The sequence below is a fragment of the Oncorhynchus clarkii genome, chromosome 12 (assembly GCF_045791955.1).
Source record: "Oncorhynchus clarkii lewisi isolate Uvic-CL-2024 chromosome 12, UVic_Ocla_1.0, whole genome shotgun sequence".
Taxonomy (NCBI): Eukaryota; Metazoa; Chordata; class Actinopteri; order Salmoniformes; family Salmonidae; genus Oncorhynchus; species Oncorhynchus clarkii.
Window position 1 is genome coordinate 15,992,050 of NC_092158.1, and position 121,896 is coordinate 16,113,945.

Below are 121,896 nucleotides of genomic sequence, written 5' to 3' on the forward strand. Positions count from 1 at the left end.
TGCACTGTCAAATTGCAGTGGTGTGAGGGGCTTTGTAAATTCTAGGTTGTCCTATTTTTATGGCTCCTACATTGTTTAGAAGGAAAGTAACACAAGGTCTGTGTCTACACAGGCAGCCCATTTCTGATATTTTTTCCACTAATTGATCTTTTGCCCAATCAAATCTGTTTAATTTTTTTTCAAAATGTATTTTTCAGAGCTGATTTGATTGGTCAAAAGATCAATTAGTGGAAAAAATATCAAAATTGGTCTGCCTGTGTAAATGCAGTCATAGAGGCTAGAAGGGTACTTAAAGGGGCAATCAGCAGTTGAAACAATTACAACGCGTACACCCCACCCCTGTTCCTGTAAAAATATAAACGGGTGGGGTTAGACCCCTTTTAAATTCATAGACAGAGCTATGGATGCAAGGGTTGAACGTTATTGATATCAACATTTTACTTTAACTAGGTTTTTAGGCTAGTTGGTGTTTGTTTACAAACATTGGAGTAAAAATACGCTTATTTGGGGTTCTGTTGGGGTACAACAGTTGAACTTAGCTCATGAGGCATATGTTGTATTCTTCAAGAATCAATGAGTACATATCATTAATTTATAAGTTCAAAAATGGATGTAGCAAATGCTGATTGCTCCTTTAAGTTCAAATGTACATTTCCATTTCCAAGCAGGGGATCAGATAATAGTTGACTCCTCTTATCCAAACAAAACTCCAGTCCACCCAATATGACAGTCATCACATACCAGGAGATAACTTTGAGAAAATGAAGCTGTCAGCGAGTGTTCAGATTTTCTGACATATAAATTAACCCAAGCTGTCGTCACAACACTTCAATATTTAATCAGTTACACAGTGACTTCTCTAGCATCATGAGATTAGTCAAGTTTATCATATGGGGTTAGTGTAGTGCTTATCATTGCTCTATAGCACCACTATGTGGCTTTAGTGGAGAACATCTATGCCAACCAGCCAGTTGATCTTCAGACGGTTTATTTTTGAAAATGACAGATATTACAGTAAGCACGAGAGGAATGTCTAAGTGGTGGATGGCTATAAAAATGTATTTTTTTACTTGGAATGCCTTGATTAGAGTAATCTAGACACTGGCTCCCAGTTCCTTTTCTACACACCAATACCAAAGAATATACCGTTCCAGTCAAAAGTTTGGACACACCTACTCGTTCAAGGGTTTTTCTTTCTTTTTTACTATTTTCTACATTGTAGAATAATAGTGAAGACATCAAAACTATGAAATAACACATATGGAATCATGTAGTAACCAAAAAAGTGTTAAACAAATATATTTTATATTTGAGATTCTTCAAAGTAGCCACCCTTTGCCTTGATGACAGCTTTGCACACTCTTAGCATTATCTATAACTTAAGTATGCTGTTTTATGAATACGACCCAGGAGAGTTATCAGACATTTTGGACTCCGACATGAGTCACAGATGTGTGTGTTATGGCATCCTCACTGAAGACATTCTCAAATATTTTACGGAAAGAGACCCTGACCCTCTCCTTGAAGTCCTGGCCCATGAACACATACAGGACAGGGTTGAGGCAGCTGTTGACATAGGCCAGAGAGATGGCCAGGGGGTACCAATTCCAGGCTTCATCAGCCGAGGCAAACCTACCATACCCAATCACCATACCTATGGTGTGATACGGCAGCCAGCACACAAAGAATGCTGCCACCACAGCCAGAATGAGCCAGAAGGTCCTCTGAGACTTGAAGTGAGCGCTGCTCACCCTCCTGCCGATGAGCAGGTAGCAGACAGCGATGACCGTCAGGGGAACGAGGAAGCCGAGGATCAGCCTGGGAACATGGGTGGCTTTGATGGCAGAAAAGAAGCCCCTAATGTTGTTTTCGCCAAGGGGGTGTACAGAGGTGCACATAATAATTTCGTCATTGTCAACACTATCGATGGTCCCATTATGAATCATGGTGGGGAGGCTGAGGAGCAAGGCCAGGACCCAGGCAAGACCACACAGCAACCAGGCCAAGGCGATGCTCCGGTGTTTCTGGGCCAAGACAGGCAGGATGATCAGGACAAATCGGTCCAGGCTGATGAGAACCAGGGTGAAGACGCTGGCAAACATGTTGAGATACATGACAGAGGGGATAACCTTACACATAGCCTCTCCGAATGGCCAGTGTTGGTTCAATATGATTTCAACCAATGAGAAGGGTATGGAGATGCAGCAGAGGAGGTCTGCTACAGCCAGGTTTACAAACCAGACAGTGTTGACTGTCCTCTTCATCTTCACTCCAGCTATCCAGATGACAAATGCGTTTCCTGGGATACCGAGGACACAGGTTATGCTGTAGATGACTATGGACACCACCCGTATGGACTGATTTAGCTGCTCTGAATGATCCGTTTGAATGAACGTGTCATAATAATCCTCCAAGTACTCCTCTGAGAAATTCATGTTGTCACTAGGGGAGGAATTGTTTGGTACACAATGTCACTCATTGTAAGAACACACAATTTTCTAAATGTATGTTTTAACTTAACTTAGCATTGCAGTAAGGGTTCTCAGTGAGGTCATTCTTATAACCAGTCATAATTAATGTCAATGGTCTTGCTGTTTATATACCATGTGGCTGCATTAACATAATTAAAATTCAAACATTAGCACCTTCAATGTGGAAAATGTTGGTCCTTAGTTTCTACTGTCATGAAACAGAGGGGTGTCAAATCCAAATATTAGAAAATAATACTATCAATTATTTTTCCCAAGTTAATTATTTAAAAGGAGCTACGTAAGAGCACACCTACAATTCAACTGAACATTTATATCAAACTCACCTCTTCCTTCAGGTCTCTGTTCTGATTTTGTCACTTATCTTTAAGGTGTTTTGTTTTTCAGGGATAGAACGTGGCAGGGAGGGGCAAAACTGATGGGACGGAAAGTGACAGAATGTGTATTAAAGTCAAAGAAAGAAGAAGTATTGAAAGTACCCGCTGGACACACCACATCATTTCAACGTAGATAATTGGGTAATATTTGGTTGAGACATTGAGACGACAACCAACTCAAAAAGACAGGCAAAAGTTAGTTGAATGTGGCCATGGATGTGTTACTCATTTTAAGGCTGAATGTTACATTTGTTTGTAAAATAGCCTTAACTTTTCTAAAATCTAAAACCACTCTGATTTATCTTTTCAATAACCCAAAATATTGTATTTTCAGCTGTTTGAAGCTGGCATATAAAACCGAAAGTTAAAAGAAGCAAAAACTTGAATGGGAACCATATACATTTCTAGGTGAATTTGGTTGGGTCTCCCAAAAATATACATATTGCAGCTTTTTAAAAAGTTTTGAATTAATTTAGTCCTATTCTTTAACCTAGACTTTTGGTGGAGATGAAGGTTTATGATTTCCTAATCCGGCCCTGGATACATCTCCTTCAAAAGTTGATAGTTGGCTGCAATGACAACCAAACACAATCCAATTTCACTAAATATCATTACATTTGAAATCAACCAGAGCTTTAAACCCGAGGCCTATTGTCTGTTTAGTTCAATTCTGGTTTGAATTGAAACAAGAGCTGTTGGTGACTTTAAAAAATCTATTAGCATAATTGATGAGATATGAGTGATAAAGTATGGTCACATTTTATTTGCACTTTAAAACCTACCCTTAAGAATGACTTTGATAGCAACAGTGAATCTATTTAGGTGCTACGCAAGAGTTCACCTAAAATTCAACTGAATATTTGCATCAAACTCAACTCTTCTTTCAGGTCTCTGTTCTGATTTTGTCACTTATCTTAAAGGTTTTTTGTTTCAGTGGAAGAATGTGATAGGGAGGGGCAAAAATCTATGGGACGTACGTGACAAAAAGAGTAATAAAGTTCAAGAAAGAAGAAGTATTGAAAGTACCCATTTGGCAAACCACATCATTTCAACATGGATAATTATCACATTTTAGGAAAGACCCAGATGCAGACAAAGTAAGTAGTGAAGTAAGTAATAAGTAAGTAAGTAATACAAGTGTATTACTAGAACAGGGGGCAGGCAAAACGACAGGTCAAGCAGAGGTCAGTAATCCAGATCAGAGTCCATAAGGTACACAACAGCAGGCAGTCTCAGGGCAGGCAGAGGTCAATAATTCAGTGTGGTGGGACAAGGTACAGGACAGCAGGCAGAATGGTCCAAACTAGAAAACAGGAACTTTAGAAAAGCCAGGAGCAAGGGAAAAAACACTGGTAGGCTTTACAAACAAAACAAACTGGCAACAGACAAACAGAGAACACAGGTATAAATACACAGGGGATAATGATGGGAGACACCTGATGGGGGGTGGAGACAAGCACAAAGACAGGTGAAATAGATCAGGGTGTGACAGGTAATACTTGGTTGAGACATTGATTAATGAGATTACAAACTATACACACCAACTCAAAAAGTTTACTGAATTTCCAATGTGTTATGACTATGATTTCAACCATCTAAATGCAAAATCAAATTCCAATGAAAAAACAATGTCTGTTTTGCGATTTTAGTTGTCAGCCAAATGTCTATCACTGCGCTTTCAACCATTTAAAAGTTATCTCCACAGACCTGCCTTGACCTATGAATGCTATATTTTACATGCCCACTTTATAGGATTACATAAAAAGAAATGTATAGTTGTTTTGTTAACATTTCGACAAGTTATTAGGCTATTTATTGTAATGCAAAAGTGATACTGAATTTTGTCTACACAATCAAATATCAATATTTGAAGGAGATGTATTTTCTGCTTGAATAGTTCCATCTGTGCCACTGAATTAGTCTGGCTTTAATTCTAGTTTGTCTACAAATTAATCCTGTGATTAATCACTCTGAATGAGAGTGTTTACTAAAATGTGAGAAACTAACGTGTGTGGTTTGGCTGGAGCAAGAAGTTAAGGTAGCCCGGCAAATTAAATGGTGGAAAATATATGAATGTTATAGATAGATGAATACACATTTAGCTAAACTTAGGGAAATGTTTAGTCTTAGTGAGGATGTGTTCCCATCATCACACTTCCACTTTGAGGAATGTGAGAATAAAACCACTAATATTAATAAACAACAATGCAATGCATGTCTGGGAAAATGTTTGTTCCTTTTCAGAAGAAAATAATTTTTTCTAAAAAAGGAACTAACATTTTAGAGGTCTATCACTTCTCCACTCAGAAAAAGGAACTAACATTTTCCAGGACACCTCAAAATTTTCACGTGCATTTTGATCTATTCAAATGAATGGTTTTATTCTCACAAGCCTCAGAGTGGAACACATCCTTACTAAGACCGAACATCTATCAAATCAAATCAAATGTAATTTGTCACATGCACCGAATACAACAGGTACAACAGGTTCACCTTACAGTGAAATTCATAATTACAAGCCCTTAACTAGCAATGCAGTTTTAAGAAAATCTCAACAACAAAAAAGTTAGAGATAAGAATAACAAATAATTAAAGAGCAGCAGTAAATAACAATAGCGGGGCAATATACAGTGGGTACAGAGTCAATGTCAATGTGCGGGGGCACCGGTGTCGAGGTAATTCAGGTAATATGTACATGTAGGTAGAGTTATTAAAGTGACTATGCATGGACAATAACAGAGAGTAGCAGCAGTGTTCCGGGGGGGGGGGGGGGGGGGGGGGGGGGAAATGCAAATAGTCTGGGTAGCCATTTGATCAGCTGTTCAGGAGTCTTATGGCTTGGGGTAGAAACTATTTAGGAGCCTCTTGGACCTAGACGTGGCGCTCCAGGACTGCTTGCCGTGCGGTGGCAGAGAGAACAGTTTTTTAGTTTTAGTTTTTAGTTTTTAGTTTTTTAGGGCCTTCCTCTGACACCGACTGGTATAGAGGTCCTGGATGGCAGGAAGCTTTACCCCGGTGATGTACTGGGCCTTACGCACTATCCTCTGTAGTGCCTTGCGGTCGGAGGCTGAGCAGTTGCCATACCAGGCAGTGATGCAACCCGTCAGGATGCTCTTGATTGTGCAGCTGTAAAACATTTTGAAGATCTGAGGACCCATGCCACATCTTTTCAGTTTCCTGAGGGGGGAATAGGTTTTGTCGTGCCCTCTTCACAACTGTCTTGGTGTGCTTGGACCATTTTAAATTGTTGGTGATGTGGACGCCAAGGAACTTGAAGCTCTCAACCTGCTTCACTACAGCCCCGTCGATGAGAATGGTGGCGTGCTCGGTCCTCCTTTTCCTGTAGTCCACAATCATCTCCTTTGTCTTGATCACGTTGAGGGAGAGGTTGTTGTGCAAGTTCTCCCACTTAAAAAGATGAGAGGCCTGTAATTTTCATCATAGGTACACTTCAACTATGACAGACAAAATTAGAAAAAAAAATCCAGAAAATCACATTGAAGGATTTTTAATGAATTTATTTGCAAATTATGGTGGAAAATTAAGTATTTGGTCAATAACAAAAGTTTATCTCAATACTTTGTTATATACCCTTTGTTGGCAATGACAGAGGTCAAACGTTTTCTGTAAGTCTTCACAAGGTTTTCACACAATGTTGCTGGTATTTTGGCCCATTCCTCCATGCAGATCTCCTCTAGAGCAGTGGTGTTTTGGGGCTGTTGCTGGGTAACACGGACTTTCAACTCCCTCCAAAGATTTTCTATGGGGTTGAGATCTGGAGACTGGCTAGGCCACTCCAGGACCTTGAAATGCTTCTTACGAAACCACTCCTTCGTTGCCCGGTCGGTGTGTTTGGGATCATTGTCATGCTGAAAGACCCAGCCACGTTTCATCTTCAATGCCCTTGCTGATGGAAGGAGGTTTTCACTCAAAATCTCACGATACATGGCCCCATTCATTCTTTCCTTTACACGGATCAGTCGTCCTGGTCCCTTTGCAGAAAAACAGCCCCAAAGCATGATGTTTCCACCCCCATGCTTCACAGTAGGTATGGTGTTCTTTGGATGCAACTCAGCATTCTTTGTCCTCCAAACACGACGAGTTGAGGTTTTACCAAAAAGTTATATTTTGGTTTCATCTGACCATATGACATTCTCCCAATCTTCTTCTGGATCATCCAAATGCTCTCTAGCAAACTTCAGATGGGACTGGACATGTACTGGCTTAAGCAGGGGGACACGTCTGGCACTGCAGGATTTGAGTCCCTGGCGGCGTAGTGTGTTACTGATGGTAGGCTTTGTTACTTTGGTCCCAGCTCTCTGCAGGTCATTCACTAGGTCCCCCCGTGTGGTTCTGGTATTTTTGCTCACCGTTCTTGTGATCATTTTGACCCCACGGGGAGAGATCTTGCGTGGAGCCCCAGATCAAGGGAGATTATCAGTGGTCTTGTATGTCTTCCATTTCATAATAATTGCTCCCACAGTTGATTTATTCAAACCAAGCCGCTTACCTATTGCAGATTCAGTCTTCCCAGCCTGGTGCAGGTCTACAATTTTGTTTCTGGTGTCCTTTGACAGCTCTTTGGTCTTCGCCATAGTGGAGTTTGGAGTGTGACTGTTTGAGGTTGTCGACAGGTGTCTTTTATACTGATAACAAGTTCAAACAGGTGCCATTAAGACAGGTAAAGAGTGAAGGACAGAGGAGCCTCTTAAAAAAGAAGTTACAGGTCTGTGAGAGCCAGAAATCTTGCTTGTTTGTAGGTGACCAAATACTTATTTTCCACCATAATTTGCAAATAAATTCATTAAAAATACTACAATGTGATTTTCTGGATTTTTTTTCTCATTTTGTCTGTCATAGTTGAAGTGTACCTATGATGAAAATTACAGGCCTCATCTTTTTAAGTGGGAGAACTTGCACAATTGGTGGCTGACTAAATGCTTTTTCTGTGGTTTACAGCATCCTCATGGGACTCTTTCTGAGTTGTAAAATCATACATTATCAATGACCAAGGACAGAAAGTAACAAAACAAAAAGTCAAAGGGTCTGAATACTTTCCGAATGCACTGTATTATTGTTTTAGTTTGAACTTTTACAAATGTTCAAATTTTTCTCCCAATTTGACAGTCAAGTATTTTGTGTAGATTGTTGACAAAAAAAATGACAATTAAATGCATTTAATCCCACTTCGTAACACAACAAAAATGTGTAAAATGTCAACAGGTGTGAATACTTTCTGAAGGCACTGTATATGTTGTGTAGGCTTTATAGACGTTCCCCACCCCTTGGCAACATCCCTTCTAATTTACTGCACCCTGCATGCACAACTCATGTGGAATTCCGGGTCTCTGGCAGAGTTTGGAACTGCCGTTCTGTGGTCAAGAACGCCAAGTTCATCTTAGCCTATGCTGCACTTCAGTCCCTTGATCTTTTGACCCTGACTTTGACATGGATCACCCCAGAGAACACTGCAACTCCTGCTGCTCTCTCTTAATCTGACTGAGTTTTTTCTCATAGTCTAATAGCATGTGGTGGCACAGGGCTACTGATTACTGGTAACTGGAGATGTTCTATTTTCTCCCTCTCTCACCTGTCCATCTCTTCATTTGAATTCCATGCTGTCACTGTCACTTGTCCACTCAAGCTTAACATTGTTGTCATCTATTGCCCATCAGTTGCCCTTGGAGACTGATGTCAATATGCTTGACACCTCGATAAGTTAATTTCCTGACGATGGCTCGCCACTCTTCATACTTGGTGACTTCAACCTCCTGTCACGAACCATCCTGTAGCCGGTAACAAAAAGGGAGACAACGTGGAGATAATAAATACAGTTTTGTTATTCCTTTAACTAAATTAAACTATAAACAAGTGAGAATGGTGTGTGTAGTCAGTAGTTAGTGAGTGGATGCGTGCATAGACGTAATAATGAGGGGTGTTGAGAGGTGCCAAAGCAAACAAACAAACAGCCACAAAAATGCCACAACCAAAATCCAACAATGTGTCTGCGTGGAGAGAGTCTACTCAATGAATGGGGGAAAGCTGTATTATCCCCAGGACACACCCGAGCCCAACTGTGTACCATTTCGTTGACGACCCTCCCGGCTCCGCCCACAGACATTCTATTAAGGAAAACAAGAGCAAAGAGAAAGAATTCAGCAGACGGAGTGGGAGGGTCGTCACGTCGCCATTGTTATTTGCGAGAGGTCCCGGGTTCAGATCCCTGATGAGCCCCCACTTGTCACGAACCGGCTCATAGCCCGTAACAAAAGAGACAACGTGGAGATCAAGGAATAACAAAAATATATTTATTAACTAAAGTAAACTATAAACAAGTAACAATGGTGTGTGTAGACAGTTGTCTGCCTTCAATTAAATTTTTTTCCAGCTCTCTCGTTCCCCTCCTTGCCTCATTTGACCTCACTTTTCGCAATCCCCTCCAACTCACAAGGCAAGTAATACGCTTGGCCTCATCTTTACTAGAGGTTGTTCACCTACTAATCTCACTGCAACCCCCATCCAGTTCTCTGATCACTACTTTGTTTCCTTTTCTGTCTCCCTTTCCAACCCTAACCACTCAGCCCAAACTCAGGTGGTCATGCACCATCGCAATCTTCGCTCTCTCTCTCCCACTATTCTCTCCTATAATCTCACCCTTTTTCTAAATCCTTCTGCCTCCTGTCTCCTGATTCTGCCTATTCGACCCTACTCTCCTCCCTGTCTGCATCCTATGACTTGCACTGTCCCCTTTCCTCCCTGCGTACTCAGACCTCCCCTCCTGCTCCGTGGTTGTGTGACTCATTATGAGCTTACAGAACAGGGCTGCGGGCAGCTAAGCAAAAATTCAGTAAAACTAAACTTCTGGAGGACCTATTATCCTTTAACTCCCTCCTCTCTACCTTCTCTTCCTCTGTATCTGCTACTAAAGCCACTTTCCATCACTCTACATTTCAAGCTTCCTCCTCAAACCCTAGGGAACTATTTTCTTTCTTCTCCTCCCTCCTTAATCCTCCAGCCCCTCTCCCTCCCTCCTCCCTCTCTGCGGACGACTTTATCAACCACTTTGAAAAGAAGGTTGACAACATCCACTCCTCATTCACTCAGCCTATTTAGTACATTGATCCCACTCACACAGAACTACCCTACACCTTGACCTCTTTCTCCCCTCTCTAACAAGATTATATTTCTCCCATCTCCAGAGAACTCCTCCCATTCCTCACTTGTCTCATCAACTCATCCCTGACCACTAGCTGCGTCCGCATTGACTTCAAAATGGCCCAAGTCAATCCCCTCCTCAAGAAACCAACACTTGACTCATCTGACGCCAAAAACTACAGACCTGCATCCCTACTTCCGTTTCCTTCCAAAACACTTGAGTGTGCTGTCTGTGATCAACTCTCTCATTATCTCTCTCAGAACAAACCAGTCAGGCTTCAAAACGGGTCACTCAACCGAGACTGCTCTTCTCTGTGTCACAGAGGCTCTCCACACTGCCAAAGCTGTCTCTCTCTCCTCTGTTCTCATCCTCCAAGATCTATCGCTGCCTTTGACACCGTGAACCACCAGATCCTCTTCTCCACCCTCTCAGGGCTGGGCGTTTCAGGGTCGGCACACTCTTGGATTATCTTCTACCTGACAGGCCGGTCGCACCAGGTGAAGTGGAGATGATCTCTGTCTGCACCTCATACTCTTACAACTGGTGTCCCAAGGGGCTCAGATTTAGGCCCTATCCTCTTCTTTCTATACACCAAGCAATTTGGCTCAGTCATATCCTCACATCGTCTCTCCTATCATTGCTATTCGGATGACATTCAACTACTGTTATCCTTCCCCCCTTCTGACACACAGGTTAGGACACACATCTCTGGGTGCCTGGCAGATATTTCAGCTTGGATGTAGGCCCACCACCTGTCCTCCTCCCGGGGAAGGCAATTGAATACGGAGATTTACAGCCTATCTATAAGTAACAGGTTTGACGCGTTATGCTCGACCTGCTCAGTTTTCCACCACAAAACTGCAAAAAGAGTAGTGCCAGCTCACCTGATTTTACACTATGGGCTCTATTTGAACAAATGCAATGGCAAATCTTAGCGTTGGCGTATTTGAGCTATTTTCACAGCAGGAATTATGAGCACAATAGATGGAGTTGGTGGGAAAGGGCTGGGTTTTGTTTTCCGTCTGTGGGCTGCCATTGTAGTCAATTCTAGACCACGCAGTCACACAAGAGTAAGCTACAATGTAAACTCCACTTCTACAGCCTGAAAATGGGAGACCCTGGATAAAAATGTGTTTTAAGCGCTTATTTGGCAGCGAAGGACACAATCAACACGTCAAATTGTAAGTATTCTTTCAAGGGAAATTGGATATGCCTCTGTTGACTAGCAACTTTATTTGGTGAAATAGTTTAGATTTGGTTGATTAAGGACGCCAGGCTACAGAAGCTGTAAACAATGGCTCGTTGCGGAATGAAGCATACGGGGGTCTAAATACGAGGGTCTAAATACAAGGGTCTAAATACGAGGGTCGCCGGCATCATCTCATCTCTTTTAGAGATTATACAACAGATTTAGCTATGTGTCTTATGTGGATGATGTTAAAAACATTTGTTGGTCTGATGTGATTAATAAGGAGCATCCAGACGCTGCACTTGATTAATATATGAAATTGCTTCTTCCAATTATTGATAAACATGCACCTGTTAAGAAGCTGGCTATTCGAACTGTTAATCATTCATGGATTGATAAAGAATTGAACAAATGTATGGTTGAAAGAGATGGGGCAAAAGGAGTGGCTAATGGGTCTGGCTGCACATCTGACTGGCTGACTGACTGAAATTGAAAAATGATGTGATTAAACTCAACAAAAAGAAGAAGAAACTGAATTATGAAACCAAGATCAATGATCAAAAGAATGATGGAAAAATGAAATTATGGGCAGAAAAACAAATTGAACTCCATCTTTCATCGAATCAGATGTATTATTCATCACAAAACCATTTAATGTTGCCAATTATTTTACCGATTTCTTCATTGGCAAAGTGGGCAAACTAAGAAATGACAATAACGAACAGTGCATGTGAAGTTTGAGGTGTCCACTTCAAACTGTTAGTTCCTTTTTCTGAGTTGCGCAGAGGTCAAATAGTCATCAGTTTTATGGTGTAGGCATGGTTTTGTAATAAGAAATACATGGTTTGTAATCTGAGACTTTTATTCTGGCATTGCCATAGATATAAATATTATAATAGAACAATAATTTGGCATTACCCTTCCCAGACTCTCCTGCATGTGAGGAGAGATTCACATAGGAGATGAGTGACAGGGAATGAGAGTGATGGAGATGTAACCTGTTGTGCCATTAAAGTTGTTCTGCTGCTACTTGGATGGATTAAACTGCAGAAAGGAACTTCATTTAGACTCTTTATCATCAAACCCACGGGCCCTTCAGAGAAGGTTAAAGATAATTAAGTATATAAATTAGAACAATCACCCACTGTTGTGTAAATTCTGTATAATTTTTTTTAGTATTTCAATATTTTAAAAAATCAAAAATTTTAACAAAAAGGTGTTGATTCAGAATCTTCCATTTTCATTGTTCAATAGCTATTGACGAGAGAGAACCGAATATCCAATGTAAAAACAAATTTTATCTAGGTGCCAAACATAACCATAAAGCCTACCTACAGGCTCTAAAAAGTTGGGTAAACAATAGTTTTCCTCTAGATATTTTGTCAAAAATTTCAAGCAGCTGAAGGATAACCCCACAGACAACGAATAGAGTTTAAATGTAATTGTATTCAACATTCAGGCTCGTAAGAAACATTTACACAAGTTTGCAGGCAATTATTGTGTATTACAGCCTGTTTAATCAGAATAGATGTCACGGTGATACAGTTTACTGCTCAATGGGGAGAGTTTGCACCGCAAGCCAGCAACTTAATTACACGGGGTCCTCCTTTCTAAACTGGGAGAGGCTATACAGACACGCCTGGTGCCCAAATTGATGACGTAAGTCATGCATCTGAGATTCCAGTGGAGACAAATGGAGACAAATGGATTCAGTTCAGTTTGGGTTTTAGTGAGGTCCGCAAGGTGTTTTGGGCTCATTTAGTGCATTTCTAAACAATTAAAACACTTTAAAATGCTATTTGGAGAACATCAAAAACAAGCAAATATGTACCTCAGTGAATCTACAAACCCATTGCCTTTTAGCTATTCAATTGTACTGTTATACCCCTGAAAGGGGGAAAATATGAGACATGATTCACACAGACATGTAGCATCAGGAGCTAAATGAAAACATATGATATTTCTGGAACTGTATTGTTTTAATGTAAGCATATAGATAAGATAGGCCATGTGGAGATCTTCATATTGAAATATCATTTATTTTTTTAAAGTTCCTAACTTGTTTGATTTTCTCAGGGGACCGCACATGGGGCCTCAACCCCAAGTTTGGGAACCACTGTACTGTACTACCTCTCTCTCTGCTTGCTTCTTCTCTCTGTCTGTCTCCTCTGCTTCGTCCTGCATGCATTGCAGCCTGCCTCATGCTTCGATCACACCCACAGTGTCATTGCATTTTGATACACCAAAATTACAGGCAGTTGTAATGTGTTAGTTGTGGTGCAGACGTTGGATTTATGAAATGTATGCTCAAACTGTATGCGTAGACGGCTGACAGAAATGGTAGCAGAAGTTTGAAGAATACTTTCAATATATCCAACATATGCACCACACTGAACGTAATGCACCTGCCTCTGCAAAGCAATGCTGCGTTTCATTGGAAATGAATGTAATTCTGGTGTACCAAAATGCAATGACATTGTCGGTGTGTTCGAAGCTTTAGCCTCACCATCCACATCACTGTCTGTCTCAGTAGCTTACCTTACTGTCTCTCTGTAAAGCAAAGTTATGAGAACTTAATAGCGTATTTTTTGCTTCTGCTGAGGTAGGCTCCGTTTACTGTTAGCTTCTTACTTCATCCTTCTAGCTCGCCAAGTAATACTAGCCAGAGCCCTTCAAGATTACAGCAATAGATGTCTCTGTCGGTGTGGCGAGAACTCGATCTGTTTGAATAAGGTGATATGAGCGCTTGTTTCATAGAGCGTGATGTAAGCCACGCCCCAGTGGGCAGAGCTAGGCACGTTGGACTGAGACACGTTTTAATACAATAAAAAGGCTCTCATTTTACAATGGGTCCACCATGGTTCTGTGCAGCCTAGTTGTGCTGATATATTTCAGATCAGTGTATTGCAGTTAATTTCATCTTTGACATAATAAGAAAATATATAATGGTATAGTAAACAAGGAAACGAGTCAGACAATTTGCAAGAGAGCATACCAGAATCTGACCAAAGGGGGGCATCGTTTACTAGGCTACCTGAATAAATAGGATCATATGGTTACCACCAGTGTTTGGAAAACATTGAGTTTGTTGACAAAACAGACCATAGGACAGACATCTTTTCACACAATGTATTTGTCAAAGGTCCGCGGTGGGTCTGTGTAAACCATGTGATTATATTAAAATATGGGCCTGGCTGACATTAAAAATACATTAAGGGTAAAGGATCCACAGACACCAGAGGCTGATGATCAATCTGCACATCTCTTTAATTACAATGTTGTCTGTCATGTTTAACACAAATGCAGGATATTAAATGCTGTCTGAATTGACTCAGAAAAGTAACACAAGTAGGCCTACGGTATCACTGGCCGGTCAAACAGGTGTGTGTGTGTGTGTGTGTGTGTGTGTGTGTGTGTGTGTGTGTGTGTGTGTGTGTGTGTGTGTGTGTGTGTTAGTCAGATTATCCAGTGTCCACAACAACACTATTGATTATTCTCTTCTCTACCCCCAGTGAAACCCTCATCTTGTCTCTGTCTCCCTTTCCGGAGGACCTGAGGCTCTTGGACCGAGACTGAGTACTCCCTGGCCTGACACCTGGACGTGCCTAGCCCAATCCCACCTTGCCACGCTCTACCTGCTACCTGCCTATTGCTGCCTTCACTGGTTCTTTCTCCCCAAACACTGACCCCCACTCCCCACACACCCAGAAACGTGAATTTCCATTACTTACCAAGACGTCTAGCTATAGGGTCTTGAATGTATGCTTTTATACAGTCTGTATCTCTGTATTAATGTAAGTCAAATAAATATTGTGGACTGGAAGTATGACTTCTTTCCCCAATGATTTCCTTAGGCTGATTTATTTAGCCAGTTATCAGTTATTCCATACCAAGGCTGATGAGCCTGAATGGCAACAACACCACACAGCAATACATCTAAATAATCTCATTGGTACATGACTGTTCAGTCTGTTGAATATTCCACCAATGAAAATATGGATTTCTTGTCTGAATTGAGGTTTTATTAAAAGGGACACACATACACAATAAAGGAAGTTTATAAAATAAAATAATTGACAGGAAAAAGGTAAGTGCATCAATTATAGTCAGAGCCTCTCCCCTTTGTTTGCTTAGCTGGGAGAATGGAATGGAGAAATGGTTTACAATAGGCAGGGTGGGGTTCAACAGGCGGAATGCATCCCAAAAGACCTATGGGCCCTGGTCAAAATTTGTGCACTATGTATACAGAATAGGGTGCCATTTGGGACACATATCTGTTGATGAAGCTACCTGAAATCAATAGCTGCATACCAATTGTCCATCCCTCTCCTCATGGATATCCAATAATTGGATAGGTGTAAGCATTGGTTTGAGCTACTTTACATCATTGTTAAATCCCTGAGATGAGAAGAACTGTGCAAGTCCACACTTTGGAAAAAAGACAATGGACATGCAGCCAATGTTAATGGTCACACACCTTGGAGTCATTAGTAAAAAAGGGTATTCTATAAAAGTGGAAATAATTGACTCAAGTTGTTGCAGTAGTAGGTAAGACAATGGATCCAGAGCTGTATAGGTTAATTATGGACTTTAAAAAAGCAGACATTGAATTTCACTTTGAGCATGCTGAAGTTATTAATTACACTTTTGATGGTGTATCAATACACCCAGTCACTACAAAGAGGAAGGAGAGGAAGGAAACCGCTCACGGATTTCACCATGAGGCCAATGGTGACTTTAAAACAGTTAGAGTTTAATTGCTGTGATAGGAGAAAACTGAGGATGGATCAACAACATTGTAGTTACTCCACAATAGTAGCATTAGTGAAAATAATGAAGCCTGTACAGAATACACATTTTCCAAAACATGCATAGTGTTTGCAATAAGGCACTAAAAAATGTGGCAAAGAAATGCACGATATAGTGGCTTACGAAAGTATTCACCGCCTTGGCATTTTTCCTATTTTTTTTGCCTTACGACCTGGAATTAAAATATATTTTTGGGGGTAGTTTGGTATAATTTGATTTACACAACATGCCTACCACTTTGAAGATGCAAAATATTTTTTATTGTGAAACAACAAGAAGTAAGACAAAAAAAACTAAAAACTTGAGCGTGCATAACATCACCCCCCCCCCCCCCCCAATGACAGCTGCAAGTTTCTTGGGGTATGTCTCTATAAGCTTGGCACATCTAGCCACTGGGATTTTTGCCCATTCTTCAAGGCAAAACAGCTCCAGCTCCTTCAAGTTGGATGGGTTCCGCTGGTATACAGCAATCTTTATTCTCAATTGGATTGAGAACTGGGCTTTGACTACGCCATTCCAATACATTGAAATGTTTCCCCTTAAACCACTCGAGTGTTGCATTAGCAGTATGCTTAGGGTCATTATCCTGCTGGAAGGTGAACCTCTGTCCCAGTCTCAAATCTCTGGAAAACTAAAACAGGTTTCCCTCAAGAATTCCCCTGTACTTGCCATCCATCATTCCTTCAATTCTGACCAGTTTCAAAGTCCCTGCCGATGAAAAACACCATGCTTCACTCTTGGGATGGTATTCTCAGGGTGTTGGGTTTGTGCCAGACATCGCGTTTTCCGTGATGGCCAAAAAGCTACAATTTAGTCTCATCTTACCAGAGTACCTTCTTCCATACATGTGGGGAGACTCCCATATGCCTTTTGGCGAACACCAAATGTGTTTGCTTCTTTTTTTGTCTTTAAGCAATGGCTTTTTTTCTGGCCACTCTTCCGTAAAGCCCAGCTCTGTGGAGTATACGGCTTAAAGTGGTCCTATGGACAGATACTCCAATCTCCGCTGTGCAGCTTTGCAGGGTTCAGGGTTATCTTTGGTCTCTCTGTTGCCTCTCTGATTAATGCCCTCCTTGCCTGGTCTGTAAGTTTGGTGGGCGACCCTCTCTTGACAGATTTGTTGTGGAGCCAGATTCTTTCAATTTTTTAAGAATGGATTTAATGGTGCTCCGTGGGATGTTCAAAGTTTTGGATATTTTTTTATAACCCAACCCTGATCTGTGCTTCTCCACAACTTTGTCCCTGACCTTTTTGGAGAGCTCCTTGGTCTTCATAGTGACACTTTCTTGGTGGTGCCCCGTGCTTAGTGGTGTTGCAGACTCTGGGACCTTTCAGAACAGGTGTATATATACTGAGATCATGTGACAGATCATGTTACACTTAGATTGCTCACAGGTGGACTTTATTTAACTAATTATGTGATTTCTGAAGGTAATTGGTTGCGCCAGATCTTATTTGGGGGCTTCATAGAAAAGGGGGTGAATACATATGCACCCACCACTTTTCAGTTTAAAAAAAATGTAAACAAGTTATTTTTTAAATTTCACTTCACCAATTTGGACTATTTTGTGTATGTTCATTACAAGAAATCCAAATAAAAATCTATTTAATTACAGGTTGTAATGCATCAAAATGGAAAAACGCCAAGGGGGGTGAATACTTTTGCAAGGCACTGTATATCCTGAATACAAAGCGTTATGTTTGCGGCAAATCCAACACAACACATCACTGAGTACCCCTCTTCATATTTTCAAGCATGGTGGTGGCTGCATCATGTTATGGGTATTCTTGTCATCGCCAAGGACTAGGGAGTTTTTTAAGATACAAATAAGTTGAATAGAGCTAAGCACAGGCAAAATCTTAGAGGAAAACCTGGTTCAGTCTGCTTTCCAACAGACACTGGGAGTCAAATTCACCTTTCAGTAGGACAATGACTTAAAAGACAATACCAAATATACACTGGAGTTGCTTACTAAGATGACATTGAATGTTCCTGAGTGACCTAGTTACAGTTTTTACTTAAATTGGCTTGAAGATCTATGGAAAGACTTGAAAATGGCTATCTAGCAATGATCATCAACTAACATGACCAGTTTGAACTAAAATGTGCAAATATCGCACAGTACAGCTGTGCAACTTTCTTAGAGATTTACCCAGAAAGACTCACATCTGAAATTCTGACATGTATTGACTCAAGGGGTGTGAATACTTATGTAAATGAGATATTCCTGATTTCATTTTCAATACATTTTTTACAAAATCACTTTGTCATTTTTGTAAGTAGATGGGTGAGGAAAAACAATTTTTTAATACATTTTGAATTCAGGCTGTAACACAACAAAATGTGGAATAAGTCAAGGGGTATGAATACTTTCTGAAGGCACTGTATATCCACACACTCTAAAAATAAGGGTATGGTTTGGGTATAGTGTGGTTCCATGGGGTTCAAAAATGTCAAAGGTACAGATGAGGTATCTTTAGAGGTACATATAGAAACTCACATGGTACTGTGTTGTACCTTTAGGGTATATGTGCAGATGATATAGTATAATACCCAATACTGCGCTTTTAAATCTAGGTGGGGGCAATGTACTGTTGGGGCTCATTAGCCTATGGGGCATGATCTAATGTATATGTATTTGCGCCAACCGCAGAGGAAGTGTTGTATCAGTTTAAGTGGTTATCTTCTTATGGCTTGAATCCCGCTAACGGGATCGATATGACAACAGCCAGTGAAAATGCAGGGCGCCAAATTCAAAACAATAGAAATCTCATAATTAAAATTCCTCAAACATACAAGTATTTTACACCATTTTAAAGATAAACTTGTTGTGAATCCCACCACAGTGTCCGATTTCAAAAAGGCTTTACGACGAAAGCACACCAAACGATTATGTTAGGTCTGCACCTAGTCACAGAAAAACACAGCCATTTTTCCAGCCTAAGAGAGAAATCACAAAAATCAGAAATAGAGATAAAATGAATCACTAACTTTTGATGATCTTCATCAGATGACACTCATAGGACTTCATGTTACACAATACATGTATGTTTTGTTAGATAAAGTTCATATTTAAATACAAAAATCTGAGCTTACATTGGCGCGTTATGTTAAGTAGTTCCAAAACATCCAGTGATTTTGCAGAGAGCCACATCAATTTACAGAAATACTCATAATAAACATTGATAAAAGATACAACTATTATGAATGGAATTATAGATACACTTCTCCTTAATGCAACCGCTGTCTCAGATTTAAAAAAAGCTTTACCGAAAAAGCACACAATGCAATAATCTGAGTACAGCGCTCAGACAACAAATCAAGCCATACAGATATCCGCCATGTGTTGACAGAAGTCAACAGAAGTCAGAAATAACATTATAAATATTCACTTACTTTTGATGATCTTCATCCGAATGCACTCCCAGGAATCCCAGTTCCACAATAAATGTTTGATTTGTTCGGTAAAGTCCATAATTTATGTACAAATACCTCCTTTCTGTTTGCGCGTTTAGCCCAGTAATCCAAATGCTCAATGCACGATCGCTTAGTTCCGATGAAAAGTCCAAAAAGTTATATTACAGTTCGTAGAAACATGTCAAACGAAGTATAGAATCAATCTTTAGGATGTTTTTATCATAAATCTTCAATAATGTCTTCCTTTGTCTGTAGAAATGCAATGGAACTCAAGCTAACTCTCACGTGAACGCGCGTGGTCAGCTAATGCCTCTCTGCCAGACCACTGACTCAATTCCCTCTCATTCCCCCCTCCTTTACAGTAAAAGCCTCAAACAAGGTTCTAAAGACTGTTGACATCTAGTGGAATCCGTAGGAAGTGCAATTTGACCCCATGTACACTGTATATTCAATAGGCAAAGAGTTGAAAAACTACAAACCTCAGATGTCCCACTTCCGGGTTGGATTTTTTCTCAGGTTTTTGCCTGCCTTATGAGTTCTGTTAGACATCATTCAAACAGTTTTAGAAACTTCAGAGTGTTTTCTATCCACATCTACTAATAATATTAATATATATTCATATATTATATATTCATATATATATACAACTGGGCCTGAGTAGCAGGTAGTTTACTCTGGGCACCTTATTCATCCAAGCTACTCAATACTGCCCCCAGCCATAACAAGTTTTAATTACATAACGTTGAGCACCTCTTTTGACACTGTCAGTTCTGCAATCACTGTAAGAGCTGCATTGTAAAGAGATTACTGTCCATTTCCCAGTAACCTAATGGCAGTTAGTTCAAAGTAAATTGCTGTTAATTTTGCATTACCTAATTGTCAGTCAGCTGTCAGTACGTTATTGTAAAATTCAAAGTAACTTACTTGCAACCAGCTGTCAGTAACTTACTGTACCTTCACTGAACTTTCCTGATGGCAAAATAACTGATAATATTAGCCTCACATGGCCGAAACGTCCTGGTTGGCCGTAAACTGACCTTCCTACCACACCACCAGGTCAGTGAGCGTGACAGAGATCAGCCACGGTAAGTTACTGCAAAATCTACAATAACTCACTTGCAAGTAGCTGACAGTATGTTATCGAAAATTTGAAATGAACTTCTTGGCAACCAGCTGCCATTAAGTTACTGTAAATTGCATAGTTAACAATATATTTGGAAGAAACACTTACCATTATACTAGATTATGCATACATGTATCCTTAAAGGTACCGACTAGGAATGTTCCCTCTAAACTGCTGTGTGGGCGCCCCAGGACTGCTGCATAAGAAATATCAGCCCACAGAGAGAAGCAGGAGATTGAACTTCACTCAACATTCTAGAACAGTGGTCACCAACCGGTGGATCGCAATCCAAAAGCATGACTATAGATAGACTGTCATCCAATGCAGCAAAGAACTGTTGTTTTTAAGAGTGAGTTCATGTTTAAATTCTTACTCAGCACTGTCAACACTTTGTAATCAACCCTTTTATAAGCCAGTTAACCCACTCTTCCCCGGGGGCCGAAGACATGGATGTCGATTATGGCAGCCCCCCACACCTGTCTGATTCAGAGGGGTTGGGTTAAATGCGGAAGACACATTTATGTTGAATGCATTCAGTTATACAACTGTACAAATGTGCATTATTCCTATTTCCACTCAGAGCTACAACAAGCACTGCATCAGCAATGAATGAGTAGGCATGTGTTGTTGTATTATTAGCGACTTGGGTCTTGTTCAATATCAAGGAACATTTTACTTTCTCTATTCATAGGAGGAACAACATGAATTTGTGCATGAGGCAGAAATAATGCGATGCAACTCGAGTTTCACCATCAGCTGGAAGACAGTGTCCCTTTTTGGTCAGTGTCAGTGAAGGAAAGAGAGAGCGGAGGGATGTTGAGAGGCGGATACTCAGTCTGCTGTTCTCTCCTTCCACTGAGACTGTCCATCAGACGCAGGCACCATCAGCCCAGTAAAATAAAAATAAAAAGCAAATAATGTAAATGTATGCTCACTCACCTGTGTCTCACAAGTAATATAATAACATATCTATTACCTGTGTGATCTTATAGCCTACCTCAAATTTTGAGGATATTTGTGTGTTGTAAATATGTAAGTGATATGATAGATAAAAGAACAGACAGAGAAACTGATACAAGAAAACAGATTATCTACCAGTCCATGAAACATCTCCAATATCCAGAGTAGCATGGAAAGCTCGGCCATACACTTTAAATATTTTAGGTCCTGTTACAAGATGTCGCCAAGGTAATAGATAGCGTTGCTGTTATGTGTATCAGAGTGTGGTGCTATATAGTACTAGCGAGCCAAGTTAGGCATTACTTACTCTGCAATGAATGGAGCTGTATGCATGCTACTGAGTGATGCTGAAGTAAATACTTTCTAATCAACATTACCTTGGTTTTGTATAGAACAAACAGCACACAAAACATGGTGTCAGAAGTCAGAACCAAATAGGTATATCATTGACCAATCAAAATGACACATGGATAAATGCAAAGTAGGAAGGGACATGCCAACTAACTAACCAGCTACAAAAAATGATAATAATGACAACAATGGCTTACCCAGTAATTCCAGTACCAGAGCCTATGGATATGAAGGGCAATACATGCAACAACTGGACATTCTTTCGAGCACAATGGGAAAACTATGAAATAGCTACCGGTCTGGACAAAAAGGAAGCAAAAGTCTGCATAGTAACTCTGCTAACCGTGATGGGAAAGGTATATCATCTCTTCATATGCCTGAAGCAGAGACAACTGATCAGGTAAAAATTATAGAGGCACTACAGAAACACTTTGAGCCATCCAGGAACATGATCTATGAGAGGTACATGTATAATGTTTGTCAAAAATATCAATGTGAAACAACAGAGCAGTACTGACGTGAATTTGGCACATTACGAGAGGAAACAGTCTGTGACAGGCTTTTCATAGGCACTAAAAATTTTGCTGCACGTGCGCATGCTCAGAGAACCGAATCTCACACTGAACAAAGCTATTGACATGTGTTGTTCAAGTGAACAAGCACAAAGGCAAATCAGGAAAATTGATAGAGGTGAACCAGAGACTGTACATTTTACCTCCCGTGAGCAACATTCAGAATCAAAATGCCAAACATAAACAGACAGAGTTTACAGGGGATAATAACAAACATAGAATGCCAAACATAAACAGACAGAGTTTACAGTGGATAATAACAAACATAGAATGCCAAACATAAACAGACAGAGTTTACAGTGGATAATAACAAACATAGAATGCCAAACATAAACAGACAGAGTTTACAGGGGATAATAACAAACATAGAATGCCAAACATAAACAGACAGAGTTTACAGTGGATAATAACAAACATAGAATGCCAAACAACGTACCGTGTCATTACTGTGGTTCAGTACATGCCAAAGCCAAATGCTCAGCATAAGGTGTCACCTATAAAGCATGTGGCACGAAACCACTTTGCCAGAGTTTGTCAACAAACACAACACAAACCTCAACTCAATCTAGTAGAGGAAGATAATGAGTCAGATGACCAAACAACAGATGCAATGTGGTACATCTCACTTTTAGCCTTGCTTTCGGTGGAAAGCAAGGCTAAAAAAGGGTTCATTAACCTTAAGCTAGCTCCACTCGGTGATGAGCCATTGACATGTGACCTCAGCTATACAATTAAATGTAAACTAAACACAGGATCAACAGTGAATGTCATAAGCTATGGGGACCTACAGCAAGTCATGCAAGACGGCAATCTAGTTCTCCTACCCAGCGAAGCTCCACTCAAGCTATATGACGGCACACTGATAAAGCCAACAGGAGAATGCAATCTCAAAGCAGATCATGATGGACAAATGTTTCATATCAAATTTCAGGTCATGGAGACATCCCAGCTTCCTCTGCTGTCAGCTGACACGTGAAAGACTCAGCCTACTACATGTGCACCACAGCCATGTGTTACATCACGTCGACACCCCAAGCACCACATCCACTGAGGTCATCATGACAACTGAGGAGATCATCTCCAAGTACAAGGACGTGATCGATGGGCTTGGATGCTTTCCTGGAGAGCTACACCTGGAAGTAGACAATGCAGCCCTGGCCTGTGCAGCAGCTACCAAAACAGATAAGCTACAAATATGCATGGACCCCAGTGCACTCAAAAAAGCCTTACTGAGATCGCACTTCCAGATGCCCACAATAGAAGAGATTCTACCAGAGATATCAACGCAAAGGTATTCTCAGTACCCAATGACAAAGATATAGATGGCTGAGAATGCCATTTGGAATTAAGCCAGCAGCTGAAGAATACCAGTGCAGACAATGTGAAGCACTACCGACTTAAAAGGAGTGAGTGTGATCGCAGATAAGGGAATAAGTGGTTTCTTGCATCAAACAACATTATGATTGTGCCTCCCGGGTGGTGCAGTGGTTTAGCGCACTGCATCGCAGCGCTGGCTGTGCCACCAGAGACTCTGGGTTCTCGCCCAGGTTCTGTCGCAGCCGGCCGCGACCGGGAGATCCATGGGGTGACGCACAATTGGTTGTCCGGGTTAGGGTGGATTTGGGCGCACCAGCGACTCCTGTGGCGGGCCGGGCGCAGTGCACGCTAACCAAGGTCGCCAGGTGCACGGTGTTTCCTCCTCCGCACATTGGTGCGGCTGGCTTCCAGGTTGGATGAGCGCTGTGTTAAGAAGCAGTGCAGCTTGGACGCATGGCTTTCGACCTTTGTCTCTCCCGAGCACGTACGGGAGTTGTAGCAATGAGACAAGATAGTAATTACTAACAATTGGATAACACGAAATTGGGGAGAAAATGGGGTCACATTAAAACAAAACAAAAAACAACAACATTATTATTACTTGGCCACTGTTAAAAATAACTTGAAGGGGGCACAGCCTCAGTGTTCACAGTAAACGTGCGCTGGAAGTACACTGTACTCTAACCATACTTTTATTTTTGAGAGTATGGTAAAAATATATATATATACAGTGCCTTGCGAAAGTATTCGGCCCCCTTGAACTTTGCGACCTTTTGCCACATTTCAGGCTTCAAACATAAAGATATAAAACTGTATTTTTTGTGAAGAATCAACAACAAGTGGGACACAATCATGAAGTGGAACGACATTTATTGGATGTTTCAAACTTTTTTAACAAATCAAAAACTGAAAAATTGGGCGTGCAAAATTATTCAGCCCCTTTACTTTCAGTGCAGCATACTCTCTGCACTGTGATAGTCTCAGAGGTTCGTCAAAAGCGCAGAGAGCATCATGAAGAACAAGGAACACACCAGGCAGGTCCGAGATACTGTTGTGAAGAAGTTTAAAGCCGGATTTGGATACAAAAATATTTCCCAAGCTTTAAACATCCCAAGGAGCACTGTGCAAGCGATAATATTGAAATGGAAGGAGTATCAGACCACTGCAAATCTACCAAGACCTGGCCGTCCCTCTAAACTTTCAGCTCATACAAGGAGAAGACTGATCAGAGATGCAGCCAAGAGGCCCTCTGGATGAACTGCAGAGATCTACAGCTGAGGTGGGAGACTCTGTCCATAGGACAACAATCAGTCGTATATTGCACAAATCTGGCCTTTATGGAAGAGTGGCAAGAAGAAAGCCATTTCTTAAAGATATCCATAAAAAGTGTTGTTTAAAGTTTGCCACAAGCCACCTGGGAGACATACCAAACATGTGGAAGAAGGTGCTCTGGTCAGATGAAACCAAAATTGAACTTTTTGGCAACAATGCAAAACGTTATGTTTGGCGTAAAAGCAACACAGCTCATCACCCTGACCACACCATCCCCACTGTCAAACATGGTGGTGGCAGCATCATGGTTTGGGCCTGCTTTTCTTCAGCAGGGACAGGGAAGATGGTTAAAATTGATGGGAAGATGGATGGAGCCAAATACAGGACCATTCTGGAAGAAAACCTGATGGAGTCTGCAAAAGACCTGAGACTGGGACGGAGATTTGTCTTCCAACAAGACAATGATCCAAAACATAAAGCAAAATCTACAATGGAATGGTTCAAAAATAAACATATCCAGGTGTTAGAATGGCCAAGTCAAAGTCCAGACCTGAATCCAATCGAGAATCTGTGGAAAGAACTGAAAACTGCTGTTCACAAATGCTCTCCATCCAACCTCACTGAGCTCGAGCTGTTTTGCAAGGAGGAATGGGAAAAAATTTCAGTCTCTCGATGTACAAAACTGATAGAGACATACCCCAAGCGACTTACAGCTGTAATCGCAGCAAAAGGTGGCGCTACAAAGTATTAACTTGAGGGGGCTGAATAATTTTGCACGCCCAATTTTTCAGTTTTTGATTTGTTAAAAAAGTTTGAAATATCCAATAAATGTCGTTCCACTTCATGATTGTGTCCCACTTGTTGTTGATTCTTCACAAAAAAAATACAGTTTTATATCTTTATGTTTGAAGCCTGAAATTTGGCAAAAGGTCGCAAAGTTCAAGGGGGCCGAATACTTTCGCAAGGCACTGTATATATATATATATATTTATATATATATATATACATTTTATTTATTTTTTACCAAGAACCTACATCCACATACTCTCAAAAATAAAAGTATGGTTAGAGTACAGTATTGTACCCTGTAAAAAAAAATGTATATATATATATATGTACCGGTTGGCCCTGCTGAAACATTAATGCATTTCCAACCAAAAGGTTGCAAGATCAAATCCCCAGAGGATTTATGCACACTGTACGTCAAGTGTCCCTGAGCATTGCTATTTTTATGTTGGTGTTGTCAGATAATCTGAATTATTGAGTTGATTCGGGAAAACTTTTAGCAAATGCCAATTATTCTATTGCCAATCTCTATCACTAAACAACGTTCCCCCATAAGGACATAGGACAGAACCCCTATTGTTTATAATTTTTTAACAATCTCTATCATAACCACATATCTGGTGGCATAGCAGGAAATTCAGGTCACTGGCAACAAAGAGGTTGTGAGTTCAAAGCCCAGGTGAGATTCAGTCTGAAGTGTGCTAACAGTAAATCATGTTACAAAATGTTACACTTACCCTGTAAAATTACAATAACATACCTGAGTTATAGTAAAAATACAGTAAATATTATAATCTACAAGAGTGTACTGTAAACAGAATACAGCAGCATATTGTCATTTTACAACAATGACACCTTAATTCAACTGTAAAAACACAGTTCAGCTGGTAAAAATAGGATGTAAGTTGGTTCTGTATTTTTACTGTAGCTGGTAACTTACTGTGAAATCACAGTGACACATTTGTTGTTGTTTTGACTCTGTACTCCAGCACTTTGTATTTGAAATGATACAATGACCGAGGTCAAAGTGCATACTATCAGCTTTAATTGGAGGGTATTTTCATCCATATCAGGTGAACAGTTTAGAAATAACAGCACCTTTGTACATAGTCCCCCCATTTTAGGGGACCGAAAGTATTGGGACAAATTCCCTTATATGTGTATTAAAGTAGTCAAAAGTTTAGTATTTGGTCCCATATTCCTAGCACGCATTGACATACTGTAGTCATGGTCCTCCTCTCAATAAATCCCATTAATTTTGTCCCTACCGAGTTACAAACTACCTCTGGAAGCAATATCAGCACAAGAAATGTGCTGACGTTTCATGAAATGGGTTTCCATGGCCACACACCCGCACACAAGCCTAAGATGACCATGGGCAATGCTAAGCATCGGCAGGAGTGGTGTAACGCTTGTCATCATTGAACTCTGGAGCAGTGGAAACGCGTTCTCTGGAGTGATGAATCACGCTTCACCATCTGGCAGTCTGACGGATGAATCTGGGTTTCAAATCAAATCAAATTGTATTTGTCACATACACATGGTTAGCAGATGTTAATGCGAGTGTAGCGAAATGCTTGTGCTTCAAGTTCCGACAATGCATCCTGGCGGATGCCAGGAGAATGCTGCCTGCCCCAATGCATAGTGCCAACTGTAAAGTTTGGTGGTGGAGGAAAAATGGTCTGGGGCTTTTTCATGGTTCAGCCTAGGCCCCTTAGTCCCGACCTCACTAATGCTCATGGCTGAATGGAAGCAAGTCCCCACAGCAACGTTCCAACATCTAGTGGAAAGCCTTCCCAGAAGACTGGAGGTTGTTATAGCAGCAAAGGGGGGGGCCAAGTCCATATTAATGCCCATGATTTTGGAATGAGATGTTCGACGAGCAGGAATCCATATACTTTTGGCCAAGTAGCGTATTATGTTTGAACCAGAGTTAGCTAAACACTGCTAATTTCCATCCACAGACCCAAAATAAACATAACTATATTGAGCAAAAATATAAATGCAACATGTAAAGTGTTGGTGCCATGTTTCATGAGCTGAAATAAAATACCCCATTCACACAAAAACTTAATTCTCTCAAATGCTGTACACAAAATGCAGTTTTGTCACACAACACAATGATAATGATCATGCTTTATAATAAGCTTCTTGATATGCCACACCTGTCTGGTGGATGGATTATTTTGACAAAGGCTGAAAGTCAAGGTACTGGGTGGAGGCTGGCTAGTGATGGCTATTTAACAGTCTGATGGTCTTGAAATAGAAGCAGTTGCCATATCAGGCGGTGATACAGCCCGACAGGATGATTTCAATGGCGCATCTGTAAAAGTTTGTGAGGATTTTAGGGGACTAGCCAAATTTCTTCAGCCTCCTGAGGATGAAGAGGCGCTGTTGCTCTTTGTTCACCACATTGTCTGTGTGGGTGGACCATTTCAGATCGTCAGTGATTTGTACGCCGAGGAACTTGAAGTTTTTCACCTTCTCCACTGAGGTCCCGTCGAAGGGGATAGGGGTGTGCTCCCTCTGCAGTCTCCTGAAGTCTAAATCAGCTCCAAGTTTGTTGTCTGCAAACTTGATGATTGAGTAGAAGCGTGCGTGGCCACGCAGTCATTGGTGAACAGGGAGTACCGGAGCAGGCTGAGCATGCACCCTTGTGGGTCCCCTGTGTTGAGGATCAGCGTAGCGGAGGTCTTGTTTCCTACCTTAAACACATTGGGGCGGCGCATCAGGAAGTCCAGGACCAAGTTGCAGAAGGCAGGGTTCAGACGAAGGGTCCTGAGCTTAATGATGAGCATGGAGGTGTTAGGTTCTTATTTTTCAGAGTAAATAACTCACAGACACTAGAGAAGCTTTAACCTCTCTGCGCACAGAACCCGTTAGCGGGATTAAATTCGACAACATGCGGTGATCGCTACATAAATAGTCATATTAAACATTAATGAAAATACAAGTGTCTCACATGGTTCGAAAGCCTAGAATCTTGCTAATCCAACTGCATTGTCAGATTTAAAAAAGGATTTACTGCGAAAGAATACAAGAGGACAGAGCCCCATAAAAAAACAATTTCAACCAGCACAGGCGTAACAAAATCACAAATTGCAATAAAATAAATAGTTTACCTTTGACGATCTTCCTCTGTTTGCAATCCCAATGCTCATTGTTACACAATGAATGGTCTTTTGTTTGATAAAATCCATTTTTATAGCCTAACACAAAACATTTTGTGAACCGCTTGTGCAAGTTCTCCCACTTAAAAAGATGAGAGAGGCCTGTAATTTTCATCATAGGTACACTTCAACTATGACAGACAAAAAAAATCCAGAAATCACATTGTAGGATTTTTAATGAATTTATTTGCAAATTATGGTGGAAAATAAGTATTTGGTCAATAACAAATGTTTATCTCAATACTTTGTTATATACCCTTTGTTGGCAATGACAGAGGTCAAACGTTTTCTGTAAGTCTTCACAAGGTTTTCACACACTGTTGCTGGTATTTTGGCCCATTCCTCCATGCAGATCTCCTCTAGAGCAGTGATGTTTTGGGGCTGTTGCTGGGCAACACAGACTTTCAACTCCCTCCAAAGAATTTCTATGGGGTTGAGATCTGGAGACTGGCTAGGCCACTCCAGGACCTTGAAATGCTTCTTACGAAGCCACTCCTTCGTTGCCCGGGCAGTGTGTTTGGGATCATTGTCATGCTGAAAGACCCAGCCATGCTTCATCTTCAATGCCCTTGCTGATGGAAGGAGGTTTTCACTCAAAATCTCACGATACATGGCCCCATTCATTCTTTACTTTACACGGATCAGTCATTCATGAAAATACAAGTGTCTCACATGTATCGAAAGCCTAGAATCTTGCTAATCCAACTGCGTTGTCAGATTTAAAAAAGGATTTACTGCGAAATAATACGATGCGATTATCTGAGCCCCATAAAAAAAAACAATTTTAACCAGCACAGGCGTAACATAATCACAAACTGCATTAAAATAAATAGTTTACCTTTGGCGATCTTCGTCTGTTTACAATTCCAATGCTCATTGTTACAAAATGAATAATCTTATGTTTGATAAAATCCGTTTTTATAGCCTAACACCAAACATTTTGTGAACTGCTTGTGTTGTGAATTCCGTCTCATTCCATTTTCGACGACACAGTCCAGGTAAATCACCCACACAGAACGTGACTTTTCCAGTCATGTTTGGTTTCACTGCAATCAACTGGTTTGTTTGTAACACAATCAAACAAGATGGGCCATTTTGCGGGACGTATTGACTGAAAGAAACTGATTTGAAGACAAGTCATGACATCATTGTGCACAAATGATTTGCCCGCTGTTTAGTTGATTGACTGTCTTTTAACCCAATGACCACTGATCGTATTGAAATCTAGCTGGGTAGATAGCCAATGAGCTGTGCTAAACGTCAATACGCCATGTTTATGTGTTGCACGACCAACCCATGTTGTAAGCTCCGGCGTAAAGTGAGTCATTCGCTATTGAAGTTTCATACCGGAAGGAGAAGCACATATTACGCACTGCATTGTTTGGTAAACACACAGATTCAGCTGTTCATATATCAATCATTATGGCGACTAAGTCAGGGAAAGCTAAATCTAAGTCTAGATATACAGATGTACACACAATTTTTTGAATAAATTGATTGGGAAGGTGAGACAGAGATTGTTGTAGGACTCTTAATTTTGCGATTATGGAGGAATATTTTTTGAATGGGAGAGGAAATCGTTTTGGACTGGTAAGTTCTTATCATGCTAATGCCCTTGTTTGAAATTAATAATATAAAATATTATTTGTGATTTTTTATTTTATTTTAGAAGCAATATATAAACATGTAATGTCATGAAATGTGAGATGCGTGTGTCTTCCGCCCCACCCCAACCCACATGAAATAGCCTATTTGAGGCTGTTGAGGAGAGGGCAGGACCACATTAATGGCCAAAGTGAAATGGAGACAGTAGATACAGCTGGTCTGTTGTAATATAATAAAGACAGTAGATCTAGCTGGTCTGTCATAATATAATAGAGACAGTAGATCTAGCTGAAATGTCATAATATAAATATAAAAGAGACAGTAGATCTAGCAGGTAATAATAATATAATAATATATTCAACCTAATATATTCAACCTTCAACCTTCAACTCTCTATATATATCTGTTTATTATACCTGTTGATACAGGGCTCATATGTGAAACTATTCTAACTGAACATTTTCTTTCACAGTGACACTGACTCCGAATGGGAGTCTTATCCGGTGTCCTGTGTGAATTTAAGTATGCTCTCTCTAATTCTCTCTTTCTCTCTCTCGGAGGACCTGAGCCCTAGGACCATGCGTCAGGACTACCTGGCATGATGACTCCTTGCTGTCCCCAGTCCATCTGGCCTTGCCACTGTTCCAGTTTCAACTGTTCTGCCTGCGGCTATGGAATCCTAAACTGTTCATTTTTACTCTTGAGGTGCTGTCCTGTTGCACCCTCTACAACCACTGTGATCTCCACCCGGCACAGCCAGAAGAGGACTGGCCACCCCCCATAGCCTGGTTCCTCTCTAGGTTTCTTCCTAGGTTTTTGCCTTTCTAGGGAGTTTTTTGCTTCTACACCTGCATTGCTTGCTGTTTGGGGTTTTAGGCTGGGGCTATATAAATAGATTTGATTTGATAGAGGACTGAGGGTCTTCCAAATATTGAAAGTGTGTAAATAGTTACCCATGTTATTTTGTAAATGTATATATATATTTTTTTTCATGTATTTTTTTATCAATATTTTTTTTTTTCTCCATTATTTATTTTTTCATGTATTTTTCTCAATTATTTTGGGGGGGGTGTGTTAGAATACCATCACCTGTACCACATGCTTGGTGACCCTCTGCTTAAAGCAGAAAAAGACTGCTATGGCACCTGGCATATTGAAAGTGTTATTTTGCAAATGTATTTTTTTTCATGTTTTTTCTCCATTTTTTTTGGGGGGGGGGTGTGTTAGAATACCATTTTGGTATTTTGTATATAGTTATTCCATTCAAAATGTATAACTTCACCAATTTGGCCACTTGGGTACATTTGGGCTATATGTGTGGGACACCTGGGTGACTTCATAATAAATGTCATGTAGCACACTCATTTTGGAAGTTATCATTCTGAAACGTTGCACAAGTACAGCTGCCCCCTTATGTTTTTGACTGAAATTGTCTCCATCATCCTATCTGAATGTTTGTTTTGTCTTGTTCATTTTAAAGATGATGATACAACAATAAAAATAAAAAAACATGTTTTTTTCATTGTACTATCTAAACCAGATCTATTGTGTTATATTCTCCTACATTCAATTCACATTTACACAAACTTCAGAGTGTTTTCTTTCAAATTAAACCAATAATATGCATATATTTGGTTCTAGGCCTGAGCTACAGGCAGTTAGATTTGGGTATGTCTTCACGAGAAAATTGAAAAAAGTAGGGGGTAAGAAGTTAACCAAGTTTAATTCTTCCCAAACGTTCTGTACAGCTGCAATTCAGACAACCCAACATTTCTCCCATCACATATATATATATCCCACTTAAGACACTCCTTCTCTCCAATCCTTACATCTTATGGTTCCACAGGAAGTGGGTAGTTAACCTTTATTACTCCCTTCAGGGGATCTGACCTCACCTCCTGACCTCAAACCCTCCTTCACCTAGTCCACAGATGTCCATCTGCCTCCCCTATAGCAATTCTTTGATCTCCTCCCGTCCACCCAGCACATTCCACAGCCACTCTATCTTTCTACAGATCTCACTCCTTATTAAATATACTATGCGTCTGATCTATCATGTCTTTAATATCTCAATGTGCAAAATGTAGAATCCTACAGTCCCTTCTCTTGAACAATAGAATCCTAATGTTCAATTTATATAAACTTGGAAATTCCTAATAAATGTATATACATTGATAATAAAACACGAATAAAAAAATGAACAAATTATTATAAAACATTAATTAAACTAACAAATGGAACAAACAATTAACATACATTTGAGGTTTACAAATTCAGAGACATATGGCCTCTGTACTATGATCACACAATTTTATTTCCATCTATCACCACACAACAAAATGCCATTCCAGTTGAATCTGGGGTCTCGTTCTATGGCAGATGGAGCAGCTTTTAGTTTCTCCACTTCCCCCTTCTGGTTCCTAAGAGAGTAATAGCACAAGACTTGGAAAGCAAAAAAAAGACACACAAAACATAACAGTATTAATAATAGTGTGATAAGCTATGCATGATTATATATGCATGAAGACCAAAATCTGAGACCATGACAATTCCCACTCTCTCTTCACCTGTCTCTATGCCTCCAGGATACTTTCCTGCTGGGTTCCACAAAATGAAAGCTCTATAAAGCTTCCTCATGCTTTCACCCAGTCTTCCCCTTTAGGCCCCAGGTTCCGAGAGGTGTTCCCAAGTCATGTCATTTTAACTTTGTTCCCCATCTATTCCATTTCACCTGATAGGCATGTCACCTGATAAGCAACTGTGCATCCCTAATCCACGTTACATCCTCTTGAGGTAACTCAGCACTATATATGCTTTCCATCAATGACTTCAACATTTTGTTCAGAGGACAATTACCCCTCTATCCTCCATCAGATGATGCATTAACCAATAAAGCAGCTAAACCCCAAACCAACTATGATGTTTATAGTAGCTCCCAGACCCAACCCATCTGTATGTCTTACAGTGGAATTTAGTCTCTCTCTCGCTCTGCTTCCTGTGTCATGGTGTCTTCACTCACCCATTATGCAGCTGGACGTCACTTCACGTGAGAGAACTATGCACCCCCCCCCCCCCCCCCCCCCCAAGGAGAGACATGACGATCTTTACCGCTGCAGGTACTGTACGAAGTAGTGTGTGTCTCAAACCAATGCTGTCCCAACACCCCCACCTGGTGTCTCTTGATGTACACTCAATCTCCAGAATTCAGCCTGTGCCCTTGGTTATATCTCTGCTTTCACCTGAGAATATACACACTGCAACACATGGGTCATTTCCTGACAACATAATTTGTGACATTTGAATAACCACATCCCCTGTCCTCCCATCGGTCCCCCAGTTACCAGTTACCAATCCATGTGACATGAGTCCTCATAAACTGATATCCCAACAATGCTACTAAAGTAACCATTGCTACTTCCAAAATGGCCCATGACTATAGTCTCACAATACCCCTCATTTGTGCAGTAGTCCAATTCCATGCTATCAATATAGCATCCTTCGCTACTAGTACAGCTCCTTCAGTTACTGTCCCTACAGCGACTGCCGTGAGAATACCTCCTGCATGTAATCTGCCAAATGTTCGCCGGCTGTTTGAAATTGGAGAGAAATGAATGATTTGGGAATAATATCCAACCTAACAAAACTGAGTCACAGTCATCCTGAAAGTTTACCATAGTGTCTGAAATGCCACTGGTATCTCTTCTACTCTCACCATGATCTAGGTATGTGTAATGTTCAACTAAATTCCCATATTGTGTACAGTTAGCTGTCCTCCCTCTTCTATGAGCCATCTCCTGAAACAATATACAGTCTCTGGGAATGATACTCTTCTATCATGACATCTAACCCATAACACACTAGTCACTATCCCTAATGCATTTTCTACAGTTATAAACATACTAACACATTCTCATTTCAGTTAGTCAATATACATCATTCCCTCCTCTGGAACAATGAACACCCTCATGTTCCACCAAACCTAAAAATATATTGACTTAAAAAGAAAAGAGAAACAAAGTACATGTTTAATAACTTAGCACCACTCATTGATGCTATGTAACATAAAAATCCTGAATCCAGGGTAAAACATTTTTTTTAAACTTTCATGGTTGTCCAAGCTATCATCCAGTGATTCCCCCAAACAAACCACCTCCCCTCAGAATGACACTTGGAGATAAGTTTCTGTAGAATCTCTCGGCCAAATAAATGTTCACAGCGCACCCACCCCTCATCGTGCATTAGCAATTCTCTCTCGCTGTATCCCAATCACAACTAAAACATTTGATAAATTATCCAACCCAAATTTAGAATGACTGACCTCAGTGCTTACTTTGAGTCTAGGGCTCTAACTCCAGTTTATCAACTTAGCACAGATCATCCCTGTTAGAACATACATTTATAAACAACCTTTTATTGCCTGTCATAACTCTTCTCATTACAGCCCTCCTTTGTCCCTGTTTTACTGTCATGAGTGGCCTGGTCAAGAAAGATCAGTATCTCAATGCATTCTTAGTTTAAATAGTTAGCAGGGTGTATACCACCCTTTCCTTCACCCGACACTTATCATTCTAGCGTGTCTTCTTCAGATATCGTTTACAGTTCATTTTCCCAACGGCACATGTCACATTTCATGGCCCTTGATAATGTCCCGATTTTAATATCCAAGTAGATACTTCCATTTCTCCCACGTACACGAGTCTCTCACCTGAGCTTGTTCTCTCTCCACTCGCTCTTTCTTCAGCCGGTTATGGAGAGTTTTGAGGTCTACACACACTGTCTATGGTCAAATTATTCCTACCATGCATTAAGACACGATCTGACGTCACCTTCCATGATAACCTCAAAAGAGCACAGATCATAACAACAGTTAAGTTTCATTTCTGTTTCAGGAAATTCAGACAAACATTGGCTATATACCTTTTCTTAATAACATCGCTAAAACAAATGCCAAAAAAGCATAACATGCTGTTACTGCTAAAACCATTTTCTACATTAGTCCATACTCCCTTATTCTACTGGTGACCTCTCGGAAGAGTTACCAGATCATGAAGATAGCACCCTAACCGCTCGCATAACTCCCACTCCAGGATCCCAATCTGGTGAAATTTGTATCAAAACAAAATCACAACATGAAATCAGCAAGACATATATCACAATCCATTTGAAGTAACTGTCATCCCTTATTAACATATATTTTCCTTTCTATAAGCAGACTGAATACAGTGCTACTGCTTAAGTACACCAAGATCAGGACCTCAGGGAACTGGTCATTTCCCCTTCCAAACACATGATAAAAAAACTAAAATAAACTCATCAACTTAGAATTACAACTCTTTATAACTCCCTACGGAAATAATAATAATCTCCTAAAGTAATGGTATAATTTGGATAGAGAATGGTGTTTCTCATGAATTTTATAATTAAATCCCCCTTTTCCGTTAATTTCTAATGAGCTTGATCATTCCTCATTAGGAATTTTCTCCCTTTCTTTCCATGTCGTTCGGAAACCATTTCAATTCCTCTTCAAAACATTTCCATCCTCCTGCATACCCAATTTAACTGAATTGAAAAGACCCCATTCAATAAATCCCACAAAACGGCGACAGTGTGTCCCCACCGAGTCTAACGATTCACTGGTCTCCTTTTCCCCATGATTCTCCATAACCACCACACCACATAAAAAAAAATAATAATAATAATACTATACTAATTCCTCGTGATCCCAGTTCATTTTAGGTTAGGTAACCCTTATACTAATTCCTCGTGACCCCTCCACCCTTTCGTCCATTCTAGAATCGTATTCCAGAATAAGACGATATCAAACGTAACTTTATTTAAAAAATAAAACCACATAAAATGTCTCATGATTTAAAAAATTTCTGTCGCTGTTAACACGCCCAATTGTTACCAGAATGTACCGAAATCATGAACTACTCTACTTTCAAAATAATAGTACTTCCTGGTTGGATTTTCATCAGGTTCTTGCCTGCCATATCAGTTCTGTTATACTCACAGACATTATTTTAACAGCTCTGGAAACTTGAGTGTTTTCTATCCAAATCTAAATCTAATTATATGCATATCCTATCTTCTGGGCCTGAGTGGCAGGCAGTTTAATTTGGGCACACTTTTCATCCAAAATTCCAAATAGTGCCCCCTACCCTAGTGAAGTTAAAGTTTTCCTGAGCTTGCGAGGAGTGTTTGGCATTGCCAAAGAACGCATGGTTTCTACCCGATCCCGGGTAATGTGTATCTTGCCCTTAGAAATCGAAACCCCCAAATGTGTTACCTCTTGCTTTGCTAGTTGTGCTTTCTCATACATTTATGACCCTGTTCTGCCAAATTGTCTGCCAATGTGGTGCAGTCTCACATATGAGTTTCTTCGTCTTTTGATGCTAATAACGATCATTCACGTATTAAACCAACACAGAACCTACAATTGATACCCTTTTAATTGTTTCAATGCAAAATGATACCAAGTGGGACTATTTGTAAATCTCATCGGTACTCTACTAAAAGTTAGGTAAAACGTAATCTCTGTAATCTCGATGAACCACTTATCGATCGAACAGAGACCCGCAATTATCGTTTGGATCACAAACCTGCCATCAAAGCAGAAGTGCAAATTCTATCAATACACTCCCGTTCCTAGTCCTTCTGTGGCAGCATACTGGTACTCATTCTGGGTTTATCGTGATGCATTTTTTTGTTGATAGAATGCTGATATCAAAACGCTGGTACATTGAGCTTTTGATTCTGGTTTTATGTTTTTATGCCAAGTCATAATTGCCTCCCTAAATTCTTTATTACATTTGAATTCTCCGTTAGCGGGAAAATGTTGTCCAATTTTATCTAATTTGCTAAATTTATCCCATATTCCAGCCTAATTGGTAGAATGCTCGGGTGCTTCTTTCAGCACCTCTATGGCTTTATTAAACACTGCTAGCTCTATATGTCACGTTCTGACCTTAGTTCTTTTATTATGTCTTTGTTTCAGTATGGTCAGGGCGTGAGTTGGGTGGGTTGTCTATGTTCTTTTTTATATAATTTGGGATTTTCTGTGTTCGGCCTGGTATGGTTCTCAATCAGAGGCAGCTGTCAATCGTTGTCCCTGATTGAGAATCATACTTAGGGAGCCTGGTTTCACTTTTGAGTTGTGGGTGTTTATTTTCCGTGTTAGTGTTTGCGCCACACGGGACTGTTTCGGTTTGATTACTTCACGTTTATTGTTTTGTTCGGTGTTCATTACTTTATTAAAAAACATGATCACTTACCACGCTGAGCTTTGGTCCTCACCTTCTTCCACCAACAACAGCCATTACACTATATTACAGGGAGTAACGGGTCCGGTCCGTCTGTCACCATATCAATAGTTATTAATCCCTAAACACTCCCAATGGTGTTCAGGGTATTTTAGATTTCTTCACTCCCGTCTAAAATACACACCTTTTATTAACTATGTGCTAAGATAGCACTACACACTTCCCCGGATAATAATTAATTGGTCACGGCACTTAATACTTTGTATTAGATACGATTTCTTAATGGCTTTGTGCTGTACCTCCTCCAATATCCCTATTATTGATTACACACATCACCAAAATTATTCACACTTGTCTTCATATTTCCACATAATCTGCCATGGTTCAGTACCCCAACAGGTCACACAACTAACCTCCCATTCACACACACACACTTTTATGGCTACTACAACTAGGCTCTCACCCAGTTATAGGTTATGCAGGGAACCAACACTGCCGGAATTTACCCCCTAGGACTTACCCTTCGCAGGTTCCAGCCTACCCGGGCATACCTTCTGGGACTCACCCTATATTTATAGTAATCGCAGGTATTAACCCACTGGGGTTTACTATTGAGTTTATAGTACTAGCAGGAACCAACCTATTAGGGATTTACCCCCTAGGACTTACACTACAGGTATAGTGTGTGTGTATGAGTTTACCTTCCGGGCCTTACCATTTATAATAAAGCTAAGTTTTGATCTATCATGTCTTCAATATGTCAATGTTCAAAATGTCAAATCCAACAGAGGGTACTATGGTGTTGTTGACCAGCTGGTGATACAATAGGACAGGTGAGAGAAGATCATTGCATGTAAATACATCTTGGCTGCCTGTGTAGAGAGTTAATTCAAAACATTTCAGAGAATATACAGTATCTGATTCTGTGGACATATTTTTTATGTGTTTTTTTTTAGTTTCAAGTATAGGATAATGCCCAGATTTTTTAAAACTCTGTCTGCTTAGATTTTTTTTCTGTGGATGAGTATGTCTGGGTAAGCCTGTCCGTTTAGTTTTGTGGAGAAGTACATGCTTTTTTTAATCAAAGCACTTGAGCTGAAGATGGATAGCTTGGAGAGGATGTTGTGGCTAACAGTGTCAAAGGCTTTTCTGAGGTGGAGAACTGCACCTACAACACCTTGTTTGTCCAGCTTGGCCTTGATCATCTTTAGGAGATAGCAATATACATTTTCTGTAGAGTCTGTAGAGTGACCTAAACAGCATGGGGTGAAGGGGAAAACTACCCACATTCAAGTGGGCTGTTAGCTGTTCCATAACCACTTTCTCTGCAACCTTGGAGATGACAGGGAGGATACTGATTGGTCTGTAGTTGCTCCTGTCATATTGGTCTGGTGATTTATATATTGGTGTTACAATAGATGATTTCGATGCCATAGGAAATGTGTTTTTCCGTATTGAAAGGTTCATTATTTGGGTGTATCAGGATTTCTTTGTACTGTTTTAGAAGTGTGCTTTGAAAGACCACAATGTCAATGGATTTAAGATGTTTTTTCCTCCATTGACTTGCGAGGTATGCTATGTAAAGGATTAATGCTGTTGTGTTCCTTTTAGTTAGATGTAATGAAAAAATAACTGAATAAGAATAAACATATCTGGTATACAGCATGCGACTCTTTCTGAAGTATGACATCATACATTATCAATGACCAAGGACACAGCTACTGACCAAAATGGAATTGATTTATTTGATAAAATATGCAACAGATGGATGGTATAACATTTAATTAAGTGTAATTATTGTCCACATCAATACACTACAGCATTGGCCAATGATAGTCATACAGGACATAGAAGGCAGATTCCAAGTTTAAATACAGAAAGATATTTACTGGAACGGACATTCCCTTAAGTGTACTTTCACATTGTTGTGGTCTGAGGGGATTTGTTCATTTTCGTCATCCTATTTATATAGCTCCTACATCCATTGGGAGGAATGTAACACAGGGAAGATAAAAAGGGAACACAGGGTGAAATATAAGTTTCAGTTTCCCAGCAGAGGATCAGCTAATAGTTCACTTCCTCCTGTCCCAATTAAACTCCATCCCACCCAATGAAAGTCATCACATACACATAACAGGAGATAGCTCTGAGTAGGCCTGTCAGCAAAAGGGTATTCTGAGTGTTCTGACACATGAAAATGAACATTTCAATATATTCAGTTCCACGGACAACTACACTGGCAGCATATGGGGTTAGTCAAATTTAATTATGGTGCTTCTCGAAGCTCTTAACCACATTGTGGTGCATATCTAGAGACTTTTTATATAATCTTTAACTAGGTAAGTCAGTTAAATACAAATTCTTATTTACAATGACAGCCTACCTCGGCCAAACCCAGACGAAGCTGGGCCAATTGCGCCCTATGAGACTTCCAATCACGGCCGGATGTGATACAGCCTAGATTCGAACCTTTGTGCCTTAGACCACTGCACCACTCGGGAGACCAACGACACCAACCAGCCCCAGTTGATATTTATTGGTTTGTTTTTTTAAATGATAGATGCAGTGCTACATGAAGGTGTAAGGTGGGTGGGTGACTAAAACTTTTTTCATTTGGTATGTCTTCAGAGTAATCTACAGTGGTGGTACTTCCTTCCTCCACACCCCATTATAACTACACTGATAAGAAAAACATAAGTGTAATAGATGAGAGTTTATAGGACAAATTTCAAACAAAAACCCAACAGCTTTACACAAAACGCCATGCATGTAACATTTCAGATCAGGCATGGACTGAACTTTAAAACCTATTTTGTTACTGTCAAAGTCTATTTTCTTAATTGCTTGTAAAATGTTTTATATATCAGATTATACTCATTTTAGGTCTGAGACATTTCTGACTCAGACCTGAGCCTCAGACGAGTTGGTGGCCCGTGAGAGCTGTGACTGTCCCTTGGAGTACACAGAGGAACGCAGAGTCACATCCTCGCTGAAGACCTTCTCAAATATTGTACGTAGAGAAACCCTGACCCTCTCCTTGAAGTCCTGACCCATGAACACATACAGGACAGGGTTGAGACAGCTGTTGACGTAAGCCAGAGAGATGGCCAGGGGGTCTAGAGCCCTGGCCATGACCTGGGAGGCTTCCTTGCCATACTCGATCACCAGTCCAATGACATGATAAGGCAGCCAACACACAAAGAACGCCGTCACCACAACCAAAATTATCTGGAAGGCCCTCTGGGATTTAAAGCGGCCGCTGCTCACCCTCCTACCGATCAGCAGGTAGCAGACAGCGATGACCAGTAGGGGGATGAGGAAGCCGAGTATAAGCCTGGTGACGTGGATGGCTTTGATAGCCGACTGGTTGCCCTCAGTTTTGTCTTGTAGGTGGTTATAGATGCACAGTGTTATGTTCATATCATCATGGACTACTATTTCTCTGTAGATCATAGAGGGGAGGCTGAGGAGCAGGCCCAGGACCCAGACCAGACCACAGAGCAGCCAGGCCAGGGTGATGCTCCGGTGGTTCTGGGCCCAGACAGGCAGGATGACCAGGGCAAAGCGGTCCAGACTGATGAGAACCAGTGTGAAAACACTGGCGAACATGTTGAGTACGACCATGGACGGAAGAATCTTACACATAGCCTCTCCATAAGGCCAGTGAGAGTTCAGTATGATGTCAGCTATGGAGAAGGGTATGGAGACACAGCAGAGGAGGTCTGCTGCAGCCAGGTTTACAAACCAGATAGTGTTGACTGTCCTCTTCATCTTCACTCCAGCTATCCAGATGACAAAGGCATTGCCTGCGATACCGAGGACACAGGCAATGCTGCAGAGAACTATGGACAGCACCCATATGGATCGATGCCCTTGTTCTGACAGAGAGGTTTCATTTAAGGGGTCATAATACAAGTCAAACTCCCCATAACTTTCTGTGACATAATTCTCTGAGAAATTCCCATAATGCTCTGAGAAATCCATGTTGTCCCTATGGAGAAATTGACACAGAATGTCACTCATATTCTGACTTAATCATTAAAATACAATCTATGTTCTAATTTAATGTTTCATGGCATTGAGGATTGTCATTGATGTCAAATAACCATTCATGATTGATGGAAACTGTCTATGTGGCATGTGTAACTACATCCTGGTATCAGAGCATTTCGTATTATTCTATAAGTAAATCTGGACAATCCATTTATGTTACAAATTAATTTATGGATGTCCAGCACCCATTTTATATGTTCCAACTACAATTTGCATTATATGTTACGAATTTGCAAAACATGTTATGTTACGAATATGCAAAATGTACAATATGTTACAAATGTGCAAATATGTTACGAATTCTAGCTAGGTGGCTAACTTTAGCTGGCTCGCCAACGTTAGTTAGGGGTCAGGGTTAAGTTTAGGACTTAGGTTAAAGGTTCAGAGTTAGGCTTAAGGGAAGGATTAGCTAAAACGGTTTTAACACATTTTACGCCCGCTTTGAGGATAAAACCAGTGCCACCGACGTGGCCCTCTCCGAAGGACATAGGGCTCTCGTTCTCTGTGGCCAACGTGAGTAAGACATTTAAGCGTGTTAACACCTCGCAAGGCTACCGGCCTAGACGGCATCCCTAGCAGTGTCCTCAGAGCATGCAGACCAGGTGGCTAGTGTGTTTACAGACATATTCAATCTCTCCCTATCCCAGTCTGTTGTCCCCACTTACTTCAAGATGTCCACCATTGTTCCTGTACGCAAGAAAGCAAAGATAACTGAACTAAATTACTATCGCCCCATAGCACTCACATCTGTCATCATGAAGTGCTTTGAAAGGCTAGCTAAGGATCATATCACATCACCTCTACCTTACCTGACACCCTAGAAGACCCACTTCAATTTTCTTACCGCCCCAATAGATCCACAGACGATACAGTTGCCATTACACTCCACACTGCCCTATCCCATCTGGACAAGAGGAATACCTACGTAATAATGCCATTCATTGACTATAGCTCAGCCTTCAACACCATAGTACGCTCCAAACTCATCATTAAGCTTGGTGCCATGGGTCTGAATCCTGTCCTGTGCAACTGGGTCCTGGACCTCCTGACAGGCCGCCCCCTCAGGTGGTGAAGGTAGAAAACAACACCTCCACTTCCCCGATCCTTAACACAGGGGCCCCACAAGGGTGTGTGCTCAGCCCTCTCCTGTACAGCCACACAAGCTCACAGAACGGGAGCGCCGAGTGCCCAAGCGCGTAAAGATTGTCTGTCCTCTTTTACAACACTCACTACAGAGTTCCAAACTGCCTCAGGAAGCAAATTCAGCATAAGATCTGTTCGTCGGGAGCTTCATGAAAGCCAAAGATCAATATGTGCAATGCCAGGTGTCGGATGAAGTGGTGTAAAGCTCACCACCATTGAACTGTGGAGCAGTGGAAACACGTTCTCTGGAGTGATGAATCACGCTTCACCATATGGCAGTCCGACGGACAAATCTGGCTTAGGCAGATACCAGGAGAATGCTACCCTGCCCCAATGCATAGTGCCAACTGTAAAGTTGGGTGGTGAAGTAATAATGGTCTGGGGCTGTTTTTCATGGTTCAGGCTAGCACCTTAGTTCCAGTGAAGGGAAATCTTAATGCTACAGCATACAATGCCATTCTGGATGATTCTGGGCTTCCAACTTCATTGCAACAGTTTGGGCAGGGCCCTTTCCTGTTACAGCATGACAATGTCCCAGAGCACAAAGCAAAATCCATACAGAAATGGTTTGTTGAGATCGGTGTGGAAGAACTTGACTGGCCTGCACAGAGCCATGACCTCAACCACATCGAACACCTTTGGGACTAATTGGAACACTGACTGCGAGCCAGGCCTAATCACCCCAACATCAGTGCACAACCTCACTAATGCTCATGGCTGAATGTAAGCAAGTCCCTGCAGCAACGTTCCAACATCTAGTGAATAGCCTTCCCAGAAGAGCAGAGGCTGTTATAGCAGCAAAAGGGTGGACCAACTCCAAATGAATGCCCATGATTTTGGAATGAGATGTTCGACGAGCAGCAGTCCACATACTTTTGGACATGTAGCAGTGATTCATATGTTGATGTAAAGAATATTTGCTGGTCTGTGGTGTGTGAATGTGGAGCAACCAGAAGCTGCACTTGACACATGAAATTGCTTATTCCAGTTGCTAATAAGAATGCACCCATTAAGAAAATGAATGTAAAAACTGGTAAATCCAGTTGAATCAGATGGCTCATTGATCAAAGCCGACTGATATTGCCAACTACTTTAATTACTTTTTCATTGGCAAGATAAGCAAACTTAGGGATGACATGCCAGCAACAAACGCTGACACTACACATCCAAGTATATCGGACCAAACCAAGAATTGTACTTTTGAATTCCATAAAGTCAGTGTGGAAGAGGTGAAATAATTGTTGTCTATCAACAATGACAAGTCACCAGGGTATGACAATCTGTATGGAAAATTACTGAGGATAATAGCAGACGATATTTCCACTCCTATTTGCCACATCTTCAATTCAGGCCTGGAGGGAAGCTAAAGTCATTCCGCTACCCAAGAGTCGTAAAGCCCCCTTTACTGGCTCAAATAGCCGACCAATAAGCCTGTTACCAACCCTTAGTAAACTTCTGGAATAAAACTGTGTTTGACCAGATAATGCTATTTCACAGTAAACACACTTTCAGCACGCTTATAGGGAAGGACACTAAACAAGCACAGCAACTACACAAATGACTGATGATTGGCTGAGAGAAATGATAAAATGATTGCGGGGGCTGTCTTGTTAGACTTCAGGGCAAATTTTGGCATTATCGATCATAGTCTGCTGCTGGAAAAACGTATGTGTAACGGGTTTACACCCCCTGCTATAATGTGGATAAAGAGATCCTTGTCTAACAGAACACAGAGGGTTCTTTAATGGAAGCCTCTCAAACATAATCCAGGTAGAATCAGGATTTCCCCAGTTTAGCTGGGGAAACGACACGCCACTGATTGAGTAATGCCGGAGTGTCTATGTATGCGGATGACGCAGCACTATACACGTCAGCTACAACAGCGACTGAATGACTGCAACACTTAAAGAGCTGCAGTTAGTTTCAGAGTTGGCGGCAAGGAATAAGTTAGCCTTAAGTATTTCTAAAAGTAAAAGCATTGTATTTGGGACAAAACATTTACTAAACCTCAACTAAATATTGTAATAAATCATGTGGAAATTGAGCAAGTTGAGATGAATAAACTGCTTGGAGTAACCCTAGATTGTAAACTGTCATGGTCAAAACATATTGATACAGTAGTAGCTAAGATGGGGAGAAGTCTGGTGCCACAAAAAAAGGACTTAGGAAAATTGCAATTGGCTCAGAACATGTCAGCATGGCTGGCCATTGGATGTACACAGAGCTAAAAATTAATAATACGCATGTCAATATCATCTGGCTCAAAGTGGAGGAGGTATTGACATGTTGAATGAACCGAGCTGTCTGCCTAAACTACTGGCTCACAGCTTGGACACCCATGCATACCCAACAAGACATGCCACAAGAGGTCTCTTCACAGTCCCCAAGTCCAGAACAGACTGGAGGCGCAGAGTACTACATAGAGCCATGACTACATGCAACTCCATTCCACATCAAGTAACTGATGCAAGCAGTAAATTTAGATTTAAAAAACAGATTTAAAAAACACCTTGTGAAGCAACACAAACATAGGCACAGACATTACCAAACACACACGATAACATGTACTATGCACTCCACACACACACACACACACACCCACACACACACACACACACGGATTTAGTACTGTAGATATGTGGTAGTGGTGGAGTAGGGGCATGAGGACACACAGTGTGTTGTGAAATCTGTGAATGTATTGTAATGTTTTAAACATTTTATAAACTGCCTTAATTTTGCTGGACCCAAGGATTTACGCACAGAATAATACGAAATGTACTGAGCCTAGGCTGGTGACTAAATGGGGATACATAATAAATACAAATGTAGTGTAGCAAGTAGTTGAAAAGTTGCTAACTAGCTAAAATGATCAAGCTGTTCGTGTTATACGCCCGCCCATCCACCCTACTTTTGATTTTGCCTTAAGTAACCATCTGTCTTATACAACCATACCAAACATACCATATTATTCTAAATGAGGTGTCTCGGATTTACGTACAGAATAATACGAAATGTTCTGAGACTAGGCTGGTGACTACAATGTAGTCAGAATGTTGTTTGTTAGTCTGCATAATTAGGAACTGAAGGGTACATTCCTTCTCACAACGCCACAACGCTGCTGTAAATTTACAATTTACTGCTAAGCTATTGTCTATCACAGTATCTTCCATCCACAAGTAAATAACTTAAACAGGTACTACACAAAAGTTCACCTACAATTCTACTGAAAATACAAATCAAACTTACCCCATCTTTGAGCTTTCCTTTCTAAATGTTGTTTTCAGTTTTTAACCACAAGAGAGAACTGAGGCAAACCCACAGGAAACTACATCAGCAGCTGTTGATACCATCTATCCAACAACATCCGATATATACAGTAGGCAAATCCTTACTGAAGCAATTCCCCCCAATTCTAACCACAGATACATCTCTTGCACATTATTGGAATAAACTCTGCTGTCATCAAATGAAAGCTGAAACGATGGCTAGGCGTAGACTTATAGACAGACCTACAGTACATCCAAAGCATTTGACACGGTTGATCATTAAATATTACTTTCTAAATTGCATTAAGGTTTTTATGATTACACATATAATTAGTTATATAGTTATGTTTATGATAGAGAGCAATTTGTTCATGCAAACGGCTGCGCATCTACCAGGGCCAAGATATCCTGTGGAGTGCCACAGGGTTTGGTAATTGGAATTTTGTTTTTCCTAATCTATATCAAGGTCCGTGCTGCTGTGTTCCGTACTTCCCATTCTCTTTGCTTTTATTTTATTACACTAATTAATGAAGACAAATGTTTTGAATGGTTCCAGATAAACAAATGATTTTTAAAATGTAAAAAAAAAAAATATCTAACTTTATTGTCTTCACAAGTAAGAATAAGAAATATTGTAAAAAAATATATATAAAAAAAGTGCCAGAATCTTAAATCGGTGGGAATGAAATGAAACAAGTCACATCCACTAGATTCCTCTGAGTTCTAAATAATGAAAAGCTATCCTGGAAAGATCATATTCAATCATTTGTCTGTAGCAAAGTGAAGAAAACTTTTGGTATCATCAGAAAGATTACTGGTTTGGTTAATCAAGCTTGCTTGCTCTATACTATAGTTTAATTTAGCCATATCTCAATTGCTGTAATATTGTCTGGGCCAGTACATACGCCTCCTACCTACACAAATTACTCATCATACATTTGCAAGACTAGCCACTTCTATTTGCCCGGTTCCGTCTGCACCTTAGTTTAAGAAACTCAATATCTTGTCTATGTATGACATTAATGTATGCCAAATATGCATTTTTCATCTACAAATACTCATACTTCCCAGGTACATCCTCTTTCCATTGATCATCCTTGAGATGTTTCTACAACTTGGAGTACACCTGTGGTAAATTCAGTTGATTGGACATGATTTAGAAAGGCACACACCTGTCTATATAAGGTCCCACAGTTGACAGTGCATGTCAGAGCAAAAACCAAGCCATGAGGTCGAAGGAATTGTCCGCAGAGCTCCGAGACAGGATTGTGTTGAGGCACAGATATGGGGAAGGGTACCAAAAAATGTCTTCAAAATTGAAGGTTCCTAAGAACACAGTGTCTTCCTTCATTCTTAAATGGAAGAGGTTTGGAACCACCAAGACACTTCTTAAAGCTGGCCGCCAGACCAAACTATACAATCGAGGAAGAAGGGCCTTGGTCAGGGAGGTGAGCTCCAGAGTTCCTCTGTGGAGATGGTTGTCCTTCTGGAAGGTTCTCCCATCTCTGTAGCACTCCACCAATCAGGCCTTTATGGTAGTGGCAAAACGGAAGCCACTCCTCAAAAATGCGACTCTTTCTGAAGTATGACATCATACATTATCAATGACCAAGGACACAGCTACTGACCAAAATGGAATTGATTTATTTGATAAAATATGCAACAGATGGATGGTATAACATTTAATTAAGTGTAATTATTGTCCACATCAATACACTACAGCATTGGCCAATGATAGTCATACAGGACATAGAAGGCAGATTCCAAGTTTAAATACAGAAAGATATTTACTGGAACGGACATTCCCTTAAGTGTACTTTCACATTGTTGTGGTCTGAGGGGATTTGTTCATTTTCGTCATCCTATTTATATAGCTCCTACATCCATTGGGAGGAATGTAACACAGGGAAGATAAAAAGGGAACTCAGGGTGAAATATAAGTTTCAGTTTCCCAGCAGAGGATCAGCTAATAGTTCACTTCCTCCTGTCCCAATTAAACTCCATCCCATCCAATGAATGTCATCACATACACATAACAGGAGATAGCTCTGAGTAGGCCTGTCAGCAAAAGGGTATTCTGAGTGTTCTGACACATGAAAATGAACATTTCAATATATTCAGTTCCACGGACAACTACACTGGCAGCATATGGGGTTAGTCAAATTTAATTATGGTGCTTCTCGAAGCTCTTAACCACATTGTGGTGCATATCTAGAGACTTTTTATATAATCTTTAACTAGGTAAGTCAGTTAAGAACAAATTCTTATTTACAATGACAGCCTACCTCGGCCAAACCCAGACGAAGCTGGGCCAATTGCGCCCTATGAGACTTCCAATCACGGCCGGATGTGATACAGCCTAGATTCGAACCTTTGTGCCTTAGACCACTGCACCACTCGGGAGACCAACGACACCAACCAGCCCCAGTTGATATTTATTGGTTTGTTTTTTTAAATGATAGATGCAGTGCTACATGAAGGTGTAAGGTGGGTGGGTGACTAAAACTTTTTTCATTTGGTATGTCTTCAGAGTAATCTACAGTGGTGGTACTTCCTTCCTCCACACCCCATTATAACTACACTGATAAGAAAAACATTTTTTTTTAAAACACAATAAAAGGCACATGACAGCCCGCTTGGAGTTTTCCACTCAGACCAGAAACAAGATTCTCTGGTCTGATGAAACCAAGATTGAACTCCTTGGCCTGAATGCCAAGCGTCACATCTGGAAGAAACCTAGCACCATCACTACGGTGAAGCATGGTGGTGGCAGCATCATGCTGTGGGGATGTTTTTCAGCGGCAGGGACTGGGAGACTAGCCAGGTTCGAGGCAAAGATGAACGGAGCAAATTACAGAGAGATCCTTGATGAAAACCTGCTCAAGACCTCAAACTGGGGCAAAGGTTCACCTTCCAACAGGACAATGACCCTAAGCACACAGCCAAAACATCACAGGAGTGGCTTCGGGAGAAGTCTCTGAATGTCCTTGAGCGGCACTGCCAGAGCCCGGACTTGAACCTGATCAAACATCTCTGGAGAGACCTGAAAATAGCTGTGCAGCGTAGTTCCCCATCCAACCTGAACGAGCTTGAGCGGATCTGCAAAGAAGAATGAGAAACTCCATAAATACACGTGTGCCAAACTTGTAGTGTCATGTCAAAGAAGACTCGAGGCTGTAATCGCTGCCAAAGATGCTTCAACAAAGTACAGAGTAAAGGGTCTGAATACTTAGGTAAAAGTTGTACTTAAAAAAAATATAATTATACATTTACAAAAATGTCTAACAACCTGTTTTTGCATTGTCATTCAGGGGTATTGTGTGTTCATTGATGAGGGGGGAAAAATAAAAATTAGAATAAGGCTGTAAATTCAAGGGGTCTGAATACTTTTCGAATGCACCGTATCCCCAAAATATGTCTTTTTACAATTACATGTGACTGATGGCATAAACATCACATGTAGGCCTATACAAAATGACATCACATAAATGAATCTTCTTTCATTATTTCTTCCACTGTACCAGTTCCTTGCGAAATACTTCCTTCCTTAGTATTGTTACTGTGCAAAACCAACAAACAGCAACATGGGGGACTTTGTGTGGCTACTTCCTCTTTTTCTTGCTTTTCCTGCTGCCCTCTTATTTAAAGCATGTAAAAGCACAAACGTATGCAATCCATTACCTCCATAAGAACATTTGCCCCCCCTACTGTCAACACATGACATGATCTTAGCACAAGTAGGGTTCTCCACTGACTGGTTGGGGAGACAGAGATGAAAACCAACATGTCAGACATGTCCCTCAACACTCGTGTGACAAACTACAAAAAATTGGTTTCAGAAATAGTTTGTGGTAGACCAGTGGTGGGTGTGTGTACACATTCACCAGGATAGATCTGCAAAAGCAAGTGGTCCACCATGTATTGAACCAAACAAATAAAAAGAATCCTGCAAGTTTGGTTTACCTTTTCAGCGGTTATCCGTCTCCTCTCTGCAAGGGTCTTCTGTCTGTTTACATAGGAACGGTATATGCAGATAAACCTGCAAAAGAAAGATGAGAAAATGATTACATTTCTCCTAGCAGCAGGATATTATGCTGGCAGCATGATAGCAGATTTATTTCCTCCAAAATAAGAGTCCTCCCGCTAAGACATGTTAACTTAGGGAATATCCATTTTTTGTTTTGCACGCTAGTGCAGTACAACGGTCTTTCACAGCATTGCAACCACCTCTGGAAGAAAGAAAATGATAGTTGTACGCATTTTATTTTTTTACACCAATTATTTTGAAAGTTTATACAAATACTGGGATGTTGAAAGCTATTGTGTAAGCTATATTTAAAGAAATTTCCTACAGAATGCTCTCATCCGATAGGCCTACCAGTAAAAAGGGAGTGCGTCATATCCCCTCAACCAGAGAAATGAGCCAATGGACATTTACACACACACACACACACACACCTTGGTCAATCAAACTTAAACTTGATCCATTCAGAGACAATCCTCATTGCTTTATCCTACCTCTTCAATTATTGCATTGGAATATAATTTATATTTCTGAATTGATTGCATTCAATACAAACTGACCCCAAGCCTAAATCCAACACTCAAATGAGATGAGGATCCCACTGCATTCAATGCATTAATGTTCCAAAGGCTATCCAAGTCACTTAAATGTAGTGTTTTACTCCGTGTTCAAGTAAACAGCTATCAATAGTTTGTTTCTTTGTTATTTGACTATTCAAAGTGTATAGGCCTACATTTTGTAAAAATACATACAAATCATGGTCCTGTTCTGTTCTAAAACCAGCTAAAAAAGAAATGTCCCTTTTTCAGGACCCTGTCTTTCAAAGATAATTCGTAAAAATCCAAATAACTTTACAGATCTTCATTGTAAAGGGTTTAAACACTGTTTCCCATGCTTGTTCAATGAACCATAAACAATTAATGAACATGCACCTGTGGAACGGTCGTTAAGAGACTAACAGCTTACAGACGGTAGGGAATTAAGGTCACAGGTATGAAAACATGGGACACTAAAGAGGCCTTTCTACTGACTCTGAAAAACACCAAAATAAAGATGTCCAGGGTCCCTGCTCATCTGCGTGAACGTGCCTTAGGCATGCTGCAAGGAGGCATGAGGACTGCAGCTGTGGCCAGGGCAATAAATTGCAATGTCCATACTGTGAGATGCCTCAGACAGCGCTACAGGGAGACAGGATGGACAGCTGATCGTCCTCGCAGTGGCAGACCACGTGTAACACCTGCACAGGATCGGTACATCCGAACATCACACCTGCGGGACAGGTACAGGATGGCAACAACAACTGCCCGAGTTACACCAGGAACGCACAATCCCTCCATCAGTGCTCAGACTGTCCGCAATAGGGTGAGAGAGGCTGGACTGAGGGCTCGTAGGCCTGTTGTAAGGCAGGTCCTCACCAGACATCACCGGCAACATCGTTGCCTAAGGGCACAAACCCACCGTCGCTGGACCAGACAGGACTGGCAAAATGTGCACTTCACTGATGAGTCGTGGTTTTGTCTCACCAGGGGTGATGGTCGGATTCGTGTTTATCGTCAAAGGAATGAGCGTTAGACTGAGGCCTGTACTCTGGAGCGGGATAGATTTGGAGGTGGAGGGTCTGTCATGGTCAGGGTCTCACAGCATCATCGGACTGAGCTTGTTGTCATTGCAGGCAATCTTAACACTGTGCGTTACAGGGAAGACATCCTCCTCCCTCATGTGGTACCCTTCCGGCAGGCTCATCCTGACATGACCCTCCAGCATGACAATGCCACCAGCCAGACTGCTCGTTCTGTGCGTGATTTCCTACAAGACAGGAATGTCAGTGTTCTGCCTTGGCCAGCAAAGAGCCCGGATCGCAATCCCATTGAGCACATCTGGGACCTGTTGGATCGGAGGGTGGGGTTTAGGACCATTCCCCCCAGAAATGTCCGGGAACTTGCAGGTGCCTTTGTGGAAGAGTGGGGTAACATCTCACAGCAAGAACTGCCAAATATGGTACAGTCCATGAGGAGATGCACTGCAGTACTTAATGCAGCTGGTGGCCACACCAGATACTGACTGTTACTTTTGATTTTGACCCCCACTTTGTTCAGGGACACATCCAATTTCTGTTAGTCACATGTCTGTGGAACTTGTTCAGTTTGTCTCAGTAATTGAATCTTATTGTCATACAAATATTTACACGTTAAGTTTGCTGAAAATAAACGCAGTTGACACAGAGGACGTTCCTTTTCTTGCTGAGTTTAGTAAGGAATCTCCCTCACTAGTCACCTATCAAATCATATTAATGACATTTCATCTTTCAGTCATGCCAGACTTTCTGTATGTGTATGGTTCCCGTTACAGTGCTATCAACTGGCCCCAAGCGCCACAAAACCCGCTGGCTGAGACAGATCTCGGGTAAAGAGGTGAGAAGTGGTTAATTTGCATAACTGTATAAACACTAAAAAATAACACATACTGAAATAAGGACGCTCTCTTCTGTATTGCATCTTCTCTGGTTTACAAGTTTAGTTTTTATTTCCCCTTATTATTCATTTTACAGTAACACCTACAGCCCAGTCTTAATTTACCATGATCATTTTAGGATATGGATCATTTCCAAAACGAAACAAAAATGAATTAGGGTTACAAAAACACTTTCCTTAAGTTTGTCCTGGTGGTGGATGATATTGTGCACATGCAAAACCGAGCTGGTCTCACAGGTCATGCTACCCTCCTTGGCTTCATGTCCACTCCTGGAGACAGATGTTTGTGAACTGTGTTACAAGGCCTTGTCCCGGACATTGTCTATTAGCTCCTAGTAACAACCTTATAGACCGTCCATCCATCGACCAGGCAGGAATAGAGTTTAAAGAACTACTCCATGCTGCTCTGTTGAAGTGGACTCGAGTAATTACCATTACTAGTTCCACAAACACATAACATAAGTGAAACTCACAATTTCCAAGACAATGTTTTGCAAATTACTAAAACTCTGCAATGCTACTGGCAATTATTTCCAGATTTTGTCCTTGACTTCCCAAGTGGCATAAATGGTAAAAATGGTTTACAATACCAAGAGCAGCTGGAATTGGAGTATAAAAGCCAAGCATGGGAGCTTGGTGTGACTTAGTAGAGAAGGGCTTCGTCCAATGCTTTCCCAACAGTGCTTCTGCTCCCACAATAAAGTACGCCGGAGTGATAATTACAGGATGCCAATTTTGGTCATGTTTATCAAAGACACTTCGTTCGAGGGACTGAGGGGTACATGGGTGCAACTAGGCCTACTTCTGCTGTGATCCAAAGTGTGAGAGATCTTATTTTTTAAATGTTAAATCGTGTCATTTTTTCCTACTCAGTTTCTCTGCATTTATGCAAAGTTCAGTCCACAAATAAGGTGTCTAATGCGTCACAATGATTTTGGGACGGGGACAGAGGCAAGGTTGGCTAGACCAATGCCACCACTGATAAACCCCCAACAGCTGTGGCTTCTCCATCAGTAGCTAAGCTAAGACTTAAGACCACCAGTTCTATTGGACCCCCAGCAAAACCCCTGCCTGCAGCTTCACCTGCTGACCCACCTGCTCCTACACCTTCTCCATCAGTTTAGCCATGAGGAGGCATGATGGTTTTTGTGCCACAGTGGTGTGCAAAAACGTACTTTCAAATGATCCGGAGGGTATGCATGTTATTTACTGTTGTTCTTGGCAGAAATAGTATGCACATTTCTTTAAAAGCTGCAATATGTCAATTTTTGGGTGCTCCAACCAAATTCACAGAAATGTGTTGTCGATCTGTCATTCTAATTGAAAGCAAGTCTAAGAAGCAGTAGATCTGTTCTATGTCTGCTATTTCTATGCTATATTTCGCAGTGGGTTAGCCGGTACAATGATTCTCTACACTTGCTTGTTTGTCAAAAACTGAACAAGAACAAACGCAGCATGCAACAATTAACGATTTTACAAAGTCACAGTTCATATAAAGAAATCAAATCAAATTTATTTATATAGCCCTTCGTACATCAGCTGATATCTCAAAGTGCTGTACAGAAACCCAGCCTAAAACCCCAAACAGCAAGCAATGCAGGTGTAGAAGCACGGTGGCTAGGAAAAACTCCCTAGAAAGGCCAAAACCTAGGAAGAAACCTAGAGAGGAACCAGGCTATGTGGGGTGGCCAGTCCTCTTCTGGCTGTGCCGGGTGGAGATTATAACAGAACATGGTCAAGATGTTCAAATGTTCATAAATGACCAGCATGGTCGAATAATAATAAGGCAGAACAGTTGAAACTGGAGCAGCAGCACAGTCAGGTGGACTGGGGACAGCAAGGAGTCATCATGTCAGGTATTCCTGGGGCATGGTCCTAGGGCTCAGGTCCTCCGAGAGAGAGAAAGAAAGAGATAATTAGAGAGAGCATATGTGGGATGGCCAGTCCTCTTCTGGCTGTGCCGGGTGGAGATTATAACAGAACATGGCCAAGATGTTCAAATGTTCATAAATGACCAGCATGGTCGAATAATAATAAGGCAGAACAGTTGAAACTGGAGCAGCAGCACGGCCAGGTGGACTGGGGACAGCAAGGAGTCATCATGTCAGGTAGTCCTGGGGCATGGTCCTAGGGCTCAGTTCCTCCGAGAGAGAGAGAGAGAAGGAGAGAATTAGAGAACGCACACTTAGATTCACACAGGACACCGAATAGGACAGGAGAAGTACTCCAGATATAACAAACTGACCCTAGCCCCCCGACACATAAACTACTGCAGCATAAATACTGGAGGCTGAGACAGTCAATTGAAATAAATGAGGCGCTAATCTATGGATTTTACATGACTGGGCAGTGGCGCAACCATGGGCGGGCCTGGGGGGAGGCACAGGCCGAGCCAGGCCCAGCCACTGGGGGATACTTTCTCCACAAAAGGGCTTTTAGTACAGAAATACTCCAATTGCACACTCCCTCAAAACTGTGGCATCTGTGGCAGTGTTGTCTGACAAAACCACACATTTACTAGTGGCCTTTTATTGTCCCAGCACAAGGTGCATCTGTGTAAGGATCATGCTGTTTAAATCATCTTCTTGATATGCCACACTTTCAGGTGGATGGATTATCTTGTCATAGAAGAAATGCTCACTAACAGGGATAAACACATTTGAGTGCATTTGCTTTTTGTGCATATAGAACATTTCTGGGATCTTTTATTTCAGCTCATGAAACATGGGACCAACACTTTACATGTTGCGTTTATATTTTTTTTCAGTATATTAGAATTGTTGCAAACAGGAAATGGCGGAGTGATTTCTGCATAGCGCATGTGTTGGAAAGTATAATAATCACTGCAAAACCGAAAATATCCATCTGATTACAGGGTAAATTGAACGGTGGGGTCATCTGCAACTCTAGGAATACCAGAGGGTCAGCAAGACATGGAGGTGGACTTCCTGTGCTTCCAAGTCCTACAGAGTACAGAGAGAACCTCTGTGAGAGACCACACCCAAGTGGAAGACTAGGAGGAGGAAGGCTACACACCAGAAATGTGTCGGGGAAGGAAGGTGCTCCAGAGGTCTGGTGGTGGTGGAGGGACAGGCAGCAGGGTAGGGTCAGGGAATAGTCAGGGGCAGAAGGGGGCAGGCAGCAGGGTAGGGTCAGGGAATGGTCAGACATGGAAAGAGGACACAGAGACCTCTGCACTACCCTGCTATTTCAATTGCAATTAATTCCATTATGCAGCACAAGGAAAAGATGAATGACACATTTTTGAAGGAAGTAGCCCAAATTCTGCAATGGTCAACTGCTACAGAAAACACAGAAAGGATTAGTGTCAATCGGCTTAAGTGGCTATAGAAAGACGAGACTGCTGATATAGGCCTAGGTGGTCGTGTTATGCAGCTAAAGGAAGGAATAGGCAGGGATGGTAAGGTGGTGAGGCAAGAACTATGTACAGGGATGGAATCTGTGCCGGACACTGGTGTTAATCAGGTGTTTGAATTAATTGAGTCACAGGAAGGAGTAGTAAAGGGTGGACCTAGTGCTTTAGTAGGAGTTGACCATACTGATAAATACAGTTGAAGTCGGAAGTTTACATACACCTTAGCCAAATACATTTACACTCAGTGTCACAATTCCTGATATTTAAATCCTAGTAAAAAATTCCCCATCTTTACTTTATTTTAAGAATGTGAAATGTCAGAACAGTAGAGTGATTTATTTCAGCTTTTATTTCTTTCATCACATTCCAGTGGGTCAGAAGTTTACATCCACTCAATTAGGATTTTGGTAGCCCTGCTCAACCATGTTGTTCCACCTCCTACATATGCGATGACATCACCTGGTTTAAACATCTCTAGAGACTATATCTCTCTCATCATTACTCAATGACTAGGTTTACCTCCAATGTACTCACATCCTACCTTGGTTTGTACATTATGCCTTGAATCTATGCTATCGTGGCCAGAAACATGCTCCTTTTACTCTGTTCCGAACATGCTAGACGGCCAGTTCATATAGCATTTAGCCGTACCCTTGTCCTACTTCTCCTCTGGTGATGTAGAGGTTAATCCAGGTCCTGCAGTGCCTAGCTCCACTCCCACTCCCCAGGTGATCTCATTTGTTGACTTCTGTCATCGTAAAAGCCTTGGTTTACCCCAGTCAACTGCCCGGCACCCTCCACAGCAACCCGCCAAAGCCCCCACCATTTCTCCTTTACTCAAATCCAGATAGCTGACGTTCTGAAAAGGCTGCAAAATCTGGACCCCTACAAATCAGCCGGGCTAGACAATCTGGACCCCCTCTTTCTAAAATTATCTGCCGAAATTGTTGCAACCCCTATTAATAGCCTGCTCAACCTCTCTTTCCTATCGTCTGAGATTCTCAAAGATTGGAAAGCTGCCGCGGTCATCCCCGTCTTCAAAGGGGGTGACACTCAAGACCCAAACTGCTACAGACCTATATCTATCCTATCCTGTCTTTCTAAGGTCTTCGAAAGCCAAGTTAACAAACAGATTACCAACCATTTCGAATCCCACCATACCTTCTCCGCTATGCAATCTGGATTCAGAGCTGGTAATGGGTGAACCTCAGCCACGCTCAAGGTCCTAAACGACATCATATCCGCAATCGATAAGAGACATTACTGTGCAGCAGTCTTCATCGACCTGGCCAAGGCGTTCGACTCTGTCAATCAGCACATTCTTATTGGAAGACTCGACAGCCTTGGTTTCTGAAATGATTGCCTCACCTGGTTCACCAACTACTTCTCTGATAGAGTTTAGTTTTTCAAATCGGAGGGTCTGTTGTCCGGACCTCTGGTAGTTTCTATGGGGGTGCCACAGGGTTCAATCCTCGGGCCGACTCTCTTCTCTGTATACATCAATGATGTTACTCTTGCTGCTGGTGATTCTCTGATACACCTCTATACACCAAATACTTATTTGCCACCATAATTTGCAAATAAATTCATTAAAAATCCTACAATGTGATTTTCTGGATTTTTTTCTCATTTTGTCTGTCATAGTTGAAGTGTACCTATGATGAAAATTACAGGCCTCTCATCTTTTTAAGTGGGAGAACTTGCACAATTGGTGGCTGACTAAATACAAACATACATACAGTGGGGCAAAAAAGTATGTATGTATGTATGTATATATATATATATATATATATATATAAAATAAAAATCGGTATCTGCTTTTTTTGTCCTCCAATAAATCGGTATCGGTGTTGAAAAATCATAAAATCGGTCGACCTCTACTCTGGATGGCTCTGACAAAGAATACGTGGACAACTACAAATACCTAGGTGTCTGGCTAGACTGTAAACTCTCCTTCCAGACTCACATTAAGCATCTCCAATCCAAAATTAAATCTAGAATTGGCTTCCTATATCGCAACAAAGCATCCTTCACTCATGCTGCCAAACATACCCTTGTAAAACTGACCATCCTACCGATCCTCGACTTCAGTGATGTCATCTATAAAATAGCCTCCAACTCTCTACTCATCAAACTGGATGCAGTCTATCACAGTGCCATCCGTTTTGTCACCAAAGTCCCATACACTACCCACCATTGCGACCTGTACGCTCTCGTTGGTTGGCCATCGCTTCATACTCTTCGCCAAACCCACTGGCTACAGGTTACCTAAAAAGGTAAAGCCCCGCCTTATCTCAGCTCACTGGTCACCATAGCAGCACCCACTAATAGCATGCGCTCCAGCAGGTATATCTCATTGGTCACCCCCAAAGCGAATTCCTACTTTGGTCATCTTTCCTTCCAGTTCTCTGCTGCCAATGAATGGAGAGAACTGCAAAAATCTCTGAAGCTGGAGACTCGTATCTCCCTCACTAGCTTCAAGCACCAGCGGTCAGAGCAGCTCACAGATCACTGCACCTGTATATAGCCCATCTATCTACCTCATCCCCATACTGTATTTATTTATCTTGCCCCTTTGCACCCCAGTATCTCTACTTGCACATTCATCTTCTGCACATCTACCATTCCAATGTTTAATTGCTATATTGAAGTTACTTCGCCACCATGTCCTATTTATTGCCTTAACTCCCTTATCTTACCTCATTTGCACTCACTGTATATAGACTTTTTGTTTTCTTTTGTTCTTCTGTATTATTGACTATGTTTTGTTTATTCCATGTGTAAGTAACTGTGTTGTTATGTGTGTCGAATTGCTATGCTTTATCTTGGCCAGGTCGCAATTGCAAATGAGAACTTGTTCTCAACTAGCCTCTGGTTAAATAAAGGTGAAATAAACAAAAAAACAACAGCAAAGGACCTTGTGAAGATGCTAGAGGAAACCGGTACAAAAGTATCTACATCCACAGTAAAACGAGTCCTGTATCGACATAACCTGAAAGGCCGCTAAGCAAGGAAGAAGCCACTGCTCAAAAACCGCCATAAAAAAAAAAAAAAACAGACTACGGCAACTGCACATGGAGACAAATATTGTACTTTTTGGAGAAATGTCTTCTGGTCTGATGGAAAACAAAAATAGAACTGTTTGGCCATAATGACCATCGTCATGTTTGGAGGAAAAAGGGTGAGGCTTGCAAGCCAAAGAACACCATCACAACCATGAAGCACTTGGGTGGCAGCATCATGTTGTGGGGGTGCTTTGCTGCAGGAAGGACTGGTGCACTTCACAAAATAGATGGCATTATGAAGCAGGAAAATTATGTGGATATATGAAAGCAACATTTCAAGACATCAGTCAGGAAGTTAAAGCTTGGTCATAAATGGGTCTTCCAAATGGACAATGACCCCGAGCATACTTCCAAAGTTGTGGCAAAATGGCTTAAGGACAACAACGTCATGGTATTAGTGGCCATTACAAAGCCCTGACCGCAATCCTATAGAAAATATGTGGGCAGAACTGAAAAAGTATGTGTGAGCAAGGAGGCCTACAAACCTGACTCAGTTACACCAGCTCTGTCAAGAGGAATGGGCCAAAATTCACCCATCTTATTGTGGGAAGCTTGTGGAAGGCTACCCAAAACTTTTGACCCAAGTTTAAATTGTTTGTCACATGTATGACTTATACTCGCAAACATTTCATGGGACAAGAAGAGACATGCATCTTATATTACCTACCTTTCTCTGATGGATTATCACTTAACGGAGACGTCTTCTCAAAATGCACCTGGAGACAACAACCTGTTTACCATGCGATTTAATTTGCTGATCTGTAGTTCTGTGATTGGTCAGCCCACCGGACGTTGGTTTATTCTTGCTGTAATTGGACAATTCCGTTTAAAGAGACAATGATATATTTCAGATTTGGTAGTGGCCAAAGATTGCAATGTACAAAAATGATCAAACTAGTAATGCTCTTTCTAATAACAGGCTTTGTATGATAATCCTGCTAAACATAACTGAGGTCTCAAAAAGGTGCTTCCTTCTAGGTGACACCTTTTGTGGGTGATGCAGTGTCCTTCATCACAAACTACACATCAATTCATAATTTCTGTAATTTATGCAGGGAGAAACTTCCCAAGTTCTCCAATGTCACCCTGCTCCTCCATACACTCCACTGGCTTTCAGTCGAAGCGCACATCTACTACAAGAGCATGGTAGCCTACAGAAAAGCAAGGGGAACTGCCCCTCCCTACCTTCCGGCTATGTTCAAACCCTACACCCTAAAATGAGCCTTCCGTTCAGCCACCGCTGGTCTCTCGGCCCATCCACCACCCTCAGCCCAGTCAAAGCTCCCCTCAAATGTGTTTGGTGAACACTCACTCGAACTTGACTCAGCTCCTTACTAGCTCAGACTTTGCTGATAGTCATAAGTAGCAGTTTCCTAAAAATAGCTGAGATATGTAGTTGTCCCACCTAGCTACCCAAAACGTAATATGTAATGCCTGGAGAATATGTCAAATTAATCAACACTGAAGGAAAGTGCTATGACGGATGTGAGTTGATTTACTGGGGATTCGCCAGTTTCTACATTTTATTCATGATATCCCATTGATTCTTGATGAATAGAACTTATAAATGCCTCACCAGCTTAGTTCAACTGTCGTACACCATCAAATCCCAAAACAAGCTTTTTCTTCAATTTCTGTAAACATACATGTAAATAAAATGTATAGCCTCAAAACATGGTCAAAACTATTCATTTTGATATCATGGATGGTCAGACCGTGCATCCATAGTTCTATTAATTTAAGTGGTTACATTTCTCCAGCCCCATTGCCCAGCTTTTTACCAAAACAGTGGTGAGGAGACCACTTCATCATTTCAAATGCGGCTTGCCCTTATGTTATTGCACTCGTACAACAGAAGAAATGTGTATGTAGTTGTGTAATGAATTCATGCCTATAGCTATATCTCCTTGGTTTGTATATTAAAACATAGCTGCACTAAGGACACGAGTTCATCATTCACTTTAAGCAGATCTTAAGTTCCATTCACTACCAAAATATCTTCAAGACAGATGATAATTAAACACTTCCACTGTTCAGTAACACTGGACACCAGTTTTTCACCCCAACATTTTAACATGATTTATTATGCTGATTTACAATTTGGAATGTGACTTTTTTCCTTTGAATAGCCGACCACAAATGTATTGCATGAGAAAAAGAAAAAAAAAGTATTTCAGACAGTGTAATTTTTGGGTAGAACAAAATAGTACATAAACTCCTCTGATCATGTGCTTTAGCATTACAGTGATTACAGGGAAACTAAAACTACCTTTAAAAAAAAAAATAGATAAACCAACACCAAAACCCTATAGTAATATTTGTGTTCATTCAGTCCTTCAGAGTCTCTTAGTTAAAAAGCAACCAACTAACCTGATAACAATTAAACAACAAACAGCAGAGCCATGTATCGCTCTACTCTCATATAATCTATTTTCCAATGGAAATATTTCTCAGGTTAACTTGCGGATAATTCCTTTACTTTCAGAGCACACATGAAATAGTGTAAAACTTTACACTACAGCTACCAACATGTCATGTGACCACAAATGTTCATCTTTACCATCTGGGCAGTTTACATGCAAGGATGGGTAGCTTATAATACATTTGCATTAGTAAAAATTAGAATTACTTTTCTTTCTGACCTAAATACAGGCATATCATTTTTTTCTAATCGAACGGAGTAGTATTAAAGTCGATCTTTAAGTGTTTTAACATCCCAAATATGCAACTTTAAGTGATTATCTTTGTCAAGTCGGACAAGATTCAGGATCTTGACAGGGGTTTAAATTAAATACATAATTAAAATATGTACAGTACAAATTCACATACATTATCCTTCAGAGGTCTCCCTCTCTCCCTCTGATAACCAGTGTCCCAGCCACATTCCTACCAGCAAAAAAACAGGGTCCATCAATTAGGTATCAACTACAATAACAGTCTAGTGACTCACTATTTACATGTTTATTTTTTACACCAAAAATTGTGATGAATCTTTTCTTTGCTTTGATTGGGTTTGTTGTAAATAATTATTTACAACAGAGATCACTAGGTATGTTCAAGACATTTCCCCTAGATAATCTGTGTGTAGTCTAGCCTCAAGTGACTTAAACTGAGGTTACAATGTAGGACCCACTTTCACCAGCACTTTCTCCTTTAGTCTCTCTCTTTTTTGCACTGTTGGTTACACTGACAGGCGTGGGTATCTGTGAGGGTCGTGGTAGTGTGGCACTGTCAGCACTGCTCTTCCTGGAACTAGGGGTGTAGTTGAAAGGGCTGACCCTGGCCGCCACAGCCCCACTCGGTGAGCTGTGTTTGCTAGAGGTGGAGGAGCTAAAAGGGGTGCGTTCAGCAAGAGACAGTTCATGGGCCTCTGGGACGATGCTTGGGTTACTCTGAGCAGGCTTGAGGTCTGGCCCTTTCTTATCAATACTCTCACTGCTCCTAAACAAGTTTAAATTAGTCTCTGAACCTAGCCTAAGAGCATTTACACTTTCATTTGAGGAATGTTTTGGATGGGTTTCACTTGTCAAGAGATCAACAGAGGGCATTTTGAGTATAACACTGTCAATTACAGGAGGGATGTTTGCTGTTGGGGATTTTCCAGACCTCGGGTTGTTAATGGGACAGTCCTCAATCCTCACCCACACATCCTCAGTCTTGGAAACTGCAGGGCTCATTTGGTGCCCCATGGCCATGGTGTCCATGGACTCTATGGAGGAAGAATCACGGCCTTCTGACTGAGACATTTCACTATCCTTCATCTTCCTCCATGTTCCTTTTAAAGGGTTTCCATCTTTGCCGTGTGGGGACCTTTGGGCTGGACTCAGTGGCTGTCGTTCATCCTCACTCTTGCCCTTTTCACTTGACTCAGAGGAGGCAGAGAGGATGGAAGATGAGCTGCCTGTTCTCTTCCAGGTGCCAACCCTTGGGAGAGAGGAGGAGTGTTTGCTGTTCTCCCTCTTCCATGTACCTTTCCTGTTAAGATTAGGGAGCCTAGAGGGGCTTTCTGAATGGGACCTGGAGATGTCATGCTTCCCTCCTCTTTGAGGCTTCTCATCCCCAATTTCGGAGGAATTTGGATTCTGAGGGGACTTTTTCCAGTTGCTTCCTTGACAGGGCAAAGTTAACGACATATCTGGCAAAGATGGACTCGACACAGGCGTTTGAGACTGGCTGGTAGAGGAGGGGGACAGAGACTCAAAAGAAGCAGACTCTTCCAATTTCCTCTTCAGTGTTGGACTAGGGGCCTCTTTGATGAATGTTGACTGGCGAACTAGGGCAGGTTTCTCCGACCGGTCTGACTCACTTCCACTAGACTTTGTGGAAGACATCCTGGACAAATCCTGCTTCTTAGAAGGGCCAGAAACTCCACACTGGTTCAGACTCTTTGAGGCAGATTCACTCCTAGGGATTCCGCTAGTGCTTCTCGTCAAGCCAGTCTGCTTGGGTGGAGTTTGCTGACCCATCGGTCTCCCAGGGGAGGTGTAGGCCATCCTGCCAGAACCAGAAGACTTAGTTGACAATGTGCTTGGAGAAGCAGTGCGAGGCACTTGGGATAATTTGTTTGAAGGGCCAAGACCATTTCTTCCAGGTGACACAGAGGTGCGACCGGGTGACTGCATGGGTCTGGTGGTCAAGGACTGCTGAGCTGGTCTGGATGGTGTGGAGTCTCTGGATCCAGATCGTGATGAAGCTTTACTTGATCCCGATTGAGATCCAGGCTGATCCTTGGCTGGACTAGGATCAGATTTAGCAGGTGGTTTGATGCTTCTGGGTGAGTTACTGGAATTCTGCCCTTGAGTGGGAGGAGTTTTTGAGACAGAGGCTGGACCACGGGGTGGAGGCTTCTTTTGGACTGGGCTTGTGCTTGGAGAACTGCTTCTAACGCCAGGGACCTGGATCATTGTCCTCCCACGAGAAATCATGGGAACACTAGGGGCAGTCGGCCTCTGCTGTAATGAGGCTGGGGTCTCAGCGCTGGCACGTGGTTTTCCTGTTATGAGACTTTTGTAGACTTTCTTGCCCCCTTTAAGAGCTTTTGCTGCCTCTTCTTCCTTTTCTTTTTTTTGGGCTTCTAAAGTGCTCTTTTCACCAGGCTTTAATATCCGTGGGCGTCCTTTGTCGGATGCAGATTTATTATCCTCTGAATTTAAGGGCAAGTGAAAAGGGGAGCCAAGGGATATTCCAGATTTGAGGGAGAGGATTGAGTCAGAGTCAGATGAGCCTTGTCTAGAGAGGCTAGCAGCTGCCTGGTGCAAACTGCTGACGATGGAATTGGCACCCTCTTGGATGGCCTTCCAATCAAAAGATTCAGAGTCTGGAGATAAGGCTTGTTCAGAAACTGGACTACGTGTATCAGTGAGATCCAATGTGATATCAGGCTCCTCAGCTAAAATTCTATCCATACTTTTCTCCTCAGTGGCATCTCCTTGGTCATTCCCCCCCTTATTTCTGGCTGTCTGTTTCTTCTTTTTTGGCATGGCTGAACTGATGCACTCTTGTAGAAGGTCATCTTCTGAATCAATGCTTAGTGAGCTGAGTGAACTGTTTCTTGAGAAACACACAGGGGTGTCTTCTACATGAAAGGCTTTTGGTGCGTAACCAGAGGCTTGGGGTTTAGAAGTAGCTTCTACCTGAGTTACATCCTCCACTTCTTTTGGCTGGAGGTCTTTGTTGTTGTTCTCTTGGTCAATGTCACTTAACGAGCTGAGAGATGAGTTTCTAGAAAAACACATTGGTGTGTCCTCAATGGAAAACTTCTGCTTCTCATCTGGCACTGGCCCCACGTTTTCTTTGGATGGTTGTGGAAAGACAGCCTGCTTCGGCTGCAGAGGTGTTGTTGGAGCAGTCAGTGGTACATTTGCCCTGTTTGTTCTTGCGGATGGCTCTCCACGGTTTTTCATTGACACTTTTCTCTGGTCTTTGTCTTTTCTAAGTTGTGCCTTTTCCTTTGAGAGATCAGGTTCATCATCCTCGAAATCCAAGGAACTCAGGGAGTCATTGCGTGAAAAGCAATAGGGTGTACCCTCTATTGGTGTGTAATTCTGTGGCGAGTCAAAAGCAAATCCTGGCCGTGGCCTCTCATCTGCATTTGTTGGTTTATCTGGGAAATTTCTGGAGGCCATTTTTGGCTCAAGCATTTTGGTTTCTTTGTTTTTATCAGGGTATGAAGCAAAGTTGAAAGGTGGCTGGGGTTTTTTAATCATCCTAGCTCTGTACTCACTACTCTGTGGCATTGGTTTAACAGGGGATGTGGGCTTCTTCTTTTCAACCTCTTGTTTGACTAGACTAACAGGAGAAGCTGATGAAGGGTGCTGTAGTTGATCATTCATTTTCTGTACTCTAAAGGGCTTATGGATTTTACCTTTTGGCATGGCTGAACTGATACACTCTGCTAAGATGTCATCCCCTTCATTTTCTACAGCGGCAGCTTGTGTGAAGGAGGAAGTAACACCTCCATCTTTTTCATCTGTACTTTCCCCTTCTGGAATAGTATCCCTTATTTGACTGGAGAATACTTCTGCACAAGGAGGAGCACAGCTTTCAGCGTTGGCCAGCTCATTTGGGGGTGAATCAATGGTGAGGTCGCTGAGAGATGTGGCTGTTGAAAAATTTATGGGGGTTCCCTCTATGCAGTAAATCCTAGGCATGTCCTCTCCATGGGTGAAGCCAACAGTCTTCTGTTGTCCTCGGGTTTGTGACGGGAGTAACTTGTACACAGGAAGTTGGCTTGGTTTATGGGCAGTAGGTGGTGGTATTCTAGAAGTAGTGTTGGAAGGAGATTGCTTTTTGGGTTTTCTCGATGACTTTGTTGGCATGGCTGAGTTTATGCAAGCCTCCAGTATTTCTATATCATCATCATCTGAATCATCCAAAATGTCTTTTTCCACCTCACCAGGTGAATGCTTCTCTTGGCTTGGGGATTCTGTAGTGTCATCATGCTCATGCTCAGCCTCATTTCCCTGGTTGTCTTCGTGAACAGGAGACATGATCTTGAGCTCATTATCTTTTTGAATGTAAGGTTCATCTAAGCTTAAAGCACTGAGGCTGGATGCACAAGAGAATCCATCTGGGGTACTCTCTGTCGCAAAGTGTAGGAGGGTGTCGTTATCCGGAAGCACCTGGACTCTATGGACAGCAGAGTGTACAGCAGCATGCCTTGGAGCCAAATCCGCCCTCGGCGGCGGCGGCGGAGGCACCTTTTTGTGTTTCATTGGTGGTGGATGTTGAGGGGGTGGTGGCGTTTTGCTTCGGCTCGGAGGCATGGTCTGACCAGGGCTGTCGGGCAGATCACTTGGGCTGATGATTCCACTGGGCATCCCGCTGCACAATTCACTCTGTATAGAGCTAGCAATGGAGTTGCTCTCAAAGCTGTCCAGAGAGCTTACAGATGTGCATCTGCTGAACATGAGGGGCGTCTCCTGCACATAGTGTTCTGGGGGGCTTTTGGGAGTCTGGGCACCACTTTTAGATGGTGATTTAGCTCCTGATGAAAACTCAACGGCTTTGTGATGTCTGGATCCGTCTCCATGAACTTGACTAGTCCTTGGAGGCTTTATTCGGACATACTGCACAGACGACTGGCCCTCGGTTGTGCCTTGTTCTTGGGCGTGACTGCCAGTGGACTCTTTCTCAGAGATGGGAAGAGTTGGATAGTTGCTAGCAGCATTCACATTCCTCTTGCAGCCTTCCATTTCGTCCTCATCTGAGGACAAGGATGACAGAGAGCTACCCCTTGAGAAACAGATGGGTGTGTCCTCAACACAGTACGTCTGTAGGGTCTCTTGATTGACGGTAGGAGGTTTGCATGTTGTGTTCTTCTGGCCTGGTCGAGTTGGCCCTGACCTCGTTTGAGCCGAGGATGGATGTAGCTGCATTTGTCTCCCTACATTCTTTTTGGATGTCACGGATGATGTTGAACCATCTTGGCTTAGATGGTCTTTCACTGAGCTCTGAGTGGAGGATGACTTTGAATGACTAAACATGGATTTTTGGGAGGAGGTGTCGGAGTACTTCAGACTGTAATCAATTGGTTGTTCCGTATGAGGCCCCTTGTTGTATTTCATACTGTAATTGGTCGGCTGGTCATCCTGTTGTTCTTCCTCTGAGTATCGCTCACTGTAATTGGTTGGTTTGTCATCACCGTAATCATCCACAGACTGGCACATAGTCTGGTTGTTCATCTTTTTGTTCATTCCTTGAGTGGGACCAGCATTGCTTTGATCTTGTTGGTGTTGGTTGGTGTTCCTTGATCTGAATCCTTGTTGCATTTCGGTTTGCACAAACCTGGGCTTGTACTTCAATTTCTCCTCCTCCTCACTGTTGCCCTCCGTGTACATGGGGTAGCCTGGGCTTTGAGATCGCACAGACCTCTGATCTGTCTGTTTCATCTCCTCCATGTGCTTAGGCCTCGCCCATCTCTCATTTTGGCTTGGACTTTGCCGACCAGAGTTCAGCTGCTCGTCAGAATACTTTAGGCTGTAGTTGATAGGTGTGTCAACTTCTCCGTCATCATCTTCCATGTGGTTGGCATTGTGGATCTTATGAGCAAGGTCTGCAGGATATTTTCTATAGACGCAACACTTCCCCTCATCATCCTCAGAGTAGGAGTCCACAGATGGCTTCATCTGTCCTCTTTTGCCATAGCCGTCAGTGCTGTTTACGCTGTTGAGACTGTCGTTGGATGCCTTGTATTCCAACTTGGGCATTGGACATGGTCTGCCCGAGTGATCGGGTTTAGTGTAGGGATATACATTTGAATGACCATGTGCTGCAGTTGTACAGTGAGGGTCTTGATTTGGGGTCTCTGGTGACCGGTCATCCAAGCCAGTCAGTAAGTGAATGCTGTTCACTTCCTCCATCACCATGGCAATCTGAGCAGCTGTTGTGGCGGGCATTTGCATTCTCTTAGAGTCATGATCTGGGTGGAAACCACTGGGTGCACCCCTCTGTCTGTCTCTGTCCTGGCCCCGATCCCTCTCGGCCCTAACACTGTCTATGTTCCCCCTAGGGTTGTCTCTGGGTGACGGGCTCGACAGAACTGGTGTGTTCACATAAGGGGAGCGCACAGGCACACTGTTGGGGCTAAACCCGTCTGATCTAGAGACACCATCGTAATCACTGTAGACATTCTGCTTGTGCCTGCTTGGTTTACCCCTGTGGGACGCCTTGGGGCTTAAATTGTCAATATTGTCAAACGTCTCCGAGAGGTGCTGAGAGTCCAGTTCCTCGATCAGGGCTTTCTGTTTTCTGACGTGAAGAGAGGGCAGGCTAGATCCAGGTGACATGATGTTGGCATCCTTGTATTTGGCGGGCCTGTTGGCCATGAGGTTCCTCAGTGCTGCGGCACTGCCCATAGCGATCATCTTGTGCTTAGAGTGGATGAGGTTCTTCAGCATGCTCACAGCACCCATTTCCCACAAGGCCTCCTGGTCCTTTGCATTGCGGGCCGAGAGGTTCCATAGCGTGCCACATGCGTTGCTCACAATAGTCAGGCTGTGAGACTTCAGGTGCTGCAGGAGTGTCTGAAGACAGCTGTTCTCTCTCAGGATTTGTCTACAGAGAGAGAGAAAAAAGCAACACAGGGTCTTGTAAGCTTTCAAGTGTAAGAACATTAAACATTATTACAGAGGAGTCCGTATAAAATATCAAATATTTAACAGCACAACACTATAATGAATAGTGATGCGCCGATGCCATTTTTGGCCGATATTTTCCTTGCCAAAAAAACCCCGATACGGATAGCAATATTTAATTTTAGAGGCCTTGTAAGCATTCTAGTACAGTTAAATAGTTAACACACACATGGACATAGCAGTCTAAGGCACTGCATCTCAGTGCAAGAGGCATCACTACAGTCCCTGGTTCGAATCCAGGCTGTATCACATCCGACCGTGATTGGGAGTCCCATAGGGCGGCGCACAATTAGCCCAGCAGCGCCCGGGCCGTCATTGTAAGTTAGAATTTGTTCTTAACTGACTTGCCTAGTTAAATAAAGGTCACACACAGACCAAAAAGTTATTTTGTTGGCATTTACGCATGTCCCCATTACCAGTAAAACAATCCAAAACCTATTTCTTTGACTAACTTGCTGTGCTGTTCAATTATTTCATTCTCAACCAGGATTACTATGGTAAGAATCCATGAATTCCATTATCTTGGCTTTAATGGCTTTCGCCTCTGAGTTGTCTCGCTGAAATTTTCTTACTCTTTCAAATGCCTACTCGACTTGTTGACTGCTAGATCCACACAGCAGACATTGTGGGCTAGGTCAGGAATGCTGTGTTGCACGTGTAGCGCAACATTTTACGTGTCGTCATTACGTCCTGTACCTACATTATATAGGTATGCACAGCAGCTTTGACATCGGTTTTTAACATTGGCGTTAAACTAGACATCGGGCCGATAGTTGGCATTTTTAGCTAATATCGGCCGATTCCGACATATCGTGCATCCCTAATAATGAATGATTTTTAAAAAATTGAATAGACATACCTGTGATCTTCATTTGTGGCGATGAGACTAGACACATTGCGCAAGATGCCTCCTCCACTTTCAATGATGGCGAGGGTGTTAGTTTGGCTTCGGTACATCAAAGTGCTAACCAGGAAGGCCAAAGCCCCCTCTACAGCACAGATATCAGCTTTGTTTTCAGTGCAGTGAGCTGACAGGTTCCACAGGGCACTGAGGACACTCTTCAGAGTAGACTCCTGTGAAAAGAGGACAAATTTGATCAGCCAGTGAATACATATTTAGGCAAATCTTTATCGAATTCCTATTGTACATTTCATTCACATATTTATACATGTACTCCTTATGTATTTGTATCAAAGTGAGAGTGGTGGATGTCTCACCTTCTGTACCTCCAAGGCACATTCCATCAGAGCCCTGACACTGCCCACCTCACGGAGGGTCTTCTTACTGTTCACATCCGCACGCCAGGACAGGTTCCTCAACACACTGGCAATCACCTGCTGTAGATCCTCACTCTCCGACTTCAGCTGAGCCACCATGGCCCTCATGCATCCCTTCATGGAACATAGAGTGGCCTGAGGATGGAAGATACAGAAAGATGCTTACTATTAATTTGAAGCCATACTTTCTGAACAAGCACAGAGATTGATTGTCCTCGAAGACACTACTGCCTTTACTTTCAAGTGCGTTTACACATATTGGCTGGTTTCCCAGATCCAGCCTTCTCCTGGACTACAAAGCGTGCTTAATTGAGATTGAAATAGCTTTTAAATACAGGAATAGGCTTAATTTGGGTCTGGAAAAACAACCCTAAGGCAGAACATTTGCAAGATATTAGGTCAGAATTGCACACACAACTACATCTAAGGTTAAATCGTCCGGAACCAGAAGCTCACCTTATTGGCCACGTCCCCGAAGGTGAGGTTGGTAAGGGCCATGCCAGCGTATCTCCTCAGAGTGACGCTGTAGTGGTCACTGGTGAGGCCGTATATTTCACAGTCCACTTGGAGGAGTTCCCCTATAGCCTGCAGCCCCCCTGGGAACACACAGCACAGCAGGATAAATGTCAATCAATCATTGAATGAGTCTGCCCCATGAAAGTTCTACTATATGATGTCCCATGCAAGACATTGCATAAGAGCCTACATCTTTACAGGGATGAACACATGCATTAACCTACCTCTTTTCTGTTTTGGTTTCTTGGGTAATGAAACATTAAACCAATCAAATAAAGATTGTTTCATAATTTCTCTTTTTTTTTTAAGATAACTGCCTGGAAAGCAGTGGCAAGTGTCACCAAGTGGACTATACTGGTTAAATAGCCGAAATAAAAAATTGCATTTGGTCAGAACAACAGTTTTGAAGTGGATGCTTACCGAGCTCATTCATAGCGTGCCTGTGCTCTTCATCAAAGGACAGCTTCATTAGAACACACACCGCTGGGCAGATCTGATGCTCAACGGGAGAGGGCACTGGGACAAACACAATCCATTCTAATAAAAACAAGTGACCCATCCAAATATCCATACCCTAACTAAAACACAGTTCATCCATCTGAAATAAGTAGGCCTTACTCAAGTTGTCCTGTATTACCCTTCCAATTATCCATTTAAAACATTAAACAAATCAAGTACAAGTGATCTGAGCAGGAGGTACTGGTGGTTTACCCCTCCAAATACACAATGAAAAACAAAACCAACACAATTCATTACAACCGTCGCTTTAGTCCTTACTGGGTTTTTGTCCTACATTACTCATCCAAATAACCATACCCTAACCAAAGCATTAAATACATCTGAGCAGGCCTTACTGGGGTTTTTATCCTGGTCCACTCCCCTCTCATGGTTCTCCTGCCACTCCCAGCAGGTCTCGCAGTAAACCCTGATCTGTTCCAGGAGGTGCAACACTCTGATCTCTCTGCGCCCTCTCTTATCGTCAGGCTGGGAGTGGATAATGTTATGGAGGGCGGCGCTGGCTCTGGCCCGGGCCTCCTTGCTGCCTCGGGAGTTCCCCAGCAGCACTGAGTCCTTGTATGGAATAGAATAAAAAAAACTGTTTATCACTTGAAAGTAATCATAAAAACACTCCTTTCCAAAGTGGTCCTTGACGGAATAAATAACACCTAGCCTAATGATCAAATCAAAGTTTGTCACGTACTCCGAATACAGCAAGTGTAGACCTTACAGTGAAATGCTTACTCACGGGCCCTAACCAACAGTACGATTAAGTAAAAAAAATAGGTATTAGGTGAACAATAAATAAATAAAACCGTATAAAGAGTGAAAAATAACAGTAGCGAGGCTATATACGGTGCCTTGCGAAAGTATTCGGCCCCCTTGAACTTTGCGACCTTTTGCCACATTTCAGGCTTCAAATATAAAGATATAAAACTGTATTTTTTTGTGAAGAATCAACAAGTGGGACACAATCATGAAGTGGAACGACATTTATTGGATATTTCAAAACTTTTTTAACAAATCAAAAACTGAAAAATTGGGCGTGCAAAATTATTCAGCCCCCTTAAGTTAATACTTTGTAGCGCCACCTTTTGCTGCGATTACAGCTGTAAGTCGCTTGGGGTATGTCTCTATCAGTTTTGCACATTTTTTCCCATTCCTCCTTGCAAAACAGCTCGAGCTCAGTGAGGCTGGATGGAGAGCATTTGTGAACAGCAGTTTTCAGTTCTTTCCACAGATTCTCGATTGGATTCAGGTCTGGACTTTGACTTGGCCATTCTAACACCTGGATATGTTTATTTTTGAACCATTCCATTGTAGATTTTGCTTTATGTTTTGGATCATTGTCTTGTTGGAAGACAAATCTCCGTCCCAGTCTCAGGTCTTTTGCAGACTCCATCAGGTTTTCTTCCAGAATGGTCCTGTATTTGGCTCCATCCATCTTCCCATCTTCCCTGTCCCTGCTGAAGAAAAGCAGGCCCAAACCATGATGCTGCCACCACCATGTTTGACAGTGGGGATGGTGTGTTCAGGGTGATGAGCTGTGTTGCTTTTACGCCAAACATAACGTTTTGCATTGTTGCCAAAAAGTTCCATTTTGGTTTCATCTGACCAGAGCACCTTCTTCCACATGTTTGGTGTGTCTCCCAGGTGGCTTGTGGCAAACTTTAAACGACACTTTTTATGGATATCTTTAAGAAATGGCTTTCTTCTTGCCACTCTTCCATAAAGGCCAGATTTGTGCAATATACGACTGATTGTTGTCCTATGGACAGAGTCTCCCACCTCAGCTGTAGATCTCTGCAGTTCATCCAGAGTGATCATGGGCCTCTTGGCTGCATCTCTGATCAGTCTTCTCCTTGTATGAGCTGAAAGTTTAGAGGGACGGCCAGGTCTTGGTAGATTTGCAGTGGTCTGATACTCCTTCCATTTCAATATTATCGCTTGCACAGTGCTCCTTGGGATGTTTAAAGCTTGGGAAATCTTTTTGTATCCAAATCCGGCTTTAAACTTCTTCACAACAGTATCTCGGACCTTGCCTGGTGTGTTCCTTGTTCTTCATGATGCTCTCTGCGCTTTTAACGGACCTCTGAGACTATCACAGTGCAGGTGCATTTATACGGAGACTTGATTACACACAGGTGGATTGTATTTATCATCATTAGTCATTTAGGTCAACGTTGGATCATTCAGAGATCCTCACTGAACTTCTGGAGAGAGTTTGCTGCACTGAAAGTAAAGGGGCTGAATAATTTTGCACGCACAATTTCAGTTTTTGATTTGTTAAAAAAGTTTAAAATATCCAATAAATGTCGTTCCACTTCATGATTGTGTCCCACTTGTTGTTGATTCTTCACAAAAAAATACAGTTTTATATCTTTATGTTTGAAGCCTGAAATGTGGCAAAAGGTCGCAAAGTTCAAGGGGGCCGAATACTTTCGCAAGGCACTGTACAGGCACAGGTTAATCAGTCTAATTGAGGTAGTATGCACATGTAGGTATGGTTAAAGTGACGACGCATATGATAAACAGAGTAGCAGTAGCGTAAAAGAGGGGTTTGGCAGGTGGTGGGACACAATGAGAATGGGGTTGTGCTCGGTCCTCCTTTTCCTGTAGTCCACAATCATCTCCTTTGTCTTGGTCTCTGACCTCCTCCCTATAGGTGGTCTCATTGTTGTCGGTGATCAGGCACTGTTGTGTCATCTGCAAACTTAATGGTGTTGGAGTCGTGCCTGGCCACGCAGTCATGGGTGAACAGGGAGTACAGGAGGGGACTGAGCACGCACTCCCGAGGGGCTCCAGTGTTGAGGATCAGCTTGGCAGATGTGTTGCTACCTAACCTCACCACCTGTGGGCGGCCCATCAGGAAGTCCAGGATCCAGTTGCAGAGGGAAGTGTTTAGTCCCAGGATCCTTAGCGATGAGTTTTGAGGGTACTATGAACGCTGAGCTGTAGTCAATGAAAAGCATTCTCATGTAGGTGTTCCTTTTGTCCAGGTGGGAAAGGGCTGTGTGGAGTGCAATATAGATTGCATCATCTGTGGATCTGTTTGGGAGGTATTAAATGGGAGTGGGTCTAAGGTTTCTGGGATAATGGTGTTGATGTGAGCCATTACCAGCCTTTCAAAGCACTTCATGGCTACGGACGTGAGTGCTACGGGTCTGTAGTCATTTAGGCAGGTTACCTCAGTGCTCTTGGGTACAGGGACTATGGTGGTCTGCTTGAAACATGTTGGTATTACAGACTGAGACAGGGACAAATGTCATTGAAGACACCTGCCAGTTGGTCAGCACATGCCCGGAGCACAAGTCCTGGTAATCAGTCTCGCCCCGCGGCCTAGTGAATGTTGACCTGATTAAATTGTCTTACATCGGCTACGGAGAGAGTATTCACACAGTCGATTTAGCTCGTCTGGTAGCTTCGGGTCACTGGGCAGCTCGTGGCTGTGCATCCCTTTGTAGACTGTAATAGTTTGCAAGCCCTGCCACATCTTATAAGCTTCCGGCTTAGAGTCCCGCACCTTAAAAGCGACAGCTCCACCCTTTAGCTCAGTGCGAACGTTGCCTGTAATCCATGGCTTCTGGTTGGGGTATGTACTAGAGGGCGACCGATAAGCCGGCATTGCCGATTATTTGGGGCCGATTTCAAGTTATAACAATAGGTAAATGGCATTTTTGGACGCAGATTTTTGCAGATTATATTGCATTCCATGAGGAAACTGCATGGCAGGCTGAAAAGCTGTTACGCGAGTGCAGCAAGGAGCCAAGGTAAGTTGCTAGCTAGCATTAAACTTATGTAAAAAACAATCAAACTACACATGGTTGATATATTACTAGGTTAACTAGCTTGTTCTGCATTGCAAATAATCAATGCCGTGCCTGTTAATGTGTCATTGAATCACAGCCTACTTTGCCAAATGTAGGTTTTAACAAAAGCGCATTCCTGAAAAAAAAAATCACAATCGTTGCACGAATGTACCTAACCATAAACATCAATGCCTTTCTTAACCTCTTGAAGCTACGGGGCACTATTTTTATGTTTGGAAAAATAACGTTACCAAAGTAAACTGCCTATTTCTCAGGACCAGATGCTAGAATATGCATATAATTGACAGATTAGAATAGAAAACACTAAAGTTTCCAAAACTGTGAAAATATTGTCTGTGAGTATAACAGAACTGATATTGCAAGCGAAACCCTGAGGAAAATCAAACCAGGAAGTGGCTTCTATTTTGAAAACTCCATGTTCCATAGCCTGCCTTTGCTCCATTTAAAAGGGATATCAACCAGATTCCTTTTCCTATCGCTTCCTCAAGGTGTCAGTCTTTCGACATAGTTTCAGGCTTTTATTTTGAAAAATGAGCGAGAAAAACAACATTGCGTCATTGTATGGCCGGGTGCCAGCAGCGTTTTGCTTGACGCAACAGAGTTTGGGCAGCCATTGCCTTTCCCTCTCCTACTGATAAAGACAGGTGCAGTTGATATATTATCGATTATATATTTTAACAACAACCTGAGGATTGATTCTAAAAAACATTTGACATGTTTCTGTAGACATTACGGATACTATTGGAATTTGTCTGCATTGTGACCGCTCTTTCCTGTGGATTTCTGAACATAACACGCCAAACAAACTGAGGTATTTTGGATATAAAAATAATCTTTATGGAACAAAAGGAACATTTATTGTGTAACAGAGTCGTGGGTGAAAACATCCAAAGATCAAAGGTGAACGATTAATTTGATTGCTTTTCTGATTTTCGTGACCAAGCTACTTGATGCTAGGTGTACATAATATTTTGTCGAGCGATCGATAAACTTAAACGCTTGGATTGCTTTCGCTGTAAAGCATATTTTCAAAATCTGACACGACAGGTGGATTAACAAAAGGCTAAGCTGTGTTTTTCTATATTGCACTTGTGATATGAATATAAATATTTGTAGTAATATTATTTGAATGTGGCGCTACGCAATTCAGCGGTTGTTGATGACAATTATCCCGCTACAGGGATGGGTAGCGTCAAGTTAAAATCAATACACCAAAGTATATTTTTTTAAACCTGCATGTTTAGTTAAAAGAAATTCATGTTAGCAGGCAATATCAACTAGGGAAATTGTGTCACTTCTCTTGCGTTCATTGCACGCAGAGTCAGGGTATATGCAATAGTTTGGTCACCTGGCTAGTTTAACTAATTCACCAGAATTTTACATAATTACGACAACATTGAAGATTATGCAATGTAACAGCAAAATTTAGACTCAGGGTTGCCGCCCGTTCGATAAAATATGGAACGGTTCCGTATTTCACTGAAAGAATAAACGTTTCGTTTTCGAAATGACAGTTTCCGGATTTGACCATATTAATGGCCAATGGCTCAAATTTCTGTGTTTATTATAATTAAGTCTATGATTTGATAGAGCAGTCTGACTGTGTGGTGGTAGGCGGCAGCAGGCTCGTAAGCATTCATAAAAACGTTACTGCATTTGCCAGCAGCTCTTAGCAATGCTTGCTTTACAGCACTGTTTATGACTTCAAGCCTATCAACTCCTGAGATTAGGCTGGCAATACTAAAGTGCCTATTAGAACATCCAATAGTCAAAGGTATATGAAATACAAATGGTAGAGAGATAAATAGTCGACGTGTCAAAATTCCTATAATAACTACAACCGAAAAAATTCTTAACTGGGAATATTGAACCACCAGCTTTCATATGTTCTTATGTTCAGAACAAGGAACATAAACGTTCGCTTTTTTACATGGTACATATCGCACTTTTACTTTCTTCAACACTGTTTTTGCATTATTTAAACCAAATTGAACAGGTTTCATTATTTATTTGAGACTAAATAAATTAAATCTATGTATTAAGTTAAAATAAAGTGTTCATTGTCCATTCAGTATTGTTGTAATTGTCATTATTACGAAAATTATATAAATATATAAAAATAAAAAATAAAATGTTTAAAAATACATTTAAAAAGCGGACGATTAATCGGTATCGGATTTTTTTGGTCCTCCAATAATCGTATCGGCGTTGAAAAATCATAATTGATCGACCTCTAGTATGTACGTACAGTCAATGTTGGGACGATGTCCTAGAAGCACTTATTGATGAAGCCAGTGACAGATGTGCTGTACTCCTCAATGCCATTGGAAGGATCCCGGTACATGTTCCAGTCTGTGCTAGCAAAACAGTCCTGTAGTTTAGCATCTGCTTCTTCTGACCACTTTTTTTACTAGACCGAGTCACTGTTGCTTCCTGCTTTAATTTTTGCTTGTAAGCAGGAATCAGGAGGATAGAATTGTGGTCAGATTTACCAAATGGAGGGCAAGCTTTGTATGTGTCTCTGTGTGGAGTACAGGTGCTCTAGAATTTTTTTCCCCCTGGTTGCACATTTAACATGTTGATAGAAATTAGGTAAAACTGATAAATGTTTCCCTGCATTAAAATCCCCAGCCACTAGGAGCGCAGCCTCCGGGTGAGCAGTTTCCTGTTTGCTTACTTCCTAATACAGCTGACTGAGAGCAGTCTTAGTGCCAGCATCCGTCTGTGGTGGTAACTAAACAGCCATGAAACAGCCACGAAAAGCAAATAGTGAGTTCCACAGTTTATCATAAGATACTCTACTTCAGACGAGCAAAATCTAGAGACTTCCTTATATTTCGTGCACAAGCTGTTGTTTACAAATATGCAGACCCCCTCGTCTTATCGAGGAGTGTGCTGTTCTATCCCGCTAGCTAAATATCCATGTCATCATTCAGTCACGATTCCGGGAAACATAAGCTGTTACAGTTTTTGATGGCCCATTGATAGGATATTCGTGATCGTACCTCGCCTAATTTATTGTCCAATGATTGCACATTGGCAAGTAATTTTGACGTAACGGCAGCTTTCCCACTCGCCGTCTATGGATCGAGGCACCCCGCGCTGTGTCCTCTGTACCTGCGTATCTTTCTCTTGCCAATGACGGGGATGTTGGCCTTGTCAGGTGTTCGAAGTACATCCTGTGCGTCCTGCTTGTTGAAGAAAAAAAATCTTTGTCTAATTCGAAGGGAGTGATCGCTGTCCTGATATCCAGAAGCTCTTTTTTTGCAGTAAGATGCAGTGGCAGAAACATTATGTAAAAACTAAGTTACAAATAACCCAAAAGTTTATCACTTGAAAGTATTAATTAAAACACTCCTTTCCAAAGTGGTTCTCGACTAAATAAATAACACCTAGCCCAATGACAAAGAATAAGACAAAGTTACCAAACAAAAACATTACAAACCTTGTCGTTGCCATGGAGGAGTTGGATGAGTAAGGGAAGACAGCCTGACTGGCGCATGGCGATGCAGCTGTCCTGGGAGCTGGACATGGCCAGCAGAGTGCGAGACATGTCATCTTTATCATGGGTCCCCAGCATGGAAAGAAGGGAGTAAACCATCTCCACCTATAGGGTTAGAGGGCCGACCGTGAGAACAACTACTTTGAAGACACGCCCGGGTGATACATAGGTCAATTATTTATATCGAAATGTATCAAATTGTCCCACTTAGGATGCAATCTAATTTGTGAGCTACCCTCGGTTTAAAAAAGCAAATTTCTATTACATTTTTAAACTAGATAACATTTCACATTTTTGGTTTGGGCATACAGACAGAGCTCATGTGGTTTATTATTAAGGGGGGGTCGTTTGATGAGAACAGCCATACTACATCAACCTGAGTGGTAGTAGAATCTCTGGATACCTTGGTGCCCAAGTGACTGGTCAGTCTGCGGGGCACAGAGTAACTACCCCCACCCAAACTCATTTCACTGGCAGAGTCCTGATCCAGGCGAGAGCTGGAACCCTAGATGAGAAACATGTATTTTGTTAAACTTTTAAAAAGCTTTTTTTAAATTAAAATGTATTCATATTGCTTGCTAGCAATTTCCTACAGTATAACATCTTCGCCTTTCTCAAAAGCCATTAGTGTGTCACAGTGTGACAGTTTTCTTCCATAGAACAATCCCAGCAATCTCATTCATTCTGCTAAGAATCAAGGGAAGTCCGACTACATTACATTTTAAAAGTCATTAAAATATGAATCCAACGGTTTAATCGCAAGTCTCAGGGATAAAGCCTACTATGGAGTAAGACACGAATCATTAGCATTAAATGGAAAGTCAAGGCACTAAGCACGGCAAAAAAGGCAGCTCACGACAGCTCAGCTAAACTCTCCTAACCAACATTTCCAGTCAGTCCAATGGCGGAAGATATTTTCTGGAGCATTATAGGACCAAAGGAAGGAAATAAATCCGTCAAATGTTAACTACGAATCTCTGGGGGTGCAAGCCTTGTGTTAGTTTGAGATGGACTACATTGCAGTCAAACTATGCTATATCACAGTCTACAAATCACATTGCATTCCAATATCCGACTCAATGATTTAATAATGATCCCTTCAAACACGCCGATTGTCTTGGATCAGGTATGGAAGGCGAGTCGTACCTGAGAACACCCAGCGCTAGGCCCACCACTGTCCCCTGAAGCCTGGCCTCCCTCATCCTGGGCAGCCGGGTCATGCTTGCTCTGCATGAGGGAAAGAAAGAGGGAAAGAAGGGTCAGACCTCCAAAAGGAGAAAAGCATTCATGTAGCAGGCTAAATGAGAGTAACGAGTCAGAGAACGCAGAACCAGTCACCTGGAAGAGGCAGAATCCGTTCAAAAAGAGGAAATAGAAAACAGCAGGATGAGAGACTGGAAGGAAGGAAAGGGAGTGAGAGTGCAAGACAGAATGAGGACGAGAGAGAGTGGGCGAGGGAGACAGGGGAGTGATGGCAATAGAGAGATCGAGAGTGGGCGTGAAAAACTCAAAGAAACCGAGCAATGGTGACTACGGTTGCAAAGGGTCGGAAGCGTTCCGGTAAATTTTATGATACGTTTTTATTACAATACTGGGTGGGGTGAATAGATGTTATATGACACAAACAAAAAATGTAAACTAGTAAAATAGCCTACAGCAAAGTGTTTAATTTGTTAACCATTTCTGCTAATTAGTTTTTGCTACCATGTGGGTTTTCTATTGCATGAGCCTGCTAACTGAGTGTTAATTCACCTGTTTCCATACATGTTTCATTTTAAAACATGTATCTTACAAAGGATTGTTTAATCTAACTGCTTAACTATTTATCTGTACATGGATATGTATTTGAGATTTTTTTCTCATCTTTACAGGAAAATGCCACAGGCACTATCTGATGTGTGGAGACATTTCACTGCAGCGAATGTAGAAGGAAAAACTGTGTACATTTGCTAATACTGTACCAAATCATATGCGAAGAATGCAACAAAGATGCAGAATCTTCTGGCCAAGTGGATAAAGTTCCCTCAGCACTCACAAGCGACCTCTGACAAAAATCCTTCTACTTCCATGTGGTGAAAGTGATGAATCAGACAAAGCTCATGGTCCTCCTGGAATCAGAAGTTTTTTTTGACTCAATGGAGGAACGTAGTCAGAGAACTGCTGATGAATGTCTTGCTCAAGCTCTGTATGCAGCTGCTTCACCTCTGATACTCACAGGCAATGTGTATTGGAAGAGATTTCTGAATGTTCTTCGCCCAGCATACACCCCTCCCACCAGATATGCTTTATCTACTCATTTGCTGGATGCATCACTACAGTGTCTCGCCACCTTGGCCTGGATGAGGGCAAGGTTCTAGGCAGTTCCAAGCAAGGGCTTTGAGATGGAGATGCAATATGGCAGTCGTGCCAACATCGCATCAGCCACCCGGTGGAAGGGACTTTGTGGATCTGAGGCTCTTTCCCCTGTTGCCTTTAAAAACCCACCAACAATCAGTATCTCACTGATCATCCCTAAAGCCAACACCTCATTTGGCCGCCTTTCCTTCCAGTTCTCTGCTGCCTGTGACTGGAACGAATTGCAAAAATCGTTGAAATTGGACTTATCTCCCTCACCAACTTTAAACATCTGCTATCTGAGCAGCTAACCGATCGCTGCAGCTGTACAGTCCATCGGTAAATAGCCCACCCAATTGACCTACTTCATCCCCATACTGTTTTTATTTATTTACTTTTCTGCTCTTTTTTTTCATAACTAAATTGTTTTTTGTTATTTCTATTAGGATTTAATCATTTGCAACTATGTCTACTTATGATAAGGTTAAAGGTTTTTGTTTCTGTCTCCATATGATATGGAAATATATCCAATGCAAAAAACATTTACATTTAAATGGAATTAATATTAATTTGCATATATTTCTGTTAATTCCCACGGAAAGTTTCCACCTCTGAATATTCCCCAAAATGTGAAACCCTGATGGATAGAGCATTCAGTCACTAGGCTAGCTAGGGCAGCTGCAGGAGCATCAGGCTTCCTCATCCCTGACCTACATAAGCTGTAGCTCAGCCTGCAGGATGACAGTCGAAGAGGGGGGAATTAAATGTGTCCAATGATTTATCCACTCATGTAGAGGGGGAAAAGCATGTAAGCCAGCACACATGCAGGGCATGAGACAAGTAGTGTACACACAATTACCAACAGACAAAAACACACGAGCACGTATACTGTATGGGCCACCAAACAAACATCTCACATGATGCAGGCATGAGTGCACTGGCTTGAATACAGTATTCATGCACACTGACGCATGAACACACATACCAAGGCCTTATGGCTTCTAGGCTGTGCATCCAACAGGAGCAGAAGGTAGGTCACTGGTTGACTGACTGCACACATGCTCAGTCATCAGGTCAGCTAATGTGTGTGCTGCAGTCGAACAGGTCCCCCTTCATTTAATTAAAATTGGATGGAAAATAAGACGAGTATATAGATTGTGTGCAGGTCTCTCTCACACTCTCTTCTCTTTGTGCCAGACTGTGTTCAAATGCCTTCTGTACATGTATGCATGTATGAATGCACAGTGCCATGCAAAAGTATTAATCCCCCTTGGCATTTTGCCTAATTTGTTGCATTACAACCTGTAATTTAAATAGATTTATATTTGGATTTCATATAAAACGGACAAAATAGTTCAAATTGGTGAAGTGAAATGAAAAAGTACTTGCTTCAAAAAACAGAAAAGTGGTGCGTGCCTACGTATTCGCCCCTAAATAAGATCTGGGGCAACCAATTAACTTCATAAGTCACAAAGTCCACCTGTGTGCAATCTAAGTTTCACATGATCTCAGTATACAGTTGAAGTCAGAAGTACACATACACCTTAGCCAAAAACATTAACTCAAAGATGAACAATTCCTGGCATTTAATCCTAGTAAAAAGTACCTGTTTTAGGTCAGTTAGTTTCACAACTTTATTTTAAGAAAGTGAAATGTCAGAATAATAGTAGAGAGATTTATTTCAGCTTTTATTTCTTTCATCACATTCCCAACGGGTCAGAAGTTGACACACACAATTAGTATTTGGTAGCATTGCCTTTAAATTGTTGAACTTGGGTCAAATGTTAAGGAGCCACCCACAAGCTTCCCACAATAAGTTGGGTGAATTTTGGCCTACCTAACGGAGTCAGGTTTGCCGGCATCCTTGCTCGTACATGCTTTTTCAGTTCTGCCCACACATTTTCTATACGATTGAGGTCAGGGCTTTGTGATGGCCACTCCAATACCCTGACTTTGTCCTTAAGCCAATTTGCCACAACTTTGGAAGTATGCTTGGGGTAATTGTCCACTTGGAAGACCCATTTGCGACCAAGCTTTAACTTCCTGACTGATGTCTTCAGATGTTGCTTCAATATATCCACATAATTTTCCTGCCACATGAAGCCATTGATTTTGTAAAGAGCACCAGTCCCTACTGCAGCAAAGCACCCCCACAACATGATGCTGCCACCCCCATGCATCACGGTTGGTATGGTGTTCTTCGGCTTGCAAGACTTTTCCTCCAAACATGACAATGGTCATTATGGCCAAACAGTTCTATTTGTGTTTCATCAGACCAAAACAACATTTCTCCAAAAAGTACGATCTTTGTCCCCATGTGCAGTTGCAAACCGTAGTCTGGCTTTTTTATGCCGGATTTGCAGATTCAGTCTTCCCAGCCTGGTGCAGGTCTGTTTCTGGTGTCCTTTGACAGCTCTTTGGTCTTGGCCATAGTGGAGTTTGGAGTGTGACTGTTTGAGGTTGTGGACAGGTGTCTTTTATACTGATAACAAGTTCAAACAGGTGCCATTAATACGGGTAACGGGTTTAGGACAGAGGAGCCTCTTAAAGAAGAAGTTACAGGTCTGTGAGAGCCAGAAATCTTGCTTGTTTGTAGGTGACCATAACCATAATTTGCAAATAAATTCATAAAAAAATCCTACAATGTGATTTTCTGGATTTGTTTTTCTAATTTTGTCTGTCATAGTTGAAGTGTACCTATGATGAAAATTACAGGCCTCTCATCTTGTTAAGTGGGAGAACTTGCACAATTGGTGGCTGACTAAATACTTTTTTGCCCCACTGTATATACATATAAATACAATAAAAAAATAAATCGGATTAAGATGAATCGGTAACGGCTTTTTTGGTCCTTCAATAATCGGTATCGGCATTGAAAAATCATAATCGATCGACCTCTAATACCCGCCATGTTGTGGAGTCAACAGAAGTCAGAAATAGCATTATAAGTATTCACTTACTTTTGATGATCTTCATCAGAATGCACCCCAGAAATCGCAGTTCCACAATAAATGTTTGTTTTGTTCGATAAAGTCCATCATTTATGTCCAAATACCTCCTTTTTGTTTGCGCGTTCAGTTCACAAATCCAAATTCATGAGGCGCAAGCACACAAAGTCAAAAAAAGTTATATTACAGTTCGTAAAAACATGTCAAACGATGTATAGAATCAATCTTTAGGATGTTAACATAAACCTTCAATAATATTCCAACCAGACAATTCCTTTGTCTTTAGAAAGGAAAAGGAATGCAGCTAACTCACGGGCGCGCGCGAGAGCGAGCTCATGGCATTCTGCCAGACACCTGACTCAAACAGCTCTTATTCTCTCCCCCTTCACAGTAGAAGCCTGAAACAAGGTCCTAAAGACTTGACATCCAGTGGAAGCCTTAGGAAGTGCAATCGGACCAAATTTCCACTGTATATTGTATAGGCAGACTTGAAAACATACAAACCTCAGATTTCCCACTTCCTGGTTGGATTTTTTTCTCAGGTTTTTGCCTGCCATATTTTTTTTATTTTTTTTTATTTTACCTTTATTTAGCCAGGCAAGTCAGTTAAGAACAAATTCTTATTTTCAATGACGGCCTGGGAACAGTGGGTTAACTGCCTGTTCAGGGGCAGAACGACAGATTTGTACCTTGTCAGCTCGGGGGTTTGAACTCACAACCTTCCGGTTACTAGTCCAACGCTCTAACCACTAGGCTACCCTGCCGCCCCAATATGAGTTCTGTTATACACAAACATCATTCAATTTTCATTTCATTTCAGTTTTAGAAACTTCCGAGTGTTTTCTATCCAAATCTACTAACTTGGATAATATGAATATCTTCACTTCTGGGCTTGAGTAGCAGGCAGTTTACTCCTTATTCTTCCAAACTACTCAATACTGCCCCCCATCCATAAGAAGTTAACTTCTTTGGGACTGGGGGCAGTATTGAGTAGCTTGGATGAAGCTTCAGTGGTAGGCATAGTGTGTAATTCTAAGGATACAAACCCCCAGAATATTAATTTTAATTCCAGGTTGTAAGGCAACAAAATAGGAAAGATGCCAATGGGGGTGAATACTTTCACAAGCCACTATGTATACATGCACACACTATCGTTCAAAAGTTTGGGGTCACTTAGACATTTACTTGTTTGAAAGAAAAGCACATTTTCTGTCCATTAAAATATCAAATTGATCAGTGTAGACATTGTCAATGTTGTAAATGACTATTGTAGCTGGAAAAATGTTATGGAATATCTACATAGGCGTACAGAGGCCCATTATCAGCAACCATTACTCCTGTGTTCCAATAGCATGTTCTGTTAGCTAATCCAAGTTCATAATTTTAAAAGGCTAATTGATCATTAGAAAACTATTTTGCAATTATGTTAGCAGAGCTGAAAACTGTTATTCTGATTTAAGAAGCAATAAAAAAAATGGAATTCTTCAGACCAGTTGAGTATCTGGAGCATCAGTATTTGTGGGTTCAATTACAGGCTCTGGTCAAAAGTTTTGAGAATGACAAATGTTAGTGGAAATTGAGTTTGCTGCTTCAGTGTCTTTAGATATTTTTGTCCCCCTCTCCCCTGTAACTATTCCCCAGGTCATGGCTGCAAATGAGAAAGTGTTCTCAGTCAACTTACCTGGTAAAAATAACAGATAAATTAGCTGGCGCGCTTCAGTCAATAATCAACCCAGTTTCCCTCCTTCAAAATGCATACAAAATGAATCCCAAACGTTACCAACAAACTTATCCAAACAAGTCAATCAACGTTTATAATCAAACCTTAGATATCCTAATACGGAAATAAACTATACAATTTAAGACAGAATCGTTATTGTCTTTACCGGAGATAAATGACAAAGAAGCGCTTTCCTCCACGCGCTTGGAAAAACTACAGCTAAAATGGGAACCACCTAGAAAAATTACAACTTCTCCCTCATTTTCCCAAAAACCAGCATGAAACTCTTTCTAAAGACTGTTGACATCTTGTGGAAGCCCTAGGAACTGCAATCAGGGAGGATTTCGCCCTATAATAAGTGCCAGTGTTTTCTATCCAAATCTACCAATTACATGCATATCCTAGCTTCTGGGCCTGAGTAGCAGGCAGTTTACTTTGGGCAAGCTTTTCATCCAGACGTCAAAATACCGCCCCCTAGGCCAGAGGTTTATGAGAGAATCACTGACATGATGTCAGCTGGTCCTTTTGTGGCAGGGCTGAAATGCAGTGGATGTTTTTTGGGGATTCAGTTCATTTGCATGGCAAAGAGGGACATTGCAATTCATCTGATCACTATTCCTAACATTCTGGAGTATATGCAAATTGACACCATACAAACTGAGGCAGCAGACTTTGTGAAAATTAATATTTGTGTCATTCTAAAAACTTGGCCACGACTGTATGTATGCATGTATATGTTTACTGCTCCAGGGATATAATTAGTTTTGATTATATTATTTACTATTATGTATTGATATATTTCCCCCCCCCCCTCTTTATGCAACGCACTGCAGAGAACACCGGAAGAAGAATTATCACTAAATTATCAGTGAACTATTGTAATGTGTGTGAATTAATCCCATAAGGGATGGGTTTCCAACTGCCGATTTTACACAAAAAAAATGTCATTCATCATTCATTCAATAGCTCTCTTTTTCATATTTAACACAAGGAGAGAGGACAGGAGAACGCCTATGGTTGATTTCACCTCCCAGAATCAGGGTCAGGAGTTATAAACCTGGAAGGAACAAGAGTTGCTTCCAGCATTCTAGTGTTCTTAGGAGCCGCTGTAAATAAATGACGCTCTTGTTTAGAGGAGCAGAACACTGCAAAATGATTGGATGAAAGAGGACTGTGTTCAGTTCAGATAAATCACCATATCGGATCAGTAACAAAGCATTATTGTACACTTGTCCATGTGACATCTCTCTGTAATGCAGGGATGGAGGCTACGCATCAATCCCCATTGCATAGAAAGGGGAATGGTGCAGTTAGCGCACCCAGTACAACATCGAGGATTAAATGGATATCAGCAAATGGGATGGCTGTCTGACATGGCACGACACTCCGATGTAAGCAGCTTTTGGTTCTTTACATGACTCAAAGCCAACAAACTGTTCCCACAGAATGCCTGTTGAAATGGAGATGTCCACACAGGCCAGGCATTAGCCAGAATACAGAGAAAGTATTGCCAGAAATCACTGTAAATACATTTAGGGCTGGTTTCCCAGACACAGATTATGCTTAGTCCCAGACAAATCAAAGGGCATTGTAGTCATTTTAAACAGGAATAATGTGTCCGGGAAACCAGCCCTAAATATATTTAGTGAGAAATTCGGTACCTCTATTGTTTCCGGCAATACTTTCTCTGTATTCTAGCTAGAACAAGGCCTAGAGGTACATTCTAGTGTATTACACCTGAGGCTGGGGTGAGTATCACATACCTCTGGTTCTGCAGATGGAGACTGGGCATGCTGTTGGATCTTCAGTATGTCCTTCTCTATCTGCTGAATACGAGTCACCCTCACCTGAAACACAGCAGGACATTTACAGGAAGCAATCACTCAGAGGATGATAACCGGATATTACAATTACCAAATCAAATTTTATTAGTCACGCGCCGAATACAACAGGTGTAGGTAGACCTTACAGTGAAATTCCTACTTACGAGCCCCCAACCAACAACGCAGTTTAAAATACGGACAAGAGATGAAAGTAACAAGTAGTTAAATAACAGCAGTAAAACAACAATAGCGAGACTATATACAGGGGGCACCGGTACAGAGTCAATGGGTCGCCAGTTAGTTGAGGAGACTGGACATGCTGTTGGATGTAACACTGACTGAATTAAAGCATTCGTAGATGCAGACAGATGTTGTAGAATTTTGTAATTCTAAGTCAATTTACTAAATGTTCTACCTCAACTGTCTACATATCCATCCTACTTAGTATCCTTACTGGCCATTCTGTTCTTCCTGTATGTATGTTTCCTAATCAATGACTCATCCTATACATGTCAGGAGGCAACCTGCTCTCCCTTTCATTTCACTGTATGCATTCATCATTTTAACCTTTATTTAACTAGGCAAGTCAGTTAAGAAAAAAATTATTATTTACAATGACGGCCTACCGGGGAACACTGGGTTAACTGCTTTATTATACAGGGGGAGAACGACAGATTTTTACCTTGTCGGCTCAGGGATTCGATACAGCAACCTTTCGGTTACTGGCCCAACGCTCTAACCACTAGGCTACCTGCCGCCCCAAATTCCTCTCATCCCTGACCTGTGCCCTCTTCTCCATATCCTGGCAGGTTCCCAGCTGTTTCTCCATGGCAGCTCTGATCTGCCTCGCCTCGTACTCCAGTTGCCTACGGGTCATATCCGTCTGCAGGGAGAACTGCTGCAACCGCAAACAGGATCAACAGACATCAGGCTTGGCGAAATGTTTCATATTTAATAATGCAGAGAGGATATCTGCATACTGTCAGTTATGGTATTTTGGGAGTATCTATACGTCACTATACTCCATCCCAACACACGGCATAATGCTGAACGACAAATAAACACTTACATTCTCAGTCAGTGGTAGGCTGTCGATCCTCTTGGTGAGGTTCTGCAGCTGTGCGTAATACTGGTCCTTCTTCTTCTCCTCTTTCTCCAGCTCCGCCATCAATAAGGACCTGACAAGACAGATACAATCGCACCAATCAGAGACCAAGTTTTTTTAATTTTTATAATTCAAAACTGACTGAAGTCAGACCAAATAAACTCTAATCAAAGACCTAAGACAAAAACACATATACAGCATACCAGAATAAAAACAGGGTAGGTGTCCTGAATACGACCGCCTAATGCATCCTGTGTGACTAATGCCAAGAATACACTTTGCAACCTAACAATGTTAGCATGATGTACTGTGTGATTGAAGCCCTCACACTGCACCATTGCACTCAATGTGATTTGGCCGGGAGAGAGGCAAACCACTCATCAATTAATATTGCAGCAGTAAATCACAGTGAATGCACCCCACATGGTACCCTATTTGCTATATAGCCTAAAAGGGCTCTGGTACTGCACTATGTAGGGAATAGGGTGTCCTTTGGGGTGGAGACTAAGTATAACCTGCATTACTCAAAGACAAACTAATGTGAAAATACAAAGTAATGCAAGCAGGTGCTCACTTCTCCTTCTCCAGCTCCTCCAGGTAGCCAGCGCTGTCTCTGCCCCCATTGGACAGCCCTCTCTTGGGGAGGGAGCCCAAGGAACCCATGGGGCTGCTGTCCCCTGAACGCCCAGAGCCTGAACCCTGCATGGAAGACGGCTGAGATCTCAGCTTCACCCCTGGGTAAGTGTTAGGATCCAGGCTAATTTCTACCGGAGGAAGGAATATCAGAATTGAGGTTATTTAATAGAACGCATTTCAACCAGCTAATTCTGTCACCCCATGTGTGATGTGTACCTTTCAGTCTTTCTAGGAGATCGATTTGTCCGGATGAATCGGTAGAGTCTTCTTCAATGCTTCCCTGTATGTGTTTCAGCACCTCCTGAAATACAGGAAAAACAAATTGGTTTTAAATGTATTGTTTGTAAACACACAACCGCAAATAAGAGCACTGAACAATATCTAGGTGAACACACACACACACACACTTCCAAAGGAAAGAACAGCAATGTTCTTTTAGTTTAGAAACATTTAAGCCATAAAAACAAAGTTAAAGTCCATTCACACCTGTAAAAAGTCTAGCCAAACCTACTGGCCCACTGCAGTGCAAAATAGAATGTTTGCCTCAACCCCCCCACCACTATCCCATTCCAGAGACAAGGAACTGGTGGTTGGTCATGCTGCCTGATGGACAGGGTAGAACAGTGAGAGGAAAAACATCCAACCACTGGCTTTGATGTACTATCAAAAACCGCATCAAATTTAATTTGTCACATGAGCCGAATACAACTGGTTCAGACTTTACCGTGAAATGCTTGCTTATGAGCCCTTCACAATGATGCAGTTTATAAACCATCATTTAAAAAAAAAATGGTAACGCAAGAGGAATAAAATACACAAGAATGGAGCTATAGGCCTCCGAGTGGCGCAGTGGTCTAAGCAGTGGTCTAAGGCACATCACAGTGCTAGCTGTGCCACTAGAAATCCGGGTTCGAGTCCAGGCTCTCTCGCAGCCGGCCGCAACCGGGAGAGCCACGGGGTGGAGCACAATTGGCCCAGCGTCGTCCGGGTTAGGGAAGGGTTTGGCTGGCCAGGATGTACTTGTTCCATCGCGCTCTAGCGACTCCTTGTGGCGGGCCGGGCGCATGTACGGTGACACGGTTGCCAGGTGTACAATGTTTTCTGACACATTGGTGAGGCTGGCTTCCGGATTATGCGGACATTGTGTCAAGAAGCAGTGCAGCTTGGCTGAGTCGTGTTTCGGAGGACGCACGGCTCTCGGCCTTCACCTCTCCCGAGTCCGTACGGGAGTTGCTGCAATGTGACAAACTAACGACCAAATGGATACCACGAAATTATGGAGAAAGCTTTTTTTTTGTTTGTTTTTAAATCCAGTAATGTATTGTAGGTTGGACCCTAAGTTTCTCTGTTCCTAATGAGCATGCCACTAATAGCTTTCTAAGAACTGGCCCCTTGAGGGCATCAGTGACTTTACCTTGAAGGGAGAGACGCTTTTCTTTAGACTTGATATTGTTCTCAGTGAACTCTACTCTTCAGTCAACCAATGGCATTGCTATCCTTGAGCACTTTATCTCCTCCTATGGAAATCATATCCCATCCTTTCAGTTAAGGTCTCTGCATAGTCGTATATGCATCTTAATCTGTAGCCTTTTCACAGGCAACCAATCCAAAGACATACAGTAGCAATACATTGTTAGCTGTAGGCCTACATCCACAAATGCAAAAAGTTTGGTCACTTTAATGGTGTAATGTCCTATCTCAAAATGGAACTCTGAACCTACTTGAACTAATATACAACACATTATGAAGATCATGATCCCTCTAAGGGTTTGTTTAACTACGTGTCCCGTCCATAATCAGTTAACCGCTCAGCTCTACAAAACATGACTGGAAAAAGATCATGAACTTGATTAGCCTATTGAAACTAGCTTGTTGCAGGAGGACTAATACTTACCACAATGAACCTACAACGGTGACAGAGTGAATGGTGGAAAGGCATACTTCCAGAGGAGAATAATAAATCCAGCGTTAAAACTAGGCCTATAATCAGAAGGATACAGCATAGCGAACGAGAGGCTGGATACGATCATGTCCATATAGCTCAGGAATCCCAGAGTACAGTACTACAGCTGTAGTGGTAGTCTCCACAGCAGGCAGAATCCTTCAACCAATCTGGACATTATATTAACTGCAAATTTTTACTGCGGGTCATTAAAATCAAAAGTTAGATAAAAAGTATTTCCAGGTTGAACAGTTCGTTAACTTATTTTATTTTTCAAGTGGAATAGAAAGAGTAGTCTCCTGTCCTCCAGTGAGTCCGAGAGGAGAGCAAAGCATCAAAGCGATGTCCGGCGACAACACGGCTCCCGCTCAGAAAACAGAACAGGGTTTTCCTTCCACCCTGCCTGTCCCGTCTCAGTCAGTCAGAGACCAGGGGCCATCAAGAGGCTATGTCCATACAGCTGCTTCCCCTTAGATTGAAGGGTTACTCACAATGTAACCAACGCATGACCCGGACGGTCACAGTGTCCGCCAACCTCTACCCTGTGACCTCTGACCCTGGCCCATGCATCGATGAGCAGGCTGAAAGGGGGTCAGACGGGAGGGCTGGACGGCAGGAAACAAAAACACACAGCCCTGACTGTGCGATGCTCTCTCTCTCCCTCGCTCTGTAAAGCATGTGTGACGTCTAGACACACCACACAACGGCTGCATTATCAGGCTGGGATCATATGATAAAGAGCCCCTCATTCTATTCACAGCAGTTCCTAGCAGAACCACTCCTCTATTCAACCATCGGGGGTGACGGACATGTTGTTGCTAACGTGAATAGAATACAGCTCATTTATAACGTAGACTACTAGCTGACCGTAAATTCAAGACCAAGAGGAGAATCCATATAGATTGATCTGGCCTATAAAAATACCTATAAAAACAAATAGCCATGGGGCCATTGAGAGTAAATTAAATTGAGGACATGCAATCAAGTCTGAACTTACTTCAATTAGTTAAAAAAGTAAAGTAAACCTTGAAGCTGCCACATCCATACAAAGTCAAGTTGTCAACTTTTTTTTTAGTCAACTGCTGTCCAAGTCTCAGAATTCTGGATGTGTTTGCCCAATCCGAAATGGGAAAATGGACACACTCTTCCCTAATAAACAAATCCAACAGAAAGACGGGCTAGAAAACCAGTGCATCCCTGCAGTGTTTGAGTGTCCTGCATACCTTTCACACACACAGGGTTTAAAATTGTCATCCAATAGTCCTAGTAACTCAAATCAATGCTGTAAAAGTACCCATCTGCAGAGCCAAAACCCACCGAGCATGTCGGGGTCTCTCATTCGGCTCTGGTTGAGGCCCTGAACCATGCTATGTCCGGCTTTTGTACTGCACTCTGACTGGAAAAAGGTAGACTGTCCTTGAGAATGCAATATTGTTGTTGTTAAGCGTGTGTGGTGTGTAATAAGGAAAAAAACAGGCATTGATGTCAAGGGAAGGCAGGCCTGGAGGGTTTAAATTAGAACACTAATGTGTGAAGTAACCTTACTAACTAGGCTGTACTTAACGAGAGACCCAGACCACCAGAAATAAGACTTTTCAAAATAGAAAAAAGCATGGTATAAAAAATGAAAAAGGAGTGTTCTGTTTTGTTCAAAAGCTATTCATTGATTGGAAACCCTTAATTTCCATGTCTGAAACTCCTTGATTAAACTTTTCTGCTTAACAAAGTGGATTCCTAAAAATACCTAGGAGATTCAGGGCCCCAAATATTTTACACTTATGCAAGTAGCCAGGTCTGAACTTTTCACAATAATATAAAGTACCAAGATATGCGTAAAGTAGAAAGCTTAAATCATAACCTGTCTGTTCTGAGAACTAAGTCTGTTTCAACACTCCCAGTGGCACTATTACACTACTATGTTGTGGAATGAGCCACTATTATTGATCCCACAAAAGGCCATTTCAATTTCACTAGTAACTTCTTATGAAGAAACCTTCTGCCAGAAACTTGAGATATCAAATGCAAAATGTCACTTTATAGCATCCCTTTCCACATACAGGATGGAATGACTGAGGATTTATAGAGGTTTAGTGCTCATCTAAAGCTGTATGGTTTATGTTAGAACTGGGTTACATAAGATGCAAGTACAATTCGATGTGTCTTTGTGCGTGTGTGAGTGCGCGTGCTCGTAAACATAATTATTGAACTGAAATTGAGCTCTTGTTGTGCTGTGTGTAATTGGCTTGGTGTGTAGGAGAGAGGAAGCCTGCTCAGTACTCATTGATGGAGAGGCTGTTGTTCATGCTCTCCTCTGGTCTCCCTGCAGCTGTGAGCCTGTGACAGCCTGTTTGTGTCCCAAATGGCACCCCATTCCCTATATAGTGCACCCTATGGGCCCTGGTCAAAAGTAGTGCACTATAAAAGGGAAACATTGTGCCATTTGGGACGCAGACCCTGAGCCCCGAGGGGAGAGGAAATGTCTGGATGTCGGAACTGAGAGAGGCGCATTCATCAGATACAATGAGAGGGAGGGAGAGAGACGCTAAAAAAAGACAGCTTTCCCCAACGTGCAGAGGGAAGGGAGCGTCTAAGAGCGAGCAGTGAGAGAGAGAGCAAGCAGCCTACATCGATCTCAAAGTGCCAGAGGGAGATAGGGTTTCTGATGAATATGAAACTGATTAGCACAAAGGGAAAAGGCAGACTGTCTTTAAATTTCATCCATTAGTCATAAACAATATCATTATTTACCCCCTGAATAATCTCATTATTTATGATTCATCTTTTATGATCTCAACAGGGGTTCTCCCCTGTAAGGAATACTAACAGGCCATTTTTCCACAAGATAGGCCTAATAATTCTCACTTGGTTGCAAATGATAACCCTTCCCCCTATTTAGACTATATAGAAACATTGCATTACAGTACTTTAGAGTTTATTCTTACTTAGGCTACCATTAACCAACAAAACAGCCCACTTACAATAAGCATTAAGCTAAACTCTATTTAGTAAGCATTGCAGGATGCAGGAACCTAACCTCCAACAATATAGTTCACAGTCCAGGAAGGATTTCTCAACAATACAGGTCAACACAATGGATGGCGTCGTTGCATCTAAGGCAGAAATTATACTTTAATTTATTTTTTTTAAATCACTCTCTCCTTTGCTCTCCTTAAGCTAGTGCCAGAGAAATCCCTAAGCCAAACCCAGGCTGGTTCTGTATCTGCAGCAGCACAAAGGGGTGTGCAACAGCCACCTCCCTCTAGCATGAAATATCAGACTGCAGAGTAGCAGGTAGCCTAGCCCTTGGCTTACTAAACTGACTGAGTTGGCAGGTTTTCAATTTGAGCCAGAGCGGATGCAGAGGCAGAGCAGAGCTGATGGGGTGCATTGTTAATAGATAGCTTAGCAGCAGTGCTGAATGTGCCAGTCTAAGAGTACAGCCATCAGACCCCCCCCAAAAGTGAGAATCAGGCTAACCTCAAACCCAGCTCCAAACATACTGAGATAAAGGACGCATAATCAGTGTTAGGCTACTCACAGAGTAGGACTCTCCTCAGACAAGGGCAGAGAAGACCCCCTCATTTAAAATGCCCAAAAGTGGGAGAGAAACCTCAACCAGCTCCAATGCTACTGGAAAGTGAGTACAGTCTTACATAAAGTATGTGTCAGTGTTACTCACATTAAGACGCTCCCCAGAAATTACTAATAACTAATACTGACTAAGCCTGCACCAAACATACACCTCACCCAGTCCCAACACGCTGTGAGTCCTTCCACGGTGACACTCATTCCCTCATTACCAGGAAACTCTACAAAAGCAACTAGGCCTTTTAATAGATCAGTGTATTAACCCCTAGCCCATATCCCCTAGGTATTTTAAAAGATCAGAGAGTATCAACCCCTAGGGGTTGATTTGTGATTGAGGGAAGGATTTGCAGTCTCTTGTCCTTAGTTCGTGGGCTAATGAGTAGTCCACTACATTCACTGCCACTCGTACATTTAAGAAAGTAGTGCTCCCTAATGTGAGGTGGCACCACTCACTACCCAAGGGTGCATTGCGGGGTAGAAGACATTGACAGAGATAGTTGAGAACCCAAATGTTCCTGTGAGAACAGAAAAGCCCTAGGAGTTTAAATCACCTCCTGAAGCCTCAGCCTGCCAGGTCACATCATCCAATTAAAGCAACGGCACCTAGCAGGCTGGTACATTCAACGAGTGTGTGTGTGTGTGTGTGTGTGTGTGTGTGTGAGAGAAAGAGAGAGATTCAGCAGCCTAGTCCAGGATGGCAGCTCTTCTCGTGAACAGAGTCCTGGTGTCTGAAAATGTTACTAACCGCCAAATCACTCATTCCTCAGTCCTTGTTTCCTCAATTCCGATGAAAATGCATTGGCGGAGAGGATCCAAGGGGCCTCCCTCAACCCCCCCATTTTCCAATAGGCTTAGAGAGGAATTGAGGGAACGAGGATGACAGCCAAATAACGTTTTCAGAGACAGACAGACTCTGGGTTTTAGATAGGGAGGTTGAAGCTGAGGGGCTAATTTGAGTGGCAATACAGGGGAATGTGTCGGGAGAGCGAGAGGCCTGTGAAGGGGTTTTGTGAGAATGTTGACAGGATGAGGAGGATATATTTATTTATGTCTTGGATACTAGCTAACATTTCTATCCATGATACATCATGGTGTCTTCCTCAATAGCTAGGCCTATATTGAGAGGGAGCGGATTAGAGAGTCTAAATGACTTCCTAAAATTCAGCGGAGCACTCAACCCTAACACCTTACTTCAGGCATATTGGTTGTTCAAAGCTGGAAGACAGACTATGTTCTAAGATCTTGCCTAGGGAAATATCCCACTGTTGTGCTTGATGTAGCCTACCGAGTGAAGCAATAACTGGGACAAACACAGTAACGACTGTTGCGTGAGGAAAGCTTAATGTACAAGTACACCCCATGGACAGGACGCCTTACCCCAGATCTCTCTCCTTAATGTGGAATGCCCATTTTTATAGTATTTGGTATGACTCAGCCAGGGATTGAAATCACACCCTTCCAATCTCAGGGTGGACACTAGAGGTTGACCGATTAAATCGGAATGACCGATTAATTATTCATAACAATCTGTATTTTTGGACACCGATTTGGCCATTTTTTTATGCCTTTATTTAACTAGGCTAGTCAATTAAGATCACATTCTTATTTTCAATGATGGCCTAGGAACAGTGGGTTAACTGCCTTGTTCAGGGGCAGAATGACAGATTTTTACCTTATCAGCTCGGGGAATCAATCTTGCAACATTACAGTTAACTAGTCCAATACTCTAACCACCTGATTACATTGCACTCCACGAGGAGACTGCCTGTTACGCAAATGCTGTAAGAAGCCACGGTAAGTTGCTAGCTAGCATTAAACTTCTTATAAAAAACGATCAATCATAATCACTAGTTAAACTAGTAATATCATCAACCATGTGTAGTTATCTAGCGTGTCCTGCGTTGCATATAATCGATGCGATGGGTATTCGGGAAAAAGGACTGTCGTTGCTCCAATGTGTCAAAAAAAATCAATACACAGAATTATTTATTTTTAAACCTGCATATTTAGCTAAAAGAAATCCAGGTTAGCAGGCAATATTAACCAGGTGAAATTGTGTCACTCACTTCTCTTGCGTTCATTGCACGCAGAGTCAGTGTATATGCAACAGTTTGGGCTGCCCAATTTGCCAGAATTTTACGTAATTATGACATAACATTGAAGGTTGTGCAATGTAACAGGAATATTTAGACTTAGGGATGCCACCCATTAGATAAAATAAGGAACGGTTCCGTATTTCACTGAAAGAATAAACGTCTTGTTTTCGAGATGATAGTTCCCGGATTCTATTCTAGATTCATATTAATGACCTAAGGCTCGTATTTCTGTGTGTTTCTATGTTATAATTAAGTCTGATTTGATAGAGCAGTCTGACTGAGCGGTGGTAGGTACCAGCAGGCTCGTAAGCATTCTTTCAAACAGCATTTCGTGCATTTTGCCAGCAGCTCTTCACTGTGCTTCAAGCATTGAGCTGTTTATGACTTCAAGCCTATCAAATCCCAAGATTAGGCTGGTGTAACCGATGTGAAACGGCTAGCTAGGGTGCGCGCTAATAGCGTTTCAAACGTCACTCGCTCTGAGACTTGGAGTGGTTGTTCCCCTTGCTCTGCATGGGTGACGCTGCTTTGAGGGTGGCTGTTGTCGATGTGTTCCTGGTTCGAGCCCAGGTAGGGGTGAGGAGAGGGACGGAAACTATACTGTTACACTAGCAATACTAAAGTGCCTATAAGAACATCCAATAGTCAAAGGTTAATGAAATACAAATGGTATAGAGGGAAATAGTCCTATAATTCCTATAACTACAACAAACTAAAACTTCTTACCTGGGAATATTGAAGACTCATGTTAAAAAGGAACCACCAACTTTCATATGTTCTCATGTTCTGAGCAAGGAACTTAAACATTAGCTTTTTTACATGGCACATATTGCACTTTTACTTTCTTCTCCTTCACTTTGTTCTTGCATTATTTAAAACAAATTGAACATGTATCATTATTTATTTGAGACTAAATTGATTTTATTGAGGTATTATATTAAGTTAAAATAAGTGTTCATTCAGTATTGTTGTAATTGTCATTATTACAAATACTTTTTTTTCCTTCTTTAAAAAAATAAATAAAATCGGCATCGGCTTTTTTTTGGTCCTCCAATACAAATCATAATCAGTAGACCTCTAGTGGACACTAAGGTCACTGAGTTCGTACAAGCATTTGAGTGAAGAGGAAAAGCTGGCTTGTGTTCAGTAGACATGAATCAGAAACGCTTTGTCTGTACTTGTCAAATAAGAAGTAAGTCAGTTTACATAGCTAAATGTTTTGCTACATGTGCCATAATTAACGACCTTCGACCCAATGTGCCATATTGAACACGACCTTCGACCCAGGGTTCTTAGTGTACCATAGAAGAGGTCTGATTACCTTCATATTTGAGGCTTCAGTCTCCAGTTTGTTCAAGTGGTTGGAGTTGTCCTCAAGCTCTTGTCGAAGGTTGGAGTTCTCCATCTTCAGTGCCTCCACTTGCTTCAGCAGCTGATCATAAGACGCTGCAGCCATCTTGGACTACCTCTTGACCTAAGGACAAGAACACATTAACAACGGTTAATAAGGTTGAATCAACTCCTACTAGCACTGGAAAATTGCCCATAAAAACAGACAGACCGCCTCAATCACAATTAATCTGGAAGCCTACATTTGATTGATGGATATAATTAAGCTAGGCTACATTATGGTCAGTGGTGACAGTGTCCATAACACAATGCCAATTAATATCCAGCTCTTCATGGAAAATGGGCTTTAAAAAGCCTTGATACATTTATAGCACCATATCATCCTACCATTACACTGGAAAACTACAGTCCAGCAAAGGTTCTAAGAATTAAAACCTTTTTCAATCAGAGCGGCAGGACTTAAGACGAGGCCAGTTGCGAGGGCCAAAGCAAGTCACATTAAAACAAAAAGCAGCACACAAGATTTTATGAAAAACAGTTGAGAATAAGATCTGGAGAAGAAAAGTTGTAAATGCCTTACATGGCTTTGGGTTAAGAGCAATTCACACAGGTTTTAAAAACATTAGGCTTGTTAATTCACGCCTGGGCAGATTTTACAAGCCGTGTCAGTGGTTGGACTAGCTTAACTGCATTTAATTTTTTAACAAGGATTTTTATCAGACAAACGGTTGATGGAAGAAGTGGATCATCGTAATTACGATAACCGTTCAATAATAGCATAGTTATTAGCCTACATTTTAGCAAAAAATATTGAGAAACATTCATTTTGTTTAGATGCAAGAACAAAAAGACAAAAAAAAGAGGATTAAATGCAAGGTTCAATTTTTCCAAGTCTCCAGCTGACAAACGCCCAGTCCACCACTGTGAAGCTACAGCAAGAGCACAACGGTGCCATACCATCTCTTGCCATACCACCTGTCAAATGGTTCATGGCCAACTACCACTGATATCCATCCACTGAAATCTCAATGCACATGGCATTGTCTAAACACCACAAAGTCCAATAGATTAGAACCTTATAGTTTCAATATTAACCTCATCCTCCAACACTGATAATCCATATCACACATGTTCACTGACCACATCTGTACAATTTAAGCCTAGGCCAAAATGGGCATGGTTTACACTATACTCCTTGTTAATGTAACTAAAAATCTCTGCTATCTACTGCAACCAACAACGTTTGCAAGGGCCATACCACAGAGACTGTGCATTGCATCTACTATGAGTAGGGCAGGCTGTGGTTTACTAATGTGTTAACTTGGGTTTCTCTGAGAGCAGCTGAGAAGAGAGGATCTAGAAGACCGAAGATGTAGTCGGCCAGCTAAGGGAACACCCGTTACTCACGCCCCACAGAGCCCCCTACAGCCCTATGAAGACAACTCTACATGACAGAGGGGGGACACTCGTTTGTCTTGCTGAGGAAAAGTTTTTATTTTTAGATCATCCATCATGGAGAGGGTAGGAGGCAAGCAAGCGGGGATGAGTAGTAACTGGATCACTGAGGTGGAAAATGTATCAAAAATGCTTTGGTTACCAAATGATCAGTGAGTGACATGTTGAATATCAGCAAAGGCCTTGGCATGGACGCTTACTCTTTGGAACTCTTTAGCAATGCTACCACTAGAACAGACTCCGGCAGAAGCATTCAGACCTAACTAACTAACCTTAACAGTGGCTTATATTATCCCCTGGTCGACATTGACTAAACAATCAACTTCACAGTGCAATATTAATAATTCAGAACCATGATATTGGTTTGTTTGACACAATGTCCTGGTTCCCTAGACTAGAGCAGCATATGTTTGCCAAAGATTCAATGAAGCGCCAATCGAATTCAGTGAGTCAATTAGGCTGGGTTGATTGGGCAGCGAGTCTGTCCCAAAATGTCAATACTGCCCTCACTAGGCTGGATCCTATACACAGGACGGGAAGAGAAGAACACAAGACAGCATTCCAGAATCACCCTGTGAGTTCTGTCAATGCACTGGCTAATGAACACATATATCAGGGTTCTATATCTATTGATGCAAAGGGGTAACCAAAATTGGTTCGGGGATGTGTATTAAAAAAAAAGTTACTGTATGGATACACTGCCACTTCATGCATTTACAATACAGTGGAGAACTGCAGAAGGTGAGCCAAAAGACAAGCCCCTGTTGGCAGATGCAGACTGAAGTAGTTCAATTGGCAGCCATTTTGGAGATTCAATTCTAGCCTACGCCATAAAAGAGAGAGCTTATCATCACCATCATTTAACAGCTAGCGTCTACAACTGCTGACTATGAAGAAGGATGGGACACAGAATGAGGTTGCAATGCTACAATGATCATTGTACTGTGCCCCAGTGTACTATCAACAAATGCTATAGTATTATAGTGAATATGGCGGTTATAGATATCTGGCAGGAAGGTAGGCTACAGTTACACAAATTGTATTAAAAATTACACAACTCCTTAGGCTTATATCAGTTTCATAATTGCATTATCAATTACGTCAACATCCACATCAGTTCAGAATCATATCAGTTAGACCCATCTGCATGAGCTCCCTGTCATCACCACACCATTTCCGTATTAGGCTACTTCTCCTGCCCCTTACTGTACAGTTTTAACCTATATTTCACAAAATGTATTTCCTCCAGATATTAGACTAATGCGCTGTTATTTTAATTAGGCTAGTAGACAACATTGATCATTCACTAGTGTGCAGTAAACGTAGGCTAGGTCATGGATGAAATCAAAACATTTTTTTAGTACAATTAAATTCAACGGATACAATGTGTATGCTGTAACTGTACAATACACACAAAGCTTGCAAGTAAACATTTTTTTAAATAATCTAGAATCTTACCATGTCCTCTCCCTCTGCATCATGTAGCTATACACCCACAGAACTCAGCCCACTAAAAATCAGTCAGTAATATCTCTAGATAGAGAAAACAAAGCAACACAACATTGAACAAAGCAAACCGCTACTGGCACCATATATGCTAAACCTGTCAAATTTTGCTTACAAAAGGGTTTGAAGGGGGCGCGAGCGAGAAGAAACACGAAGGGGGGAATGAACAAATGATTGAAAAGAACAACAGAGCAGGGGCTGAGAAAGAAGGGGACTGCATCCTCTTTCTACCTCATGAATATTGCATCAATGTTCTCAAAATACATCCTCCCCTTAAATTGGCTAATTCTGGGTATCCATTTTGCAGGTTGATGCTTCCTGGTGCATTAAAATGTATAATGAAAATGAGAAATCCTCCTTGTGTCCAATTCTCTAAATTAACATCTTCCTCTCTCGAAAATGAGGATTCCACCTTGACACGATAAAAACAACCAGGCAGGCGCTCACATTTACCTTTCGTCTAACACTGGCAGTGAACGTAGCACTGCACTGGATGGATGAGGCTTTTTGTGAATCTGTGAAAGGGTGTGTGTGTGTGTGTGTGTGTGTGTGTGTGTGAGAGAGAGAGAGAGAGAGACACACTATGGATGGAGACCCCCCCCCTCAACAGATAGCTAAACCAGAAAAACCCCAGCAGTCAGCTGCTGAGCGACAAATGCCCTTCCCTTGACACCACAAAGAAAGAGTAGGCAGACAGTGGTGTGAGCTCACACACACAACCCAACTAACCAAGCCCTTCACAGCACAATACAACCAGGGATTAACCAATGACGACGTCAACCCAGACAAAGACGACACAGCCACTGTCAGACTGACCCCATAGCAACCCTACAGCGTCCAAAGAAAGACAGCATCGCACAGTCACAATGACACGTCTGCTTTGTTGGAGCATAACCGGTAGCTAGGCTAAACAGAAGTCTCTCCCTCCAAAAGGCTTAGCGGCTACGCCTCGCTATTCACACAAACACACCATTATTCCCCCAGGAGCTCCCTGCCTGCCCCTAATCCCCATTAACAGACAGAATTTTTTTTTAAACGTCTCAATTTTTGTCCGTTGTAGAAAGGAGAAGTGGAGGTATTTTCAATAATTGAAAAAGCAAAACCTTACCCCATTTCGATAGCAGTGACAGTGTCCATCCCATCTCCTTCTCAACTGTGTCCGATGCTGAAAGCACATCCAGCCAGCACCCGGTCACATGACCACTCGGTACAGCCAATCGCCTGGCAGCGAGGATCAGGCAGGGACAGCCCTGTTCTGCTGTTTCCGTGGCTGGTTCTGCAGTGACCGGTGCTGGCTGGCTTCCAGCTCTGTGGCACAGCTGCTTCTCCCAGCCGACTCAATTCGGGCACTTATAAAGCGGTGGACCGTGTCCAGAGGGGAATTCACAATTTTCTGGAGTCGGGTTCACACAAATATAATTTTAAGATTGGTTTTACTGTTGAAAATTACATCTGATTTCAGGGTTGTTTGTGAAGTTGCTCTCCTTAAATATAAGTAATCTATTTGTTTCTGAATTGTTTAAATCAAATGTTTCCCCTTCAGTCTCCTGAATTAGCCTAGTGCGCATACGTGCGCCCAGCTGTTGCACATGCGCACCAGGCCCAAACTCTTTTTCCCTGGCTAAACTAGCTGAACTATGCTAGTTTGTCTTCATTACCAAACTTCATAAATACTGAACCCTCAGCTTCAAAACTCCTTTACTGGTTGTACAATAAATGTGTAACTTAGAAATTTGCTGGAAAGAAACTTAATGTATTAATTTATTGTTTGGTTGAATAGTTTGACTGGTTCGAGATATGTTGTAAGATAACAGTGGCAAAGGATATCATTGCTATTTAACTAGGGCTGCCCCGCCATTAATTTCTCTTCCATAAACTGCCTGCAACTTAATTTTTAGAGAATTTGGCAGTACCTCCAACCGGCCTCAACCACAGAACACGTGTAACCACGCCAGCCCAGGACTTAAACATCCGGCTTCACCTGCGGGATCGTCTGGAGAAGGGGGTTGGGTGTTGCTGAGGAGTATCGCAGTCTCTAATATTGCCCTTTTATGGGGAAAAAGTAATTCTGATTGCCTGGGCCTGTCCATGGGATATGTAGTGATTCTGCCAACACAGACAGATATGTACGCTGTCTTGTACCGTTAACTTTTTTTTCAACTGTATCATATTTGTTGATTAAAATCGGACTTTATTACTATAATGAGTAATCCGGGAATGTCATGAGAAAACTCAAGAAAATTTGAGAGCCCTGAAGGTCACACCATTGACCGGGTTGCAGGGGGCGGAGGTTAAGAGGGCACCACACATCTGAAAGCAACACAAAAACAACACCCAGAAAATCAATAGTGACAAACACAAATATGTGGCAAACACCCAGGACCAAAACCAAACACTGATTTAACAACCTGCACAATTGGGTTAACCCGCCCTTATTACATTTTTTATTTTTAAATGCACCTTTATTTAAACAGGTAGGCCAGTTGAGAACAACTGCGACCTTAAGCTAATAGGCGATTTGAGGATTAGCTTAGACAGCCTGTTAGAGAAAGGATCTCATCATAAACATGAAATAAACCGTTTAAACAAATTAGCTTAGTGTTCCCCGGAAATAAACAGACAAATAAAAACATGCAAATTTGAATCGTACAGAACAGCCTAAGAACTAAAAGAACACACAATTATAGATAATCGACATCCACGTCGATAAGACTAAGGCAGACCCGCACCTCTGATTCAGAGGGGGGTTAAATGTGGAAGACATTTCAGTTGAATGCATTCAGTTGTACAACTGACTAGGTATCCCCCTTTCCCTTATTGACCACCTAACTGCTAGCTAGCCAGTTAATATAACTTTTCCCCCCCAAAATGTAAGCTAACTAAGTTAGCCATGTTATGAATAACACTCATCTGCTGTTGAAATCAGGATACAATGAGGACACCAGTTAGCTCCAAAAGTGGTTAGTAACTTGGGCTGCATGCCGACAGTTAGACATCCAGGTGCTAGCTACACTACTAGCATTTGACCAGGTTCCCTTAAAGCAATTGTAATGACAGTCCACGACAACATACCCGAGAGTCTCCTGATTAGCAACAGGTAGTCTGTTTAATTATATTGTGTATTAACAACAGTTTGAGATCATTGTGAGGGGCATTTTGCCAGTGGTTGAATGGGGAATGAGGCTTCCCGGGAAAATGTTGTCTGAGGTAACCAAGGGGGGTGGGACTTAGCAAAGTGTCAATTGACACCCGAGTAAATAAATACATTTCCAATAAATACTTGACATAGCATAGGCCTACATATTTGGTTGTGAGACAGAGTCAGAGTGAAAGCATTTACTGACTGCCTGGAAGGAACCCGCTAGCTTGCGTGGAAGTCAAACACATTCCCCTGTGAGATCTAATTCCATAACAATAGCAACCCCATGCCCAACTCAACGGATTGAGGATTTTTTTTGTTACACCTTTATTTAACTAGGCAAGTCAGTTAATTAAGAACACATTCTTATTTTCAATGACGGCCTAGGAACGGTGGGTTAACTGCCTTGTTCAGGGGCAGAATGACAGATTTTTACCTTATCAGCTCGGGGATTCAATCTTGCAACCTTACAGTTAACTAGTCCAATACTCTAACCACCTGATTACATTGCACTACACGAGGAGACTGCCTGTTACACAAATGCAGTAAGAAGCCACTGTAAGTTGCTAGCTAGCATTAAACTTCTTATAAAAAACAATCAATCATAATCACTAGTTAAACTAGTAATATCATCAACCATGTGTAGTTATCTAGCGTGTCCTGCGTTGCATAAAATCGATGCGGTGCGTATTCGCGAAAAAGGACTGTCGTGGCTCCAATGTGTACCTAACCATAAACATCAATGCCTTAAAATCAATACACAAGTATATATTTTTAACTTCTTGGTGACAGGGGGCAGTATTTTCAAGTCCGGATGAAATGCATGCCCAAATTCAACTGCCTGCTACTCATCCTCAGAAGATAAGATATGCATATTATTAGTATATTTGGATAGAAAACACTGAAGTTTCTAAAACTGTTTGAATCATGTCTGTGAGCATAATATAACTTATTTTGCAGGCGAAACCGAGGACAAACTACTCAGATTTTTTTAGGTCACTTTTCAATGGGATTTCATTGGGAATCCAGATTTCTAAGGGACCTACTTGCAGTTCCTATCGCTTCCACTGGATGTCAAGTCTTTAGAAATTGGTTGAGGTTATTCCTTTGTGTAATGAAGAAGTGCGGCCATCTTGAACGAGGGTCACTTGAAGTGTACTGTTAGATAGAGGCGCATGACCAGAAAGCTAGCTTCAGTTTGTTTTCCTCCTGTATTGAACACAGATCATCCCGTCTTCAATTTTATTGATTATTTACGTTAAAAAATACCTAAAGTTGTATTACAAAAGTAGTTTGAAATGTTTTGGCAAAGTTTACAGGTAACTCTTGAGATATTTTGTAGTCACGTTGCGCAAGTTGGAACCGGTGTTTTCTGGATCAAAGGCGCCAAATAAATTCATATTTTTCGACAGAATTAATCGAACAAAAGGACCATTTGATGTTTATGGGACATATTGGAGTGCCAACAAAAGAAGCTCGTCAAAGGTAAGGCATGATTTATATTTTTATTCCTGAGTTTTGTGTCGCGCCTGCAGGGTTGAAATATGCTCTCTTTGTTTACGGAGTCAGTGTATATGCAACAGTTTGGGATGCCCAATTTGCCAGAATTTTTACATAATTATGACATAACATTGAAGGTTGTGCAATGTAACAGGAATATTTAGACTTAGGGATGCCACCCATTAGATAAAATACGGAACGGTTCCGTATTTCACTGAAAGAATAAACGTCTTGTTTTCGAGATGATAGTTTCCAGATTCTACCATTTGACCTAAGGCTCATATTTCTGTGTTTTATTATGTTATAATTAATTCTCTGATTTGATAGAGCAGTCTGACTGAGCGGTGATAGGCACCAGCAGGCTCGTAAGCATTCATTCAAATAGCACTTTCGTGCATTTTGCCAGCAGCTCGTCGCTGTGCTTCAAGCATTGAGCTGTTTATGACTTCAAGCCTATCAAATCCCAAGATTAGGCTGGTGTAACCGATGTGAAATGGCTAGCTAGTTAGCAGGGTGCGTGCTAATAGCGTTTCAAATGTCACTCGCTCTGAGACTTGGAGTGGTTGTTCCCCTTGCTCTGCATGGGTAACGCTGCTTTGAGGGTGGCTGTTGTCGATGTGTTCCTGGTTCGAGCCCAGGTAGGGGCGAGGAGAGGGACGGAAGCTATACTGTTACACTGGCAATACTAAAGGGCCTATAAGAACATCCAATAGTCAAAGGTATATGAAATACAAATCGTACAGAGAGAAATAGTCCTATAATTCCTATAACAACTACAAACTAAAACTTCTTACCTGGGAATATTGAAGACTCATGTTAAAAGGAACCACCAGCTTTCATATGTTCTCATGTTCTGAGAAAGGAACTTAAACATTAGCTCTTGTTTACATGGCACATACTGCACTTTAACTTTCTTCTCCAACACTTTGTTCTTGCATTATTTAAACCAAATTGAACATGTATCATTATTTATTTGAGGCCAAATTGATTTTATTGATGTATTATATTAAGTTAAAATAAGTGTTCATTCAGTATTGTTGTTATTGTCATTATTACAAATGCTTTTTTTTCCTTCTTTAAAAAAATAAATAAAATCGGCATCTGCTTTTTTTGGTCCTCCAATAATAGGTATCGGCATTGATAAATCATAATCGGTCGACCTCTACAATAGATACCCATCATGTGAGTGGAGGATCACAGAGAGAATACTGGTTGTCCTGGCCTTCACAGCGGGACCTGGGTTCAGGAGTCTTTTCCTGCCAGGAGGAGCTCATATTCCAACCAAGCAGAAAATAGTACTAAAGTGTTTAGGCTATAGACTGATGCTGTTATAGGATTAGGGCTATAGCCAGATGTACAGGGCTCTACAGTGCAACCATTCTTCTCGCATATGCGCTTAAATATTTAGCTGCGTGACCTGGCATGTTTATTTTCCAACACCCGTTTGCCCAGAAAAATTAAGGATTCTAGCTTTAATACAATATAATTTTTCCATTGTGTTGCTACATTTGTCATTGTATGGCTACATTTTTCAACTTACAAGATCTTCAATTTCTTGGCAATTTCTGGAATGGAATAGCCTTCATTTCTCAGAAGAAGAATAGACTCGAGTTTCAGAAGAAAGAACTTTGTTTCTGACCATTTTGAGCCTGTAATCGAACCCACAAATGCTGATGCTCCAGATACTCAACTAGTCCAAAGGCGGCCAGTTTAAATGCTTCTTCAAATTAGCGTAACAGTTTTCAGCTGTGCTAACATAATTGCAAAATGGTTTATAATGATCAATTAGCATTTTAAAATGATCAACTTGGATTAGCTAACACCATGCCATTGGAACACAGGAGTGGTGGTTGCTGATGATGGGCCTCTGTACACCTATGTAGATATTCCATTTTTAGAAAAAAAATCAATAACAAATCAGCCGTTTACAGCTACGATAGTCATTTACAACATTAACAATGTCTACACTGTATTTCTGATCAATTTGATGTTATTTTAAGACCAAGAATTTGCTTTTCTTTCAAAAACAAGGACATTTCTAAGAGACCAAACTTTTGAACAATACTGTAATTGTCTCCTCCATCTTGGATTCACAGCGACACAGTACCATTGTTGACTATATTTGCCTACTCAATTAAAAACCTGACAAATAAGACATCTGAATGAACTTCTTGTTAGTGTTAAATCATACTCATCTCTCTCCCTCTCAATGGTTGGCCTTGTATCACCACGCAACAGAGAATGATGGGGAAATGAAAACGTATTTCTAAATGCAGGTTTTTTCATACAAATTAAGACTGAAAGAGCAAGAGGAAGCCAGACGTTGGCAGCCAAGGACCCTTGGACCGCATCCCAAACGGCACCCTAGTTCCTATATAGTGCATTACTTTCAACCAGAGACAATGCCCCTGTAAGGAATAAAGTGCCATTCGGGACACCGTCTTGTTGGCTGGCCTGGTCCCCTCTCCCATTGTTGGTGTTGTCCTTAGTATAGTTCTCACACATTCATTCGCCTATGTGTGGGATACATTTTTCATCAACTTAGTTCAATTCAAGGCAACAGGCTAACAATATAATCATAGAGACCAAACACTGACAGTCCTCCAACCCAGTCAACGCATTAATGGGGTAACCAACGTGAATAACAGTAATTTCAATAATGGGGCCACTTGACAAGATAATAGGCCTACTGCTAACACTGTTAGGGTTTCCACAAGGGGCAATGTAATACATCAAACACATGTCATGGTAATATACAGGAGTTTTCTATCAACATGGAATGAGCAATGCAATAAAAACACTATCCCAGAATAACTTGTGGGTGTTTGTGGTCACCAAAAAAGGTGAGACAGGAAAACATGGGAACGCGGGGCAGCAGGTAGCCTAGCGGTTAGATCATTGGACTAGTAACGAAAGGTTGCTAGATTGAATCCCCGAGCTGACAAGGTAAAAATCTGTCGTTCTGCCCCTGAACAAGGCAGATTAACCCACTGTTCCTAGGCCATCTTTGTAAATAAGAATGTTATTTTTTTATTTCACCTTTATTTAACCAGGTAGGTCAGTTGAGAACAAGTTCTCATTTACAACTGACCTGGCCAAGATAAAGCAAAGCAGTGCGACACAAACACAGTTACACATGGGATAAACAAACAGTCAATACCACAATAGAAAAATCTGTATACAGTGTGTGCAAATGAAGTAAGAAGGTAAGGCAATAAATAGGCCAACTGTGGCGAAGTAATTACAATTTAGCAATTAACACTGGAGTGATAGGTGTGCAGATGAGGATGTGCAAGTAGAAATAATTGTGTGCAAAAGAGTAGAAAAACAAACAAATATGGGATGAGGTAGGTAGTTGGGCTATTTACAGATGGGCTGTGTACAGCTGCAGCGATCGGTAAGCTGCTGACAGCTGATGCTTAAAGTTAGTGAGGGAGATATAAGTCTCCAACTTCAGTGATTTTTGTAATTTGTTCCAGTCATTGGCTCAGCAGAGAACTGGAAGGAAAGGCAGCCAAATGAGGTGTTGGATTTGGGGATGACCAGTGAAATATACCTGCCGGAGCGCATGCTACGGGTGGGTGTTGCTATGGTGACCAGTGAGCTGAGATAAGGCAGCACTTTAAAAAAAACTAAAGATGACCTGGAGCCAGTGGGTTTGGCGTCAAATATGTAGCGAGGACCAGCCAACGAGAGCGTACAGGTCACTGTGGTGGGTAGTATATGGGACTTTGGTGACAAAACCAATGGCACTCTGATAGACAGCATCCAATTTGCTGAGTAGAGTGTTGGAGGCTATTTTGTAAATGACATCACCGAAGTCAAGGATCGGTAGGAGTCAGTTTTACGAAGGTATGTTTGGTAGCATGAGTGAAGGAGGCTTTGTTGCGAAATAGGAAGATGATTCTAGATTTAATTTTGGATTGGAGATGCTTAATATGAGTCTGGAAGGAGAGTTCAGTCTAGCCAGACACCTAGGTATTATAGTTGTCCACATATTCTAAGTCAGAACCGTCCAGAGTAGTGATGCTAGACGGGCAGGCGGGTGCGGGCAGCGATCGGTTGAAGAGCATGCATTTAATTTTACTAGCATTTAAGAGCAGTTAGAGTCCACGGAAGGAGTGTTGTTTAGTATTGAAGCTCGTCTGGAGGTTTGTTAAAACAGTGTCCAAAGGGCCAGTATTCAGAATGGTGTCATCTGCGTAGAGGTGGGATCAAAGAATCACCCGCAGCAAGAGTGACATCATTGATATATACAGAGAAAAGAGTTGGCCCGAGAATCTAACCCTGTGGCACCCCCATAGAGACTGCCAGAGGTCTGGACAACAGGCCCTCCGATTTGACACACTTAACTCTGAGAAGTAGTTAGTGAACCAGGCGAGGCAGTCATTAGAGAAACCAAGGCTGTTAAGTCTGCCGATAAGAATACGGTGATGCAGAGTAGAAAGCCTTGGCCAGGTCGATAAAGACGGCTGCACAGTACTGTCTTTTATCAATGGCGGTTATGATATCGTTTAGGACCTTGAGCGTAGCTGAGGTGCATCCGTGCCCAGCTCCGAAAACCAGATTGCATAGCGGAGAAGGTATGGTAGGATTCGAAATGGTCGGTGATCTGTTTGTTCACTTGGTTTTCGAAGACTTTAGAAAGGTAGGGCAGGATGGATATAGGTCTAACAGTTAACACTTAACTGCCACATTTTTTTAGGTAACCACAAAGTTTACCAGATGGTGCAAAGAAGTGCAACATTGGAGGGACCGGTAGAATATAATGCTGTCTCACATTAATGAAACAAAAATACTTTCACAACATCCTAGCGCCTGATCAATAACAGTGTACGTGGCTAATCTGTCACACAAAGGGTTTGTTTAAGCAATGCAATACAACCTAATGGATACAAAGTAGCAAGCCTAACTTGATGGAACGTAAAGTAGCTGTGGCGATTGTAATATTTTAGTTAGCAAGTTCTTCGCACATTACTAAACCTGGTAACAAGCTCATGATAGATGAAAACGTTCAATTACCTTACTGCACGGGACGCTGCACGGTTATTTTAAAACAACTTTGACGTCCATAATTTTTTATGTGTAAGAAAGTAACTAACATAAGGTTTCTTCAAAGTGCTGGCTGGCAGCTTGCCCCCCCATAAAAAAAAGTGTCGTCCTCTTCTTTATTACATTTCCGATAGCTAGCAGTAGCCTGGGATAGTTGTAGGCTACCTATCAGAAACTAGCACGCAAGCTAAATTAAGTTCATGCCAGCTCATTTCCATAGCCATGCTCAAAATAGTTGACATGAGTTCGTGTCCTACTCAGTTGAAAAGGTCTACCGGAGGTACTTGCATTGCCAGATAAATGTGTAGTTTTCTTCCAGTCAAAACAGGCTGCTTTGTAGCGAACGTGTAGCAGATTGCTCGCTAAAAAGCTAACGTTAGCTAGCTCGCGAGCTAACATTTAGCCAAGGTAAATTATCTTACCTGTAACGTTATCAACATTCGCTCCAATTTGCACCAAGTAGTTTATAGTGTATTCCAGGGTGAAAAATCACTATCAAAACCTCGAATCTAACTTTAGACGTGGGTCCATTCCTATACTTTGAAATGTTACAGTCTTCAAGACTCGAACTAAACTTTTTTCTATTGTGTCTCCCTCCGCTTTTTTTCTTTGTACTCCTGCTTCCTTCGTTACGCCATGTTGTCTCTACTGTCAGCTTGCGCGCATGCTTGATGATGATGCGCAAAGGATATCCGCCCTCAGGCCGTGAGAAATAAATTGTTTCGCTATCCGGGATCCTTGGGATGTCCCTACCCTTTTATTTTTTTATTAAACTAGGTAATTCAGTTAAGAACAAATTATTCTATACAATGACGGCCCACACTGGGCCAATTGTGTGCCGCCCTATGGGACTCCCTATCCCGGCCGAAATCGAACCAGGGTCTGTAGTGACGCCTCTAGCACTGAGATGCAGTGCTTTAAACCACAGCGCCACCCGGGAGCCCCATTCTAACCGTAACCCATCGTTTAGCAAAATCGGTCCTCGTGACGTTTTTTTTTTCTCCCCCTAGCACTACGTAGCTGATTCAAATGATCAAAGGTTGATGATTACTTTATTATTTAAATCGGATGTGTAGTGCTAGGGCAAAAACCAAAACATGCACCCCTTAATGTGGAGGGCCGAATTTAGGAAACACTGCCTTAACCCCCTATCAAAGTAGAGGGCGGTGCCTCTGGAATTTAAACACTTATGAGTGAGCAGATTGTACTCCTATTAGCGAGATTGTGAGAGAGATAGTTCCTCAATTCAGGGTTCTCTAATGTTGATTAGAGATTAACAATGTTTGCAATTCTGTGCCATGTAACTCAGCTGTGATTAAACAATTAACTGTCTATTTACCATAAACAATGTAAATGTGGTCTGGAAGTAATACACATTAATACAATGGCATCAATACTAAAATAAGGCACATTCATTTAGCAATAACAAAATATGATATCCAAATCCAAAGTTAAATCTAGAATTGGCTTCCTATTTCGCAACAAAGCATCCTTCACTCATGCTGCCAAACATATCCTTGTAAAACTGACCATCCTACCAATCCTCGACTTCGGCGATGTCATTTACAAAATAGCCTCCAATACCCTACTCAACAAATTGGATGCGGTCTATCACAGTGCAATCCGTTTTGTCACCAAAGCCCCATATACTACCCACCATTGCGACCTGTACGCTCTCATTGGCTGGCCCTCGCTTCATACTCGTCGCCAAACCCACTGGCTCCATGTTATCTACAAGACCCTGCAAGGTAAAGTGCCCCCTTATCTCAGCTCGCTGGTCACCATAGCATCTCCCACCTGTAGCACACGCTCCAGCAGGTATATCTCTCTAGTCACCCCCAAAACCAATTCTTTCTTTGGCCGCCTCTCCTTCCAGTTCTCTGCTGCCAATGACTGGAACGAACTACAAAAATCTCTGAAACTGGAAACACTTATCTCCCTCACTAGCTTTAAGCACCAACTGTCAGAGCAGCTCACAGATTACTGCACCTGTACATAGCCCACCTATAATTTAGCCCAAACAACTACCTCTTTCCCTACTGTATTTATTTATTTATTTTGCTCCTTTGCACCCCATTATTTTTATTTCTACTTTGCACATTCTTCCACTGCAAATCTACCATTCCAGTGTTTTACTTGCTATATTGTATTTACTTTGCCACCATGGCCTTTTTTTTGCCTTTACCTCCCTTATCTCACCTCATTTGCTCACATCGTATATAGACTTGTTTATACTGTATTATTGACTGTATGTTTGTTTTACTCCATGTGTAACTCTGTGTCGTTGTATGTGTCGAACTGCTTTGCTTTATCTTGGCCAGGTCGCAATTGTAAATGAGAACTTGTTCTCAACTTGCCTACCTGGTTAAATAAAGGTGAAATAAAAATAAATAAATATACAGCTCTCATCTATAATAATTCAATAACTGAAACGAAAATACAAGTAGCTAGCAACATCAAACTAGCCAGCTAACAATGTTAGATAGCTAGCATAAAAAACGAGATACATAATGCTGTAATAATTACAAAAATATTCTTAAACTATTGACAACTTCATCAGTAAAACATGGGGGAAAACAAATACCATACTTACAGTTCTGGTATTTACACAAAGTGATTAATACATTGGTTAGAAAGGAATAATGTCACAAAACTGAGATTTGTTTTCCCAGCAGTAGGTGGCCAGATGCACTTTGTAATGAACCTAACACTCTGCAAGCTTGTGATAGCTGTGACATCATCCCTGAGTTCTTAAAGGGACAGGCTTTCATACACAGCCTCCCTGAATGTCTGCTAAGACATTCTAACCAGAGGGAAAGTCTGTTATAGGTAGCAGGTACTTCTGCATCCTCATCAAGGATGGCTGGGAGCTGCACCAGCCAGGCTACTGGTTGTAGGTAAGTCCAACCCTTGACTTCAATAGCAGCAGTCCTAATGCGTCCATTAGCTCCAGGGTAAGTATGAGTCACCTTCCCAACAGGCCAGAGAGCTCGTGGGATCTGAGGGTCCACGATGAGAACTACTTGATCCACAATAAGTTCCTTTCCACCCATCCTCCACTTCTGTCTTTCCTGTAGACATGGCAGGTAGTGACGGACAAGCTGGGACTAAAAGTGATGGGCAAATACTTGGCTATGCCTCCAGCGGCGTTTTCCTAGGATTTTACTGGAGTCATACAAATCCTGGGGAAGAGATGCGTTGTAGTGTCCAATGAGTAGGAGGCTTGGTGTGACGGGATCTGGGTCCACGACATCAGAGGAGATGTACCCGAGGGGTTTTGCGTTCAAGAGTCCCTCCACTTTCGTAAGCACAGTGTGGAGCATAGTTTCAGTGACGGTCTGTTAGTTAAATATGACATTGAGAACAGTCTTCACTGTTGAATGATCTGAAACAATCCACTATGGTAGAGTAGAAGGGTGGTTTGTACAGTCACAGAAGAGCAGGAAGAAAGTCTGCCATCTTAGGAACTTCAGGTTTGGCTCAACATGTTTGGCATTGAAAACAGGTGTGCTGAAAATTCCAGATGGCCTCCCTTCCACACAGAATCCAGTATCTACGATGCAGTTCTGACAGAACCCTCACTGGACCGGGATGAAGGAGAGTCTCGTCGAAATCTTGAATGAGCAGCTTGGTCAGCGGATGATGTGGAAGGTGCATAGCAATGTGCACAGCATCCATCTCCAGGTGCTCTGCTCTGCACAGTCTACTGCCAACTATGAGGAGACCTGAATCGTACTCAGGAAACAAGGGACCCAGATGACTGTTAGAAGGTATAGACCTGAGGGCACTGACCTCTTCGGGAAACAATTCCATATGAGCTTGCTTCAGGATGAGATTCTCTGCGGCTATGTATTCTGCTGCTTCACTGGGGGAAATAGAGAGTGGATCGGCAACCCCATATAGGGATCTAGTTGTTGCCTTCATGAGATCTTTCCATGTATTGAACTTGCTGATATATAGGAGTTGAGGACTGTAACTGACAGACACATGTTTGCAGAAAGCTGATTTCTTCAGTTTGCTGTCGTCAGGCTATGGGTCAGCAGAAGGCATTGAAGGCCACTGATCTTCTGAGTGTTGGAGGATCTCAGGGCCTTGGTGCCATCGATGCTGTTGGGACAGCTCTTGCCTTGAGTGATGTCATCCGCCGGGTTATTCGCAGTATCCACATACCTCCAGTTAGCCACATCCGTAAGGTTCTGAATCTCTGCAACACGCATTCCTAAAAATACCTTGTATCTACAAGATTCTGACTTGAGCCAATGAAGGACTGTGGTTGAATCGGACCACAGGATGACTTGTCCGATGGACAGAGTGAGTTCTGCTTGGAGGAAGCTGGCCAGCTGAGCTCTAGTGAGTGTGGCACTCCGCTTCAAGCATGGCATCAACAGCTGCTTCTTTGGCACAATGCAAGACCTGCCCAGAACGAAGGAGATGTGTACCTACTTCTGGTCATCCACAGTCCGCATGTAGGCAACAGAGCCATATGCTCTCTCTGACCCATCACAGAATATGTGGAGGTCTCTGGTCGACTTTTGTGTGTCAGCATATTGTGGTGCATAACTTCTGGGGAGTTCCATCTGCATCAGGTCAGGAATCTCTTGTTCCCAGCCAAGCCATCTGTCCAGCAGGCTCTAAGGCTGAATGGGGTTGTCCCAACCTATCTCTTCTTTCCACAGGTCATGGACTAGTACCTTTGCTCGGGTTGCGAAAGGCACAATGTAGCCTAGCAGGTCGTATTGACAGGTGAGCAAACTGTAGATATTCCTCATTGTAGGTTCGGAGAACAGTGCAGTGCTTGTAGCCCAAGGAGTACGGTGCTTGCTGGTCTTGTTTGGATAGTCACCAGCTTCTCAGTCACATAAGGAAAGGTATCGATCAGCCAAAGTTGCTCCACATTTCTGAAGAGCTTGGCGGAAGGAGAAATGTTAGTAGTGAGCAGGCACTGTTGTACAGCTGGTGCTGTGTGGACAAAGCAAGTAGGGCCTTGCAGGGACCAGCTGAGCTCAGTGTGGACAGATGTATTCACCAGATGGGCTTGTACACACTGGCTGTATGGTATAGGAAGGTGAGGCATGTCAGAACCAATCAGCAGCAACGGTTGAGGGTGGTCCACTGGTGGCAAAGGCAGCTTACAGAGGTGGTTGTATCGCCTTTGGGGGACACATCAAAGGTAACTAAGGTGCCTTGCAGTCGCACAATGTCTTGTCGAACTCTCTTGAGGGTCTTAGGCTCAGAAGTAAAGTTTAGTTGTTGAACAGCCTGTGGCAGGATGATGCTATGCTCCAAGCCATCGTTGAGCACGGTGCATGGCTCCAGGGCTCGGTGTCCATTGCATCAGCAGTAGGACTTTCACGACCTTCATTACTTTCGCCAATCGGTTAGGTCTGTCCAGGTACACCTTGGCCGACGGGGCTGTCACCATCCATGCCAGGTGTCGGAGAAGGTCTTGGTTGGTGCCATCTGTCCCAGATATGGTGATGCTGGATTGGGGTAGGGCATACCTAAGCCTGGATGGAAGCCTGGCGCTGCTGGAGTTGGATAAAGCATAAGTTGTCCTGGTGGTAAGTAGGGTTCACCTGGAAAAGGGTACGGTGTAAATCCTGGAACAGGAGCTGCTGATGCTGGCCCGGGGTATGGAACTGCAGGTACTGGTCCAGGGCAGGTGCTGGGGCATGGGCGCTGGAGCAGGGCGTGGAACCATGGACGCTGGAGCAGGGTGTGGAACTACGTGAGCTGGGTGATGAGTGCCTCAGGTAAGCAGGGAGAAGAGGATTTGAGTCTTCATAGGCTCTGCCTCTTTCTCCTAGGTTGTGATGTTGTGGCTGTGTCGGTAGGACAGACACAAAGCTGTCACATGATTCATCAGACAGTGCTGGTGAGAAGCACCTCTGCTCTGGCTGAGTCATCTGGGTTCTGGCTGCATCAACACCTTCATCTTTTACTTTAAGACAGCATGTGACAAGCTTTGCTAGCTCTAGATCATCAGCTACCTTCTGTAGATGCCGCTGCCTGTTCAGTTGTGTAGGTATTGCTTATTGGGCCTGGTGAGCTTCCTCCTGTCGACGGTGAGCTTCTTCCTGTTCCTGCTGAGCCTCTCTGGCTTCAATTAGGCGTTGACACTCTACGTTGACGTTGTGATCTTGCTCTAGCTGATGTTGTAGGTCATTGGTGAGGGAGATATTCAACAGCAAAATCACCCAGGTGAGCTGGGGGGGATGTCTCTCTCTGTGAATGGGGCCGTGTGGATGGGTCAGGTGTTTCTGTATGTGTTGGATCCATATCTTCGGGTTGTTTACTCAATCCGACTGTGAAGGATCATGAAGTGGAGGGCGGTGCCTCTGGAATTTAAACACTGATTGAGTAGGTGAAGTTATGGAGATTGCACTCCTATTAGAGAGATGGTGAAAGAGACAGTTCCTCAGTTTAGGGTTCTTTAATGTTGATTGGAAATTAATAATGTTTGCAAATCTGTGCCATGTCACTAAGCTTTGATTATCCAATTAACTGTCAATTTATCCTTGCAAGATGTGGTCTGGAAATAATTAACATGAATACAATGGCGTTAATACTAAGATAAGGCGCATCTTTTTCCCAACGCAGTTAAGCCAAAACCTCGCCCCGTTATTCAGAGGGGCGTTCTATTACGGTCGCATTGGCTAGCTAGCGTTGTCTCACTCACAGGCGATCAGCACGGAGACAGTTATTCATTATTCATAATACAAAAATCAACTTACATTGCTACATCAAACATGTCTAACAAAACAAAACAAGAAAATACTCAAACATACAAAAAATATCAATAAAACAATTTTAAAAATTAAAAACATTTTTTTTAATGCAATTGAATTCACTCTGAGAAAATCTAATTATAACGATTCAGGAAGATGTTATCCTTGTTGTTATTTATTAGGGATAATGTCTTAACAAGATAATTAAAATCAATCAAAAATATGTGTAATTTTGGTATAGAATTTTTTTATTTTTGTTTGTGTATAAAGTATTTGGCAACAAGAATAAAAAAATTCACAATCATTTCAATGGTCTTGTTATCATTGCAATAGTAACATATTATGTCTTTCATGTCAAAAACATGAGTAGTGTTCATAATGGTAAATACGTATTTTGCAAGATTTTCCCAAAATTCTGACACAAATCTACATTCAAAGAACAAGTGAGACAGATTCTCACCTTCTTTTTCACAGAAAACGCAGATATCATCAATGTCCACAAATTTGGAAATCATAGAATTACACGGATATATCGTATGTAAAATTTTAAAGTGCACTTCCTTAACTTTGTTTGGTATACAATATTTGCAAAGGCCTTAACCATGCATTTTTCCAGACAATGTCAGGAATAAGAATGTTCCAGAAAAATGTCCCTCTCGGTGTAAGTTTTGTGAATGAAGAATTTGTCTTATATATTTATTACAACAAGATTTCTCAAGTAAGCCCACGCCTTCCAATCTGAGTTCTGGATACGTTTTGAAATCATTACCAAAGCTAAGATGAGTTTTCATGAGTGTAGTTAGACCACTGGGAACGGCTTTGATCACATAAATAAACTCTCTGAAAGGTATTGGAAACTCTTCCAATGTTATAAATTGTTCATATGTGAGAATATTACCCTTGTTGTTGAAAACATCAAGAACAAAGTCAATATTCCTTTCATGCCAGCTGGGGTAGAACAATTACTTATTCCTTACAGTTATTTCTGAATTATTCCACAAAAGAGCTTTATCTGGGGAAAATTATGTAGGGAACATATTTTCCAGGCCATTAAAGCTTGTTGGTGAAACCTAGTCAATTTATCAGGTGATCTTTCAGGAATATACTTACATTTCAGTAAAAATTGATGACCTCCCAACTTATTAAATACATTATTTGGAATGAAATACCATATTGAATCAGTATTGATCAAACATCTTTTCAACCAGTTGATCTTGAAAGTGTTATTTATGTCAACAAAATACAACACTTCTAGACCGCCTTTGGCTCTTTTATTAGAAAGGACTGACTTTTTTAGTTTGTGAGACTTCATTTTCCAGATGAAGTCAAGAAATTACACATAAAGATAATGAGGGGCACACAAAACGAGACAGTCCCTCTGCCTTGGACAGAAGTACTCTCCCAAGTATAGAAAGATCTCTTTGTAGCCAATTATTAAATCCACTACTCAAAAAAATAAAGGGAACACTTAAACAACACAATATAACTCCAAGTCAATCACACTTCTGTGAAATCAAACTGTCCACTAAGGAAGCAACACTGATTGACAATAAATTTCACATGCTGTTGTGCAAATGGAATAGACAACAGGTGGAAATTATAGGCAATTAGCAAGACACCCCCAATAAAGGAGTGGTTCTCATGCTACCACTAGAGTGGTGGTGACCAAAGAACACTTCTCAGTTCCTATGCTTCCTGGCTGATGTTTTGGTCACTTTTGAATGCTGGCGGTGCTTTCACTCTAGTGGTAGCAAGAGACGGAGTCTACAACCCACACAAGTGGCTCAGGTAGTGCAGCTCATCCAGGATGGCACATCAATGCGAGCTGTGGCAAGAAGGTTTGCTGTGTCTGTCAGCGTAGTGTCCAGAGCATGGAGGCGCTACCAGGAGACAGGCCAGTACATCAGGAGATGTGGAGGAGGCCATAGGAGGGCAACAACCCAGCAGCAGGACCGCTACCTCCGCCTTTGTGCAAGGAGGAGCAGGAGGAGCACTGCCAGAGCCCTGCAAAATGACCTCCAGCAGGCCACAAATGTGCATGTGTCTGCTCAAACAGTCAGAAACAGACTCCATGAGGGTGGTGGGAGGGCCCGACGTCCACAGGTGGGGGTTGTGCTTACAGCCCAACACCGTGCAGGACGTTTGGCATTTGCCAGAGAACACCAAGATTGGCAAATTCGCCACTGGCGCCCTGTGCTCTTCACAGATGAAAGCAGGTTCACACTGAGCACATGACAGACGTGACAGAGTCTGGAGACGCCGTGGAGAACGTTCTGCTGCCTGCAACATCCTCCAGCATGACCGGTTTGGCGGTGGGTCAGTCATGGTGTGGGGTGGCATTTCTTTGGGGGGCCGCACAGCACTCCATGTGCTCGCCAGAGGTAGCCTGACTGCCATTAGGTACAGAGATGAGATCCTCAGACCCCTTGTGAGACCATATGCTGGTGCGGTTGGTCCTGGGTTCCTCCTAATGCAAGAGAATGCTAGACCTCATGTGGCTGGAGTGTGTCAGCAGTTCCTGCAAGAGGAAGGCATTGATGCCATGGACTGGCCCGCCCGTTCCCCAGACCTGAATCCAATTGAGCACATCTGGGACATCATGTCTCGCTCCATCCACCAACGCCACGTAGCACCACAGACTGTCCAGGAGTTGGCGGGTGCTTTAGTCCAGGTCTGGGAGGAGATCCCGCAGGAGACCATCGGCCACCTCATCAGGAGCATGCCCAGGCGTTGTAGGGAGGGCATACAGGCACGTGGAGGCCACACACACTACTGAGCCTCATTTTGACTTGTTTTAAGGACATTACATCAAAGTTGGATCAGCCTGTAGTGTGGTTTTCCACTTTAATTTTGAGTGTGACTCCAACTCCAGACCTCCATGGGTTGATACATTTGATTTCCATTGATAATTTTTGTGTGATTTTGTTGTCAGCACATTCAACTATGTAAAGAAAAAAGTATTTAATAAGAATATTTCATTCATTCAGATCTAGGATGTGTTATTTTAGTGTTCCCTTTATTTTTTTGAGCAGTGTATATTTTTGGTTTTCTTAATTTTAGGAGAGAAATTCAAATGTTGTCTGACTGAGTGTTTTTTTGACAGAAGTATTCCTAAATATTTAACACAGTCCTTTACAGGAATATTTTCTATTTCATCAGAGTCAAATAAACATAAGATTTCACATTTAGAGACATTCAGTTTTAAACCTGATGCAATAGAAAATGCAGTTATAGAATTAAGGGCATCTGGTGATTTTGCAGAGAGCCACATCAATTTACAGAAATACTCATTATACCTGTTGATGAAAATACAAGTGTTATACATGGAACTTTAGATACACTTCCTCTTAATGCAACCACTGTGTCAGATTTCAAAAAAGCTTTACGGAAAAAGCAAACCATGCAATAATCTGAGTACGGCGCTCAGAGACCAAAAAAGCCAAAAATATAGCCGCCATATTGTGCAGTCAACAGAAGTCAGAAATAGCATTATAAGTATTCACTTACCTTTGATGGTCTTCATCAGAATGCACTCCCAGGAATCCCAGTTCCACAATAAATGTTTGTTTTGCTCGATAATGTCCATCATTTATGTCCAAATAGCTACTTTTGTTTGCGCGTTTTGTAAACAAATCCAAACTCACGTGGCGCGTTCACTGGAGCAGACAAAATGTTAAAAAGTTCCGTTACAGTCCGTAGAAACATGTCAAACGATGTATAGAATCAATCTTAAAGATGTTTTTAACATAAATCTTCAATAATGTTCCAACCGGAGAATTCCTTTGTCTGTAGAATTGCGATGGAACAGAGCTCGCACTCACGTGAACGAGCATCACGAACTCAAGGCATTCTGGCAGACCTCTGACTCATTCCCCTCTCATTTGGCCCCACTTCTCAGTAGAAGCATCAAACAATGTTCTAAAGACTGTTGACATCTAGTGGAAGCCTTAGGAAGTACAATATGATCAATATCCCACTGTATTTTCAATAGGGAATGAGTTGAAAAACGACCATCCTCAGATTTCCCACTTCCTGGTTGGATTATTTCTCAGGTTTTTGCCTGCCAAATGAGTTCTGTTATACTTACAGACATAATTCAAACAGTTTTAGAAACTTCAGAGTGCATATATCAGAGTGCATATAATATGCATATATTAGCAACTGGGACTGAGTAGCAGGCAGTTTACTCTGGGCACCTTATTCATCCAAGCTACTCAATACTGCCCCCAGCCATAAGAAGTTTTAAGAAAAGAGTAGTATCATCAGCCTGTTGGGAAATTTTGATTTCTTTGTTAAAAATGGTTAAGCCACACAAATTTGCATTATTCAGAATATCTAGAATTAAAAGTTCCACAACCAAAATGAATAAAAATGGCAAAATTGGGCATCCCTGTCTTACATTTCTGTTGATACTGATTCTTTTGGATGTATTAAGGTTTAGTAACACAGAACTATTTATAT

The 121,896-nt window shown here is 41.9% G+C and overlaps 3 protein-coding genes across 6 annotated transcripts; all 3 read right to left on the reverse strand.

The window, feature by feature from the left end:
• Positions 1 to 1,418: 1,418 nt before the first annotated feature.
• On the reverse strand, positions 1,419 to 2,556 carry LOC139421830 (C3a anaphylatoxin chemotactic receptor-like). Its single transcript, XM_071172951.1, has one exon. The coding sequence runs from the start codon at positions 2,433 to 2,435 to the stop codon at positions 1,419 to 1,421; it is 1,017 nt and encodes a 338-aa protein (XP_071029052.1). The 5' UTR covers positions 2,436 to 2,556.
• Positions 2,557 to 38,790: 36,234 nt separating this feature from the next.
• Positions 38,791 to 46,377, reverse strand: LOC139421884 (C3a anaphylatoxin chemotactic receptor). Its single transcript, XM_071173013.1, has 2 exons — positions 46,299 to 46,377; positions 38,791 to 41,847 (listed from the first exon to the last, which is right to left on the reverse strand). The coding sequence occupies exons 1-2, from the start codon at positions 46,301 to 46,303 to the stop codon at positions 40,758 to 40,760; spliced, it is 1,095 nt and encodes a 364-aa protein (XP_071029114.1). The 5' UTR covers positions 46,304 to 46,377; the 3' UTR covers positions 38,791 to 40,757.
• A 14,462-nt stretch (positions 46,378 to 60,839) lies between these two features.
• On the reverse strand, positions 60,840 to 111,373 carry LOC139422763 (adenomatous polyposis coli protein-like). 4 transcript variants are annotated; one of them, XM_071174094.1, is made up of 17 exons: positions 102,125 to 102,183; positions 100,969 to 101,043; positions 98,027 to 98,179; positions 89,296 to 89,380; positions 89,018 to 89,207; positions 88,408 to 88,516; positions 88,120 to 88,236; positions 87,279 to 87,362; positions 79,660 to 79,740; positions 78,917 to 79,018; positions 78,457 to 78,618; positions 71,538 to 71,754; positions 71,104 to 71,199; positions 70,624 to 70,763; positions 70,108 to 70,302; positions 69,749 to 69,963; positions 60,840 to 68,809 (listed from the first exon to the last, which is right to left on the reverse strand). In XM_071174094.1, the coding sequence occupies exons 3-17, from the start codon at positions 98,159 to 98,161 to the stop codon at positions 62,359 to 62,361; spliced, it is 8,379 nt and encodes a 2,792-aa protein (XP_071030195.1). In that variant the 5' UTR covers positions 98,162 to 98,179; positions 100,969 to 101,043; positions 102,125 to 102,183; the 3' UTR covers positions 60,840 to 62,358. The 4 variants fall into 4 exon arrangements, with proteins under 4 accessions (XP_071030195.1, XP_071030192.1, XP_071030196.1 ...); XM_071174091.1 differs by lacking the exons at positions 100,969 to 101,043; positions 102,125 to 102,183 and adding an exon at positions 111,130 to 111,373; XM_071174095.1 differs by lacking the exons at positions 100,969 to 101,043; positions 102,125 to 102,183 and adding an exon at positions 111,130 to 111,342 and having other exon boundaries at positions 88,120 to 88,233.
• Between the last annotated feature and the right edge of the window lie 10,523 nt (positions 111,374 to 121,896).

What these genes read in the sequence shown, in the direction of transcription:
- LOC139421830 (XM_071172951.1), bottom strand. Translation starts at nt 2,435, where the DNA reads ATGAATTTCTCAGAGGAGTACTTGGAGGATTATTATGACACGTTCATT.
- LOC139422763 (XM_071174091.1), bottom strand. Translation starts at nt 98,161, where the DNA reads ATGGCTGCAGCGTCTTATGATCAGCTGCTGAAGCAAGTGGAGGCACTG. An exon ending in CTAGCGCTGGGTGTTCTCAG is followed by an intron (nt 79,019 to 79,659) that starts GTACGACTCGCC and finishes TTTCTCATCTAG; the next exon opens with GGTTCCAGCTCTCGCCTGGA. An exon ending in TCGGGGACGTGGCCAATAAG is followed by an intron (nt 70,303 to 70,623) that starts GTGAGCTTCTGG and finishes TTCCATCCTCAG; the next exon opens with GCCACTCTATGTTCCATGAA.